General features: G+C 50.4%; 6 protein-coding genes and 3 non-coding genes across 19 annotated transcripts; 4 read left to right on the top strand and 5 right to left on the bottom strand.

Moving 5' to 3' along the window:
• Positions 1-633: 633 nt before the first annotated feature.
• Shfl (shiftless antiviral inhibitor of ribosomal frameshifting) lies at positions 634-6,306 on the top strand. Of its 2 annotated transcripts, none has more exons than XM_006510405.4 (8): positions 634-935; positions 1,329-1,452; positions 1,603-1,652; positions 1,761-3,234; positions 3,375-3,524; positions 4,867-4,970; positions 5,109-5,263; positions 5,541-6,302. In XM_006510405.4, exons 4-8 carry the CDS (start codon positions 3,211-3,213, stop codon positions 5,768-5,770), a joined length of 663 nt encoding a protein of 220 aa, XP_006510468.1. In that variant the 5' UTR covers positions 634-935; positions 1,329-1,452; positions 1,603-1,652; positions 1,761-3,210; the 3' UTR covers positions 5,771-6,302. The 2 variants fall into 2 exon arrangements, with proteins under 2 accessions (XP_006510468.1, NP_783618.1); NM_175687.2 differs by having other exon boundaries at positions 641-935; positions 3,196-3,234; positions 5,541-6,306.
• Positions 5,807-11,821, bottom strand: Angptl6 (angiopoietin-like 6). Of its 3 annotated transcripts, none has more exons than XM_011242599.3 (6): positions 11,602-11,821; positions 9,997-10,602; positions 8,391-8,568; positions 7,513-7,700; positions 7,165-7,435; positions 5,807-6,071 (listed from the first exon to the last, which is right to left on the bottom strand). In XM_011242599.3, the coding sequence occupies exons 2-6, from the start codon at positions 10,591-10,593 to the stop codon at positions 5,881-5,883; spliced, it is 1,425 nt and encodes a 474-aa protein (XP_011240901.1). In that variant the 5' UTR covers positions 10,594-10,602; positions 11,602-11,821; the 3' UTR covers positions 5,807-5,880. The 3 variants fall into 3 exon arrangements, with proteins under 3 accessions (XP_011240901.1, XP_011240902.1, NP_660136.1); NM_145154.2 differs by having other exon boundaries at positions 5,808-6,071; positions 10,048-10,602; positions 11,602-11,709; XM_011242600.2 differs by lacking the exon at positions 11,602-11,821 and having other exon boundaries at positions 9,286-10,061.
• An 8,352-nt stretch (positions 11,822-20,173) lies between these two features.
• On the top strand, positions 20,174-24,178 carry Ppan (peter pan homolog). The gene is made up of 11 exons (NM_145610.2): positions 20,174-20,316; positions 20,406-20,576; positions 21,337-21,438; positions 21,633-21,683; positions 21,770-21,940; positions 22,638-22,714; positions 22,904-23,011; positions 23,082-23,205; positions 23,286-23,364; positions 23,450-23,746; positions 23,831-24,178. The coding sequence occupies exons 1-11, from the start codon at positions 20,299-20,301 to the stop codon at positions 24,043-24,045; spliced, it is 1,413 nt and encodes a 470-aa protein (NP_663585.2). The 5' UTR covers positions 20,174-20,298; the 3' UTR covers positions 24,046-24,178.
• Positions 21,483-21,567, top strand: LOC115487308. Its single transcript, XR_003948524.1, has one exon. It is a non-coding gene; the product is annotated as a small nucleolar RNA SNORD105 (small nucleolar RNA).
• LOC115487312 lies at positions 22,756-22,835 on the top strand. Its single transcript, XR_003948526.1, has one exon. It is a non-coding gene; the product is annotated as a small nucleolar RNA U105B (small nucleolar RNA).
• Positions 24,179-26,347: 2,169 nt separating the features above from the next.
• Eif3g (eukaryotic translation initiation factor 3, subunit G) lies at positions 26,348-30,589 on the bottom strand. The gene is made up of 11 exons (NM_016876.3): positions 30,543-30,589; positions 30,377-30,423; positions 30,083-30,166; positions 29,887-29,975; positions 29,706-29,765; positions 28,115-28,219; positions 27,827-28,016; positions 27,088-27,195; positions 26,832-26,968; positions 26,632-26,738; positions 26,348-26,441 (listed from the first exon to the last, which is right to left on the bottom strand). The coding sequence occupies exons 1-11, from the start codon at positions 30,560-30,562 to the stop codon at positions 26,426-26,428; spliced, it is 963 nt and encodes a 320-aa protein (NP_058572.2). The 5' UTR covers positions 30,563-30,589; the 3' UTR covers positions 26,348-26,425.
• Positions 30,590-39,204: 8,615 nt separating this feature from the next.
• Dnmt1 (DNA methyltransferase (cytosine-5) 1) lies at positions 39,205-91,887 on the bottom strand. 7 transcript variants are annotated; one of them, NM_001199432.1, is made up of 39 exons: positions 91,732-91,887; positions 74,582-74,618; positions 73,698-73,805; positions 73,372-73,582; positions 72,475-72,550; positions 70,070-70,145; positions 69,161-69,192; positions 68,542-68,620; positions 66,518-66,558; positions 64,114-64,198; positions 62,124-62,164; positions 61,047-61,128; positions 59,106-59,170; positions 58,805-58,847; positions 58,630-58,710; positions 58,444-58,553; positions 56,022-56,140; positions 55,701-55,793; positions 54,765-54,916; positions 54,293-54,480; positions 54,022-54,199; positions 52,108-52,205; positions 51,839-51,986; positions 50,434-50,549; positions 50,115-50,319; positions 49,905-50,041; positions 49,296-49,469; positions 47,721-47,939; positions 45,896-46,088; positions 44,571-44,655; positions 44,179-44,307; positions 43,732-44,014; positions 43,416-43,557; positions 42,139-42,305; positions 41,692-41,869; positions 41,089-41,284; positions 40,471-40,751; positions 39,870-39,960; positions 39,205-39,560 (listed from the first exon to the last, which is right to left on the bottom strand). In NM_001199432.1, exons 4-39 carry the CDS (start codon positions 73,451-73,453, stop codon positions 39,520-39,522), a joined length of 4,506 nt encoding a protein of 1,501 aa, NP_001186361.1. In that variant the 5' UTR covers positions 73,454-73,582; positions 73,698-73,805; positions 74,582-74,618; positions 91,732-91,887; the 3' UTR covers positions 39,205-39,519. The 7 variants fall into 7 exon arrangements, with proteins under 7 accessions (NP_001186361.1, NP_034196.5, NP_001186360.2 ...); NM_010066.4 differs by lacking the exon at positions 91,732-91,887 and adding an exon at positions 84,707-84,978; NM_001199431.1 differs by lacking the exon at positions 91,732-91,887 and adding an exon at positions 84,707-84,978 and having other exon boundaries at positions 72,475-72,553.
• Mir7081 (microRNA 7081) lies at positions 46,089-46,163 on the bottom strand. Its single transcript, NR_106049.1, has one exon. It is a non-coding gene; the product is annotated as a microRNA 7081 (primary transcript).
• A 6,063-nt stretch (positions 91,888-97,950) lies between the features above and the next one.
• On the bottom strand, positions 97,951-108,792 carry S1pr2 (sphingosine-1-phosphate receptor 2). Of its 2 annotated transcripts, none has more exons than NM_010333.4 (2): positions 108,597-108,792; positions 97,951-100,569 (listed from the first exon to the last, which is right to left on the bottom strand). In NM_010333.4, exon 2 carries the CDS (start codon positions 100,527-100,529, stop codon positions 99,471-99,473), a length of 1,059 nt encoding a protein of 352 aa, NP_034463.2. In that variant the 5' UTR covers positions 100,530-100,569; positions 108,597-108,792; the 3' UTR covers positions 97,951-99,470. The 2 variants fall into 2 exon arrangements, with proteins under 2 accessions (NP_034463.2, XP_006510082.1); XM_006510019.4 differs by lacking the exon at positions 108,597-108,792 and adding an exon at positions 107,472-108,583.
• Between the last annotated feature and the right edge of the window lie 19,760 nt (positions 108,793-128,552).

A 128,552-nucleotide genomic window follows, 5' to 3' on the forward strand; every position in this document is an offset into this window, starting at 1 on the left:
TTTGGTCTCCGGTTCACTGTTAAACCACCTTATCTGCACCTGTGGCATCCACCTTTGGTGGTGGTGGGAGCCAGATCACCCAGCAAAGATTTCTGTGCTCCTGGATCATAGTGAGACCCAAGCTCTGTACCGAAAGGGGCAAGGCAGAGGTTCACTGGGAAGAAGGTATTTAAACGGGGTGAAAAAGCCCAGGCCTCTTAGATTCTGGGGCCCATTCTCTGGAGAAGTCTGTAAAACTTGCTAAAAAAAAAATAATAAAAAAAATAAAAAATCTTTCATTTCATTTTGTCCTAGGATGTTCCCCTCCCCCCCCCCCTTTTTCTTTTTTTCTTTTTTGAAACTGGGTCACACATAGTCTAGGACATCCTTGAACTCCTGATCTTTTTGCATCCACCTTCCAACTGCTGGAGTGACAGGTGTGTGTCACCATGCCTATCTTGCATGCCCATTTTACAGAGGAGGAAACTGAGGCTGAGAGTGTGGGAATTAGAGAGAGAAGCCGTGGGAGTTAGAACTGCTGAGCATAGCAAAACGCCACGGTGGTCCGAAGACGCTTCGGGTTCTGCATAGGAGGAGCAGCGAGGGAGCACCGAACTGTGGTGCGGCTCCGCCCCCAAGGGGGACGTGAAGACGCGGACCCCGCGCAGCGTGGGGACATGTGACCGACTGCAGAGGCCGCGCTGCTGCGCAGGACGCGGTGAGGCGCGCTCGGAGGCCCGGGAGCACCACCCGGGAGCACTACAGGGCGCGTGAGCAGACGCGTGGCCGCAAGGCCTGCGCGGGGTCTCCTCAGGGTCCCCAGCTTTACGTAGAAACGAAACTGAAAGAGGGGCCCGAGGGAGGCGGAGCTGCGGCGACGCCACCCAGGCTTGCGAGGCCCGGACCCAGGCGCAGCCAGGTGTGCTCCGGCCACCATGGCTCAGGATGGCGTGGAGGTAGGACAGCCGCGCCACCGGCGGCGCGGAAAGGGCTCCCGGGAACACCCCTGCCCCCTGGGCTGTTTCCCTCCTCTATCCCTGGGCACAGTGGGGCTGTAGGGTCAGAGGTCAGAAGGAAAGGGGGTAACCTGGCCTGCATCCCGCCACACACACACACACACACACACACACCGCCAGACCCCAAATTCGCACCGGGGAGGCTGGGACGCGCCGCAGTCTCCACCATCCCCCAATGCCTGGAGAACTTCGGATTTTTCCAGGAAATGGCTTAAAGGGGGGGGGGGATGGGGATGCGGAGGCCAGAAGCCAGGGTCAAGTTCAGGAGAATGAAGGTGCGGGGGCTGCTCCCCGTCGCCGGCGACATCAGAGCTTATCCCCCCTCTATCCTAGTTGGAGAAGAGCGTCAGGCGCCTCCGGGAGAAGTTTCATGGGAAAGTGTCCCCCAAGAAGGCAGGGGCTCTTATGAGGAAGTTTGGCAGCGACCACACCGGAGTTGGGCGCTCTATCGTGTATGGTGAGTCAGCCCTGGTGGGGGGGACACTGAGTGGGTGTGGTTTCAGAATTGCTGTAGCGCTTTAGCGACCCTGGCTCCGTTTAACCGGAGGCTCTCCACCGCCTGGAACTCCTACACCCTTCAAGAGCCCCTCCCATGTTCTCCCACTAGGTGTCAAGCAGAAAGACGGACAGGAGCTGAGCAACGACCTGGACGCTCAGGTAACCTCCCCCTGTCCCCAAAGGAAGGGGGATTCCCATTCTCTTGTCAGAAGGAACAATCAGTGAGTGCTCCCCTTACCATCTAGGGTCCTTTCCTTTCTCAAGCAGCCTTCAAACAGTAGGTGCTCATTACATGCTGATTACCTCAAATGGAAGAGACAGGACAGTAGGATAAGGAGACTGAATGTCGAAGAAAACTCAAGGCAACCCTTTCTTGCATAAGAAGAAAGTCTGAGCTGGGCAGATCCTGGGAAGAAAGACGCCTGGACAGGAGGGATGAAGGAATCAAGGCAATATGGTTGTTTTGCTCCTCGGCTTCTGTTTGCTTGAAAGACATAGCAGAGTTTTTGTTTTGTGTAAGACAGAGTCTTTACATAGCTCAGCCCTGGACTTCCCTGAAATTCACTAGATAGGCCAGGCTGGCTTTGAACTCACAGAGATCCACTTGCCTCTGCTTACCAAGAGCAGGGGATCAAGGCGTGTACCACCTTGCTGGGCATCTAAAAGAATCCTACCAATGATATTCTTTTGCTTTAGGTCTATAAACAATATGATAAGATAATAATAATAATAGCAGGAAGTCGCCTTCATGGAGAGCACGAGTGAGGCAGATCTCCAGGCCTTGGTTCATGTCCTACCCCTCCTCAGGGTCCCAGGAGGCAATCCAATTGCACAGGAACCCAGCCCGGGGACACGACACTCACCAGGTTCCAGAGACCAGCAGTTGACTTCAGGGAATCAGACTCTAGCCACTTGGAACGAAGCCTGGGCTCTGAGAGGCCCCTCTGTGAAGACCGCCATCCCTCATCAGGGAGCAACTGAGCAGCCAATTAGGCTTGCAGCTAGCTGCTTGCAAGCCCCAAAGCCCAGAGCTTTGTAGTGTGGCCAGGGGACAGAGAGATGGCTTAGCAGTTAAGAGCACTTGCTGCTCACATAGGATCCCAGCTCCAAAATGGGACCGCTCACAACCACTCCAAGTTCCAAGGGGTCTGACACCCTCTTCTGGCGTCCATGGGCACTGCACATGTATACATGCACATGGGAAGAGACACACATAGACATTTTTAAACGTTTTAGTGTTTAAAACCATGTGGCATCTGAGGCCAGTTGTCACATGTGTGGCCTCTGCGAGGTCATGCAGGGCTCTGGGTTCCATGGGCTATGATCACTGAGTGAATCCAGATTCTGGGCCATCTAGGAAATGAAAATAGCAAATGTATCCAGTTCTCAAGGACTTTGGGGACATTGTGCTTTTGTCTGTTTTTACAGTACTGGGGATTGAACTTGGGACTCCATAGTAGACAAGGGTTCTAATGCTAAGCCACGCCCCCAGCCTTCTCTAGTTACATGCAATCCTCCTGTGTCACCAGACCCAGCTCCAGTAACTAACTGGAAAGCTCTCAACACAGGCAATAATGTTTCATCTCTGCTAGAGCTACACAGAGCCAGGGTCCTGTCTCCATGGCTTCTGCCCCTCTCAACATGGGTATAGCACTCTGAGAGTATTTCCGGTTCTGCCTTCCCCTTCCGTGTCTCCCCTCAGGACCCACCAGAGGACATGAAGCAAGACCAAGATATCCAGGTGCGTTGGTGGCTGGAATGGGCAAGGGTATGGATGGAGGAGGTGCAGGGAAGATACTGTCCCCCGGGCAGGAGCCATGTGTTCACTGTGGGCTCCAGAGGCAGAGGTGACCTTTTTGTCCGCGTTCATCCATGTTGCAGGCAGTAGCCACCTCTCTGTTGCCCCTGACGCAAGCCAATCTTCGAATGTTCCAAAGAGCCCAAGATGACCTCATCCCTGCCGTGGACCGACAGTTTGCCTGCTCCTCCTGTGACCATGTATGGTGGCGCCGTGTACCCCAGAGGAAAGAGGTGATAAACCCTTCCTATACCCCATTCCTGACCCCCGTGTCCAGAAGTTATTTCTAACTGAAGGTCATCAACGGGGCAAGGGGAGGTGTTCCATGCACGTGTGTGTATGAGTGTATCTATGTGTATGTTATGTGCAAGTGGAGGCCAGGGTTCGGTGGTAGGTGTGTTCCTCAGTTGCCCTCCAACTTATTTTTTGAGACAGGGCCTCTCACTGAACCCTGCAGCTCATCAGTTAATGTGTAGACTAGCATGGCCCAGGAAGCCTCCTGACTCAATTTCCCCTGAGCTAGGGTTATAAGTGCCTTTAGCCAGGCCTGGCCCTTCTATGTGTGCTATGGATTTTAACTCAGTCCTATGAGCACAGTCCACTTTACCACTGAGCCATCTCTCCACCCCTTTCCTTTTGTGTTTATTTTTTATTCATTTTCAGTGTTTTTATGCATATTAGTATTTTGCTCATATGTATGTCTGTGTACCACAGTGCCACATGGGTGCTGGGGACTGAACCCAGATCTTCTGCAAGAATAGCAAGTGCTCTTAGCCACTGGCCCATCTCCCCAGCCCCTTGGTTTGGTGTTTGTTTGTTTCCTGTTTTTTTGGAGACAGGGTTTCACTGTGTATCCTTATCTGTCCTGAAACTTGCTCTGTAGACCAGACTAGCCTCTTACTCAGAGATTTATCTGTCCTCTTCCCAAACCCCGAAGTGTTATTAAAGGCATACTCTACTACCACCTAGCCCTTGCTTTGTTTTTTGAGAGTGCCTCACATAGCCCAAGCTGGTCTCAGACTCAATATGCAGCTGAGGGTGACCTTGAACCCCTCATCCTCCTGCCTCCACACCTGATTCCTGTGGAACCAGGGACTTCATGAATGCCACAAAAGTCCAACTTCAATATCCTTGAACTTAAGAAGTTGAACTTTCAGCTTTGACACCTATCAAACCCCAGTCTGGCTTTCTAACCTTATTTTTTTGATTTGGGGAGTCTCTATGTAGACCTGGCTGGCCTGGAACTCAGAGGTCTGCCTGCCTCTGCCTGAGTGCTGCCAGCACTCAGGAATTAAAGGTGTGTACTACCATGCCTGGCTTGGCTTCCTAACCTCTTGATTACTAGTGTACTTGTGATAAAAGCTGAGGCTGCACCTCCATTAGTCAGCCTAGCATTCATGAAGCCATCGGTTCCATCTCAGCAACACAGCACCACATATCAGGCACAGGCCTGTCGTCCTAGCACTTGAGAGATGGAGGCAGGGGGACCAGGAGTTGAAAGCTAGCCTGGACCGAGTGAGCCCTGCCTGAGCCCTGCCGGTTGGCCCTGACAACTCTGGGCTCTTACTTTCTCAGGTGTCACGGTGTCGCAAGTGTAGGAAGCGTTACGAACCAGTGCCACTTGACAAGATGTGGGGCCTGGCAGAGTTCCACTGCCCAAAGTGTCGCCACAACTTCCGGTGAGGGCCCGGACCCCAGCCCACCCTCAGCCCTGTCCCAGCCCAGCCCACCCTCAGCCCAGCCCCAGTCTAGTCCCCTCCTCCTGTGCCCTGTGCCCGGCCACCCTCTCAGCCCCTCACAGCCCTGCTGGCCCCCAGGGGCTGGGCACAGATGGGGTCCCCATCACCCTGCTACGGGTGCGGCTTCCCTGTGTACCCCACCCGGATCCTGCCCCCACGCTGGGACCGTGACCTGGACCGTCGCAGCACACACACCCACTCCTGCTCAGCTGCAGATTGCTACAATCGGAGAGGTGAGGCCCTGGTGTGCACCCTGCATTCTGCATCCCCTGCAGATCCCCTGGGCTGCTCCCTCCTCCCATGGAATTTCTAGCAGCTTGGTGGTGTCCACCCGGCTAGGTCCATATCCCCACTACCTGTGAGTCTGTTTTTGTGGCCAAGTTCCCACCTCCGTCAGGAGTTTCAACACCTGTAGATTTTATGACCTCTGATCTCTCTGTCCTTTGGTTCCAGTGGGTCTCCCTGCAGAGCCCCGGTCCCCTCTTACCTCAGCAACTCTCCTTCCCCTAGAGCCCCATGTGCCTGGGACCTCCTGCGCCCACCCCAAGAGCCGTAAGCAGAACCACCTCCCCAAAGTGCTGCACCCGAGCAACCCCCACATCAGCAGCGGCTCCACGGTGGCCACGTGCCTGAGCCAAGGAGGCCTCGTGGATGACCTGGACCACCTCATCCTGGAGGACCTGAAAGAGGAGGAGGAGGAGGAGGAGGAGGAAGAGGAGGACGGTGGGCCCCGAGAGTGACCCTGGCTAGGTGCACACAGGAAGACAGACACAGTGTGTGGCCACCTCGTGTTGCTATAAGATACCAGCTGAAGGAGATAGGAACACCCTTGGGGGTACTGATGGGACAGTCACAAGCGCACAAGCCGGGTCAACATAACAGCTTTCTTCAGAGAGTACGCCCCACCACGGAACTCGGCCCAGTAGACCCCGTCCTGGTATCGGCTCCGGTAATGACCTCCATGATACCATACTCCATTGAGGTTAGAGTGGGCACAGGCATGGTACCACCAGCCCCCACGATGGTACAGGGCACAGTTACCTGAGGGAGAGGGAGAGGGGGAGAGAGAGAGAGAGAGAGAGAGAGAGAGAGAGAGAGAGAGAGAGAGAGAGAGAGAGAGTTCGATTTTTTTCACCAAAATAAAAGTCTCTACCAGCACTTCTTTGTGCAAAGCTTTTGCAAGCATTCCTCAACCTTCCCTATCTTATTGAATAGAAGCCCTGCTACTCCATCTCTTCACCGAAATAAAAGGCTCTGGCTTCTCACTTTCTTCTTCAGAGTAATAGCCTTAATTCCCTATCTCCTCGCCAAAATAAGAGACATGCCTTTCCCATATTTTCTGCAAAGTAGTGGTCTGTTATTCATTCCTTTTGAGGGGGAGGGCTTCTGCTTCCTTTCTAGGTTTATTCCAGGTGTACTGGTACACACCTGTAATCTCAGTACATGGGAGACAAGAGTAAAGGGTTTGGAGTTTCAGACCAGCCTGGGCTCCACAGTGAGTTCCTTTCTCAAAAATAAACAAACATAGACTGGGGATATAGCTCAGTGGTAGAGTGTGCTTAGATTGCAAGGGGGGGGGGTCAAGCTCTCACACACACCCCCATCCTCTAAACAGTGCCTACATCTTTTATTTAGTCAGCAGAAAAGAACTCTGGGCTCCCTGCTACCCTATCTGAATAAAAGCCCCTTGTTCTCTGGCAGAGAAGCCAGCATACTTTGAGGTCCTTAAGCTTAGGGGAGTTTCTTTCTGAGTCAGGGTATCATGTAGCCCAGGCTGACCTTGAGCATCCCAAGGATGCCCCGAGATTCCTGCCCCTCAGACCTCCTCCTGGAGCTGGGACTGCAGCCCTGCACCACCACACCCAGTTCACCAGGAAAGAATCTTTGCATTTATTTCCAAAGGAGATGCCCACAGAGGCTAGAAGTGTCAGATCCCCTGGCACTCACGTCACGGGCTGTTGAGAACTGCCTAGTATGGGTGCTGAGAACTGAGCCCAGGAGGCAGGGTATGAACGTACCTGCTGAGCCATCTCCAGCCTCCCTGAGGGAAAAACCTAGCTTCACTGCTTTTCACTCTAACCAGAATAGCAGTCCCGCCTCCCTATCCTCCCACCAGAATAAAAGCTCTCCTTACCAGAATATGAGTCTCTGTCCCTATCCACAGTGCTGAAAGGTTTGTCATTGTGCCAAGAGAGGGAGTCTCCGGCATCGCCGTGGTACTGGCCAAGCCGCAGACGGTAGTGGTCACTCTCAGGCTCCAAGGAGAAGCTGTCGTAGTGGGCGCGTGCTGCACGGCCCCCCCAGTCCTCTAGGAGTATCAGCAGCTCGTGGTCCCCACGGCTTGTCACCTGATGCACAGGTTCCAGGCCCAGCCAGTATTCTCCTTCTGGACGCCCAAAGCCCGCCTGGAAGGGTAGGAGGAAGAGGGTGGGGGCGTCCTCTCTGCCCAGCAGTCTCTGACACCCCCACCACAAGCACACACCTTGTAGTGCTGCCAGTTGGTGAAGAAGTTGACAGAGCCGTCCTGCCGTCTCTGGATGACAGTCCAGCCTCCACCTTCCTGCTGCTGTTCACACCACACGGCTACTACACGACGGCCCAGCCGCAGGTCATACACTCCACTCTGCCAGTGACCTGCCCCGTGAGCCTCTGCACAATCCCTCCATGGGCCTGTGGCAAGGGACAGACTGAGCCAACCAACCCCTTACTGGATCAGAGTCTTGGTTCTCATCCATCCCCTTACCCAAATAAAAGTCATCACCTTCTGTCTTCACCTGAGGAAGAGCCACTTCCTTACCCATCCCTCCTTTCTCAATAAACATGATCCTACGAAGCAACTCCTCACCAAAGCAGCAGTCCTAATCTCTCATGCCCTCATCAAAATAAGAGTACCCCTGTGGTGGCACAGGCCTTTAATCCCAGCCTGGTCTACAGAGTGAATTCCAGGACAGCCAGGACTACACAGAGAAACCCTGTCAAAAAGAAAACCTACATGCCTACTTTCTCTTCCTGGTGCGTGAGAGGATTGATCTTGTTTGCTTCTGTGCTGTTGGAAGGCAACTGAAGACCTGGGTGCTCTACCACTGAAGCACATCTCCAGCCTGGTCTTCTCACAGGCTAATAGTCCTTTCTTATCCCCTCATCAGAATAAGAGTGTCATTTCTTCTAGTCCTCACACTACCAGCCAAATCCTAACTAGTATTTTCATCTATCCAAAAGGCACTGGAATCCCTGAGTCCTTCCCTCTCCCTCTCTCTCCCTCTCCCTCTCCCTCTCCCTCTCCCTCTCCCTCTCCCTCTCTCTCTCTCTCTCTCTCTCTCTCTCTCTCTCGTACATCCCAGCAGGCTTGCTTTGACTTACCCACTGGCCTTGTGGGGACAGCAAGGTGCCCTGTGGGCAGCAGAGAAGATGGAGGCCCCTGCTGTCTCAAGCTCTGCTCTCTCTGGTGCTCTGGAGTTTGGTCCAGCCTCCTGCTGGTGTTGCTGGCACTGCCCACGAGGCTCAGAGGCACCAGAGGCGCCAGGGGCAGTGGCAGGACCTGGGGCCACACAGTCAGACATGATTACATTAACTCCCTCAGCTAAAGAGGCCAGATATCCCCTGGCGTAGGGAATGAGATAGGCAGGTTCCATAGATCAAATCCCCTACCAGATAAACAGAAAATCAGGCAGGGTAATGTCTCAGCTTTATCACCCATCCTAAGAAAAGCACAGAGGGCAAAAGGGGGTGTTGGGTGTCCTGCTCTGCCACGCTCCCTGTTCCTTTGAGACAGGGTCTCTTACTGTGCTGGAGTTGGCCTGGAGGCCAGCAAGCGCAGTTAACCTGTCTTCCCAGCACAGCACTGGACCAGGCACAGCACATGCAGGCAGGGCCAGGCTTCCATGGGGCTGGGGATGGGACTTGGGCCCTGAGCCATCTCCCAGCCAAGCTGTGTCTTGTCTCACTCAAGCTGGCTAGCCTGGAACCCGTCACACCCTCCTGCCTCGGCCTTCTTTGTGCCGGGGACTGCAGGTGTGTGACCCCATGCTTGCTTTACTCAGAGAAAGCCAAGCTGATTCCCAGTCTGCTGTTGATCACAGCTTCACTGCTGAGCAGGAGCACGTGGGCCCCAGACGAGTTAGGAAAATCCACAGAACCATCACTAAGCCAAAATTCAGGCCCAATGCTGGGGATGTGGCTCAGCAGCAGAACAGCCACCTCACATATAGGAGGTCCCAGGGACCCCAAAATCAATAGGAATGTAAAACCAGCCAACCTGGCTGTTTGTTGTCCCATGTCTGTCATTTGCGCTGAGGCAGAACATGAGAATCAAGGTCATTCACAACTACACAAGGAGCTAGAACCTAGCCTGAGCTACATGCTAGAACCTAGCCTGGGCTACATGAGACCCTATCTCAATAAAAGAAAAAAGAAAACAAGCAAACAAAACCAAAAAGGCTGGTGACAGAAATTGCCCAAAATTCATAAGTCCCATGTAGTTACAAGAATATATTGTCTTAGGGACTGGAGAGCTGACTCAGCGGTTAAGAGCATTGCCTGTTCTTCCAGAAAACCCAGATTCAATTCCCAGCAAGGTGGCTCACAGTCATCTGTAACTCCAGTTCCAGATCATTTTTAGCCTGTATACACACTCTATACACACATGGTGCACAAACACATATCAGACATGCATCGGTCCACACACATTAAGATGAAAATAGATCCTTAAAAGGATATGCAAGCCTGGTGTGGTGGCGCACGCCTTTAATCTCAGCACTTGGGCGACAGAAGCAGGTGGATCTCTGAGTTCAAAGTCAGCCTAGTGTAAAGAGTGAGTCCCAGGACAGCAACGACTACACAGAGAAACCCTGTCTAGTAAAACTAAAAAAAAGAAAAAAAAAAGTCCTTGTGTATGATGAAAGTGCTTGTAAGCCTAGGAGCTGTGAATATTTTCGTGCAGCCAATGAAGCTCTCCCCAATCATTCACCCAGATGAGCAGTGGGTGGTGCCCCTGACACGGAGCGCGCGGCACAGCTACCTGCTGCTGTCCCCGTTCCGGGCCCGCGCACGCGCGTTGCAGGCGGCCGAGGAGGCTGCTATGCTGGCTCATGAGCTGCGCATGCTCACGGAGCTGTGCGTCCAGCTGCTGCAGGCGTGCCGTCGTCCGGCGCGCTTCGGCCTCAGCGTCCAGCGCGCGCTCGGCTAGCAAACCAAGTGCAGCAGCAGGCTCCGCCCCCAGGTCAGGCTCCGCCCTCGCCTCCTGCTGCAATTGCGCGCGCAGCTGGCCCAGGCGCGTGTTCAGGGTGAGACTGTGCTCGCGCAGTGCGCGCACCTCGTCCGCGAGCGCACCACCCTCCGCCGCACGCCTTTGCAGCGCGCGCAGCAGCTCCTCGTGGCGACCCAGGCGCATGCGCAGCGTGGCCAGTTCGCTGTCTTGGGTGGCTTCTGAGCTCCTGCAGACGGCGCTAGTTGCCTTCTGCGGGGACAAAACTAGGGTGACGCGGCAACGCGCGGCACCTCCGAGCGCCCTCCAAGCGCCCAGCAGAAGCAGCAGTTGCAGCTTGCGTAGCCTGGCGGTCCCCATGGCCGTCACCTGCAGTGAAGAGGAAAGAGACTACTGTTTTAGCCTAGACGGGTCCCAAAGCTCCAAGGTAGCCAAGGAGAGCTAAAGTATTGATCCCTGGGCGTCACTTCCTACGGTTGTACTCCACAACAGAGCTGGGCTGCAGCTCGCAGCGCAGATTGTCCGTTTACCACAGTTCATACAACAACCAGAATCATTTTACACCCCAAATCCCTCTCCATCCTCGGTTCCGGACACTTGGACCTGGTCACCTCTCCCCTCAGAACCTTCGGTGGCCCCCACTTAAAGAGAAAACTTCCATTTTGCGTGGGGGGCGGGGCGTGCAGGGGATGGAACATCCATCACTCATGCTGGGCCCCTCTTTTCTAATTTGAGACATGGTGTCACTAGTAGCCCAGTCTGTTACCGAACTAGGTTAGGATGCTACTGCCTGGGCCTCTTCATCCCTAGATGGCTTGTGTGTGCCACCATACCAGGTTAATATTCGTGACTCCCCACTCCTGCCCTGCAGAATTCACACCCAGGGCCCTATGCCACCACTCCCAGGCACTCGGGCACACACTTGGACCTGCTCAGAAGAAACCACAAGTGCAAAGGTCCTGGAATTGGATCTCATTTCAGATGTGCTGAAAAGAAGACATAGCAAAGAGGCCTGTGGGGTGGCATAGAAGGGAAGTGAGAGAGCCGTGGAAACTTCTGAGCTAGAGGCAAGGTACATCAACTACAGTGGCTGCTCATCAGGCGTCAGCTCCCAAGCACTGGGCAGTCTTGGGCACATGTGGCCGCCTTCGTTGGCAAGCTTGGAGTAAATGAGAGACCTGGGAGCCTCCCTGTGCCCCCCCACACACAACGTATACACACACACACACACATACACATACATACATACGCACATACATATACATGCACATACATAGACAACATACATACACACCCGTACACACACAATCAAGACCAGATGCACTCTACAAACAGCATCTACCTACATCCACTCCTACCCACTCTCACCTCTCACAGCCCAGACGCTGGCTCCAGTGAGGTTTGCGGCAATTCCACAAAATCTGAGGAAGGCCTGAAGGACCAGGACGAAGGACCGGGAGTCCTTCTGGGTGAGTATCTGGGTGCAGGAGACTGAAAAGACAGAAGCCGAGAGAAGACTTGGAAACCACCCATCCCCCAGAGCATGGATGGAGCCTGGGAGCACAGCAAGTGTAAATATTTAGTATTTCCAGTGTGAGAACCCTGGGCAGAATAGCCAGATCCCCTTGCCCAGGCCTCCGGAGCATGATAACAGAGGCCACTGCCCTACGAGTCTCTTCCTTTCTCTCAGGCTCACAGAGCATGGGAGGCCCTAGGCCCTGGTAGACTTGTGGGCTCCAGACTCAGACAACCATGACAATGATGATGTATCAGTGAGTACCCTGATGCCTGGCGCTGGGGACACCCTTAAAGGGGTAAAACTTTCTCATTTAACCCCAGCAGCCAGTAGAGGTGTGAGCCCCTGCCTAGAATCCCCCAGTGAGGGGCTGGGGGTGTAGCTCAGTAGTAGGACACTTACAAAGTCCTTGGTACCCAATATTGCCAGAAGAAACAAAACCTTAGGATGTGGTAGCACAGACTTAATCACAGTACCTGGGAGGCAGCAGCAGTTGGAGCTCTGTGAGTTCCAAGCCAGCCAGTGAGCCCCTGTCTTAAAAGGGAGTGGGAGTGGGTGTTAGATCGGAACTGATGAAGGCAACATGGAAATAAAAGCCAGCATCAGCTCAACAGAGCAGGCAGTCCTTTACTAGAGAAATGGAGATTGTACGAGGGGCAGGGGGCTTGGAATGTTAGAGGACACAAAAGGGAACATTGCGGAGGAAGATTTTATCTGAGGGTTGTTTTATGTTGACTTATTAGTCGTTAGTCTTCTCCTGGCTCCTGCCTGCAGATGCTCTCATTACTATGTTGGCTTTCTTGTCAGACAAGATGTTTCTGTCCATATGCTACCCAGCAAGTTTTGGAGCTGTCCGAGGCTCTTTGCTTTAGATCCTTGTCTTAGTCATGGTTCTTCTGCTGTGAAGAGACACCATGACCAACTTATACAAGAAAGCATTTAATTGGGGGCCTGGTTACAGTTTCAGAGGGTGAGTCTATAACCATTATGACAGGGAGCATGGCAGCAGACAGACAGATAGACAAACATGATCCTGGAGCAGTAGCTGAGAGCTTGCATGCTACACATAAGCAGGAAGCAGAGGAGTGACCTTTTTGTTTGGCTTCAGACCCTGGGACAGGGGACAGTGTGTGTGTGTGCACACACACACGCGAGCATGCACATGTTTTGCATACCAAAGCAGACCTGGCTTCTTTTTTTTTCTTTCTTTCTTTTTTGTTTCTTTGGTTTTTCAAGACAGGGTTTCTCTGTGTAGCCCTGGCTGTCCTGGAACTCACTTTGTAGACCAGGCTGGCCTCAAACTCAGAAATCCGCCTGCCTCTGCCTCCTGAGTGCTGGTATTAGAGGCGTGCGCCACCACTGCCCAGCTCAGACCTGGCTTCTAAGTTCTCCCAGCATCCCTCAGTCCCAACCTGGCACACCCTGCCCCCAATCCTGCAACCAGAATCTTCTGCGGCAAAGCTTTTATTGCTTACTTATCAGGAGGGAAGACCCCGAACCGGGGAAATGGCGCTGCTTGTATAGCCCACAGCGTGACGTTTCAGCACCTGATGTGGTGTGACAGCTCCTGATTCGTTGCTCGCCCATCACCCCATTACTACACTGCGAGATGGGCAGTGATAGGCGTGAGTTCACTCTTGCACTTGCGCATAAGGCTTGTTAACTAGTTAGGCGCAGTGGAAGCCAGTGCCATTTTATAATGGCGATTGCTCATGGCACGGCTCTCCACATCTCCCCCTTTTTATTTTATTAAAATTTGAGGCTGGTCTAGGCCTCTGCAGTCATGTCCATCTATTGTGGCTCCTGTCTTAGGTCATTCCTCCAGGAATGACAGGTTACCCTATGACAGGTCAGTCCTTTCCTGTCATAGGGTAACCCTATCGCCACGGGGTCCCGTGTCTTAGGTTGGTCTGTGCATGAGGAAAGTTGCCCGTCTCTGAATACCGCAGTACTGTGTGACAGTAACTGCTAAATGACCTAGGGCGAACTCTATAAAAGAGGCCAGCCAAAAAACGAATTAGTAAACCTCAGCGAGGTGTAAGTGCTGATCAATGAGCGTTGAGTCTCTCACATCCCAGTGCAATGTATCCACAAATCCGTGGGACGCAATAGCAGAGAACTCAGATGCCATTTAGGTCTTAAGCATGGACAGCCAAATTTCAGGGGAGGCCCCTTGTTCAATGGCTGCAAGTGCTTGAGCGATAACGACCTTGTCACGGTTTTGTTGGGTTCTGAGCTTGCAAACTAACCAGAGCATAAACACAAGTCCACAGCAGATGGCAGCAGCAAACAAAACCACCCCACCCATTCCTTAAAATAAGAAAAAGCAGATGAAATCCAGGAGGAGAGACCCTCTGTCAATGACAGGTCCACTCGTATCGAGTTGATCCTGAGAACAGCCGCTCTCAGGGCCTCAAGGGTCTCATCGAATCTTTCAGACCAATTTCCTGCAAGATACAAAGAAATCTACCTAGACAGATTAGCAAACATGTAAATATTGATTTTTCCCAAAGGAGGAAATATGCGTGACATCCATTTGCCAGCTCAAAGAACGGGAGCTAATAGTGGAGCAGGACTGATAGCCTAGCCCTTGTAAAGAGTGTGATGACTGAGTTACGGGCCAGGTTTTTGGCCACCAGTGAGAAGAAATAATACTTTTGTCTGCTCCTGTATCTAAAATTCCCTTAAATTGTTTCCCTTCTATAACTAACTCCAAGGATGGCCTGGAATCTAAAGGCATTATTAAGTAAGCAGAATCATTTCCAGTAGAACCAATCCCTCTGGCAGCTCGAGGAATACCAGAGGAAGGAAAACGGCCATGTAGGCTTGGCAAAATTATTAGTTGAGCTATTCTGTCTCCTTGTGATATAGAAAAGACACCTTGAGGACAAGAACAGAGAACCTGAAGTTCCCCTTTATAATCCTGATCTACAACTCCAGGATGGACAATAAGACCTTGTAGGCTGCAAGAGCCTGCCTCGTATATCTCTAATTGAACGACAGTCCTTAGCCCAATGATATCCTTTTCCACATTTAGTACACAATCCTGGTGCTGTCCTTTTTATAGGGGCTCTACAGTCCTTTTTTAAATGTCTTGGTTTGCCACAATTAAAGCAAAGTTTGAGCTCAGTTGAATCCGAGCACCTCCTCCCCTGCAGAATGGCTGCTGCCAATCCAGCATTAGTAAGCGGCCCTCCAAGCTCACGGCAAACCTTTAACCAGTCCTGTAACCCCTTACTCTTTCTAGGTGTAATTGCTGATCTGCATTCCTGCGTAGCTTGTTCATAAACCAATTGTTCAATTAAAGGCATAGCTGCTTCTGGATCTCCAAATATCCTCCCTGCTGCCTCCGTCATTCTGTCCACAAAGTCTGAGAAGGACTCCTGTGCACCTTGAGTAATCTTGGTCAAATGCCCACTTGCCTCTCCCTTCTTAGAGAGTGCCTTTCATGCCTTAACAGCGGCAGCTGAGATCTGAGCGTATGCTCCCCAATGATAATCTGTTTGGTTAGCAACATGCTGTCCCTGACCTGTAAATAATTCAAACGTCCACGTTCTTTGGTCCCCTTCTATGGTGGCATTGGCCCTTGCCTGTGTCTGGCAGGAGTCCTGCCACAAGGCTTTCCACTCAAGATACATTCCCATACTGGGGGCTGCAGCTTTTACTACAGTCTGCCAATCACCAGGAGTCATAGCGTGATTCGCAAGCCTTTCGACTTGTGCTATAGTGAAATTAGCGCTGACTACATAATTGTGAACTGCTTCTGTGAGCTCCTTAATCTGTATATACTCTACCGGAGCGTGAACACGCCCTCCCTCAGCTCCTTCAAAAACTGGGAATGCTTGCTGCACTTTTCTCTGTTCCTCTTTTGGAATGAATGAATCTGAATGATACCTCTGCACATAAGGCTCTGAATGGTACCTCTGCACATAGGGCTGAGGTACACTAAGACCCTGAAGCCGACAGTCCGGAGGCCAAGCAGCAAGCTGGCTTTCACCAGCCGCTTTTTGCCTTTTTCTGGACTGAGTAGCTCGCTTTTTATCTTGCTGGTACCTTTCTCCCTTATAACGAACTGCTTCCTCCTCCAAGTCCATTTCTTCAGAGGAGCTAAGTCCTTCATCTGATTCTGAGCTACTAAGAGCTAGCCGCTTTAACTCATCTAGTGGCGGGTATAAGTTCCTTCTCCTAGAAACCTCCGCTGATTGATCTTTTTTCTTTTCTTTTTCCTTCTCCTTCCTTCCAATCTCTCCCCAGGTATTCTTCCCTGACATTAACTTTTCCTCGGGTTCAAGACCCGTGGAAAGGCCTGTATGCTTAATTGGTGCACCATGTTTCCTCTTTGCTCCTACTCTCTCTCCCGGCTTTACCTCTGATAGACTGTCTTGAATTTCGTCCAGAATTCTCTGCCCTGCCTTAACCACTTGTTGACATGTGAAAAGGAACAAAAGGCTTCTAACACTGGAGAAAGTTCAAGGCCAGACATACCTCGTAAAGCTGTAATGTGTCCCGCAGTTCTGGTTCCGCCCCGCGAACGAGAGATCTCCCTTGCGCCGGTGTGATGGTAGTTCCTGGGTTCCTCAGCGCCACTTATTGCCTGAGCTTTTGTCCCCGCCGGCAAGAAAACACTCAGGACAACTGGAATCTTCTGCGGCAAAGCTTGTATTGCTTACTTATCAGGAGGGAAGACTCTGAACCGGGAAAATGGCGCTGCTTATATAGCCCGCAGTGTGACGTTTCAGCACCTGATGTGGCGTGACAGCTCCTGATTCGTTGCTCGCCCATCACCCCATTACTACGCGACGAGATGGGCAGTGACTAGGCATGAGTTCACTGTTGCACTTGCGCATAAGGCTTGTTAACTAGTTAGGCGCAGTGGAAGCCAGTGCCATCTTATAATGGCGATTGCTCACGGCACGGCTCTCCACATTTTGGTCTCCCCACCCCCTTCACTTTCTCTCTCTTCCTGCCCTGTGCCCTTTCTCTCTTTATCCTTCCCTCCAACCCCCCATGTGGTGACTTCCGTGGCCTCAGTCCTTGGGGCTAGTGAACCCACCGGGGAGCAGTTTCCCAAGAAATCTGCATTTAATCTAATCTAATCTGTCTTGAATTGGCTCACGGGCAGAAAAAGAACATCACTTTTGAATCCACAAAGTGACGAATCTCCTCCAATAAGGTCACACCCACTAATCCTTCCCAAACTGTTCCACCAAGTGGGTACCAAATGTTCAAATATATGAGCCTTCTTCAAACTACCACAGTCACGAACTATTCCCTGGGTGTGATGGTACATGCCTTTTATCCCAACACTCAGGTGTAAGGGCTCATGATTCGCCGAAGAATGACACCCTGGACTCAAGGAGTATGTAAAGGCGAAGAGTGTTTTATTCAGCAGAGGTCCAGCATGTTGGGGTCTCTCCAGTACCAAGACAGAGAGACACCCAAGTGAGCTTGCAGGCCTGATTTAAAGCACATTAGGGATTTCTGGGCTGGGTGACCTCTCTGTTAATATATTGGATCCATCTCTATAGACATCTCATTACTGGGGTGTGGGGGCTGGAAACTTGCTGGGGAGGTCTGGAAACTGTTGCTGAGGAAGTAGCTGAAGAAGTCTGGAAACTATTGCTGACATTGTCCTTGCCTCAGGCCAGGTGGTGGGGCAGCTTCTGAGGCCTGGACTTGCCCAAAATTTTGCCCAGTTCTTTTTTTTTTTTTTTTTTTTTTTTTTTTTGGTTTTTCGAGACAGGGTTTCTCTGTATAGCCCTGGCTGTCCTGGAACTCACTTTGTAGACCAGGCTGGCCTCGAACTCAGAAATCCGCCTGCCTCTGCCTCCCGAGTGCTGGGATTAAAGATGTGCGCCACCACACCTGGCTGCCCAGTTCTTCTTCTTTTTTTTAAAGATTTATTTATTTATTTATTTATTATATGTAAGTACACTGCAGCTGTCATCCAGAAGAGAGCATCAGATCTCATTACAGATGGTTTTGAGCCACCATGTGGTTGCTGGGATTTGAACTCAGGACCTTTGGAAGAGCAGTCAGTGCCCTTAACCACTGAGCCATCATTCCAGCCCTGCCCAGTTCTTTAAAAGAGAAATTTATGCCTAGTCTTCTTAATTTCCAGGCTAAGACAGATAGATCTCTGTGAATTCCAAACTAGCCTGGTCTACATAATGAAACCCTGACTCAAACAATAAGAAAAAGAGAAGGATGAGTGTGCTCACATTCCTGTGTATGCTCACACTTTAAAATGAAGATAGCCACTAGGCAGTGATGGGGCACGCCTCTGATCCCAGCACTCAGAACACAGAGGCAGGAGGGGACCAAGGCCAGCCTGGTCTACAGAGCTAATTTCAGAAAAGCCAGGGCTACACAAAGAAACCCTGTCTCCAAAAACCCAGGGAGTCAGGGGAAGAAAGAAAGAAAATAGTTTGGGCCTGTGTAGCTACACTGACAGTTGGTGGTAATGTTGTAAGGGGAGGGGAAAGGATAGGAAGCTAGGAAGCCAGATGGCTCAGTGGTTAAGAGCACTGACTGTCCTTCCAGAGGTCCTGAGTTCAATTCCCAACGTCTACATGGTGGCTCACAACCATCTGTAATGGGATCTGATGCCCTCCTCTGGTATGTCTGAAGACAGTTACAATGTACTCATATACATAAAATAATTCTTTAAAAAAAAATAGGAAGCCAGATGGGGTGGGAAGGCAAAATAGGAGGTGCAGAGGGAGATCCTAAAAGGGACATAAGATGCTAAGCCTTGGGGTGAATGCTCTTCCCTTCACTGAAGGACTTTTGGGAAGAGCCCAAGGTTCTGCAATTGAGATGGGGGTGGGGGGTGGGGTTAAAGGGAGAGAGGAAGGTTTGAAAGATTCAGAGTGCTTGCCTTCCAGAGGAAGTTTCCACACTTCTGCCCATCTGCAGACAGGATTTTGGGGAGCAAAGATGGCCCTCAGGATCTGACAGACAACTGCGTGAGCCCCAAGTGTCAGGGACCACTGTGCCCAGGATCAGGACTGCATCTTTATTCACAGAAGGCAGGGTGCCAGGATACTTAGTTGGGGGTATGTTAAGGGCCTCAGAATAGAGGAATGGCTGTTAAGATACAACAGATGGGACTAGCAGAAGAATGAGCGAGAGAGAAGTGGGGGCAGGAACAAAGGAAGGAAATAGATGCAAGGAAGAAAGAGAAAATGAAGGAGTCAAACTAAAGATGAATGAAAAACATAAGGGAATCCAATACTGGTAAGCTGACGTCACTGGCCGATAAAATTGCCTGGAGAGCTAGCTCAGGGTTAAGAGCACTAGCTGCTCTTACAGAGGACCCAGGTTCAATCCCTAGCACCCACATGGCAACTCACAACCATCTGTAACTCCAGCTCCTTTTTCAGAAGTGACACACAAACATCTGTGCATGCAAAATACCCATGAGCATAACACAATTATATTTTAAAACATTTTAGAGGTCTGGCAAGATGACTTAGTTGAGTAGAGACACCTACCACCAAGTCTGAGGATCTGAACTCCATCTCCAGGCCTCATATGGCAAAAGGAAAGAACCAACTCTTTTTTTAAAGAGTTATTTATTATATGTAAGTACACTGTAACTGTCTTCAGAAACACCGGAAGAGGGCGTCAGAACTCATTATGGTTGGGAGCCACCTTGGGGTTGCTGGGATTTGAGCTCAGGGCTTTCGGAAGAGCAGTCAGTGCTCTTAACCGTTGAACCATCTCTTCAGCCTGAGAACCAACTCTTAAAAATGACCCTCTGATCTCCTCATATGCACCACCACAGATTGGCCTAGTCGGCCATCACTGGAAAGAGAGGCCCATTGGACACGCAAACTGTATATGCCCCAGTACAGGGGAACGCCAGGGCCAAAAAAAAAAAAAAAATGGGAATGGGTGGGTAGGGAAGTGGGGGGGAGGGTATGGGGGACTTTTGGGATAGCATTGGAAATGTAACTGAGGAAAATATGTAATAAAAAATATTTAAAAATAAATAAATAAATACAATCTATTTGGAGAGGGGGTGGACATGGTGGTACAAGTCTTTAGTTCCTGTCCTTGGAAGATACGGGCCCACGGATCTGTGTGAGTTTAGTCAGCCAGGAAGGGTGGCACATGCCTCTAATCCCAGCGCTCAGTGTACGCACGCGGATCTCTGTTAGTTGCAGGCCAGCGTGGGCTGCGTGAGATCCTGTTTCAGAATAAAAAACTGAAAGGCCAAACAAAGGGGGCAGTACGCTTGCCGAAACGTTCAGGATAGGGACTCGAACCCTCAAATAATTGTGAGGCCCCTCTCTTTTGTGCAAAAAGGACCACGGCATCTTTATAAAGACCCCTGGAAAGGATTCTCGGTCCTTTAAGCCGTCCGGAGCCAAGGACCGTTGGATGACGTCACTGGCCGGCACGCAGGAAGTGGGAAGAGTTACGAGCCGCGTGGCACCGGAAGTTGGCCACGTAAAGTCCGTCCTCTTTGCGTCTCCTGCACGGAAGTGAGCGGTGTGCGCCGGAAGCGAATACAGAGGCTGCCTCGTGGGGAAGCAGGCAGCATGGGGCAGTCCGGGCGGGTGAGGCGCGGCGGCCTGGGCGGGCATGGGGCACTGGTGGGGTCGCGGCCGAAGCTTGGGCGCTCACCGCCTGCCTGTCGTCCCCGCAGTCCCGACATCAGAAGCGCAATCGCGCCCAGGCGCAGCTCCGCAACCTCGAGTCCTACGCTGCACAGCCGCACTCGTTCGTGTTCACGCGAGGCCGAGCGGGTCGCAATGTCCGGCAGCTCAGCCTGGATGTGCGGCGGGTCATGGAACCTCTCACCGCTACCCGCCTGCAGGTCTGTATCCCTCAGCCCTTCAGCTCCAGGTTCGGGGCTCGGCATCTTGGCGAGGACTTGGGGCCAGAAGCTGAGCGCCTGCCTTCCATGTGGGAGGGCTTGGCTGAATCCCCAGCACCTCTGACCCAGGCTTAATGGTGTGCAGGCGAAATCGGGAATAGAATCGAGGGGGAAGATCACCATAGAGACCATCTGTGGTTACATAGTGAGGTCTTGTGTAAAAAACGGAAAGTCATACTTTGGGGGCAATCGCTAGGTGACTCAGTGGGAAAGGGGGCTTGCTGTTAAACTGTAGTTCAATTCCTGTGCCCCACGTAGTGGAGGGGGTGAAACAGCTCCTGAAGTCCTCTGACCTCCATCTTTGCGTCCCTCCCAACAGGCTTGTAAAAAATACTTTTTAAAGAGTATTTTTGAGTGCTGGGGCAATAGTTTAGGGGTACAGGTAAAACCCCAATACCTCCAGAAAGGAGTGTGTGGTCAGAAATACCATCTCAGAATAATCGTTTAAACGTCTTCTCTCAATGTTTGTGTCCGTTTCTTTTTTTTTTTTTTAAAGATTTATTTATTTATTATATGTAAGTACACTGTAGCTGTCTTCAGACACTCCAGAAGAGGGTCTCAGGTCTCATTACAGATGGTTGTGAGCCACCATGTGGTTGCTGGGATTTGAACTCTGGACCTTCGGAAGAACAGTCGGGTGCTCTTACCCACTGAGCCATCTCACCAGCCCCTTGTGTCCGTTTCTTTCTCCATTTATCAGGTTCGAAAGAAGAACTCCCTGAAGGACTGTGTGGCAGTGGCTGGCCCCCTGGGGGTCACACACTTCCTTATTTTGACCAAAACAGATAACAGTGTATACTTGGTGAGTGCGCGCCACACCGTCCCTTTCCCTCCCTGAGCCCCAGCTGCTCCTGTCTGATGATGAGCCCATTGCCCTGAGCTCTTGTGATGCTGGCTTCAAAGTAAACGCTCTGAAGTGAAGGAGCAGGGCTTTCCCTTCTCTCGCCCCACCCGCCAGCCAGACCCCTGCACCCTCACCCACCCTTTCTTTGGCAGAAGCTGATGCGGCTCCCAGGAGGCCCCACTTTGACGTTCCAGATCAGCAAGGTGAGAAGGGTAGATATGAGAGCCCGGCTTGCCTGGGGAGGGCCCTGGTCACACGGGTGCTTAGCCTCTCTTCTCCCTCCTTTCAGTATACACTGATACGGGACGTGGTCTCTTCCCTGCGCCGACACCGGATGCACGAGCAGCAGTTTAACCACCCTCCCCTCCTGGTGCTCAACAGCTTCGGCCCCCAGGGCATGCACATCAAGCTCATGGCCACCATGTTCCAGAACCTGTTCCCGTCCATCAACGTGCACACGGTGGGCCAGATCTGTGACAGCTGCCGGGGCCAGGGTTGGACAGTTGGAGGGGGAGCAGACCACATGTTACGCCTCCATTGAGTGGAGAGACTCGCTTGGCATAAAGCAACTGATTTGATGTTAAATTCGGAGGCGGGGCTAGGAGTTGATAGGAGGGTCTCATATATCTCAAGCTGGCCTCCAACTTTGAGGCTGATGCTGGACTTGAACTTCTGATCTTCCATCTCTTCTGTGCTTAGTACACCTTGAAAGGTGTTGGGCTTTGTGCATTGTAGGCCGGCACTCTGCCAACTAAGCCATTTCTCTGCCCCTTATTCTGGATTCAAGGTCGTATGTTAGACCAGGCTAGGATTAGACTTGTGGTCTTTTCTAATAAGCCACCTAGGAAGACTAGAGTGTCAAGTACGCTCCTGGCTCCAGAGCTTCAGATGCTAAACCCTGGCATCAGTGCTTCTCAGATTAGGTTCCTTACAATGTCTTAAGTCTGGTGGTTGGCTTTGGTGGCCCCTTTAGCCAGTGCTTCAGACAGTCTGAGGACTCTGGTTGTAGTAGCCCCTAACACCTGCACTAGGCATCCTAGTGCCTTCTGCAGACACAGACTGCTGGAGAAAGCTACACTCCTTCCCAGCTTGGTCCCTGGTTTCAGCACATAGTTCCCCAGGCAGGCGGCTCACGGTCCCCTTGCCTCTACTCCCAGGTGAACCTGAACACCATTAAGCGCTGCCTCCTCATTAACTACAACCCTGACTCCCAAGAGCTGGACTTCCGACACTAGTGAGTGTTGGTGAGAGGGAGGGAGGGACTCAGTGTGGGACACCCGTGCACCTGATGAGAATTCTGCTGCTGAGGTTGTGTGATTGCTCAGACTCAAAGTAAACGCCCTGATGCATGTACAGGAGAGGGCAGAGAGCTGACCGTGGACTCCATGACCATTCACCTCTCCCCCTACTCCCGCCATTGCAGCAGCGTCAAAGTGGTTCCCGTGGGTGCAAGCCGCGGCATGAAGAAGCTCTTACAGGAGAAGTTCCCTAACATGAGCCGACTGCAGGACATCAGTGAGCTGCTGGCCACGTAAGTAAGAAAGCTGGTGGGTGGCAGCTGCACCTGTGGAGCGCCCAAGGTAACCTGTTGTTTTACACAGGGGTGTGGGGCTATCAGACAGTGAGGTGGAGCCAGATGGAGAACACAACACCACAGAACTGCCCCAGGCTGTGGCCGGCCGTGGCAACATGCAGGCCCAACAGAGCGCCGTCCGACTTACTGAGGTGAGGGTGGCTATGGTGGCCCTCTCAGCTCCCAGTCACAAGGCTAGCCTGACTCTCTTCCCATTCCCCTGTGTTGGCAGATTGGGCCCCGGATGACACTGCAGCTCATTAAGATCCAGGAGGGCGTCGGGAACGGCAATGTCCTCTTCCACAGTTTTGGTGAGGGGACAGGGTGAGGCCAGCCCGTGAGAGCAGTGTCGAGTCCCACTGTGACGTTGACAGATTGTCTGATCCTTCCTCACAGTACACAAGACAGAGGAGGAGCTGCAGGCCATCCTGGCAGCCAAGGAGGAGAAGCTCCGGCTGAAGGCACAGCGTCAGAACCAACAGGCAGAGAACTTGCAGCGCAAGCAGGAGCTGCGCGAGGCCCACAAGAAGAAGAGCCTGGCAGGCATAAAGCGAGCCCGTGCAAGGGCCGACGGTGACAGTGATGCTGAGGACCCAGGGGCACCGCCAGAGGCAGTGGGGGCAGGTCAGCCTGAAGATGAAGAGGATGACGCTGAGTATTTCCGCCAGGCTGTGGGGGAGGAGCCTGACGAAGGTATGTGGCAGGGTCCTCTGGTGACACCTTGGCCCTTTTCATTTCTTCTCCATTAATCACATTTAACCACTTCTCTCCCTGCAGACTTGTTCCCCACAGCGGCCAAGCGGAGACGGCAGGGGGGCCCTCTGGGCAAGAAGCAGCGAGGGAAGGAGCAGAGGCCTGGTAATAAAGGCCGAGGTCAGGGTGGCAACTGGCAGGCTCTGAAGCTACAAGGTAGATCCCAGAGAGGCAAGGCCAAGCCGAGACCCAGAGCCACACACCAGGACTCACGCCCAGCATCAAGGAGAAGAAACTGAACCTGCCGGCAGTGGGTGGACTATGGATGCCCCAGATTGGGGCCCGGAAGCTGCCTGGGATCCAGTGCAGTCCGGTTTCCTTTTATAAAGGAACTGCCCAGTTCTTAACCTCCAATAAACCTGAACATGGTGCTTTTTGAGTCTTCACTCTGGTTGGGGGAGGGCAGAGCTAGCAGTACTTGGATAGTATAAGGAGGAAGTGGGCTAGGTGGGAGGTGTCACACTGACTAGCAGTAGAGATAGGCCAGTGACCAGACTGCTGGGAACTCAGGCCAGGTGGGACCAGAAGCTGCTGTGAGGATTATGTCTGCCCCCTCAGGTAACCAGGTGCCAGCTCAGGGACATGAAGGGAAGGGTGGTGGGAGGGTGCTAAGGGAGCTTAAGGTGGCCAGGCCAGAAGTAACCACACTGCATGTGGTTCTTACGGCTGCTGGGAGGGGAACCGTGCAAGACTGCAAATTGGGAGCAGAGTTTGGAATGTTATCTGTAATGGGACCTGATGCATTCCTCAGAATGAGTGATGTGATGTCTCCACCTGCACCATGCTGTGTCATCGTGTGTGTCCGAAGACAGCTGCAGTGTAATTATTTAATCTTTTTTTAAAGAATTTTTATTTATGTGAGTAAACTAGCTGTACAGATGGTTGTGAGCCTTCATGTAGTTGTTGAGAATTGAGTTTTAGGACCTCTGCTCACTCCAGCCCAAAGATTCATTATTATACATAAGTACACCGTAGCTGTCTTCTGGCACCCCAGAAGAGGGAGTCAGATCTCAATACAGGTCATGTGGTTGCTGGGATTTGAACTCAGGACCTTTGGAAGATCAGTCAGTGCTCTTAACCACTGGCCACCTCTCCAGCCCTCCCTCCACCTTCTTAAGGAATTTCATGTGTGTGTAGTGTGCTGTTTATATGTGGAGGTCAAAGGTCAGTGCCAGGCATCTTCCTTAATTGCAGTCAGCGCTCTTACCCACTGAGCCATCATCTCACCAGCCCCCTACATAATAAATCTTAAAAACAATATTTGGGAGCTGCTGGCAAGTACTTAAGTTTCCAGGACTTCCTCTGGCTCATCCTGATGGCAGGGCTCCACAGTAGCAACAGTCTCTTCCTGTGCCATTTCTTTCCCCCGGCTGCCTACTTCATGGCTGGAAACTGGTGAGGTGGCCTACTGCCTGGAGCAATGCATGCAGCATGCTCAATGGCATTCAGCACCTGCATCAGCCTCAGTTGACACGTGGTGGCTGTGCACCCTTTACACAAAGGTACCTGCCACCTGAGCACGCCTGGGCTGTCAGTGTTGCCAGCTGGGACATGGCCGTCCCGTCCCATCCAGTGTGCTGCCCCCATGCTTGCTTTCCCCAACAGACTTGGGGCATGCAACAACAATCTTTCCCTTTTTTTTTTTGTTTTTTGAGACAGGGTTTCTCTGTGTAGCCCTGGCTGTCCTAGAACTCACTCTGTAGACCAAGCTGGCCTTGAACTCAGAAATTTGCCTGCCTCTGCCTCCCAAATGCTCAGATTAAAGGTATGTGCCACCACTGCTGGCTAGCAACGACAATCTTAACACCTGTGTCAAGTGCCTAAAAATGTAGGACAACCAGCTAGAGGCCTTCGAAACCTACAGCTTGATCCTGTAAGCATGGGCTTACCCGCCCTGCTGCTCACACTGATGGCCTGTCCTGGGGCTGGTGGTGGTACACAGCCAGGGCATGACCACAGCCCAGAAGCTGCATATGGTAGTGCTGGTGGGCAGCAGTGTGGCTCTCCACACCTGTAGCGCCCTGCTACATCACACACGTGCTTCAGGTGGAGACCAGGTTGCGCTGGATGGCTCGTGACCCCAGCTTCTCCAATAAGGTGCAGGCTGAACAGGAGCTGGGGCCCTTCTTTGGCAACCTGACAAAATGCATCCTTGTGCCCCTGGCCACATGCACACAACCCTTTCTCTGCATGGCCGAGGCACCCAGCCTGCGCTGCCACCCATGTCACCGAAACTCTGAGGACAAGAGCCCTTGCAAGACTTGCCTGTAGAAGGTACAATCACTCACCAAACCCAGCTATGCCCATGGCCTTGACTGCTGAAACCTCACTGCCACAGGCTGGGCTGTGACAGCAGCTCCTAAGTACCAAGGGTCCTCCAGTTACCCCTCAAGGTCGGTGTCTCACCAATGGAGGCTGCCTTGCATCCAGACAGGTCCTTTATACAACCTCAGCCTGAGAGAGGGTCCAGGCTTCACGCTTCCTCCTTCCCCACTCCCCTCCCGGCCCCAAAGGGAGACCCAGAAAATAAGCAGGACAAAGTGCATTTGGAGTCTGTTTACTGAAGCTTTCTGTCTGTCCTGAGGGGCTGGACAACAGCAGCAGGTAGCAGATGTCTTATTAATTCGTTGATGGCCTGGAAAGAGGGAGGGAAAGAGGTGGTAAGGATGCTGGTGGGGACTTGTGATCCTGAAGGGGATCGGAGAGAGACTGCACTCACATCAGGGAACCCTTGGCCTGGTCTGCTCAGGACCTTCCTCCAGACAGGCCTGGCAACCACAGGACTGGGCTAGGGAGAAGGTGGAAAGGGGCAGGAGGGTCCTTACTTGGCCCACTCGACATTGAGGATAAGATGGTCGTAGCCAAAACCAGACACCCCTGCAATGGCACGTGCAGCATCCTCCCGGCGGTGAAAGCTGATAAAAGCAAAACCCTGCGGGCCAGGGGCAGACATGGAGGTGTAAGAAGTGGGTCAAGGGATGCCTACTCCAGCTACCCACTCCACTCCTCAGACCAGCTCACCCACCTTGGACTGCCCAGTAGTCTTGTCCTTGGCCAAGTAGATTCGGGAGATGGAGCCGAAAGGCCGGAAGAGTTCCTGCAAGTCAGTCTCACGAGTGTCCTCGGACAGGTTAGTGACACGGATGGTGGCATTGTCGTCAGCTTTGTGGGCAGGGCAGGGGGAGATGGCAGTGAGAAGGGTGCCACCGCTGGACCCCACGCCCACACTGCAGGAGTACTCACAGCCCTTGCCTCCGGGGGCGGGCCTCCCACCTCCTCACCTCTGCGGTTTGGCTGCATGGACTCCCCACGGCGGCTGGCCCCGTCCCGGAGGCTGGGGGGCACATACTTCCCTGTCTTGCTCTGGGCGGCCTGCACGGGCTCCAGCTCTGGAAAGCAGCAGACGGAAGGATTATTCTGCCCCAGCCCCCAGGTACAGACACCCAGTCATCCTTTGGTGACCCAAACATCACATCTAGGAAGCTACCACTCTTCAAAGTCTCTGCTAGTGTCACGAGCAAAGTGAACAAGCCACAGGGCAGACACAACAAAGCCAGCACTGCAGAGCCCCAGCGCTGGACACCACCAGCCCGGCAGCATCCCGACTACAGGCACACAACAGTGAGGATGTCCCTAGGCCACTCATCCATGACAGTGAGAAGCAAAGTTCCATACAAGTCACAAGAGGCAGCCACCCCCACAGGACACATTAGATTATGGCCACACTGAGCCCAGCACATACATGGTGGATGTTGCCTGAGTATATACGTGTATACACACACACACACACACTGCGTATATATGTACACACACACACACACACATACACACACACACACACAGAGTATATATGTACACGCACGCATGCACGCACGCATACCCAAGTTAGAGTAAGCTATCAGTCACACATCAGGATGACCATGCCCGAAGCCACTCAAACTTGGCCACAGGTAATGCAGGGAAGAGAAGAGCACACTACCACAGAACAGCTGAGACCCTCCCAGGTCCCCACGTCCACACCTCCTGGCAGTTTCTCCTTCTCCCCAGTAGACAGGCCGAGCTGCTCAGCCAGCTCCTTCTGCATGGGTCCTAGTGTGTCCTTGTAGGGGCAACGGGTGGTCCAATGGTCGCCCTTGCAAATGCGGCAGGACACAATCTTCTGGCCCTTAAGCTTGTTCATTGGGTCCTCCTCCTCCTGACAGTTTAGGTCCTGGTGGGGTATAGGGAGGGAAGGCTCAGAGGAGGCTGCTGGGCCCGGCCCACACCACCCCCACTGCATTTCTCAGGCTCCAGCTTCACCCAGCTCACCTCTTTGCTAGTGATGAATGTCATAGAGACGTCATCACTGACTGTGGTAGTGGCCACATTGGGCCCCGGTGGGTCAAACTCCGAGTTGCCAAACTTCTTCCAATTCTGGGCTCCCAGAAAACAATGGGGAGAAGTGAGGAAAAGACAGGAAGGATCCTGCAGTGGGTACCCCAGACAGACAACCATTCCGGGGCCTTGAATCCGAAGATCTAGTCTCTCTAGAGGCCTTCCCTGTGGTAATGGTGACAATCCCCATTCCCTAAGCTAAACACAGTGGCACACAACTGTCACCCCAACACTTGCCAGGTGCAAACAGGAGGACCTCAAGACACGCAAGCTCAAAACCAGCCTGAGTTATCTGAGGTAGGTGCTGGTAAGGTAGCTCGTGTGAAAACGTGCAGTACACTTTCTAACACTCATATAAAAGGTTAAGTACATGCTGGGCATGGTGGCGCACGCTTTTAATCCCAGCCCTTGGGAGGGAGGCAGAGGCAGGCAGATTTCTGAGTTCGAGGCCAGCCTGGTCTACAGAGTGAGTTCCAGGACAGCTAGGGCTATACAGAGAAACCCTGTCTTGAGAAAAAAAAAAAAAAAAAAGGTTGAGTACAGGGCTCCACTGTGCCGCTGGCAGTTTCTGGGCTGCTCCATGGCCAGCCTCCCACCAGGGACAAAGGAGGAATCACCCAGACCTTAGGAACCGAGCCAGTTAAACCTGAAACTCATTTCCTGCCTGTAAAACAGGGGCCACAAAGCTCCCTGCCTCCCTAAGCTGGCCTGGAGCCTGAGAAGCTGTGTCTTGCTGAACGCTGGCACGGGACCTTGCTCTCAAGCGTCGCTGTCCCTCCTCTACAAGCCCTCCCCCCTAGGTAAGTAGAGGCTGCTTGCTTCTTCATGTAGACAGGTCAAAGGAGAGAGAATGGAGGTCAGGATGCAGGAGGCTGAGGCAGAAGCATTTAGAATGAAGACCAGAGCTAGAGCCTCTCAAAAATAACAAGCCAGCAAATGGTGGCAATGCCTTTAATCCTAATGCATGTGGATCTATGAGTTCAAGGTCAGCCTAGACCACAGAGTGAGTTCAGAACAGCTAGGGCTACACAGAGAAACCCTGTCTGGAAAAACAAACTACAAACAATAAAACCCAAGAGGGCTGGGTATGTCTCAGTACAGTGTCTGTCACACAAGTGTCCGTCAGACTCTGACCCCGAGCACCCACAGTCAAACACTGTGCACAGAGGCAAACTTGCATTCCCGGTGCAGGCCAGACAGGAAGTGGGGACAGCAGGGTCCCTGGGGCTGTTAGTGCCCAGCAAGCCTAGTCTAGTTCCTAATACCGAGAGACCAGCTCAAACCAAAAGTATGCTGTGCCATGTGCTGGGGGGGATGATGCTGCGCACATCCGCACACAAAAGGAGAACAATAAAAAAACAAAAGTAAATGAATAAATAAAGCATCTAACTTCATCTACTCCTGGGCCCTAACCTTTCAAGGCCTAACACTAAACGTTTACTCCACATCAACAAAAAGGGGCTTCCCAACTCCTCAGGATCAGCCCCAGAGAACACCCTACCCCCCAAATGAGGTAGAATCTCACCTTCCTCCTTGCCACAGCCTTTGATGCCTTCCGGGTCTCAATCCTGAAGGTTCTGACAATCTGAAGATGAATAAGAGAGGAGTGCTTCCAGAGCCTCAGGCCCTGTCTCAGCCACTGACACCCCTCCACCTGAACCCCTGAACACAAAGGCACTGGCCCTATGTGTCCACTTCGACCTCACCTTGAATTTCTTCCCATCTTCCTCTATCTTGTACTCAGTCACTGTCTTTATGTTCCCATTGATGACTTCCTTGGGAGGTGGCAGCGGGTCTGGAGGAAGATGACAGAAACTGATTCCCGGGTAATGGGGACTGGCTGGAAAGTAGGCTTGAGAGTCGGAAGGGAAGAGGAAGCAGGCAGGGATGGACACTGCTCACCTCCGGGCAGTAACTCGGGCTCTGGACTGGTGTCCCCGGTGGGCAGAGGGATTCCTTTCAGGAGCTCGCTGGTGACACATTTGTCTGCCAGAGGGAATTCGGGGAGGAAGGTAGAGTGAGCCACGGGACGGGAACTTTCAAGTCAGAGAGAGAGTGTGTGTGTGTGTGTGTTGTGTGTTTGCGGGTTGCACCGGGGGCACAGCGCAGGGCGAGGGTGGGGCTGGCCACGCGCGGCCCTAGCCGGAGCGTGGGCCCCGGGAACAGGCAGCGGGCGCGGCCACGCTCGGCACTCACCGTCCTCTCCCTCCTCCTCCACCTGGTCGGCCCAGCTGGGCTTCGAGCTGCGGGGACAGGAGATTGGTGAGCGGGTCCCGGCCCCCCGCGCCGCCCAGACCCCCACGCACCCCAGAGCAGCCCCCACGCGGCCTCCCCGGCGACCCCATCGCCACCCCACGCATACTCAAAGTCGCCAGTCGGCATCTCGAAGTCTTAACTCCACGCAGCTCCCAGCCCGGGTAAAGACAGGAAGCCGGAGTAGAAGAGGCTTCCGGTGCCGCGGCCGCAGCCTAGAGCGGCCAGACCGCGGTGAGCACAGCGCCTCCCTGCGGACAAAGGTGGACACGCGGCTCTCGCGCACCGCAAAGCGCTGAGATCCAACCTGGAAAAGGGGTCCAAAAAAAAGCTTCAAAGAACTTTTTAAACTTTTTTTTTCCCCCTTTGGGTAATGGGGCTAGACGTGAGTGTCTCACTCTATAGATAGGATAGCCTCACAATCCTGTCTCAACTCCAAAAGGCTGAAAGTACAGGCTCACGAGCAGTATTCCCAGGGTGGCCTTGAATTCATAGCTGTCTTTCCACCTTACTCTCGTCCGTGCTGGGAATATGAACATGAAATCGCCACACCCGGAACTGATTCGTTCTCTCCCTCTTCCCGGAGAATTAGTTTTCAGCCATCAGTAATCGCAGTGCTGGAGGTGGAAGCTGGAAAATTATGAGTTAAAGGCCATTTTCAGCTACCTCGTGGATTCCAGACTAGCCTGCGCTCCATGCGACTCTGTCTCCAAAACTAAAGGTGTCTTGCTTTGTTCCCCAGGCTTGCCCCTGAACTCCTAAACGCAAGGAATTCACAAATAGCTGGGGCTATAATTGTGTGCCAACAAGCTTGGCTGAAAAGCACGTGTATCAAGAATGCCCTCGCCCCACATCGTTTAGAGGATACCAGGATTCTGGTTTGTTGAAGAAGAAACAGACTCAGACCAAACCCTTTTGTCCTGTGCTAAGACGTCCTTTCTTTGAATAAGAGGCCACCTGGTCTCCTGTGCCTCCTTTGCTGTGTAGCATGCTAGGGTTTATCCTACAACCTTGTTGTGCGTTTGTATTATTTGAAGACAGCATGCTTGTGCATACATAGCACACATGGAGGTCAGGGGACACTTTGCAGACAGTCTCTCCTTCCACTATGTGGGTCTTGGGATTGATCTCAGGCCTTCAGGCTTGGCAGCCAGCCTCCTGCTGTGGTCCAGGAGTCCCCTCACAGACCACACGAGCCCCAGTCTCAGTCAGAGAGAGGCACTTTATTGAGCATACATGTCAGGACTGGTTAACCAGGGCCACAGTCCAGATTCAGGACCTGAACTGTGACCCTGACTTAAGATCCTGCAGGGTTTTTAAGCCTCAAATCCACAAACATCTGGGCCAAGTCACATCACCAATCAGGATTCAGAAATGGGGGGTTTACCTGGGAACATGGTTTTGCCTTACACGTATCCTGCTCCCATTGGTTGGGTATTCAACGGTGGCAAGAGACTTTCCTTGTTGAACATTCATGTCTCAATGTGCCAACCAGGTTGTCAGTTACCCACGCACATGTCTTTCTGCCAAGTAGGATGCCAGTTTCCAGGGAGGTCTTGGGAACTTAAACTTTACTCAGTCATTACTCAAAATGGAAGTCTTATTCCAAAGGGTTTCTTATATTGGTGCAGTTCTCTCTCTCATCTATTTATTTTATTTATATAAACTTGAGCTGTCTGAAGACACACCAGAAGAGGGCATCAAATCCTATTACAGATGGTTGTGAGCCACCATGTGGTTGCTGGGAATTGAACTCAGGACCTCTAGAAGAGCTCTTAACCACTGAGCCATCTCTCCAGGCCAGAGATTTCTCTCTTATGTTGGAGTCCATCCCAGGGACAGCTTATACAGACAAATACCATAAAAATTTATATATGGCTAGTAAGTGCTGCTGGGTGGTTGGTTCAGGTCAAAGCTTATTATGGGTAACTATTCAAAAAAGTTCTACTAACTTCTATCATGATTGGTTTCCAAGGGCACAGGGCATAACAGAATATGTAATCAGTTTTGGCATTAGAAAGTTTCCTAGTAACAGCAGAAACATATGAGAAAGTTTCCTTATAATGGTAGGCTAGCCAAGTAGGCTACCTAGGCCTTGACATTTTATCTAGGCCTTAATATTTTACCTAGGTCCCAGTACCTCCTTAGCTGCAAAAACGTTGCAAGCTCTATTCCTGCCACCTTAAACTCTCTCCAGTGCTAAGCTCCTGTCAAGTAAGTGGAGGTTATATCAGATTCTCTGCCGTAGGAACATCCACTCCAAGTCCATGTGTCTGTTTGGGATGCTGGTGGGGAACGGAAAGCAGGGAGTTGGGCACACTAATACTGACCTATACTCCTAACACTTAGAACTTGTATCTTAAGCTGGCAAGATGGCTCAGTGGGTGAAGGCACTCTCCACAAGCCTGCTGCCTGGAGTTCAACCCTAGGACCCATCTGAGGGAAGGAGAGGACTAACTCTAGCAGGTTGTACCCTGAGCCCCACACTTATGCTGTGGCCTGTTCTCACACACTGCATCGTAGTGGGACCCCTGTAGAATCAGAGGATCTAGGGTGAACATCAGAATGAATAGCTGCTTTCTAGATGGACTTCGACCTTGAAGAAATCCTGTGAGACTCTTCAGGATTCAGTCCAGAGGCTGAATGTCCCTGCTCCCAGCTCCCAGCCAGGCCTCGGGGCTAAGAAGGACAACGCTTCATAAAAATGTAATGGGTCGGGCGTGGTGGTGCACACCTTTAATCTCAGCACTCGGGAGGCAGAGGCAGGCAAATTTCTGAGTTTGAGGCCAGCCTGGTCTACAAAGTGAGTTCCAGGACAGCCAGGGCTACACAGAGAAACCCTGTCTTGAAAAATCACACACACACACACACACACACACAAAATGTAATAGAATCAGAGGAGGTCAGGCAACATCTAAGGATGGTATGGCCTTAAAAGGAAATTGGTTAACTAACTTACATTTGGTTTTTACTGTTGTTCTCTCTAAGGACACAATAAACAAAATGGTCAGTTTCAGTGCTAGGAAGGCATAGGCAGAAAATCCGAGAGTTTGAACTCAGCTGGGAATGAGGAAATAGAGTGGGGTCGTGAGTCAAGTAACAAACAAAGAACAGACTGAAGAGTTAGTTCCAGGTCTCCGTCCTCCCGGCTGGAGAACACGGTCACTTTAAGTAAGGTTTCCTGGGGTGCCTGTGTTTTCTTGTGAAAAAAACTTGTTGCAGTTGTCACTAGAGGGCAGAGTAGGACAGTGAGAAGGAAGGAGGTTGGGGACCAAGGAAAGAACCCCAGCTGCAAAGCTACCTTTTAGAAAGGACCCACTGGGGACACACACATGGCTGAGGCAGGAGTGCCACCTCAAGATCAAGGCCAGCCTGGCTTACACAGTAACATCCTGTTTGTAATGAAAAAGAAAAGAAAAAGAAAAGAAAAACGGCCAGGTGGTTTTTAAAGGTACAAAATTAAAATACTGATAGGATTTCTCCTTGGAACCTAGTAGTTTGACAGGTGGCAATTTGTATGCAAAGACTTGACAGTTAGAAGGCTGTGCAGTGGAGGGGAGGAGCTGCGGATACCTGTCATCAGCTCGGGTAGGAGCCGGGAGCCTCCAGAGGCCGCTTGCACTGCACAGTGAAAACCCATAGATAAATAAGTAGTGTTGCTCCTTCTCTGGGGAGCAGTCTTGTGTAGCTCTGGCTGGCCTCAAACTCGCTACGCAACTGAGGACGACTTCAAGCTACTGCTCCTCCTACTTCCACCTCCCCAGTGCTAGGATGGCAGGCAAACATTGTCCCGGCTGGTTTATTTCATGTTACAAGTGGAGCCCAGTGCATGCTGAGCCCCAGTGCACGCTGGGCAAGCCGTCTTAGGCAGATTTTTCTTGCTGTGATAAGCACCATGACCAAACGCAACTTAGGGAGGAAAGGGCTCATTTTATCTTACAGCTTGTAGTGCTATGCTGAACGAAGCCAGGGCAGGAACTTAAAGCCTGAAGCAGAGGCCATGGAGGAGCACTGCACGGAGGAGGCTTGCAACCCATGGCTCCCACAGTTGGCTTTTGACTGTTTTCTTTTGGAGACGGTGTCTATCTCCCGCCTGTCTGGGGACTGGCTATTTAGACCAGGCTGGCCTCTAACTCACAGAGATCAACTGCTTCTCCAGTTTGGGGATTAAGGCATGAGCCACCATGCTCAGTCCTTCAGTAGTTGAAAAGCAAAACAAAGCAAGAGATCACTGTGTAGACCAGGCTGGCCTTGAACTCACAGTGATGATCCACATTCCTCTGCCTCCACAGTGTAGGAATCAGGGGCGTCTGCTATGCCTGACCCTTAAAACACGTTTTTAAAACATTTTTTAAGCCGGGCAGTGGTGGCACACACCTTTTAATCCCAGCATTTGGGAGGCAGAGGCAGGCGGATTTCTGAGTTTGAGGTCAGCCCGGTCTACAAAGTGAATTCTAGGACAGCCAGGGCTACAGAGAGAAACCCTGTCTCAAAAAAAAAATTTTTTTAAAATTTATTTTGTGGGGCTGGAGAGATGGCTCGGTGGTTAAGAGCACTGACTGCTCTTCCAGAGGCCCTGAGTTCAATTCCCAGCAACCACATGGTGGCTCACAACCATCTGTAATGGGATCTGATGCCCTCTTCTGGTGTGTACTCATATACATAAAATAAAGAAATAAATCTTTAAAATGATTTACTTTGTGTGGTTGGTTAGTGGAGATCAGAAAATAACCTTCAGGTATTGGTTCTCATCTTCCATCATTTGGGCTCAAGGGATCTAACTCACACATTAAGCTTGGCTGCAGGTGTTGCTGTGGCCCTTGCCCTGTCCCCGAGCATCATGTCATTACTGAAGCTTTTCCCTTCACTGTGGCTCAAACTCCCCTTCAGCCTGGCGCCATGCACTACCCCTCAGGAGGCAGATCTGAGGCTTGAGTTTTTTGCCTCTATGCTGGCTCCCTTTCACTCCTCTAGAGGCTGGGTGTGAATGTGTGGTGGGGGTGGAGAGGCAGGGTTGTTAGTTTGGTACTTGAGAAGGGGGGGGGGGGGGGCAGGAGGTCGAGACTAGCCTCAGCTACACGAGTCTGAGAACGGTCCAGGCCATACAGAAGACTATCTCAAAACCAATGTAATTCTGCAGCATTTACCAGGGATTTGATGGATCTCTCAGATCCTGTGGCATTCCACCCACTTCTAGGTATTTGCCTTTAAAAGAAACACAGTGCTGTTTCGCCCAGCCCTTTGGCATATACTAGACGAATCCCTTGAAACAGATAATGCAGCTGGAAATAGTGCCTCACACCTGCATACAGCCTAGGATACATAAATGAGCTCAGGGCTAGCCTGAGCTACAAAATGAGACGTGTCTCAAAACAACTAGCATAAACTGTCTCAGGTCAGTCTCACACCAATGACCCCAGCACTCAGGAAGCCAAGGCAGCCAGATGACAGTAAGTTCAAGGCCAGCCTGTGCAACAAGTGAGAACGAGAGAACGCCTGGCCTGGACAGTGGAGGTAGGTAGGCATTGCTCAAGGTTGCTCAGGGTACGTAGAACAAGTTGATGTGTTTATAAAAAGAAGGGGGATATGTTCTATGGAGGTGCAGTGAGGTATAGGGGAAGAGGGTGTCTCAGTGGGCCCATGTCAAGGCATCTCTTCCCGCTGAGGGACCAGTCACACAACTGTATAGAATTTATTCAGGGCATGGGGAGGGGAGTTAAGAGGGTAGTAGAGGCAGAGAGAGGGAGACAGAGAAAGGGAGGAATAGAGGTTGGCCATGACCATGTGGAGGGAGGGTACAGAGCGGGAGCAGGAAGGGAAGAGCAAGAGGTCAAGAGAGCAAGAGAGGGAGGAGGGGGCAAGTAGCCCCCTTTATAGTGGGTCAGGCCTACCTGGCTGTTGCCAGGTAACTGTGGGATGGAGTTTAGACAGAGTGCTAACATTCCTCCCATTTTGGTTTAACTAAAAAAGATTAGAAAGATGTGATGGCAAAGCGGAAATAGGGTCGTTGTGATAGCTGGCTGCTTCCTGCTGACACTGGGGTGACGTTGTCTCTCGGGAACCTAGAGGGATGGGTGTGGGGATGTTTGCCCAGTCTCAGGAGAGTGGGCTGCTTCCTTGTCCGGGGTCTGTGGAGCCATCTGAGGACGGGTCAGAAGGAACAGGTCCAGGAGAAGCGTCTGTGTCTGAGACAGGAGATGGAGCATCTGGAGGCTGCTTCTCTGGAGCTGTCCTGGATGTAGTGAGCGCCTGGACTTGACAAGATGCTCAAACACAATATATTTATTATAGAGAGAGATTAGGTACGTTTGGAAGAAAGAAATTTTAAGATGTACATTTGAAACCCAGAGGAGTCCTACCCTCTGGAGTAGGTAGTAAGTGGGAGCTTTGGGCAGAGGTACTTATCTGGGTGGAGTCTATTTGGTCAGATCTGAGTGTCTGGGTTTCCTGTGGCTATAAATTTACAAAAGAGATAACAACACAAGTTAACATGAATAGCCTTTAAGATGAGCCTTTTGTGGAGCAAAAGGAACAAAAATTTATAATTAAAAAGTTGGATCATATATGTAGTGGAATGTTTCATTAGAGTTAAAAACTCAAATAATGTTAGGACAGTGGAATAACAAGAAGAGGAAATATGAAGCAATTTAACTGATGGAAACTGAGTTTAGGCACCCCTAAGCACGACTTCTATGGCACGTCCCTGAGCCCGAGAGCGGGGTGGGAGAATGTAAGCAGCAGAATGGCCTCGATGCTTCCTCAGGACTAGATAGCCATTGCAGACATGCCTTTAGTATCAGCAGTGAGCCTGCGTGGGACCAGCCTGTCAGGTCGGTGTGGACGAAGAGGGCTCCCAAAGCTCTGCCCTCCCTGCTGAGTTATGGCAGAAACGGACTCTAGAAAGTCATTGCCTGGAGTTGTACACCCAAGTGTGAGCCCAGCAGGCTGCAATGGCTCCTTCCTCATCTGTGGCCACACAGATGACCTGGGCAGGAGGGGAAGAAGTTCAAGGCCAACCTGAGATATATATATATATATGACTATCTCAGAGTTGTTTTTAGAGATAGGGCCTCTGAGTAGCCCTGGCTGTCTCAGAACTCCATCTTTAAACAAAAACTGACTTCAAACTCAGATCTCCACCCGCTCAAAAAAGTTTAAAATGTGTTTTTCATCAGTGTGCATGACTGCTGTACCCACACCCACAGTGGTCAGAAGAGGGTGCCAGACTCCGGGGACCCCACCATTATGTGGGGTGCTAGGAACTAAGCCCAGGTATTTTGGTTTTTTTCTTTTCCTTCAAGACAGTTTCTCTGTGTCCTGGAACTCACTTTGTAGACCAGGCTGGCCTCTAACTCAGAAATCCGCCTGCCTCTGCCTCCCAAGTGCTGCTGTGCGCCACCACTGGCCAGCTGCCCAGGTTCTTTGTAAGTGCAGCTATGACTCTTAACTGCTGAGCTAACTCTTCGGCCTCCTCTTCTATGTTCAGTCAACTCGGTTAGTGGAAATAGAAGTTTCTTCATCAATAAGTCACACAGCCAGGCCCTGGTGGTGCACACCTTTAATCCCAGCACTCAGGAGGCAGAGGCAGGTGAATACACAAGTTTGCGGCCAGCCTGGAACTCACTACGTAACTCACCTTAGTCATGGTGTCTTCACAGTAATAGAAACGACATCAGGCAACACGGCACGATTCTAACTCAATACAAACAGCAAACCCCCAAGTCTGGAGCAGCAGGATGGCTCAGTGGTTGAGTGTTGATGTGCAAGCCTGGCAAACAAATACCTAGAGCCCACACACAGGTGGAAGAGTACACAACTCAAAGTTGTCTTAACTTCCACGTGTGAGCTGTGGCACCCAGCCACCTCCAACGTCATACTATAAAATTCTGACATAGGAAACTTTACAGAGCTGGGGGTTTGATCAGCTGGCAGTGTGGCACTGGGCCCATCCCCAGCATACCCGAGAAGCCAGTGTGTGGAGAGGTGGAAGTCTGGCACACGTCCACTACAAGATGCCAGCATGGAGGCCGACCCGCAACCTCACTCCTAAGACAGCCTACAGCCCTGCTGAAAGGCAGCAGCCGCTCCACAGAGGCAAACAGGCTACCCTTTACACAGAAGCACATCTTCCAAATGATCTGTGTGGTGGTACAGTTATAAATATAGGCAAGAGAACAAAGTTCTGAGCTAGCCTGGGCAACATAGAGGCGCCTTAAAAAAATTACTGCTATATTTAGTCCAGTACAGTAGCCCTTAGAAGGAGGAGGATTGCCACAACTTGTAGTCCAGCCTGAGCTACACAGTGAACATAAGGGTCAAACATGGTTACACAATATATCAAAAAGGTATGTGCTGAGCCATAATCCAGGACCCAGGAGTCTCTTCTAGGTCTTAAGCCAACTGGAGTTCTGCACACAGGGCAGAGACAGGAGTTCTGAGGGCGGCTTAGTCATGGTCTCTTCTTGCTCCATGATCCGGGTCTTATGTCATCACGAATGATCGCAGGATGGCTGCTTTATTACCAGACACACAATAAAAGGTCAACTCCAAAACAAAAAGGGCAAAGTGTCCGTGGAGATTAGCCAAGACCATCCGAAGAGGCTTTCTGGGAAAACCTACTAGAAAGTTCCATTTGCCTTTCACTGGGCAGAACTGAATCACAGAAAAGTATCCCACCGAGGTGGATGTAGTGGCTGGTCCACGGACACCGTAAAGCACGAGCCCCTCCCCCCTCCGCTGGGGGACGCTGCCAGAGAACTCAATCACTAGCTGGGTGCTTGACAGAAGCGCTTTATTTTGAAGAAATATTACAACATATAAAACTACATCAAGTCTCACTTGCCACCTGCACAGTGGCAGATCTGATAGAATACAGGATAAGAAAAAAACCAAACCAAACCAAACCAAACAAAAAAAAAAACCTTAAAATTCAGAATGCACAAAGTACTACACAGCTTGGTCACAAAACAAACCTCATACAAACAGCTTAGTGTCAGCCATGGCCACAGACACTGAGCACAAGACTTCAAATGATGGGGCTCAAAGGGTTAAAAACATCAGTGCACGTGGGGCTCTGGGTGAGAGCACTAGTCCTTGGTAGCAGCCTCCTCTTTTGCTTTAACTGCAGCTGAGGAGAAAGGAAAAGTCACTTGAGAACAGGGCAGCAGGCGCTCGCGGCAGCAGGCGCTCGCTCACGGCTGGTCTTGAGCACATGCACACCGCTGGAAACATTCAGGACTGAGACATAGCTCCCGGATGTTTCTGCACGTAGGTGCTGGGGTAGCCCTTGAGATCGGTGCCTGCTGACTTGGACTGACCAGTCAACAGAAGCTCACACCTGTGCCATCTGCCCTGGCCCTACTCCTCTAACCTTGTATGGACTTGGCACACACAGGCCCCAGGGACGAGAGCTGCCCACGAGGAACGGGGCACGTACCTGATGCGCTCTCCCGAGCACTGGACAGCAGGCAGAGCTTAATCTCCAGGCCAATGGCTTTGGCCAGGGGTGGTGGCACAGCATTACCCACCTGCGGGAAGGAAGGACGTAACACCAGGCTCACCAGTGGCCGGACCATGACCAGTGGCCTGGGCTTTGTGGTACAGCCCTTGTTGTGATGTCCACACACCCTCAGGTCACTAACAGGTAGTTTTAGAGCCACCTGCTTGCCTCCCCAGTGCTAGGACTAAAGGCATGCACTACCACACCTGGCTAACAGTGAACTTTTTAAAAGCTTTAGGAAAGTCTGGAAGCAAAATCTGGACCCACCCAGAGCCAATGTGAGTCCCATTAGGAGCCAAGGGTCTGGAACATGGGAATGGTCTGCATGGAGCCCAGGTCAGGTCGATGTTTCTGGCACGGGCCTTTTTCTCAACAGCAATTCCCAACCAGGAATAGCCAGTGTAGAAAGGGCACATTTGGGCCAGTGTTGTTGTTGCTGACCCATACTCTGTTACACAACCTGACTCGAAAGCGGTGGCCCCCACCCCCAATGTGAGAGCTGAGGCCACTCGATGATAAGCTCTGGTGATGAACTGACCTGCCGGTGTCTGTCCAGGATGTTGCCGAAGAACCGGTAGCTATCTGGAAAGCCCTGGGAGCGGGCACATTCCCGAACACTCACGACCCGGTGCTGCTCCGGGTGGAGCACCCGACCCTGCTTGCCCATGGGCTCAGGGTTGGTGACAGTGGTGCTGAAGAAGCCATCCCACTCCAGACGCCCGTAGAGGCCAGCCCAGTGGTTGTGCCGGTTCCCAGTGTGCGGCAGGCACCAGGGGATGAGGGTGCTGAATTGCCTGGACTCAGGGTCGCAGGCCTTGCCTGTTGCAATGGAACACTGAGCTATGGACAAGGCTGCTGCCAGAGACTGAGGCATCTCATCTCTCATCTCTGCAGAGGGGCTTCCAAAGGGAGCTCTTACGGGTGTTTGATTTGGGCCCCCCTACGCTGTTGTAACCTCACACCATGCAGCCATTTAATTAGCACGGAGGTGTGGCCAGGCCTCTGGCTTATCACGTAGATGAGTTGAATGGGGACGGCTACAAAACCCCAGGAAGCCCCACTGAACAGCCAGCCCTCACAAAGGGCTGCCATAAGGGAGACTCTTGTTTTTCGGGAAGACCAAGTGGAAGGGGGGGACTAAAGCTTGGGGTCCCACCTTCTGCACAGGAACAGACTCCACGCAGGGCACCGGTGCTGCTGTAGCCATTTTTCACATCATGAAAGGTGTACTGTAGCTTATGGGCTATGACGCCATCTCCCAGCCGCACCTGTATGTTGGGCAGGTCACGCCAATCTGATCCTGGGAACAGTGGGATGTGCCGCATGCGGGCAGCCACCAGTGGGCTCATGTCCTAGAACAAAGAGAAGCCCAGCTGAAACCCGGTTCTGGAAGCACAGAAGGGCACCTAGAGGCTCAGATCTTGTCAGGAAGAGACAACCACACAACCCTAGCTGAGAGATGGTCACGTAAGAACATGTGACCGAGGACACCTATGGAGGGACAGCTGAGATAAATGCACAGGACAAGGAGGGGAGCACACACAACGTGAGGTCTGATGTATGAGAAGCCCATACAGAAACGCTATTAAGAGAGGGTGTGTTGTGGGGACATTGGATGTCATCCAGGGAGTATTCAAAGATGACAGCATGCGGGTAGATCAGAGATGTTGAGCCTTGAGGCCCGTGGAAGTGCAAGCAAGCTCAGGAAAGAAGCTGGGCCAGGCACCGGCACGGCACGGCACGGCCGCAGGGCAGCTACCTTGCAGATATGGTCCCTGAGGATGGGCTGGTAGTGTGATCCTCGCAGCTGCCTCTGGAACCAGGACAGTGGCTCTCCATTGTAGGGGATCTCAGAATTCGAGGCTCCATTCTGGATCTCGGGGAGGTCAGACATGGTGTCTCGCACGGTGATGGTTCGGAAGGGCCCCGAGCTCAGCCTGCAGCAGAGGTGCTCTATTAGATGTCAGGCAGGTGGCCTCTGCTGGAACTTAGGAAGTGAGGGAGGGGCAGCTGTGGTATGGGCTCTGCTCAGGTTCTGCCTTGTGTGCAGGCTTGAGGTGGAATGGTGCAGACCTTCCAGCCAGGCTCTGGCGCAGATCTCCTCAGTGAGCCAGGCAACATGACCCACTGCCACTCTACAGAACACACAGAGCTTGGCAGCATCCCAGCCACCGTGCCACACATGGGGGCGGAGCACAGTTCCTACCTCGTTATGTTGCTAACAAACTTCTTGTCATCCACCACAACGCTCAGCTGGCAGGCACGGGGCGCAAACACATGCAGAGGCTCTGGGAACAGAGGCAGCTTTTCTCCTGGGGCTGCAGCCAAGATGATGGCCCTCCTTCGTGTCTGGGCCACGCCATACTGTCCAGCCTGCACCAGAGGAAGAGAGGTGGCTTTAGGTAGAGTGTCTGCCCAGCTGGCCTCTTCTCGGAGAGCTGAACTGGAAAGCGGCAACACATATCTGCAACTCACCAAATGACACAACAGCTTGCCCCAGTTAGCCATGGCCACACCATTTGCAAAACCCCCATTTTGGTTAAGTGGAGACAACCCCCAAGACTACAGTAACTACTAAAATCACTTGTCTGCGTAGGCTCCTGCCATTGCCAATTGTGTCAAGCTCAGTTAAGGGCTGACCACCAGGAATGCTAACCCATCACCATGTCTTTAGTAACTCCTGCATCTGTAAGTGGATGGCAAGACCTCGGCGACCAACAGGAGCGCTCCTGTCCTGGGTTTGCTCTGGATAAACCCGGTTCTGCTGGGCCACTTCTCACCCTGTGTTTTATTGACCTTACATCTACTCCGCTGCTGGCAATCCCAGCCCTCCCTCCCCGACAGTCATGGAAGACCATAGCTGCTGACCAGGCACAAACTTGCTATGTAGGCAAATCAAGTGCTGATGCTACCTACACCCCCCCTTTTTATTTGTTGGGATGATTAGCGTGTGCAACCACGTCTGTGTGGTGGTAAGAATGGAACCCAGGCTTCCTGAAGATTAAACAAGTGCTCTACCAACTTGGTCCCAGCTACCCGATTAACTTTGGGTGCCAGGGACAGGACCAAGGAAATGTGCTGCTAGTGGATGTATCACACTGAGCTATGGCCAACTCTGAATCCTGAGATGCTGGCCTTCAATCCATGGATCCTACTCCAGCCTTCCAGGACTTGAAAAGACAGGCCTGTGCCACCGCACCTCGTCACCCCATGCTCTTTACTGTCTTTTTCAAGACAGGCTTTCTCCGTGTAGCTCTGGTTGTCCTAGAACTCTCTGTAGACCAGACAAGCCTCAAACTCAGACTTGCCTACCTGCCTCCCTAGTGCTGGGATTAAAGGTTCCTGGCTAGCCCTATGCTTTTTCTGTCTGAGCTGAGCCTCAGTGGTGGTCATGCAGACCTCTGTTGCCCTCTGTTGTCCACAGCAGGCCAGGGACTGTCCCACGAGAGGCCATTTCTGTCCCTCTGCCCGCGTGGTGCCCACCTGGAGCACACCAAAGGTGCACTGGTAGCCCATGCGGACCAGGCAGCGCAGTGTGAGCTTCAGCACCATGGAGCGTCTGTAGGACACGAAGTTCCTGACGTTCTCCAGAAGGAAGAACCGAGGCCGGTAGTAGTCACAGTAGCTGTAGGGGCAGGAGGGACACAGTCATTGCAAACCCCTCCATGCCCAGGCAACCGGTAACAGGGCATGGGCAGCTCCCATGGGAGCGGCGTTGGGGTTGCTCCCACAAACCTGAATCTAGACTGGGAGTCAGCCCCTCCACAGCAAATGGCAGAGGGCTGTGGTCCATGCTTACCTGAGGAAGGAGACCACTAGGGAGTTTTTGAACTTGGAGTAAGTGCGGGAGTTGAAGCGGTTCATGCCACTGAAGCCCTGGCAGGGTGGCCCACCACACAGCATCTCCACATCGCCCTTCTGTGGCAGCCTTTGGCCCAGAGAGTTGGTCACCTCCCCAGCCATGACCAGCTTAAGAAGCACGTTGCAGTCCTCTGTGAACACTGTGGTGCCGGGGTTGTTCAGCCGAAATGCCTGGGCTGCCGGGTCCCACATCTCGATGGCCCACAGCGTTTCCGAGATGCCTGGTAGACACAAAGCCAGACGAGTGCCATTTTAAATCTATTTTAATCAATTCTATTTGCTCAAACATGCATCGCACCACTTGACAGCCACCTTGGCCGGCCGGCCGGCCATGCCTGAAAGCCACCCTAAAGCCAGGCCAGAGTCAGCACCAGCTCCTGCTTACCTGCTTGGTGGAATCCTTCCGATAACCCTCCACAGCCGGAAAACACATCCAGGGTCCGGAGCTTGGGCAGTTTGATGGCTGCCTCAGGCTCTTTGGGCTCTGACACCTGATGCTTCCCCTTCCCCTTCCCTGGAGGAGGAACAGTTAATGAGGAGAGCCAGCAGAGTGCTCTCCTCAGGCCTACTCGGGAGATCTTTCTCTGCCATGCTATGTGACCTAGAGCCGCCTTTTGGGAGACCCTCCCGACTCAGCCACCCAAGCGCTGGCGTCTATGACCCCAGAATTTGGCAGGTGGAGGCAGAAGTTTCTGGGCTTCAGTGCTGCCTAGACGGCACACGCTTTCTCTCTCAGAACCATACTCAGGAGGACTGACAGATGGGACAAGGACACACCTTTCCCCTTCCCTTTCCCTTTGTTCCCAGGGCTGCGGGCATGGTTTGGTGGGTCTTCAAAGTTCTTGGTCTTTGAATTGTAGGCCTGCAGAGAGAAGCCACGTTAGTAGAGAAGAAATGCATGGATCCCCTCACACTGTTTAAGAGCTGACCGACAGTCTCTTAATCGGAGTTCAGCCACAGCCAATTAGCCACCAATGGAATTTGATCTCACCAATGGAAACAGACAAAACCTACAGTCAGCTGGAAGAGGTGCTGAGGCACAAGTATGAATTTGAGGCCAGTCCACGCTACAGAGAAGCTGACTACATACAACCAACACGGGACTGAAATGTACTCCTCCAAGAAGGGGGACGCTCTCAATACATATCAAAACCCTAGGCATGGTTATTAGACGCCTACAAAAACAGTCTCGGATAAATTTTAATGCTGTTAAGACAATAAAATGTTGCATTCTCCATTACTACTCTTAAAAAGCGAGTGTTGACTTTGCAGAGCACCTGAAATCAGACCTGTGCGCACGGACGTGCAGTGAGCAAGGATGTGCAGCTCAGCCCCAACACCTTACATGTTAACAATTGGCCTGCTAGCCACTACCTCTCTCTGTGTCAATGCCCAACACCGCCTCCACCGCCCGCTCGCTGGGCATCACGGCCAGTTTATGCCGTGTGGGAACCCAGCCCAGGGCTTCATGTGTGCTAGGCAGGAACTCTACAGATCAAGCCATATCCCCAGCTGCACTCTTTCCTTTAAAAGCCAAAATCCCACACCTAAGACTCAATTGGAGGTGGGGGAGGTGCTGGAATTAAGACTTGTGAGTACAAGTCTTAATTCCAGCACTTGGAGGAGACAGGAGAATTTCTGTCAGTTCAAGGTCAACCTAATCTGCATACAGAACTCTAGGGCTATACAGTGAGACCCTATCTCAAAAGACCAAACAGACAGCTCTGGGGAGATGAGGTAGCAGCTGCTCTCTCTAAGGACCCAGGATCAATTCCTAGCACCCACACGGTAGCTCACAATTGTCTTGAACTCCAGTTTCAAGGATCTGATGCCATCACACAGACATATATCATGTGGGCAAAATACCAATTAATTCTCATGAAAATAAAAATTTTTTTAAAAATTCACTAAAAAAAAACAAAATAAAAAACAGATCTACACATGAATTAGCTGCCTCCTTAGCTTCTCCTGTCGAAAGACACACCCAGGATTAGCCTAGCGTCTGCTGAACAAAGGCCCTGTCTCACTGAGCCCTGCCCCAGCCCGAGCCACTGTCTTGGGCACCCTGCTCCTGCACATTTGCCCCTGAAGCTTGGCTCCACCTCGAGGAAGTAGAAGCGGTCAGGGCCCCCTTGTGAATAATCCTGGATGCTCTCAAGTAGGTCTTCCCCGTACTCCACGGTACAGCGGCCCTGCACGTCGCTGAAGTTCACCACAGCTTCCTCGTCGCTCCAGTAAAGCATGTTGATGTCAGTGTGATAGGATCCGTTGTAGGACCTGTGGGTATTCTCAGGCCTGTGAGGAGGATACCAGGGGAATACTACTTTACCACAGATTTATAATCCCCGGCCGAGCACCCTCCTCTGAAATGCCTGGACCAGCAACTGAGAGCCGAGTCTGAGAACAGGAATCTTATTAGTCTTGTACACCTCACACCACAGCTTCAAGGCCTTTTATTTGTTGAGAGTGTCTTGCTCTGCTGCCCAAGCCGACCTCCAACTCAGTGATCCTCCTGCCACAGCACTTCAACTACCAGGATCACAGACATCAGCTACCATCCCCGTCACCCAGGTCACTTCAGGCAGCATTTAAAAACTATTTATTCATTTTTATTTAGTGTGAATGGGTAATTTCCGTCCGTGTATGTATGGCTACAGGTGTGTACAATGCCCACGGAGGGCAGAGAATGGCAGCAGGTCCTGTGGAATTTGGAGTTACAGATGACCGTGGCCACCATCTATCTGGGTGCTAGAAAACAAACATCAAATCTTAAGCACTGAGCCATCTCTCTGGTCTCTACGTAGCATTAAGTACACCTGTGGCAGCCTGTAAGAAGAGATCAGTTGTAGAATTTTCAGTATTTTGGTTTGAGGATGCTCAACCAAACTGCACCATAGAAAAGACCACATCCCAGTCCAGTCAGCTTGGTGGCCACCAACCCTTACTTGGCCCCAATACCACAGCAGGAATAGGATTCCTGGGCACCACCAGGGACTGGTGTACTCTCTGCCTTCATCCCACCCATCAATGCTGGGTGCCCTGCTCTTTTGTTTACCACACCCATTATTACAAAGACTCTAGGAAAATCAGGTGTAGTAGCAGGTGCCTGCTATCCAACCCTTGGGATGCACAGACAAGGATCTCAGGTTCCAGCTGTGCTGGCTGGTCTCACGTTCCAGCTGTGCTGGCTGGTCTACCTGGTAGTTTTCTTTCACAGAAGCCCCTCATCACTTCCAGCTACAGGATTTTTACAAGGGAAAGACAGTGAGGGCTGAGGCAGGAGGATCAATATAGTATTAAGGCAGGAGTGGACCACAGAGTATGTTTTAGGGGAGCCTGAACTCCAGAATGAAACCCAGTTCTGTTTTGTTTCTCTGTAGCTCTGGCTATCCTTGAACTCACTATGTAGACCAAGCTAGCCTCAAACCCTAGGGATCGAACTGCCTTTGTCAACCAGTTAACACCCATTCACAATCAAAGAAGCAGAAAGCACCCACAAATGCACAAAGGTATAAGATGTGTGTGTGTGTGTGTGTGTGTGTGTGTGTGAGCGCGCGTGTGCGTGCGTGCGTAGGGGAGTGTGTGTGTGTGTGTGTGTGTGTGTAGGGGAGTGTTGAGTCAAGCCAAGGACTGGAAAACAAACTCCAGAACCAGCAAGGAAGGTGCAGAGCAGGCTCAGGGAGGGCGATGCAAGAGCAGAGAAAGGGACTGTGGTTTGGGAAGGAGGACCCAGACAAATCAGGACACAGTCATTGACACCAGCTCTTGGTCCTTGTCAGACATAGGTTCCCCACTGGTCTACAACTAGGAATGCCTGAAAAGCTCCAGCTCTGCAAACACACTCGTGCCCTCAGGATAACCAGAAGCAGCCACCCCCACCAGCAGAGCCTCCTGGAAGGCCTCTGGGCAGGCAGAGCCCACGCCCACCTGTAGAACTTGTAGAGCCTCAGCTTGATGTCTGCCTCGTTGACCTTGCCTTTCTTCTTGCCACAGTGGATCTCTTTTATCCGACCGATGCGATAGGGCTCTGGAGCATCCAGGTTGCTCCCCTTGATGTAGTCAGAATACTTGCGGTAGTGCTCAGGGTACAGGGTCTCGTTCACAGGATCCTTCTTTGGGCGTTTCACGGGGCTAGCCACTTTGATGCTGCAGAGAGGAATAGTAAAGGGTACAACTGAGCTTGGGGCTAGAGCCTAGATGATTGGTTGGAGTGAGCCGATTCCTCGTCACATCCAAGTACCGTCAAGGAAAGATAACGCAAAAAAAATCTCATGCCACCCAATTCCCAGAGCTCAGGTGGGTGTGGATGCTTTCCGCTTGGACACGACTTTCACTTCCTGGACTATGGAGAACAGATGTAAGGCTGTAAATGTGATGGTGAAGGATGGACCCTGAGAAAGCCTGAACTTGGTCTAACTTATGACAAAGCTGGCTGCCCACTCTGGGTAGCAGTTGCCTTGACTTTCTTATCTGGGCTCTACAGTCTGCTCTAGTCCCAGAGGCCCCTCTGAGAACTGTGTGTGACCTCCATGCTGTGCCTCTACCTGGCACGGAACTTTACAGGGGGCAACCTATAGAGGGCACCAAAGACAAGCAGTACTAGACTGGTAAAACACCTAACACCAGTAGCACAGAGGCCCCACCCAATGCCTCAGTTCCATGGGTCAAACGACTAAGCTGAATTTGGGGGTTAAGGTCCCACTGGGCACGAGGAAAATGGGTCCTCAAGTCTAGATCCTGAGGTATAGTTTGGTAAACACAAACGGCAATTCCAACTTTTGCTAGTGTTGAGGACAAAGTGGATGGAGAGTGAAGGTGATGATGTCCCAACATCCAACACGTGGAGTCTGAGGTATCCTGTCCACAGTAAAAGATCTCATTTGCCAGACCGTGGGTAGAGCACTGCATCTTCAACAGGCTTCGAGTCCTGGCAGACAAGACCCCATCAGCTTCAGGAAAAAGACTGCAGGGAGAAACCCAAGCCTGAGGCCTCCCGGCTGCTGAGAGGCTGAGCTGAGGGAGGAACAGACTGTCCAGCATGGTGGGTCTCACCCAGGCTCACGACACTCACAGCTCAGATGCAGAAAGAAGGCTCCCGAGGCAGTGTGCTAAAGGTCCCCAGGGCTGCACTATTAGCAAGCCATGAGCATTTACAAGGCTAGGAATGTCCCTGGAGATACGCCCTCTGTTGCCCTCAAGGGGCTGCGACAGTGGCAACAGAACCTCTTCTCTCCTTCACTCCCTAACCAGATGACACGAGCTCTGTCACCCTCAGGCTTGTGCTGGAACTTCCAAAATGAGCCAGAATATGGCTTCCATATTACAACTCAGCTACATCAGGTACTTTGCTATAGTAATATAGCTAATAGCTCTGAAACTGAAATGCAGTCATTAGGTTATTGGCTTCTCACTAGAAACCAGAATGATGGTCTAACACTGGCTTATAGGATCAGCTGGGATATCACAAAGCCAGCTGACTGGTATGGGACATGGGACACTCACTTGAAAGTAAAGGCCTCGGGAGGAAGGTACACACTGTCACCCAGTCGGTAGACAACACCATTCTTGGTGATGGAACTGCAGTAGACCCGGCCATCCACCTCCTCAATTTGTTCCAGGACCTTGGGCATTTCTTTTTGTCTCAGCTCAGCCAGCCGGATACAAGATAGGCAGAACCTGCAGAAGCCAAGGCAAGAGCAGAAAAGCTCGAGGCTCTGAAGTGGCAGGAGCAGCCACTGAAACCCAAGAACATCTGCAGGTATCTGGATAATTGCCCCCCTTCTTTATGTCTGCACTTTGTAGACAGCTCTTGGGGACCACAGCTCAAAGATAGAAATCAATACTAGAAACAAGGCCGAGGCTGTGAACAGCAGAGGTGTGTTCTGCCAGCGTGTCCAAGGCCCAGGGCTACAACGCAGCACCACAAATGAGGATTTTTAAACAGAAGGCCACACCTTGCTCAAGGTAACCTCCAACCGGTCCATACATTTTAAACATTTCCATATGTTAGGCCTCTTTGGTCAGCAAAGAGCACAACTGGGAAGTAAAACTTTCTTGACGCCACAGAGCAGGGTGGGCACGGGGAGGCCTGCTATTGGCTCCCACACTCACTTGTGCTTGTTGTCCTCGGTCGGCTGGGTCTTGGGTGGGGATTCAAACCTTGCGTACTCCTGGTTGTACCAGAGCTGGAAGAAGTAAGTCTTGCCATCCTCAGCCCCAGGCAGTGTGGTCTCAGGGTCTGTGCCTCCCTATGGAGACAGACTCGTGTCAGCCTCGGCTCTAACGGTGGGACAGAACATAGGGACGAAAGGAGGAACTCACCTCCATGGCCCAGTTTTCAGAAGGGGCTTTGTAGATGACCTTGACCTTGCTGTGGATGTAGGAAAGCTGCATGTTTTCGCACTCGCCCACCAGGAACAGTTCCAGGGGGTCGGAGGTGGCTCCCAGGACTGTGTCTGTCCCAGCGCAGAACCAGTGCGCATGGAACATCATCTGACCATTTTTGTCTTCCCACAGAGCTGTGACCCTGCAGTCATAAGACAGGACGGGGAAGAAATGTCTCATGTAACCAGCAGAACCTGGGGTCTGTTCTGACAAAGTTGGACTTGAGGTGTTCAAGAGAAAAGGCAGGCATGCATACCTGGCTAGATAGAGTGGTTTGGAGGAATCATCTGGAATGACCGAGACGCAGTCGCCCACCTCTAGCATCTCCTCATCGATGCTCACCTTCTGATAGTAAGTTCTATTCTCTTCAATCTGAAAGCAAGCGATGGAGCCCAGGTGATAGTCACATCCAAGGCTCTCACTAGATTTAACCTGGGTGGCGGCTCTCCCTGACTTCCTATGAAAATTACTTGGGACTAAGGGTGTGTGGGTCAGCAGTGCAAAGTGTACTTAAGAGATACCAGGCTCTGGGCTCCATCCCTAGCAACCCTTAATAAACAAACAGACAAACCAACCAACCACAACTTTTGATTTACTAAGTCATGGAGGATGGGATGGCTCAGTGGATAAACAAAGAAGCTCGCTTCCAAGGCAGATGACCAAAGGTTGATCTCTGGGACCAACATGGGAGATGGAGATTGGCGACTTACACGACCTGTCCTGACACACCGTGCTGCGGCATCCATGAGTAAATGTAATCAAATTAAGAAAAAAAGCCAGGTGTCATGGCACACATCTTTAATTCCAGCACTCTGGAGGCAGAGGCAGGCTGCATTGAGTTCCAGGCCAGCCAGAGCTACACAGTAAAAAACCTTGACTCAAAAGGCATGAGCCGCTGAGATTGGTAGCGCATGCCTGTAATCCTCACTTTGGAAAGGCTAAAAAGAAAGCAACTCCACAAAGAGCACTCACTGCTCTTACAGGGAACCTGGATTCGGGTCCCGGCACCCACAGTGGCTCAGAACCAACCTTAACTGCAGGTCTAGATGATTCCATATCTTCTTCTAACCCCAGCCATCTACATGTGATAAATCAATCTAAAAAAACTAATGAAAATAGAAGTTCTAACTTATACAGTAAGATCCCATCTCCAAACCAAACCAAACCCACAAGGCTTCTGACCTTTCCCCATTCTTGGAACTGCTGTCTTGGAATATGCTGTGTAAACCAGGGTAGCCCAGAACTCAAGCTATGCCTGCCATGCCTGCCTCTGCCTCCCGCGTGCTGAGATTAAAGGCTGTGTGCCACCACCATCAGGCTTGGTTTTTATAGCAACAAAACAGAGTCTGACAGGGCAGCACGCGGCTTAGCGCCTGAGAGGTGGCAATGGAGCACCACAAAGGGCACAAGCGGATGGGCTACCTGTGCTGCAGCCTCGGCTCAGGGTCCACCATGAGGAGTGAGGCACAGCTCAGGTGCAGAGCTCTAGTCCAGCAGTCTGGGGCCTTGCATTCCACTCCCAGTATCAGGAACGAGGGAGGGAAAGGGGACAGCAGCTGGACGACAGTCCTCCTCTCTCGGGAGGCTGCCAGCAGGTTCCTGGCTGCACGGCTGGGCTCAGAGGCGCGAAGAGAAGAAGCATGAAGAGGAAGGGGCCTCACCTTCATAGGCTGCCCAAGCCAGGAGATGCGGTCCTTGTTCTGCTTCTTCTTCTTCCCCTGATGCAGCTTTTTGGGTGATGGCATCTCTGACACATCATCATCAGCCTCTTCATCGTCGTCTGCCTCCTTCACCGCCAAGTTAGGACACCTGCAGAACACACACTGCAGTCAACCCCAGCAAAGCGCATGTCAGCTCCACACCCCGTCCCTGCAGCACGCCCTGGCACCCTGGCTGCTCTGTTATCCGAGTAGAATACAGCACAGCCTACCTCCTCTTGAGGCAAGCCTGCTTACTCCGTCCAGTGCCACCAAACTTCACCATATCTTTGCACGCCTTGCACTTCCCACACTCAGGCTGCTGACAGACCTGAAAAATAGCAAACAAGTCGATCAATCAGCAATTCTCAACTAGAAACTTTGTTTGGCCTTTTTGTTTTTGTTTTGGAGACGGTCTCTCTCTACAAAACTCTGGCTGTCATGCAACTATGTAGACCAGGCTGGCCTTGAACTCAGATACTCCTGCCTCTGCAGCTGAATGCTGGGATTAGAGGTGTGTGCCACCACACCCAGGCCCAGGAATTTTTAATTATAACTTTCAAAAATCTGCATGTTGGGCCAGTGGGTAAAGGCACTTGGTGCCAAGCCTTATAACCCAAGTTCAATACCCAAGGCCCACAGGAAGGCAGAAACCCAACTCTACAGAGTTCCTCCTGACCTTCATATGCACTGTGGCCCATGCAGACAGCTCTCTAATGAAACTCTGAAAACATACTGGCCTTGTGCTGAACAGAGTGTGTTGACCCTTCCCCTGAGCAATAGTGTGGCAGCCACACATGGCCTTAACCTGTATTAGGTACCAGGCCATCCGGCTGCTCACAGAGGACACGTGCAGAAGGGGCGTGTGCATCTGAGAATCCGGAGGTGAACAGGGTGCTGACGGCACCTTAGAAGCTCACAAGCAGCTCTGTTGAGTGTCACAGAGCTACCAGAGTCCCCACCAGTCAGTGGGGACAGCCCCTAACAAAAACGAACCATGAGAATAAGGTAACCAAACAGGACCATCAAGTACCCGACTTCACCTAAAAAAACCCACCACCACTGCAACCACACTCCCACACCACTGCCAAAAAAGGGGCACCTTTAAAACAAACACCAGATACAAGGACAGTGAGCAAAGTCGAGGCACAGCGAGGACAGGGCATCCTCACGAGGGCTGCCAAGAGAGTAGAGGACATGCTACTGTGGTGTGTGGAAACCAGCCAGGCTCTACCCAGGGAAAGTCAAAACACTAAATTGCAAAAGGTGACTTTCTCTGAAGAAAATAAACCCCCAGCTGCCCCCTGGATGCTCAGAACAGCACACGCAGGAGTCTCCTCACCCATTCAAAGCCACAGGATACCCAAGTCCCTGTACAGCCTGGGCCAAGGCGAGCCCTGCAAGCTGCTGTCAGGCAGGACACACTGACGTCACAGGTCTGGCCACGGCAGTGCATACCTGGATACCCAGTGCACACGAGGAGTTTCAGTCAGCCCTGGACACAGAAGCGCCTCAGAACACACATGCACGTGTAGGCTATGGTTTAGGATAAATTCAGCCCAGGCTGACCTCAAACTCACGATAAACTGAGCATGACCCTGCAGTCCCGATCCTCCTGCCTCCACTTCTCAGCCTGGGCCAGGATCACAGGCCGGCGCCTCCATGTGTAGCTTTACCACATTATTTGAAGTTTGTGTTTGCTTGTTTAGTGTAATGTAGGTTGATTCCAAGGCTATCTATATGAAAAGGATTTATAATTCACAAGAGCCAGGCACGGTGGCACAGGTCTGTAAGGCCAGCTCTTGGAGGTCAAAGCAAGAGGCTTCTGCAGCCATAAGTCTAAACTGAGAGAAATGTGCACTTTCAGTTCTAGATAGAATCCCAGGAAATGTGCCCGGGGGTGGGGGTGGAGGGGACAGCTTTGGCTCCTGGGGTCAGCGTCTGCTCTCTCAACACCCACAGGAAATAGAGGCGGAGCTAGCATCTCTCAGGAAACCCAGGATCTGTAGCCTAGCATCAGCAAGACCAAAGGTCTTGGACACTCCGACTTCAACCCCAGATGGACAGAGAGGGTCAGGAGGCTACCCCAAAGCATGGAGTGCTCTCCTTCACATCTAAGGAAGGGGTGCCAAGGATAGCCGGCTCACCTCACAGACACCACAGCGGCGGCGCTTCATGGCATTCTCCTTGTCCTCCTTATCATACTTCTCAATCTGCTCTGAGAAGAAAGTGTCAAAGATCTGATAGACCAGCTTGGTGGTGGTGGCTTTCGTGGGTGCTTTGTCCTTCTCCTTGGTAGCACCCATGACGCGCCTTGTTGCTCGCCTGAGGGAGATGGCCACCGTTTCAGAGAACCAAACACAGGAGATTGCCTCCTCTGGTCTCAAGCCTCCAATCTGATTCTTGCTACATCCTTACCTCTGTCCCAGGGAGACACCAGCCAAATGGATCAGGGCTCTCATACAGGGAGACAAGAAGATGGGGGTCTCATCATCGTCCTTGGCTTCGTCGTAACTCTCTACCTGGCTCACTACAAACTGGGCGTGGCGTAAGAGGGAGTCCTCTGTGAACCGGTTCACATTAATGGTAGAAGGAGGAACAGTGGTCTTTAAAGGGAAGAAAAGAAGATCAGATGTTTTGAATATTTTGCTTCCTTGTAATACTGGGGGAGGAAGAGCCTAGTACTTCACGCATGCTAGGCAAGCAATGTACCACTAAGCCGCAGTGTACCTGAGCCCCTCGCTGGGGAGTTCTAGGCAGGGGTTCTACAACTGTGCCATGCCCTAAGGCCTGCTCCATTCATCTATATCAAAGCTCTTCTAGTGGTAGCAGAAGATTGTACCCATTCTTCTATGTGGATCCAAACCCAAAGGGAAGGCAAAGCTCGCACCTCAATCTTATTGATCAGGTCTTCATATACAGCATCAGGATTGTTTTGCAGGAACTCAACAACAATCTTGCTGATGTAAATTTTCTCCTGCATCAGCCCAAATATTGGCTCATACTCTTTGCTGGGCTCCATCAAAATGTATTCAGCAAATGCTAGGAAGAAAGCAGGACTCGTGTTTTTCAAGAATGTGGAGGAATGATCAGTCCAGTTAGGCTGACCAGCATTTCCACCTCCAACCCCTGTCGTTTATGCAGACAGCTGCTTGGTTTGAGTAATGGGCTCTGGTCACGTTGCCCAGGCTGGCCCTGAATTCCTCAAACCTCCTGAATAGCTAGGACAACCGGTACCTGCTTTGTCCAGCAGGTAAGACATTTGAAAAAGCCGTTTCAAGGCCAATGAGATGGCTCACCAGTAAGGGCACTAATTTGTAAGCTTGACGACCTGAGTTTGAGCCTAGGGACTGACATGGTAGAGGAAGAGAATCAACTACAAGTTGTCCTATATGACCCCACATGCATGGTACAGTACACAACATTCACAGGGAAGTGTAGAGAAAGAAACTTAAGGCCATCTCAAAGCTGATGGCCTCCAGGCTGAACACAGGGCAAGTATGAATCCTCCCAGCATCCAGTCTAAAATTTATCCTACAACCTAAAAAAAAAAAAAACCAAAAAGCCCACAACCAAACCTCAACAGCCCAACTTCTCCATTAGCTAGAACCACTTGGGCCAGAAAAAAAGGGAACTTAGCTAAGTTTTGGACCCATTCAAATTGTAAGCATTTGACTGTCCTACGTGTGGAGGACCCGCTTCCAGGCCAGTTATGATCAACACTAGCCACCAGATTCCCCAGGCCCGAGGAAACCTCTGCCCAGAGCCCAGCAAGCCCAGGCAGGCAGGCGGGTGGTTCCAGGATGCTGTGCCTGCAGACACTCACCAGTGGAGAAGCCAATGAGCACCTTCTCGCCACCATCAAAGCCACTGAGCCACCACTGATTGATTGGCCCGAGGTTTTTGCCATTAATACCACCTGTAGAAAAGATGTCTTTCTATAAGAAACAAGACTAAAAACATGGTGACTCACAACTCATATCCCCGCCAGCGACCCAGCCAGCAGGCTGCCTTTCCAAAGTCATTTTGTCGGTTAATGGCAGAACTTCAAGCTCTTTCTTGAAGCAGTACCTCCCATAGGAGGGATATCTCGCCTCCTAGATGTGCTTGCTTCTTGGGACAACCCTTGTTTGAGCACTTCACATACCTTCCATAGATGGATTCTCGTCATGAATTGCTTTGGCACACCCAGAAAAGTAGAGCTCTACATTCTTCTCAATGAGACCGGTGTCGACAGGACACAGGTGCCCGCGACTGCAGTACACACTGAATAGGCAACAAACATCACTTTACCACCAAACCCAACACTGAGAGCCAAGACCGCCCTTCACCCACCCGGACTCTCGCTCCCTCCCCTGCACTACAAGCACACACACCAAGGTCAGAGGGCTCCTACATAGGTATCAGGAACCGAACCCGAATTTACTCTCCAGACTAAAAAGAACATTGTAGTGCCCGGCCTGATCCTGCCCAAGGTTTGTTTCTACTAGTCACTCAGTTAACACGGAGTCCCTTATGGCGCCCAGCTTCTAGCACAAGGGCTGTGTGCCCTCAGACCTTCCCCTACCAGGAAGGTGGCTGAATAACTCACTGATGGAAGCCTGGCCTCAACCCCGAGGCTGCCACAGAGACACCACTCCTGACTGCCATCACAGGGCAGGCTTCAACGGGCCCCTCAGAGGTCTCCTGCTTATTAAGGCCTAGCCCTCTAGATTACTGGCGGACAGTATCCTCTATGGGAATCAGTGTTCCAGCAGCAGGGAAGAGATAACAGTGACCAGCCACCTGGTAGGGAGGACAGCCACAGCCACACTCAGGGATCTGGACACAAATGGCCCTAGGCATTCCAGCCCACGGTGGGTTCAGCCCAGGAATGATGCCTGCTGCAGTGCCAATGGTGCTTCCTGAGGGCGTCCTTCCACCACACAGCCCAGGACTCGTGTGTCCCAGCCTGGTCACAACCTAGGCCTGCCTCTCCACCAGCCGCTATAGCCTCTGCATTTACTGCAGCCCGGTCAGATCAGGCCCAGCCCAAGCCTTCAGGCACACCAAGCACAGCCGAGGGCCTCGGCCCACTCTGTGCCCCACTGGCCTTCACAAAGCCTTTCTTCATGGCAAGCCTCCATTCCGACTGCAACTTTGCTTCTGCCATTTCTCTGCCAGTCAGGCTCTCTTCACTGCCTGGAGCTGTTAGCCTGACGATTACTAACCCAACCTCCACAATCCCACATTGAGCATGAAAGTCTACAGCACACGGGAATTGCCATTCCGAGCCTTCCAAACAAAGTCAAGGCAAACCGCTAGTGCACTAAGGAGATACTGTCTGAGCTATAGATGGCGGGCATGCCTGGAACTCCAGCACTTGAAAGGAGGTAAGAGGACAACCAAAAACTCAGAGCTAGCCTGGCCCGGACTGCTGGGTCCACAGCAGGTGGTGAACCCGAGCCCTAGGGAGTCTCATCTCTAGATGTGGGTCCCAGGATACCTTGCGAGATACACACAGATACTGCAAAACAATGCAAATCCAAAGTGCTTTTGGGTTGCAAGCATTACCAAATCATGTGAGAGCACTCACTGGTTTTCTGTGACAGGAAGGCAAGGCTCTGCGTGCTACGTCTGTGGACTTGGCTCCCTGCACAGCTCAGAGCTGGTCCTTGTGTGAGCACAGGAATGGGCTTCAGACTGGCACAGACTAAAGACTCAGAGCCGCACCAACCTCAAAGCGGCAAACAAACCTGGGGGTGTGGGGGGTGTGGGGCCGCTGGGAGGAGCTCACTCGCCTAGAGCGCAGAAGGGCCTAGGCTCGAGCACAGTGAAACAGCATTGGAACAAAGCTAGACTTTGTAGCCAGGCACAGTGGTGCACACCTTTAGTGCCAGTACTCAGGAGGCAGAGGCTGGCAGATCCAAGTTGAGTCTAGCCTGATCAATTTCAAGAGTTCTAGCCAGGGCTATATAGTGAGTCCTGGTTTCAAAAAGGAAAAAAAAAAAAAAAAAAAAAAAACGAAAGAAAAATGATGCTCTGTGTGGTGGCATACTTGGGATGAAAGGGAGCCGACAGACAGTCCAGTGACATAGTTAAAGACTAAAGACCCTGGGCCTCAAAAGACAAAAGCAGGACTGGAGGTGGTAGCACACACCTTTAACCCCAGCACCCTGGAAGCAGAGGCAGGCAGATCTCAGGGAGTTCAAAGCCAGCCTGGTCTGCAGAGTGAGTTCTAGGACAGCCAGGATTACAGAGAAACCCTGTCTGGAAAAACAAAACAGAAAACAACAAAAGCAAAAACCGGGGCTGGAAATGTGACTCAGCCGGTGAAGTGCCCGCCTAGCGTACGTGAGGTCTGGCATCCCAGAACTGCACAAAAGGCAAGGTCACCCACAACCGCCTATCAAGTGAAACCCCGTCTCATGTGGCTAATGTCTACCCGAACTTAATCGGCCTCTTGGCTCTTTACAGGGTGAGCATCTCCAGAGCCCTGTGGTTAGGCTGAAGGACTTTATACATGGATGCCCCGAATAGGGGCATCTACCAGTAGGACATCATCACAGGCAGCCAAGCACGGCGATTACCTGAAGGAAGTGAACCTATGCATGGGAGAATCTTCATAAGTATCAAACCAGGTCGAGGTGGAGTCGTAGATGGACAGTTTCTCACTGGTCAACATCTGGGGTTCATCCACCTGAAGGACAGGGGACAGTGAGACGTGGGCACCAGGTGGCAGGGGGGTAAAAGGGTGAGGGCAGAAAGGGACTCACAGCATCCTCAGGGTGCTGCTGGTACTTCAGGTTAGGGTCGTCTAGGTGCTGGCCACACTCGGGGCACTTTGGTGAGTTGATCTGTGGGAAGGAACAGGCACGGCCTGAGGGCAGCCCCCAGCATCAGGAACTGCTGTACCCTCCCTGCCGGCCAGGCTCCCACAGATGCACTTACCTTCGGGATCACACTTTTGCTTTGAGCGGCTTTTCTCTCCGATCTGGAAGGAAGCGCAAGGTTGTTGGCCATTTCATCAGCTTGAAATACACCAGCAGCAGCCTTGCGCTCACTCTCCCCCCCTAAGCCACCCCATGCACGTCGATGACTGTCAGGACGAGGAGGTCTAAGGGACCCTCTACCAACGTGCCCAGCAGAAGCCGAATATCCTGGTCTGCACTCCCACCAGAAGCTAAGGCTGCTGTGACAGTTCACGAACCCATCTCTCACCCCGCTTTCTGGGACTGTCTAACACCATCACCTGCTCTGAACGGGAACGGTGTGTGACTCCAGTTTTTTACGTGTCGTTTTTCGTCTCTTCTCCTCCTAAACAAAGGAACAGGACCTCTCTTGGTTTGGACAGCACTTTAGGGTTAAGAACTTACCCAGGAAGGAAGGTGGTTAAGGTCAGGCAATGAGGCCCAAATTATGCTAATGTCCAAATCCCAGGACAAGTCTGCCCTAACCCCACTTCTCAGAAGCCTAGAACCATGAGTTAGAAGTCAGCCTGAGATACTTGGTGAGACCCTATTCAATTTATTTATATATATATTTATACTTTTATACTTATATTAAAAAAAAAAAAAAAAGCCAGGCGGTGGTGGCACACACCTTTATCCCAGCACTTGAGAGGCAGAGACAGAGAATCCGAGTTTGAGGTCAGCCTGGCTTAGAGAGCGAGTTCCAGGACAGAGAAACCATGTCTCTAAAATCAAACAGAAAAAGACCAAGCAAGCACCCCCAGCATGGGCACATTAGGAGCCAGGGCACTTAGGGATGTAAGCAAGGCTTAAAAAAGTCCCAACAGAGGCCCTGGTCCAAAAGCTGTACCTTTTGTGTTTTAGTTTTGGAAACAGGGTTTCTCTGGGCTGCTGTCTGTCCTAGAACTCACTCTATAGACCACACTGGCCTCGAACTCAAGAGATTGGCCTGCCTCTGCCTCCCAAATAGTAGGATTAAAGACGTGCGCCACAACTGCCAGCTCAAATAAGCCATTTTGTGGAAAGGAGGCTATCAGAGCCCAGTCTCTCCTTATGCCATGCACAGCTACATGAGGCCACAACAATATGGGCGTGGTCTGGGAGCCAGAAGCAGCCTCTCTAGTAGCTAACTGTGGGGCTCTCCTAAACAATGACCTCTTAAAATCACCAAGTTCAAAAGAATACATGACTCACTGGAGGTGCTTGCCAGAGGCACCTCTGAGCAAGGTGACAGAGAATCAGTCCAGTGCTAACTGAAGAGAGAGTCAGGTTGCAACTTTGAGAGCCTCACATCAAGAGATCTGCCTGCCTCTTGCCCTTTGGTTAGGGATTGCAGCTGCTTTCGCCCAACTTTTCCCCTTTGCAATGCTGGGTGATGGAATCCAGAGCCTTGCACAGGCTAGATGACCAGAGTGGCCTCAACGGCAATGATCCATGGAGATCTGTTGTCCCCAGACACCCGTTATTTCAAGCAACAGGAAATAAATATGGGCTCAAGCTTCAAACAGAGGCTACACACAGGCAGCGGTTTTAAATGAATTCCCACAAACAAGCGAAGGAGAGACCGAGTTTCTTGCCCTCTGCAGCTTCCAGTCAGTTTTAGGTAAAAGCACTAAAGATGTTAGGCGAGGCAGGTATGGTGGCTCAGGTCACAACCCAGTGAGGGACACGGGTAAACCTGGACTATGAAGAAAGACCTTACTTCAAAAAGCCAACAGCAAAGAACAACAACACTGAGTTAGGACCGATGTTGGGGCTCAGTAGCAGAGGGCCTGGCTCTCACCCCCATACTTAAAGACGAATGATATAAGCGGCTGAACAGACAGGTGAAGCCCGCGGTGCCCGGGCTCAGCTAAAGTCTCAGCTCGCCACCTCCAGAATCCCCACAGGGGAACAAGAGCAAGAAACACGCCAGAGAAGCGACAGTCGAGCTGGAAAACCACAGGACATCTTCCACAAATTACAGCCCACGCTGAGTAGACCTTCTACATTATTTGTACCAAATCTGAAACAAATGCAATCACGAGCCAGAACACTGCTGTTCTTACAGAGGAGCCAAGGTTCAAGTCCTAGCCCCCACAGCCAGTTCCAGGCCATCTAACACCGTCTTCTGTGGGCACTGCGCAAATGTGGTATACAAACATACACGCAGGCAAGACACTCATACACATCCAATCTTTTCCTAAAGAAAAAGTCAAGAAGAGAAGGGGCAGAGCACTTACCCTCTCATCCTCGTCTCTGTCCTCGGGAGTCTCTGGAGCTACCTGCTCTGGCTCTGCTTCCTTGGGTCTCCGTTTGGCAGCTCTACAAACAAGTAACACACCAAACGTTAGCTCTGAAAACCAGCTTCCACTTCTGAAGGACACGGGCAGCTGAGGCAGCCTAAGATGCCTTACAAGCGTAAGGACCGGCTTTGATCATCAGCGTCCAAAGCCGGCACGAGAGGCACACGGCGGGAATCCCAGTGCTGGAGAGGGAGAGACAGGAGGATCCACAGGACTTACTGGCCAGCTAACATAAGCATATCCATGAGCTTCAGGTTCAGTGAGAGACCCTGTGTCAACCTTGTGACTACACACAAACACACACAAGCAAGCACCGCCATAGATGGTAGTTCACACTTGCACCCCTAACACTTACAAGGCTAAAAGGAGAATCATGAGTTCCAGGTTAGCCTGGGCAACACATGGGACTTCTTGGTAGCATTAGTTTCTCAGTAGTAACAAAAGAGAAAAACAAAACAAACATAAACCAAGAGGCTGGGGAGACGGCTCAACAGCTGAGTACCTGCTGCTCTTCTAGAGGACCCAAGTTCAGTTCCCACTAGCCTACGACTCCAGCTCCAAGAAATCCAACAACTGCTTGGGGCCTCTGAGAGCACTTCATGCATCCAGCCAATTCTAACATGTATATATAAATAAAATGTTTAATTCTTTAAACCCAGGGATCTGAAGAATGGCACGTATGCGGCCATAATGCCCAAACACATAAACTTTTAAGGTCACAGTGGTGCACACCTGTAATCTCAGCCCAGGGAAAGTAGAGGCAGTGAGTGGATCAGGGACTCAAGGTCACCATGGGCTCCATAAGACAGTTCAACACTTTCACCCCTAAACCAAAAATCATAAAGGCTCTGAAGGCAGAAACCCTTCTGAAAGGTCTGCAGGTGGCCCAGCGAACCCTCACAGGGTCCCCAGCTAGGGCCCCAGACTCCCTGGTCTCCCTGTCTACTCAGACTCTCCCTAGCAGAGCCTTTAGGAGTTAACAGTTAGCAAGGTGCAAGCACTTTTGACACTTACGGATCTCTGGGCTGGCTCCTGGGTCTGGAACTTCTTTTATCCTGACAGCAAACCATGGAGAGAAAACAACAACGTTACTTCAGAGGCCAAGCAGAGTGAATGCAAGAAGAGCATAGGTTCAGCATCTTGGTTCTGAACACAAGACAGATTCTCTCCTGAGCCAAAACGGGGAAACCAGAGGCTTCACGATCCACAGGCACTACAGAACTTTCTAGTCATGGTGGTCATGCTATAACCTAGCACTTGGGGGAGGATGAAGCCTGAGACCTTGCCGTAAAATACAAAGACAAGCCGGGTGTGGCGTCACACGCCTTTAATCCCAGCACTTGGGAAGCAGAAGCAGGCAGATTTCTGAGTTTGAGGCCAGCCTGGTCTACAGAGTGAGTTCCAGGACAGCCAGGGATATAGAGAAACCCTGTCTCAAAAGACCTAAAAACAAAGACAAAACCACAGCTGAGCACGGTGACACCCATCTTTAATTATCACTTGGGAGGGAGAGGCAGGTGTTGCTCTGAATTTGAAGCCAGCCGGGACTACACAGTGAGACACTGTCTCAAAACCAAACAGTGGACTCAGTGGACAGCGTGAGGTCTTGGGGGAGGTGGCACAGACCTGCGATCCCAGCACTGGGGATGGAGCGAGAGGCAGGAAAGCCAGGAGGGCAAGGGGATTACACAGTTGTGTTCCAAACAGACACTAGCCAGTGTAGCATTTCTGAGCTTATAAATGAGGAGTCCTTCACTGATACCTATCTGGTATGAGTGGGTCTATACATAACAACTTGAGTATTGCTCTCATATCAAGGCAGCTGTGAGGCATGGTGGGATAGGTGACAAGCTTCAGGCCATCCGGGTCGCAGAGTGAGAACTTATCCCAAACCAAGAGCTAGCCAACAAGATGACTCCTGCAAACCAGCCTGACCATTGCAGGGGTCCCTATGGTAGACAAGAACCAGTTCCCACAAGCTGTCCTCTTGATGTCCACACACACTCATGAAAAAAACAGAATACAGACAAAAACTCCCTGCTTTCAGGTAAGCATCGACAGTGATCCACTGGCATCCGGGCAAAGAGGGAGACACACAGAAATATTACTGCACCTGAGGCGACTATGAGAACTTCTGTTGCATTCTTAGACAAGCAGTGAGAACACTCGCAAGCCGGCTCGCCTGGGCTCAAACTCCACTCTATAAATCTCAATGGGGAGGAAACCAGGTAGCTATTTCAGGCTTCTCCTAAGGTGGACACCTGAGACATGAGTCTGTGGCCTCACTCACTGCCCTAGAGATCCACAGAGCGAGCACTGTGCCCTATCAGAGGCCTTGGCACCTAAGGCAATCAGTCTTCCATATCCCTCAAGAGTCAACCGACTGTAGATGCAAGAGGCTCAGAAACCTGTCCTCAGCCCACAGACTGTCCTTTTCTATCCCCTTTTAAACAGGACCATACCAGCAAAGCAAACAGCACAGACAGGGTGCTAGGTAACACACATGCACTAGAGGGGATTACAGAGGACATGAGCACCCAAGCAAACGCTGGGTTGTTCAATCTCCACGTATTTTACTGAGAGAATCCTTGCACCGACGTCTAACTGTATGCTCTTGCTTTGCAGGAAGGACTATGGTTGTTCTGAAACAGTTTTTAACTCAGGCTGGCCGGGATCCTCCTGTTTAGGATCATGCTCCTGCCTCTACCCTCCTGCTGAGATTACAGGTGTGTTCCATTAGCCAGGCCTGTTTAGGATAGGAAGATGCTCAGCTGAGTAAGCAAAGACAGATGGAGAGTCAAGAACTGAACTTAGGACTTAAAGGAGCAGGCAGGCTTGCTGAATTGACAGGCTCCAACGTGCAGTGACAACCAACACCCAAAGGAGACCAGGGAAACCTGCCCGAGTACTGAGGAGCAGGTGCTGCGCCCAGACCCCTGCCCAGCACCATCTCTGCCAATCCAGGGGAGTGCAGCACAGCCCACTTAGATAGTAAGGACTTTGCCTTTTTTCCGTCCTCGTCCTCGTCCAAGTGAGTTTCCGGTCTTGCTTCTCTGTCTGGATCCTCCTTTGATTTCCGCCTCAATGATCTGCCAAGTAAAAAAGCAAAAAAAAAACCTCACACATGGACACTGATCATCAATGCTCTGGGCAGTCAAATGCGGGTTTAAATGTGTCCTCTCAGTTCGAGACCAGGTCACCCTTCCTACCCGCCACCTGTTTATCCTTCATGATTTTATGCATTTTGCAGAACTGGGGCTCAAGCCTACAGCATTCATGAGCCGATAACAAGCACTCAGCTGGGGCCCACCAGACGTCTGAACAGAGGAAAGATTTTACCACGTAGGCCTGATGATCCGAGTTCCATCCCCACAATGCACAATGGGAGGAGTGAAGTGAAACCTGGGAGCTCTCCCCTTACCTCTGCAGGCAAGATGGAGCATGGGTATACACCAGATAAACACACTGGTGTGCGCCCGTGCACACCCCGAGTCTATCAACCACACCACTTAGCTCTTCAAATGAACGATAATCAGAGATGCCAAAGGTTAGGACAAACAACTAGCAGGCCTTCACTGGCGGTCCTGGAGGCAGACAGGACTGTCGTGATGAAATGAGTGGCGAGGCCAGCATCAGCAAGCACAGAAGGCTGGCCTCCATCCCACAGGAGCCCGACTGTCTTACTCTTCTGCACCCTACCCTCCACCCTGCGCATCTGTGGATCAGGCACCAGGCTGCCCTCTGCACTTGGGCCTTCAATATTTGCATGAGTCAAGTGAGTGTTAACAGAAGCTTTAAAAACAAAAACAACAACAAAAAACCCGAAAACCACCACCGATACCATCTCAAGACTGGACTAGCTCAGAAAAGGACTGAAGTTCAGACTGCCCAGCACCTACATAAGCACTGACTGGGCAGGGCCTGTGACTCCAGTGCTTAGGAGGTGTGAGTCTAGCCCTAGTGTGACCTCCAGAGTCAATTGGGACTCCCATCTGAACTCATAGATGCATGCCAGTAAGAAATCCCCTGTCTGGATTCGAGACACCCACATGTTAAGACATGTCACGAGGATCATCTCTATCTGGATGTGATAGAACAGGCCTGAAATTCTTGTATTCTTGATCCTGAAGCAGAGATCAAGTCTGAATTACATAGGAGATCCTATCTATTAAAAACCTCCAAATAAGCCAGGTCGTGGTGCACAGCATTATCTCTAGCACTCGGGAGGCAGAAGCAGGCAAATCTCTGCTCAAAGTTCAAAGCCAGTTTGATCTACAGAGCGAGTTCCAGGGCAGCCAGGACTACATAGAGAAGCCCTGTCTCGAAAACAAAAAATATATACAAACACCAGAATCAAAACTTAGTATTGAAGGCCAGCACTAGTTGCTTGTGCCCTTCTATGGACATAAGGATGTCTTCATGTGGACTAAGTGGTGGACAATTAAGTTAGCCCACTGTCAGCCAGAATCAGCTGCCAGGTGCAAGGCTCAATGACGAGCTCAGTGGCTGCTAAGCTTTCACACCGTCAGCCAAGACACTTGGAGCACAAGCTCACTTAAACAGCCACTAGTAACGTGATGGATGGCAACGTGACTGCTGAGGCAGGGTCTGAGTAAGGAGAAGGTCGCAGGCTACCCTTTTCTAGGGTAGGCAGACTACCTTTTGTTGTTGAAGCAGGGTGTCTCACTATAGTCCTGGCTGTCCTGAAACCTGGTTGACTCAGAACTCAGAGATACACCTGTGTCCTGAGTGCTAGGATTAAAGGTGTGCACCACAATGCTCTTATTTCTTAATGGTTTCTCATTTCTTTTTGAAACAGTGGCTCACTCTAGCTCAGGCTGGCCTTGAACTCATGAGAACCTTCCTGCCTTAGCCTCCAACACAAGGTGAGGTTCCAGATGTGTCTCACCATGGCCAGCTTGGTTGGACTTTAGTTATCTGTATGTACAAGTATAGACACATATGGAGGTCAGAAGACAACCTTCATCATGCAGGCTCCAGGGTTGAGCTCAACTGTCAGACTTGCGAACAAGCACCTTTACCCAGTGAGCCACCTCACTGGGTGAGGTCCTTGGGTCTGTTCTTCAGCTATCCGTATTTTATGTATATGGGTGTTCCGCCAGCATGTCATCTGTATACATGTGCCGGAGGAGTAACCCCCTGGGATCTGGAGTTACAGGCAGCAGTTGGCTTCCACATGCCAGGAACAAAACCCAGCATCTTTTACAAAAGGAGCTAGAGTTCTCAACTGCTGAGCCATCTCTCCAGCCCACCTTGGTCTAGGTTTTCTCAGTGGAACTTCTCAGGCTACAAAATACACTAGTGCTCAGTCCCAGGCCCCTGTTCACAGCAGCGACACTGCAAGCAAGCACCACTTTAGGGCACGGAGGCATGACAGCTGCACTTACAGCTCTCTGGTGTGACGTCGAAGACTCCTGTTGTCATCTTCCTAGGAGAGGAAAGAAGAGTTAATAAAAAGCCAGTCTGGTCTACATATTGAGTTTGACGTCGGCCACATATACATACAAACTGAGACCCTGGCACTACCACTAAGAAAAGTCAATTCCCCAATTTGTCCTGAATTGACAGACCGGCAGTAACCCTACTAGGTTCTAGTTAGTAAGATTGGTAAGTGAATGTTTTGGGTGGCTCTTCCTGGAGCCCGGACCACACTTAGTTTTGTCTTACTCCAATTCTGGGGGAGCCACACCCAGTCTCTAGGAGGTTGCCTTTCTCAACTCACACACAAGCCTGCATTAAAGTACCTCCCAACCCTGCTTCCTTATGCCCCGCGGTGATGCCACAGGCCTGTAACCCAGCACTCAGGAGGCCAGTCTAGAACTACTGAGCTAGTTCTGGGACAGCCAAGTTTTCTCCTACACAAAAGAAACCCTGTCTCAGGGGAAAATAAATAAATAATAAAACTGTCTTCTAGTGGAGTCAGCAGACAGCAAAGGCATCCTTAGGAGACAAACCCTGGGGCAGGGGAGGTGCTGCAGTTCACACACACAAAAGTAAAGAGTTTTAAAGGGCTAGGGAAATATCTTGGCAAGCACAAAAGCCCGCCATACAAGTCTAATGACCCAAGTTAGAGTTCCCTGAACAGAAAAGGACAAATCTAGGGCCAGCGAGATGCTCTGTGGCTGAAGGCACTTGCTGTCTAGACTGATGACCCGAGTTTCCTGGGCTCCATGATAAAAAAGAACACCTAAAAGCTGTTTTTCACATCCACATGTATGGACTCTAACAGACACAATAAATGTAATTTTTTGGGTGCCTTTTGAGATAAGTCTCACGTAGCCCAGGCTGATCTTGAACTTGCTATGTAAAAAAGGATGACCTCCGGCTGCGAGATGGCTCAGCAGGAAAGAGCACTGACTGCTCTTCCAAAGGTCCTGAGTTCAAATCCCAGCAACCACATGGTGGCTCACAACCACCTGTAATGAGATCTGATGCCTTCTTCTGGCAAGTCTGAAGACAGCTACAGTGTACTTTTTGGGTGTTTTTTTGTTTTTTGGGTTTTTTTTGGTTTTTGGAAACAGGGTTTCTGTGCGTAGCCTTGGCTGTTCTGGAACTCACCGTATAGACCAGGCTGGCCTCGAACTCAGAAACCTGCCTGCCTCTGCCTCCCAAGTGCTGGGATTAAAGGCGTGTGTCACCACCGCCCGGTGTAGCTACAATGTACTTATGTATAATAAGAAATAAATCTTTGGGCCTGAGCGAGCAGGGACTGAGCCAGTGGAGTTGACCTGAGCAATTGTGGCTGACCAGAGCAAGCAAGTCCTAAAATTCAATTCCCAATAACCAACCACATGAAGGCTCACAACCAGCTGCTCAGCTACAGTGTGCCCATATACATAAAATAAACCAATCAGAAAGAAAGGAAGAAAGAGAGAGAGAGAGAGAGAGAGAGAGAGAGAGAGAAAAGGATGGCCTCTCTTTCCCAAGTACAGACTAAGTGGCCTGGAAATTTGTTGTTGTTCCTGGCGAGGATAAAACCCAAGGCTGCATATACACGCCAGGCAAGTGCTCCACCAACGAAGCTACACGGTTATCAAAAAGCATCTGTGCAGCTCAGAGCCTTCACCTTCATTTCCCCCCAGGGTGGCTTGAAGGAAAGAGCTGACCTCATCCCAGCCAAGGAGGCCATGCTAGGTAGGGAGGGGTCTTTCTGGTGAGGATACTGGGGATGGGACGGGAGCGTCAAGCACGCTATGCAAACCCTCTGCCACTGAGCCAGAGCCCAGCCCTGAAGGCAACTTCGTGTGTGGATGCTGCTACGGAACCTCTAACCTGTAAGCACCACCTCTCGGCTCACAAAGGAGCCCTCCTGGGAGGCTTTCCATCTCGTCACCCTAAGCCAGGTGTCACGTACCCCTCTTCTGCTCCCCCACCTCCACCAGAGATGTGCTCAAGGAAGGGGGGGCTTTACCTGTTCACATGGCTCTTCCGGACCCAGCTGGGTTCCCGCTGTTACCTCTTCCAGTTTCTCCACAGCAGCTGCAGCACCACTGTCAGGTAAAGTAGAATATTACCTAGGCAGGACCCAAGCAGCCCGAGCCCCGGAAGCAGCTTCATGAACCCAACTTCCTACACCAACAGAAGCTGCCACGCCAGAACTAACAGCCAAATGATCTCTTACCAACCCAGGCCTCATGACACCAGGAGACCTCATCTCCTTCTGTGAGGAGGAAGGAATTGAAAGATTCATAATTTGGCCCCAAGCCAGGCAGTGGTGGCACACGCCTTTAATCCCAGCACTTGGGAGGCAGAGGCAGGCAGATTTCTGAGTTCGAGGCCAGTCTGATCTACAGAGTGAGTTCCAGGACAGCCAGAGCTACACAGAGAAACCCTGTCTTGGAAAACAAAAAACAACAACAACAACAAAACAAAACAAAACAAAACAAAAAAGCAAAACAAAACAAAAGTAATAATTTGGCTCCAAATTCAGCACCATGAATAGGTTTATAGTTACTACAGAACTCTTTCAACTATTCAGAAGGCAATTTCTGTAAGTGAGACAAATCAGAGGAGACTACATGGATTCTTACCTCTCTGTGTCTACAACTCTGCGTTTCTTATCCTGGGCAGAGGGAGGAAGAGAAGACAACGTTGGTTCGAAAAGCAGACCAACAACAAACACAAGTTAAACAAGTGGGGAGAGCCAGGCGTGCTAGCCCAGACCTGCAACTCGGTATTCAAGAAGCTGAGGCAGGAGGACCACCGTAAGATCGTGCCCACCCTGAGCTACAGCTTCAGGGCAGCCTGGATTACACAGGGACATCCTGTCTCAAAGAGGCGCAGGGTGTGTGGAGAGATGGCTCAGTCACTAGAGAGTGTATGTTGCTCTTCTAGAGCGGCAGACTTCAGTTCCCAGCACCCATCTCACATGGCTCATAACTCCTCTAACTCTGGCTTCTTGTGCACCTGCACACATGTGCACAAACCCACACACAAAACCCAAAATATACATAGAAATCCCAACCAGCTGGTGATGGTGGTCCTCATTTATCATCCTAGTACTTGGGAGATGGAGCCAGGAAGATCAAGAGTTCAAGCCCAGCCTGGGCTACATAATACTGTCAATATATTTGTACGTGTCCAACACTGGGGCCCAGAATGAGTTCAACGGTACAATGCTTACCTAGGATGAATGAGGCCCTAGGTTTGATCCCAACATTGGAAAAAATAAACTAAGTAGAGCTGCCTCCTAATGCTGTCAGATCAGATCTACAGCGTCAGCTGTCCCAGCACTCAGCCTGCTGGGCTACTATTTTCAAACCCACCGGGGTCCACCACCATGTAGCACAGTCCATCAACAGGTTGCCCCTCGCCCTCGTCTAGCCACAGACTCTGAAACACCCCTACTATATATAAGGAGACTGCCTTCAGATAGACCACCTTTGCTCACTCTGCTAGCAAGTAAATCAGAGTGTCCAGAGCCGACAGGGCTGGCCCACCTGGTCTCTCTCCTCTGCAGCCGACTCAGCCGAGTTCCCCTCTTCCGACTCTTCCTTGGGTTTCCGTTTAGTGGGGCTGTCACACAGTGAGGAGACTGTTAGTGCCGAGACCCCCCTGCTGTCTGGTGGTCCTCAATGACTTCCCTTCGCTCACAGAAGAACCTCTTAAACGTCCAGGTATCTTCCCTGCCAGGAGGGGCCCACCTATCCAGGACTGAAGGGCTTTAATAATGACTTGTATTAGTGTATACGTGCGTGTGCTTTGAGAGACCAGGAGAGTTAGGCCCCCTAGAGCTGGGGTTACAGGCAGTTGTGAGTACAGTGCTCAGACCCATGTATTTGTTTTTAAACAAAAAAGTTTAGATTTAATGTCCTGTCCATGAGTGCTTTGCCTGTATGTAAGTGTGACTATGCACCACATTGTACAGTGCCTGTGGAAGTCAGAGGGTGTCAGGTCCCCTCGAACTGGAGGTACCAGTGGCTGTGAGGCACCATGGGTGCTGGGCCCTGAACCCAGGTCCTCCTCTGTAAGAGGAGCAGGTGTTAAGAAGTGAGCCACCTGGAACTGAGTGAAGCTGCCCTTTTTTTCCCCCCTGAGACAGGGTTTCTCTGTAGCCCTGGCTGTCCTGGAATTCTTGTAGACCAGGTTAGTCTTGAACTCCAGAGATCCACCTGCCTCAGCCTCTTAAGTGCTGGGATCAAAGGTGTGCGCCACCACTGGCCATCCCTTTATTTTTTGAGACAGTTGTCTCTCACTGATCCTGGAACTCACTGGCTTGGCTACACTACCTAGCCAGCCAGGGCACAGGATTTGCCTGTGTCCACCCCATCCATGCTAAGATTACAAACAAGAACTGGCATTCCTGGCTTTTAACATGTGTTGGGGATCAGAACACAGGTTCTTGTGCTTGCAAAGCAAGCAAACACTTTGCCTACTAGGTCGTCTCCCCGTTTTCAGCTCTAAGGATTTGTGGATGCTTTGTTTTGCATGTGTATCTATGAACTGTGTGCCTGGTGCCTGCACAGGTCAGAAGAGGACATCAGACCCCTGAGTTATAGGTGGTTGTGAACCACCATGTAGGTTCTGGAAATTAAAACCAGGTCTTCTTTAAAAGAGCTACCCAGCTTCATACTTTGAGGCTGACTCAAAGAACAGTTATCTTTGTCAAAAACCTGTTCTCTTTGTAAGAAGCTATTGCTGTCTAGATCCACTTCTTTGAGACTTGCAAAGTGGCAGGCAAGGCTCTAATGTTTCAGAGAAACATTGTGTCCTGGAGAGCTGGCTCAGTGATGAAGGGCGCCCACTGCTCTCAAAGACCCAAGTTCCACCTAGGCCATGGCTGGCTGGATGAGTGATCACATTGCACAAATACATACACATGCCATACACACACTATGTATGCATGCATAGGAACAGATGTGTGCAGCTGGAGAGACAGCTTGGTGCTTAAGAGCACTTCCTCCTCTGGCAGAGAACCTGGGCTCAGGGCCCAGCATCGGTAACTCCAGTTCCAGGAGATCCAATACTCTGATTTCCACAGGCACTGTACGATGTGGTGCATACACACATGCAAGCAAAACACCCATATGCATGAGATTAAATCTTTAAAAATAAATAAACAAACCCACAATATATGTTTTGCCTTAAGTTTATGCTGCTATGAAGTTGGCTGGTATAACTTTATGGAGCAAGGTTCCATTACAAAAGTAGTTCATAAAGGCGTGAAAGCAGCATCGTGTCCAATTTTTCTACTACCCGGTGGCCACCGGTGGCCAGTACGAGGGTTCTTTGTTTTGTTCAAGCTTCATGTGTATAGGCGTTTCGCCTGCGTGTGTGTCTGTGCACCATATGCATGCAGTGCGGAAGGAAGGACGCTGCAAGAGGGCAGCAGATCGCCAGGACTAGAGTTACAGATGGTCGTTAACCACCATGTGCTGGTAGAGAATCAAACCTGGGTCCTCTGCAAGTGCAGCCAGTGCTCTAACTGCTGAGACATCTGACTCAGCATAAGGGTTCTTGGACTGTATTCTATAGCTTTGTATATGTATGCTTTAAGTTATCTCACAAGGTGAAAAAGAAACAAAAACCTACAAAATGAATGTCTATGCGAAGCCACGGTGTGGTTCAGTGGGGAATTCTCTGCCTAGAATCCCCCAGGGAGAGGGTAGGGGCTTGGCCCAGTGGGACAGCCCCTGCCTAAAACCCCTGATGAGTGGGTAGGGCATGGCTCAGTGGTAGAGGCCCTAACATAAACCAGACCCTGGGTTCTAGCCTCAGTACTAAAACAAAGGCAAGAAATACAACACTTATGAGTTATGGAAGGCAGGGACATCCGCTCAGACTCATTCTCTCCCCAAGGTTCTTAGGCCCCAAGAACGCCAGCCGGCCACTCCTTACTACTCACCCCTTCGTGAAGTGAGCCGTGATGGTGGTCTGCCTGGTGGTTCTCCTCGTAGCCACGGAACTAGGTGAAGTTTCAACTGCTTAAAAACAAGAGAAAGTGACATGGCATACTTCAAGAACAAGTGACTGCAGGTGGCAGGCACTGCAAGAATGCACACTTCTTGGCTCTCAGCTGGACTATAAACTGCCTAGCAGTTTACATGGGTCAGCAGGCAGCCCCTTAGAACTGCCATTGCTTAGTATCCAGCAACAGTAGCATACAGCCCAGAATCCAAGAACGGTTTACAGTGACCACCTACCTACCATGTCTACACCATTATAAACCGCAAAACCCTAAACTGAATGAAACCTCATGTAGGGACCATCTGTGGGAGTCCAAGCTAGGTAGAAGTGCACAGAAACTAAGCCAGAGGCCAGTACAGCTCTGTGGCAGAGCACCTGTACACCCGCGCTCCATCTCCAGCACCAGAGCTCCTCCCTCCCCTGAAAAAGCCAGCCAGGGCTTGGCAGATAGATGTGCCCTTCCCTAGCACACCCAGGTCCTGGGTTATACCACTAGCACTCCAGAGGCAGGGGCACAGACACGCAGCTGAGTGTCAGCATGGGCTTAGTGTTCGAGGCCTTAGGCTTCCTTCTCAGCACCAGAAACAAACAACTAGAATACATGTGGTACGTGCCATGGTTCAAGTGGCCTGACTCTTCAAATGAACCACAGCCTCCAAGATGCAAACAAGTCAACTGAGACCTGTGAGACAGCATAGGCCTATCACACCAGCACTCAGGGGGCTGAAGCAGGACAGACTTCTAAGGCCAGGCTGACCTATACTGACAGGTACCGTCTTAAAAACAACCAGAAAACCCAAAACAACCAACAAACCAGTATGTCTCGTGTCCTTACAAAGGGTGTCACTGTCCGACTTGCTTCTCCTGGGTCCCCGAGGCTTGGGCCTGGATCTTGGGGATCTATTTGAGTCTGCCATTTCTGCTCTCCAGGTTGGCCGGCTCCCGTTGGCGGGACAACCGTTGGCTTTTTGAGTGAGAGTGTGTGTTCCGTTCTCCAAGGACAAATCCTTATTTAAGAGGGACTTGACTTTAGCCAGGTAGCCTTCCTACAACAGGAAAGGATATCTTAGTAGGAAGACATCACAGTAGGACACACAGGGGCCTCTGCCTCTGGTCACAAGCAGGTAGCTTTCTGGAAACTGGGAAAAAGGACAGACTTACCTCAGATAATTCCTCTTTATGTAATTTGGTTTCCAAGTCACACAACTGGCTTTTTATTTCTGTTTGCAGGAATTCATGCAGTAAGTTTAATTTCTCCCTCACACACTCCTGTAGGAAGAACAGAGCTGAGGAACCCCAAACTTCCAAGCTAGCAATTAACAAACTAATGCATAACTAAGATGCCTAACTGCCCCAGCAGCTGGGGCCAAAGGCAGCCCTGGCTCTGCTAAAAACTAAATACAGGTCAGGCACGCATAGTGTAGGATGCCCGAGATCTCAACACTCAGGTAGCTTAGACAAGGAGGGGTGCTGTAAATTTAAAGCCAGTCTGAACTACCTACTAAGTTCCAGGTCAGCCCAACTATGGATCAAAATCCTGCCTCAAAACAAAACCAACAACAACAAAAACCCAACCAACCCCAGAGGCCTCGGGCAACAGCTCGGACACTCAGACACGTGCTGTGTAAGCATGAAGCCTAGGGCTAGCATAAAAGCTTGGCAGACAGAGTAGCCAGCCTACAATCTCAGCATTTGGGCAGATAGGATTCCCAGACCAAGCTGATGCTTTAGACTAGCTGAACCCATGAGTTTCCGACTCAGTGGTCTCTACCTCAGTAAATAAAGTGCACAGTGACCCAATGCCAACCCCCTAGCCTCTGTACCCACCTAATTGCATATAGCTACTTACACACGCAGCTACTCACACACGCACACACACCTACTCACACACGCACACACACCTCACACACACACACACACACACACACACACACACACACGCAGCTACTCACACACGCACACACACCTACTCACACACGCGCACACACACGCACACATGAACACACGCAAAAGCACACAAAGTACACACAGGAAGAGCAGTTTACCTTTTCTGTTAAGCCATCTCTTTCCAAGTCTTTGAGCCTGGGTAAAGGAAATAAATAAGTAACTTCATTTACCTCTGAAAATCAATCTAAAACAAAAAACTGGGGGGCGTGGGGTGTGGTATGGCATTAGCCTCCTGCTGAGGCAGGAGGATCACTCAAGCCTGTAACTTTGCAGCCAACCTGGGTAACAGTGAGAATTGTATCCTCAAAAAGAAAAGGGAAAGAAAAAGGGGAAAGAGGAATGAACATGTTTGAGTGTTGCGGCAACACGGCCCCCTCTTCTGCCCCTGCACCTGGTGTCTAGCATCAACTTTTTTGGCTGTTGTATAGAGGTGAGTCTCACAGCTGTGTGGCCGAGACTGTCTTCATCTCCTACTCCTCCTGCCTCCACCTCCCAAATGCTAATACTACAATCATGCCCCACCACACCTGAATTTCTAGTACGTTCTGCTGCGCCTTCCTACGATGTCCTTAGTAACCTGAGCAAGCGCACACAGCATTCTACCAGAAAGGGGTAAGGTCAGCCCAGGAGCTATATTAGATAGCTGCTCACACTGCCAGACTGGCACACAGATCATGGCCTGGATTACATAGTGAGACCATCCCTCAAACAACAGGGCTGGAGATAGGGCTCAGCCAGAAGAGTGCTTGCAGAGCACGCATGAGGCACTGGGTTCCAGCCCTAGCTCTTCATAAACTAGGTATTGTGGTACTTCCTATAATTCCAGGACTCAGCATGAAGGGGTTGGTTCAAAAATTCAGAGTCATCCTTGGTTGTACTGTGAGTTTGAGGCTAGCTTGGACTACAGGAGACCCTGTTTCCAAGCAGAGGGAAAATATACAAGAAAAGACATGAGGAGCTGTCAGTCAGGGTCCATCTCTAACCTGGATGACCTACAGCTGTCTTCCCTAACTGGGTCAGCTCCTAAAAGGCCTGCCACAGCATGCATGATGTCAGCATGAGTCATGGCTGCATTGTAGGACCCAGCCAGCTGATGGCTCCTCAAGGCCATGTATGGCTGGCAGCCCTCTCCTGCAGAACTGAATAAATGGGAAAGGAGGCCCAGGCCATCGGGCTTGCCCACAGCCACACACTGAGGAGCTGGAGGTGAACTGGCGAGCTGAGAACGCAGCTCAGGAGTAAGAGTGCGGTGGCCCGGCAGGCATGTGGAGGCCTGGGATTCCACGCACCGCACTGCACAGGGAGACACAATACTGTAGGCCAGGATCCCGGAACTCAGCCTCCAGAATGTGTATCTAAGCACAGCCGCACAGCATTCTACTGGGCTTGTCTGCAAAGAACTGGTCCCAACTGCTGAAGACTCTCTTGCCTCTCTGGTCAGGGGAGAAAGACTAGAAGGAAAAGGAAAAGACCCAGAAGAGGCCACCTGTTACTCAGCCTGGGAGCCTGGGGGCAGTAGAGGGTGAACAGGTCTAACCAGCTAGGTGGGTGTCTGTCAGAGAAGCACCACAAGGGCCTGGCCTGTGCATCTCTGTCCCATCTCAGCAGCTTCCAAGTCTGGCTTCTCAGGTTTCAGTAACTAGAAGGCAGATCCAGCCTTCCCGGCAGCTGCAGGACCAGGGTCACCATGGTTACTCTAATTACTGTTACTGGCAGGTCCTGCCCCCTCCTTCTAGTACCACTCCTGTACCGGGGTGCCCACTGCATTCATGCTAGACCCCTGAGAGAGGAAGTAGGCAACAAGCTGGGTAACTAGACTCATATTAGCAGATAGGGACCTGCCTACCAGCCTGACAGTCAGCCCCCAGGTCTTTGCTTAGGAAAGATGCTCTATACCCTGCAGCTGGACCGTGGCTAGCTACAGTAGAGCAGGGACTTAGCTCCTGGCAGCTGGGGCCTTGAGAATGCTTGCCGGGGATGCACATTTTGGGTTCCATCCCCAGCACCCAGTAACCCAGGTGTGGTAACACACACCTGTGAGCCCAGCTCTTGGGAGTTAGAGGGGGAAAGAGATACAAGAATACAGGGCCACCTAGACTACCTATTGAGCTTAAGACTAGTCTGGCTTCACGTAAATAACTAAAATAAGGTGATTGTTTTAGCTCAGGCTAGAGTGTGGCAGAGCACACTGCCTAACACACACAACACCCCGAGTTCTATCCCAGCACCCAGATGAAAAGAAAACTCTTCCAGGAAGGAGCTCAGGCCAGCCCGGCAACAGTCATCCCACAGTAAGTAACCTACAGTTCTTAGCCAAAGGCAAGACTCAAAGAAAGGCAGCTGCACAAGTGGACCTTTGTGGCCAGAGGCATAAACACAGCTGCTACAACAGCCCATGTGACTGTCTTGTCCCTTTTATGCCCCACCTGAGCTCGGATGAAATCAGAAACTCCTATGTGTTGGGCAAGAGGCCCACTACTGAGTCACACTCCCAAACCCAGTGATGTGCACTTAAAATCGTGGTGGGACACAGCTACTGTGACCATTGCTCAGCAGCCTCTAGATCCTGAGATTCCTCCAAGACAGACTCAGTCAGGCATGGTAGTACAGGCCTGGATCCTAGCACTCAGGATGGGGAGTTCATGGGCTAGCCCAGGCTACAAAAAGCAAACACACTGAATGACAAAGTCCACCTTAGCCCCATGCGGACCTTACAGGCTATGATTCATTCATAACTACTTTCAACAAGCTAGTCATCTAAGAAGATAAACTATACATAAACCTTGAAAAGGCAGGCAAACATAGCCAGGTGCAGCAGCACTGAACTGGAATGCTAACACTCAAAGAGGTAGAGGCAGGAGGATGACAAGTTCCAGACCAGCCTGGATTGTATGGCTCCATCCTACCTCAAGATAATGTAGGGTTCCCGGAGAGCAGCCAGTGTTGAGGTATAGGCACCTCCCACCAAGCCTGACCAGAGTGCAACCAAGGGGGTGGGAAGGACCTCCTACTGCAGCCCTGACCCTCCACATGCATGCCGTGTACACACACACACCAGACCCAATCTTAGCACATCTAAGGAAGATGAACAGTTAAATCTTGAGCTCTTTAGTGGGGCCACAGTGGCACGCGCCTTTAACCCCAGCACTCGGGAGGCAGAGGCAGGCAGCTCTGAGCTCAAGACCAGCCTGGTCTACAGGGCAAGTTCTAGGACAGCCAGGGCTACACAGAAACCCTGTCTCAAAAGGAAAAACAACAAAACATAAAACACTCTTCCCTGGAGAAGGAACAAGCCCTACAGCATGAAGGGGTGACCTAGGTGGCCCCAGGGTGGAAGCTGCTTCTAAGACAACCCGAAAACAGCCCTAACAGTGTCGGACAGAAAAGGTAAGTCCAGAGAGGGGCCAGCAACTGTGGGAGACACTCAGTAGTCATCTTGTTGCAAGGCCATCAAAAGAACCACATGAGAGGAAAGACCACATCGGAGCCATACTTTTAGGGAAAATTTGTCTGACAGAAACATGAACTGGAGAGATTGCAAAGGTTGTTATTTCAACATCCTAAACCAGAAATGCTCGTCTGAAACCCAACTTGGTAACACAACAGGGCCTGTTCTAGAGCCCTGCCTTTTCTGTCTGCTGCTGGGGTGGAAGTCAGGGCCTTGAATATGCTGAAGCACTCTCTCCCACCCAGCTACACCCGGCCCCCTGCCTCTGACAAGGCAAATGGGGTGAGGCCGGCTGATGAATCAGATAATATCTTGGGTAGCAAAATGATGTCGTCCCTTCTCACAAGATGCTGTTGCTCAGAACCCAGGACTCATGACTCTAACTTATTTGGCAACAGCGACTCTGCAGATGTGACTAAGATTCCAGCATTTTCGAATGAAAGATGGGAAGCTTATCAGGGACAATCAGCATGGCCTAATCACTCCGCTCCATCGGCACAGAACCTTCTAGCTGCACTGCAAAAGGTACTAAAACATGGAGGAAGGGTCAGAGACAGGGACTTGGCCTAAGAGGCTGGCTCTAAAGTGGAGGTGGTGGCAGGAAAGACTGAGGGATAGGAGTCACCCTGTCAGACAGTTTCAGAAGCTGGAGACTACTCAGTTTGGACTTAGCCAGACACAGCGGTGCACACCCGCAACTCCAACACTCAAGAGGCCGAGGCAGGAACATCACGAGGCTCAGGTCACCCTCAGTTACATAACAAGTCTGAAGCCACAATGAAGAGGGACGGGATGACTCAGCAAGGGCCCAAGTGAGGATTCCTGGACCCACGTTAAAACCTGCAAGCGGAGAAAATGACCCTAGGTTCGACAGCTAGCCAACCTGATCAAAGAAGAGCTCTGGGCTCACCGAGAAGATTTTTTTAAAAAGGTTATTTATGTATACAGCATGCATGCCTGCAGGCCAGAAGAGAGCACCAGATCTCATTAGAGATGGTTGTAAGTCACCATGTGCTTGCTGGAAATTGAACTTGGGACCTCTGGAAGAGAAAGCAGTCCTCTTAACTTCTGAGCCATCTCTCCAGCCCATGTGAGAAAGATCTCAAAAAATAAAATGGAGATAATTTTGGAAGACAACCAACAGTGACCTCTGGCCTGGCAACACATGCACACGCACACACTAAATATACCAATAAATGTACTCTGTGTGTGTGTGTGTGTGTGTGTGTGCGTGGGGGGGGGAGAGCTAGCTCAGTCGTTAAGAGTTTACCGTACAAGTCCAAAAACTTAAATTTGATCCTCAGAATCCACACAAAGATGAAAGTGTGTCAATGCCAACAATCTGACCTCTGACCTTCACACATACCCCAGTACAGTAACAACCCCCCCAGTGTAGTAACTACAATTTAGTTAATAAAAATTATGTTAGGATAGCCCTCAGATGTCTATATGCATGCTGAGGAGCACAGCTGCCCTCATACACAGGCATACGTATGCAGATGTAATACACACCTGGCACAGGCTCACAAGGCTGCAGGAGGGAAGCCGAGTTCAAGATCACCTGGAAGTATACAACTAGACCCTGCCTTGAAATTACAAAAAAGAAATTAGGGCCAAGCACGGTGGCACATGCCTTGTTTCCAGCACTTGGGAGGCAGTGGCAAGCAGGCAGGTGATCCGAGTTCAAGGCCAGCCTGATCTACATTCTCAGCCAGGGCTACAGAGATAAACCCTGCCATGAAAAACAAAAACATTTCCCACAAACAGCAAGAAACTAGAAGTCAGCTCCCCAGGAGGACAGACTCCCTGCCCGTTTCCAGAAGGAATCCAGCCCAGGACATCTAGGTTTCTTCTCTACCCATCCTACCCCTCAATTCCTGACCTACAGAACGAGAGCAAGAGAACAGCAAGTGTCTGTCCCAAGGTGTGGCTCAGAGGCACAGCACCTGCCTGGCATGTCTGAGAGCCCCAGCTCCACTGCCACACTGAGAAGATAGACAGAAAGTCACCTCAACCTCTGAGAAAAGAGCTACATGCTAAACCAGGCTTGGCGGCTCATGCCGGCAACCCCAGCAGCACTCAGAAGGCTGAGGCAGCAGGTCAGAGAGTTAAATGGACTGGGCTACAAAGACCCAGTTTAAAAACAGAAGGGTGACTTGAGATCTGGCACACAAACCGCCTAGGCAAACTGCAGAAAGAACAAGCCTAGATCATTCTACAAGCGAGCTTGGAATAAAATCCAACAGTCTACTGCACAGCGTACCTGAATATATTGTAGACACTCCCTGCTCACTGCTGCGATGGCCCAGGGTGGAGACCTAACCTACTACCACGAGTTCAGCAGGCCTACAGAACCCTGAGGAGCAGTCAGCCCCAGCCCCATTTTTCAGATAGCTCACTGAGTGGTAAAATAGCTGCCCTGAGTTCTAACCCCAGTAACCCCCCACCCCCGCCCAGAATGGATGGGGAGCCCTAGAGAGACTGCTTCGTGGCCGCATTGCTCTGCACCTGGGTCAGGCAGCTTACAGCAAGCACCCTCTCCCTATGTAACTCCAGCTCCGAGGGACCCAACCCCTTCCTGTGGTCTCTAATGGGCACATGCATGCACATGACACACACAGATAAATAAATGGACATGGACAGGGCACCAAGATTAAGATGACAACTGCAGCCGGGCGTGGTGGCGCAGGCCTTTAATCCCAGCACTCGGGAGGCAGAGGCAGGGGGATTTCTGAGTTCGAGGCCAGCCTGGTCTACAAAGTGAGTTCCAGGACAGCCAGGGCTATACAGAGAAACCCTGTCTCGAAAACAAACAAACAAAAAATGACAACTACACCACTGTAAGGGACAGCATAGGATCTGCTGCAGAGAGAGGTACCCCCACTCCCCACCCCCTCCACCAGAGAGCTAACAGATATACAGGCCTGAGATCAACTTCAGCACAGCAAAAATAAAGTTTAAGTCCTAGAACTCGGCCCGCCTCCTAATGAGTTAAGCCATGCTGTATCAGCCTTCTGCAGCGTGATCCTAAATACAGAGAGGGAGAAAATCAGCACCTGGAGCGCTTGCTTAGCGCAGCTGAGGCTCCACAGAAGCCACGGACGCCAGCGCCTGTAGTGGAGGCAGGAGGATGAGGAGTTCATGCCGTCTTAAGCTACACAGGAAATGGGAGGCCAGCCCCAGCTACCCAACTGTCTGGAAAACTCCATCAGAAAAGGGCTTCGGAGGTCAGTGAAGTGACTGTCACACAAGCACAAGGACAGGAGTTTGGATCTCAAAACTCAAAAAGACAGGCATGGACCTGAGAAAGGTCCCCTGAGCCTGCTGGCCAGGCAGACTAACTGAATCAAGTGCTGCAAGGTTATAAGCAAATGGTCCCAAAGCAAAGGTTATCAGTCCCCTACTCAGAGGCACAGGTAGGAGAAGGGTTTGTTAGCTCCAGGCCAAGTTCTACAACAGCTGGGGTTCTATAGTGAAACCTTGTCTCAAACAAACAAAATCCAAAAAGCAAGTAAGGTTGAAAGTGAAAATCCATTTGTAGGGCTCCAGCACCAGGCACACACGTGGTGCACAGAGACTCACAGCAAAGCACCTACACAAGTAATCAACCTGCCTCCTCCACCACCCCCCCCCCTCTCAGCATAAGGTAGAAGGCAAGAAACCAATTCCAAAAAGTTCAAATGTAATTCTAAAATAGATAGATAGATAGGTAGATAGATAGATAAAGCTTTTTAAGCTGGCCATAATAGCACATGTCTCTAAGCCCAGTATTCAAGAGGCAAAGGCAGGTGGATATTTGAGTTCAAGGGCAATCTGGTCTACAGAGTTCCAAGTTAGCTGAGGCTACATGGTAAGACCCTGTCTCAAAATGAAATAAAAGTTTACGGTCAGATGAAATGGCTCCACAGACAAAGACACAGGTTGTCACGTCCCACGACCTGAGATCCATCTCCAGGACCCCTAAGAACTGACTCAAGAAAGGCGTTTTCCAACTCCATCCATACACTGTACAGACAAACAGATAAACGTAGTTACCCATGGCTTGGTGAGACGGGCACTTGTTACACATTCTTGACAAGCCTCAGTTTGATCCCAAATCCACATAGAGGTGAGAGAGTAATAAACACCACAAAGACCCCTAACTGCCACGAAGACCTCTATATGCCACTGTGGTGCATATGCACAGAAAATTAAAAAGCTGTCCCCTAACACATACCTTCGTGTATATGTACATATATATGTGTATATATGTATATCACACACACCACTTATACACAGGTTTAACAAAAAATAAGTTAAAAGCAAGCCAAGCATGTAACACGCATCACTCCAGAGGCACGAGCGTGGCAAGATCAAGACCAGATGAACTACACAGAAACCGTGCCTGGAAAACAAGTTTTAATTTAAAAAAACTGAAAGAAATGAAAAACCCATGCCAACCAAGGAATCTCAGCTATGGAAAGGACACCCCCTGCTCAGGAAAAGAAATCCCTCACCTTGCAAGGTGTGAATGTCTGAAATGAGACCTTAGTTGAATTCTAACTTGTGACCCTCCTGCTCCTGCCTCCTGATGTTACAGGCCATGGCCACAACATCTCACTAAAAAGCATGATTTGATTTTTGAATGACACAAGGTTTACTATATTTCAGAGAAACTGTCAGTCTGGGGCTGGTGAGATAAGAGGAATGCTACCAAGCTTGATGGTCTGAGTTCCCATACCCAGAATCTTGTGGAAAGGCCAGTTCCTGCAAGGGGTCCTGACTGCCACACAAGCTGTAGCATAGACCCACATACACACTTAAAGACTTACAATCCAAATGTTGAAGATACTATATTTTATATATCCAGAGGAACTATGCACACTTCTATTTAAACAAACTGCCATTTAAATACAGAATAGCAGCATGGACGGAAGCTACCTCGAGGCCTACTCAGCTCCTGGACTATCCTCCCAAATGCAGGTACCTCTCAAATCTCATACTGTAGATATTTTGCTAGTAAGTTTTTCTAAATCAAGAAAAGCTAAGCTAGGCACAGTGTCACATTCCTGTAATCCCAGCACTTGGGTAGATACAAAAGACCAAGGCTAGCCTGGGTTAGACGGCCAGCCGGAGGCTAGCTTGGCCTACAGGAATCCCTTCCTGGAAATGAAAACAAAGCATACACAGGTAAACCAACCAACCCGAGAACAGGAAAGACAAAAGACAGAAAGGCAGGTTACAGACTGTCTAACTTTAAAAAACCAAATACTTTAATTATGTATGTATTTTTTGGTAGTAAAAAGAAATCTGTTGAGGTGTCTCACAAAGGCTTCAGATTTTTATGCCTATACAATCAAAAAACAAGCATTCAAAAAACGAACCCAAACCATCATGATGGCACATGTCAGTAATCCCAGCACTGAGAAGACACAGGCAGAGAGAGAGAGAGAGAATCCCAGGCCAGTCTCCAATACAAGTGAAAGGGCTGAAGGTGTAGCTCAGTACAGAGCTTCAGGTCCAACCCTGGGGGCGAGCTGGGGGCAGGGGTGTTTGACAAGGGGAATTCAGCCGCTTCTCCCACTTTATCCCCCAAAGCTCAAATGGGAATCGGCCTGGCATCACCCCAGTAAACTAACCCCCGGGATAGCAAAAGCAGACTCAGAATCGGGTTGGGATGTGTCCAGCACTAGCAGGGCACCTATGACTAATGCTCAATGACGCGCGGGACAAGCTTTCAGGAATGAACGGATTGACGATGCCCTTCTGGAACAGGAAGCGGGATCCAGTGTTCCCGCCAATCCTTGCACACAGCCGTCCTCATGGAGGCGTGGAAGGTACTAGTGGAGGGCCCATTACCCAGGTCTTCCTTGATTGCTTGGGGAGGGGGGGGGGAGAGGGGGGATTCATATGCACTGAAATGGGGGACTTTACCTGCCATCCCTCACTCCTCGAAATAAACACTGGACAATGTAAAAAGCTTCCTCGATGGCGCCAGGACCGAAAGAACTGGTTTACAGGGGCTAAAATAATAGGGCGGGGGCCGAGACATCTCACTACCATTCATCTTTCCTTCCCCCTGATAAACACTTTGAATGGAGTTAAAGGTTTCCTCGATTGCTCTGGGATCTCGGGACAGAGTTATGTCACTGCCAAAGTGGAGGGCCCATTCTGCAGCACCAGCTCTTTCCAGGCAGAGTCTCTTTGATAGCTCCAGGATCGCAGGAGCTCCTTTACGTTAGGATGAAAACAAAACAAAATCCCACGAGGGCTTCAAGCTGCCCAGGCCCGGCCCGGCAGGATGAGAGAGAAAAGGTCCTAGGACTTGACAGCGGGGCTGGGAAGGAGGGCCCTTCTGAACCAGGGCCAGGGGAACCGGCGGAGGGACCCTCGGGTGGGCGCGGCGGGATCTGCAGGGCACCGGAAGTGGAGGCTGGAGCGGAGTGGGGGCTTCAGGGTGTCCACAGGCCGGGAGAGGGGCACTTCCTGCACACCCAGGAGCCTGGCTGACCAAAGAGGGGAACCCCTGAGGGTGTCCCCAAGCTTGTTCTATTTCAGAGGGCTGATCCCCTTGCTCCCTCAAGCTCCCAGTCAATGGGCTTGCCAGCACCCCGGCCCCCACCCATTTTGGCGCCAACAGCTAAGGGCACGCGCGACAGGAAGCACAGCCCGCGCCAAACGCTGCCCCGCGCATGCGCGCCCTGGCTGTCAGCGGCCGCAGGGCCACCCGGAGATACCCCCAATATATGCCTCGGCATCGGTCCCGCCCCTCACCCCCACCCTGCGTGGCACCTACCGCCTGCGGACATGGTCCGGGAGCGAGCCTGCCGGGGAGGCAAGCGCAGGCACTCGGGCTGGAGCTGTTCGCGCTGGCATCTTGCAGGTTGCAGACGACAGAACAGCTCTGAACGAGACCCCGGCTTTTTCGCGCGCGCGGAAACCAATTGGGAGGGGGCGGCGCAAGCGGAAGCAGCATGTACCACACAGGGCAAGAGAGTGGGGGAAGACCATGCTATGCCCGAAGGGAGTGCGCATGCGCGCAACGGAGGCACCCACACCTCCTGGCTATAGTGGGCTCGTCCGTGCTGCGACTGGCGCCACCCACCTCCCCCTTGCCTGAAGAGGTGGCTCGGCACTTGAGAGCAGGTAGTGCTGCTCTTGCAGAGGATGACTCTGGTTTGCTTGCCAGCACCCGCATCCAGCCGCTCCAAGCCCCTGTAATTCCACTTCCAGGGGGTCCTACAGCCTCTTCTGGCCTCTATGGGCATTGCACTCACATGCACAAACACAACTTTAAAAAAAAAAAAATCTTTTGAGTCTGGCAGAGGCTGTGGCATGCATGCATTTGATTCCAGCACTCAGAATGCAAAAGCCAGAGGATCTCTGTGTATTGAGCCTGGTCTAAAAACAAAATCTTCTTGAAAAAGGAAAAAGGTAGGCGGTGGTGGCGCATGCCTGCAGTCCCTTACACTAAGGAGGCAGAGGCAGGCAGATCTCAGTTTGAGGTCAGCCAAGTCTATACAGTGGAGTTCTAGGACAGCCAGAGCCACACAGAGAAAGCCAGTCTCAAAACAAAACAAACAAAAGTGGGCTTGTCTGCGCAGTGGCTAGCTTCCTCCCTGGAGAGCACCCACCCACATCCAGCCACTCGAAGCCCTGTAACTCCACTTCCAGGGGAAGGCCGCTGTGGACACTGCTCTTAAATGCACCAACAATTTTTTAACCCAAGATAGGCTTGACTTTACTATCTATACAATAGATAATATGGTTGATCTTAAAGTTCAGACCTCCTGCCTCTCTCTGGTCTTGAGTGATGGATTTATGGGTATGCCCCACTGTAACTACCATCTTCACTGGAAGATGAAATGTGTGGTTCTGTAGTGTCTAACTATATGTCCATGATCCATATTTCTGGAACTTACATCTTCAGAAGGAGAAACTATAGGCATAACTCTATCCCCCTCCCCTTCTGCTCATCTTTTGTTACCATTTTGGTAAGAAATACATGAACCCTTAAACAAAAGGCCTCCCGTCTAACCCCATCTTCACCCCCTTGTCCTCTAAAACGACCATGAGCACACCATCTGGACTCTTCCTCAGTGGCTTCATCTATCAGAGCTGAAATCACCTCCTTAAAAAGATAATTCAGAAGTGAACTGGACCAATATACCAATGAAGTAGTATAGTGGTAAGGCCAGGAACCACTTCTGCCATCTGGGTTTAATAAAAAAAAAAAAAGCAGATCGCAGAGAAATGATATTTTCTATTTACCTTCCACATGGTATGGAAGGATTTAGAATATACAGTTCAACAGCAGAATATTAACCTCACAGCAGAAGCCTTGGGAGTCATCCCTAGCACCAGATGAATAAAAGAATGACCGAGGACCAGAAAGACAGCTGAGAGAACTGAGCCAGAAGTAGTCTCCCTCTGACCATGTGTGTAAGTTGACATCACATACCCACGCACATGTACACAAATGTGAAATTGTTAAAGAACTTTTCCCAACAAACCTAACTTTAAAAATCCTGAGGCACTGGGGATGGAGAGATGGCTCAGTAGTTAAGAGCACTGACTGCTCTTCCAGAGGTCCTGAGTTCAATTCCCAGCAACCACATGGTGGCTCACAACCATCTGTAATGGGGATTTGATGCCCTCTTCTGGTGTCTCTGAAGACAGCAACAGTGTACTCATATACATAAAATAAAAAAAAAAAAAAAATCCTGAGGCAGGCATGATAAAAGACATCTATTCTAGCACTTAGCATCTAATGCAGGAAGATTGGGAGATTGGAGCCAGCCTCATTACATAGTGAGATTCAGGACCTTGTCTAAAGGAGAGACAGACAGACAGACAGATAGACAGACAGACAGAGACACAGACAGAGAAAGACAGGGAGAAGAAAGGAGAGAAGAGCCCAGCGGTAGTGGTGCACACCTTTAATCCTAGCACTTGGGAGGCAGCGGCAGGCGGATTTCTGAGTTCAAGGCCAGCCTGGTCTACAGAGTGAGTTCCAGGACAGCCAGGGCTACACAGAGAAACCCTGTCTCGAAAAACAAAAACAAACAAAAAAAAGAGTCAGACAAACAGATACAGAGGGAAATAGACCCAAAGAGAGCAAGCAGTACGAGAGAGACAGAGACAGACAGACACAGAGAGACAGACAGACACAGAGAGACAGACAGACACAGAGAGACAGACAGACACAGAGAGACAGACAGACACAGAGACAGAGACAGACTCCAGGGACCAGGAATATATATCTACTTCAGTGCCTCCTCAAGTGCAATGGGCAATTTCGGATTGTAGGTTTGACAAGATGCTCAGCCTATCATAGGCCACAGGGACACCACTGGGAAAAGGAGGAAAGATAGAAGGGCAGAGTAGGGTAACCAGTAATCTCAGAGGGAAGCCTTCAATCAGCCAGAACCTAGCCCTGCCACCCAGAAACCACTTTGGAAAGAAAGGAAGGGCACAGATGGGCAGGTTTCTTGTTCAGTTGCTTCCAGTCAAGGAGCAGGGTCCTGGGAGTGAGGCCCATGCATACTAGGGATGCTAACATTGAACCTGGCCCTCACCAGCCAGATTCCCAGCCAGCTTCCAGGGACAGCTGCTTCATTAGCAACTCCTGCCTAGAGGAGAATGAAAAGTGTGGAATCTGGGCTGGCAGGATGGCCAAGCTGCCACCCCATCCTGATGTCCTGAGCTGCATGGCGGAGGGGGAAGGAGAGGACCGTCTCCAAGCTGTCCTGACTTCCACACATGCACCACAGTACATGTTAGGAACCTTCCTACACCAGATTTAAATATATATATATATATATATATATATATATATATATATATATATATATAATAAAAAGAATCAAGCAAGCATTTGTCCCATCTGCAGAACGCTAGCTGGGCACACACGCCCTCCACTGGGCATGGCTCCATTGACCACTTACCATTTCAAGTGCCCCAGGGCTTCCATCGTTTCTACCCAGAACATTCTCTGGTAAGATTTGTACAGCCCCAAATATTTCCACCAAAACTCCCTCAGACCACATGGAAGCCACCTGTTACTCCTACCAGACACCATTCTTAGTAGCCAGGGCCAGAGTCTTTTACCATCTGCCTCACTGGAGTGGAGGTCAAACTTTCACAGACAAAGGGATATTGAAGGTTTTGTGAACCACATACTCAGAGCTGCACCCACTGAAGTCAAATAGCTATAGAGAAGTCATTATCCTGACTGTGTCCCAATAAAACTTTATTAATACAAAACCATGGTGAGCCAAGTACAGCTACCTGCTGAATCCCCACATAGATCTCAGGGGTTGCCTGATACACAGACAAGGCACAACTCTAGTTATAAAAGGGTTTTTCTTTTTTTTTTTTTGGTTTTTCGAGACAGGGTTTCTCTGTATAGCCCCGGCTGTCCTGGAACTCACTCTGTAGACCAGGCTGGCCTCGAACTCAAGAGATCCACCTGCCTCTGCCTCCCGAGTGCTGGGATTAAAGGCGTGCGCCACCACACCCAGCTAAGTGTTTTTCTAAAACAAAGCTATTTTTCGTTTCACAATCCTGTCATTACATTTTACAAAGGAAAACTGGGGCCCAAACTAGATCAAGATGCAAAAGTAGTTTACAGTCTACAGTCCATAGTCTACCCAACTTGACAAATTGATGGGATACTTGAAATATACAAAAGGCTACATGTGGCTCAGTGATAAGAGCCTATTCTGGATTCTGTGCCCAACACCAAAAAAATACAAGTACAACAGCATAAACTTCCAAACAAATGGCTTTTGTTGTTGTTGTTTTGGTTTTGGTTGGTTGGTTGTTTTGTTTGTTTTGGGGTTTTTTTTTTTTTTTTGGTTGGTTGGTTTTTGTTTTTTGTTTTGTTTTGTTTTTTGTTTTGGTTTGTTTTTTCAAAATAAGGTTTCTCTGTGTAGCCTTGGCTATCATGGACCTCCCCTCTGTAAACCAGGCTAGCTTTGAACTCAGAACTGCCTGCCTCTATCTCCAGAATGCTGGGATTAAAGGTGTTTGCCAGGACCACTTGGCTACCAAGTGTAATTTTTAAGAGCTACTTTCAAGCTGGGTATGATGGCATACATACCAAACCTTTCTCCAGGCTCAAATAACTTGTCCAAGTCAGGAATGCAGATATTGTCAAGTATGCTAGACAGCCACCTTCTTGAGAGCCCCCATCCGAGCAAAGCCCAGAACTCTGCCTGGCATCACAGGGACTGGCTCCAGCACCTGCCTGTTTTACGGGCAGCTGGCAAACTGCCCCTCCAGGTGCCCTCCCTATCCCTAGGCTCCTGGCTTCCTCCTCTGATGCCAGCCTGGCCTCATCCCCAGGTACAGAGAGAAAGCTGTGAGAAGGTTTACACGTCAGAACACCTGGCCTTCCCTCACCACACCTGAGTGGCTTCTCAGAGCTCATGGTGGTCCCCTCAAACTTCCACAGCAACCAAGTGGCCTGATAAAAAGCTAGCTATAACTTACAGTCAGAACTCCAAATTCAAGGATGGGCCTGTGTGGACAGTAAGGGATAGAGAGAACTTCACTCACAAGATGGTGAAAGAAGTTGGCCAAGCTCAGTCATCAGAGACACAAATTAAAACCTCTATATCATTTCTCTCATACACTATCTATTATCTACCTACCTACCTATCTATCTATATATCAGTACACTGTAGCTGTCTTCAGACACACCAGAAGAGGGGATCAGATCTCATTAGGGATGGTTGTGAGACACCATGTGGTTGCTGGGATTTGAACTCAGGACCTCTGAAAGTACAATCAGTGCTCTTAACCGCTAAGCCATCTCTCCAGTCCCTCTCTCACACACTCTTAACATGTAACACACCCCAGGATGGGTCAAATTTTAAAAAGAAAATTTTCAATGTTAGCAACATCAGAATACTTTCTAAGCACTACAAGAAGTAAAAAACTGGTGCAGCTGGTGTAGTAAGCTGGCCCAGTGGGTAAGAGCACTTGTCACAAAAGCCTGCATTTGAACTCTGGAACACAATTACAGGTTGAAGAGAATCAACTTCTGAAAGTTGTCCTGACTTCCACAGGTGCCTGCCGTGGTTCACACAACATACACCTACAACTGAAAAGTGAGGACCAGTAGATGGTTCAGCAGGTTAAAGGGGCTTGCTGCCAAGCCCAAAGATCCCAGTTCAATCCCTGGGTCCCACAAAGTGGAAGAAGAGACCTGACTCCTTCCTGCTAGTGTCCTGTAACCAAGACGCACACATCATGACATATACTTACCCATACACATGCATGCACACTCACAAAAGAAAGTGTGATCAATTTTTTTTTCTTAATTGAAAATTTTAATAAACCGCTTTGGAAGTTGTTTGGCAACATTTACTGACATGCAGTATATTCCCACCTGTGGACTCGGCAAGTACTTAGAATCCTTGCATAGTAACTGAATGAAATATGCAAAAATGTTCGAAGCAGTTTCCTTCCAACAACCCCAAACCCAAGCCAATTACTTCGCTCAATGGAGTGTGGGATCTCAGGGTGGAGATCGCTCCTGCAGCAGCACAGGGGAAACCTGGAGCTCACGATGTAAAACGCTACACAGCCAAAGAGGACCTTAACCTCCCGAGCCTCCTGCCTCCACCACCCCGGTGCATTGAGGACTTACACACAGCACCGTGCCTGGTGGGTACTGTTCTGGGGTGGAGCCCCGAGTTTTGTACATGCTGGGCAAGCACCCTACCTACTGAACACCAGCCCCATAAAACTTTTCACAAAGTGACTGAACAGTAAGCCTTTTACAATGTGTGGGGCCCACAGGTACTGTTACAATTCAAATACCAACTCTGCCCGTGAGGTCCCGAAGCCCCAGACAACCGGGGAGCGCTATGTGCTAATAAGGTTCATAAGCACACAACCTGCCTCCTGTGCTGCCCGCAGGAGCGTGAGCGACTGTCAGATGCTGGTTGTTCTCCCAACTTAAAAATGGAAGCCGGGCGTGGTGGCGCACGCCTTTGATCCAGAGGCAGAGGCAGGCGGATTTCTGAGTTCGAGGCCAGCCTGGTCTACAAAGTGAGTTCCAGGACAGCCAGGGCTACACAGAACTCGTAAAAAAAAAAAAAAAAAAAAAAAAAAAAAGAGAGAGAGAGAGAGAGAGAGAGAAAGAAAGAGAAAGAAAAAAAAGAAAAAAAGAAAGAAAAGAGAAAATGGAATAACCATTCGTAGTTTAATTTACTGTCCCCATGGCGATAAGCTGAAAGGGGTGGGGGTGCGGCTCAGTGAGGAGAGCGTCAGCCTAGCATGCAGGAAGCCCCAGCATCCACCCAGAACTACATAAGCCACGAGTGCAGAATCTCAGCACTGAAGGGCTGTGGGAAACAGGAGAACCAGGAGGTGAAAGTTATTCTTGATTATATTGGGAGTTCTAGGCCAGCCTGGGCTACAACGAAACCAAACCATGGATGGTAGCTTGGCAGTCCCCTTGAAGGACTATGTTACAGCTTCAGTCAGAAGTACAGGCAGTACTGGGGACATAGCTCTGTACCAGAGTGCTTACCTAGCACATAGGAAACCCCAATAGCAGAAATCAGAAAGACAAAGTTACAAAAAGACAAAGTACACAGAGGAGAAGCTGGGGCACAGGGCACACCCCAGAACTGTGTTGTTCTAAGTCTTCAGCACTGACCCCAGTCTTTCCTCACTCACTTCAAGTGGGACCCTCCTTCCTACTTGCACAGGGCTGTCCTCCCATCACCTGAGCCACAGCCATGCTCCTTCCCCCACTTCTAGCCCTGGAGAAGAACAGCCATGAGTGCTCGGGGAGTGGCCCACCTTTTGGAAGACACAAGCCACAGCAGTGTCCGGTCTCAAGCAGCAAAGAGTGGCTTAGTCTGAGAACAGGGGTGAGTAGAAGATATAAGGGCTGGCCATCAAACAAGAGGGCTTCCACCTGATGGTTCCTTCCTCCAATGACCCTCAATCAACCCCAGCAGAGGAGCCAAAGGCAGTCACCAATCATTGAGAGTACCTGGCACAGAGCGGGCCATGCTTTCCAATCAGGGTATTGGAGATGTTTCTAGAAGTTTCCTCCACTGTTTTCCTCCACTGTCCCAGGCTTAGATTGGGAACTCTGAATTACAGGAGCAAACAGAGATAGGATGGAAACTGGGGATGTAGGCCCTTTGAAGGAGGACTTGCAAAGGCTACCCAAGGCCATGCGTTCCTCCCAAGCACCTTTAGTGGTGTGTCACCCCAACACTGAGGAGGAGGACACAGGCAGGTACAATGGGGAGGGCATTCTCTCTTACATAGTGAGTTTGAGGTCAGCCTGGGCTACATGGGTGGGGGTTGGGGGCTGATGAACTGGGGGCAGGGGACACAACAAGCTAAATGTGGCAGTCCTCCTAGCACTTAGGAGGCTGAGCAGGAGGATTACAGGTTCAAGGCCAGCCAGCCTTAGCAACACAGCTAGGGTGTTTTGGTTTTTTGCTTTTAAGGGGAAAACAGCTGTGCACTGTCAGGTGGCCTGCCTGACACTGCTGGGCCGTGAAAGGCTGGAGGCCATCTTACACCACACGTGGCTGCTGGCGATGAATCACAGGAGACAAACTTCCTGACCCTCTCGCTTCTATCTCCTGTGGGATGTCAGGGGTCCATGCCTCTCCAGGTTTATCTATTCAACTTTCTAAAAAGATTGAATTATTTTTATTCTATGTATATGAGGGTTTACCTGTCTGCATATGCATGCCTGGTACCCACAGGGACCAGAAGGCAGCATCGGATCTCCTAGAACCGAAGATACAAATGGTTGTGAGCCACCATGTGGGTGCTGGGAACCAAAGCTGGTTTGTCTACTAGAGCAGCAAGTGCTCTTAACCATCTCTCCAGCCCCCAAACTTTAAAAAGAGTGCATTTATTTCTCACATGTGAGACGTGTGAGTCACATGTGAGACGTGTGAGCCACACGTGCCGTGGAGCACGTGTGACAGAGCACAACTTTGGGAGCTGGTTCTCTCCTTCCTCCACGAAGAACCAAACGTAAGTCCTCCTTGGTGGCTAGCTGCTTTACCACCCAGCCATCCTAGGTTTACTCAGTGCTGGGGAGCGAAGCCAGAGCCTTGTACATTCAAGGCAAACTCTCTACCAACTGAGCCATCTGACCGTCCTGCCTCCACCTGCCAAGACCCGGGGTTTCAAGTGTGTGACCGCCATGTCCAGCTCCATTTCCCCTTCATAAGAAATCCACATGGGAGGCTTTCAACTCTGATGCTTTAAAAAAAATTTTTTTTTTAATTGGGACCAGAGTGGTGACACATACCTTTAATCCCAGCACTCCAGAGGCAGGAAGATGTCTGTGAGTTCAGGACCAGCCTGGTCTACATAGAGAGCGTCAGGACAGCCAGGGTTACACAGAGACCCTGTTGCACAGAACAAACAAACACTATTTTAACTACGTTATTGATTGTGTGGGGGGGGCACCGGGATCAGAGGATCCCCCCACCACAGTCAGTTCTTCCTTTCCAGCATGTGGGTTCTGAGGATGGAACAAGGCCATCCGCCTTCCTGGCAAGTGCCCCTGCCAGGAGATTCCCTTCTGATACCAACCATGATGCTGGTATTGTGCGTAAACTTCTTTTTCTGCTAGTGTTGGTTACCGTTTAGAGAAATAAAACAAAATGTTGACAAGTTATTTCATTTCTCGTGTTTTGTTTTGTTGGCTTTTTTTTTTCTTCTAAATAATGAGTGAGAATACGCCGAAGCTGGTGAGAATGGACTGAGTCACACAGGAAGTTGCACCGTCAGGAGATCTCACCACAGGACCCTTCACAATTATGAATCAGGAAATAGCAGCTCCGAAGGAGAGAAGGCAGACGAGCAACACACAGACACTAGCTCAGCTGAGAGCTCAGAAGAAATTGGGTTTTCTGGTGTAGGGGATTACAAAGGATAACAGCACACGTGGTCAGTGAGTTCTAGGCCAGCCTGGGTTACAGAATAATGGTCCGTCTCCAGCACGAAGTTTAAAAAGTTAACTAATTAACTGTAATTTAAAATTCACTCTATGCAGCTGGGTATGGTGGTGCACGCCTTTAATCCCAGCATTTGGGAGGCAGAGGCAAATGGATTTCTGAGTTCGAGGCCAGCCTGGTCTACAGAGTGAGTTCCAGGACAGCCAGGACTACACAGAGAAACCCTGTCTCGGAAAAAAAAAAATTCACTCTTTGCTTTGTGCTAACAGCACTTTAAGCATGGATGAATCACCCTGCACAGGACTAAAGAATGCTTTCCAAGATGGGCGTAGTGGTGCATACCTTTAGTCCCAGCACTTGGGAGGCAGAGGCAGGTGGATTTCTGAGTTCGAGGCCAGCCTGGTCTACAAAGTGAGTTCCAGGATAGCCAGGGCTATACAGAGAAACCCTGTCTTGAAAAACAAAACAAAACAAAACAAAACAAAACAACAACAAGGAAAGAATGCTTGCCTTTATTATTTTATGTGTACAAGAGCTTTGCCAGAGTGGGTAGCACATACATGTTTGGTGTTGTGGCGGTCAGAAGTTGCCAGATTCTCTGGAACTGGAGTTACAAATGTTTGTGAAGCACGTGTAGGTGCTGGAAACCAAAACTAGATCCTCTGAGGCCCCCCAGAGCTATCCACCCCATGGTCGTGATGGACTACGAGGCCTTGTGTGTGCTTGGCCAGAGCTGTGTCACAGAACCATACCCCAGCCCAAGGCCAATTACAAGTGTGCTAGAGACACTTTTGGAGACCATGGATTTTTAAATTCAGAAGTGTTTGACATTCTCATTTCTTCACTCTGTGTATGCACAGGAACATGTGTCACAATACACACTGAAGTCAGAGAACCTGTGGAGGTCGGTTCTCTTCTTCCACCCTGAGGCTCATGGAACTGATGCCAACCATCTTTACCTAAGGAGCCACCCCGCACCATGAAGTTTTATTCATTAATTAATTTCTTAGTTTACTTATCTTGGGTTTTGTTTGTTTGTTTGTTTGTTTTTTTCAAAACAGGGGTCCTTTGTGTAGTCTTAGAACACCTGGGTAGACCAGGCTAGCCTTGAAGACCTGCCTGCCTCTGCCTCCCAAGTCTTGGGTTTATAGGCATGATCCAAGTGCTGATTGGTACCTGTGGAGCCCAGAAGAAGGTAGTGGCTTTCCTGGGACTGGAGTAACTTGCAGTTGTGAGCTATCATATGGGTACCAGGAATCATACTCAGGTCCTCTGAAAGAGCCGCCTGTACTCTTAATCACTTAGCCATCCCTCCAGCCTTTGTTTTTGTTTTTAATTATTGGGAATGTCTGGTGAAATCCATGTCCCCGTGTCAACTCAGACCCCCTTGGCCTAAAACTCTTCCGGCAAGAGCTTAAACGTGGTCTCCTGTAGCTCAGGGTGGCCTTGAACTCACTGTGTAGCTGAGGCTGACCTTGACCTACTTACTGATCCTCTTACCTCCAGTTCCTGAGTTCAGAGATGAGAGGTGTGGACCAACATGGCCCTTTTTTGCCGTGCTGGGACAGGGTGCAGGACTTTAGGTGTACCAGCGAGCCAGCGAGCGAGCGAGCACTCTGCTAACTGAGCCAGGTGATCTAGACTCAGATCATTCTGCTTGAACAACAGTACTTTTTACCCATCGAGCCACCACCCAGCCCCGGCTGCTCATATTCTAATGGTGAGACAGGTGATGTGCAGAGGAGCCGCGATGAAGATGTAGTCAGGGCATGCTCCTCAGAGGAGGGGGCACTAACCAGAGCCTAAATAGAGAAAACATGAGGGTATTTGGGGAAAAGAATTAGTTTGAGGTCAGTATGTTAAACTCACTCTGTGTGTGTGTGTGTGTGTGTGTGTGTGTGTGTGTGTGTGTGTGTGTGTGTAGCTAGTATGTGCAAAAGCCCTGGGCTTGATTCCAAGCATTAGATAGAGAGAGACCATTGGTGAAGATTCTCACTGGAGGCTGGAGGCTGGAGGCTGGAGGCTGGAGGCAAGAGGCTCAACCAACACACAAAGGCAGCCACTGGAAGGAAACACAGCAAGTCACAGGCCTATGCGACCTAAAAGGCTGCGTGCATCTTACGTTAGCTATGAATGTGGACCAACACAAAATCAGAGACAACATAGGGGTTAAGAGAGCTTACTGCTGTTACAGAGGACATGGGTTCGGTTCCCAACACCCACATCAGGCAGTTCACAACAACCACCTACCACTCCCGCTCCCACCAGATTCAATTCCTCTGACTTCCTGGACACCTACCCTCACATGCACACACGTGCATGCGTGCACACACACTTAAAACTTTAAAAAAGAATAATTTTCAAAATCAAACAATTAAAACAGATTTTTTTGTTGTTGTTTATTTATTTATGTGCGTGTTTTAATTTGTGGGCTTGACGCTAGTGCATGGACTCTGTCAGTTGCCTGTTGCAGTATCCAAAGGTTAGAGACATCTGCAAGAGGACAGAGGACACAGGCCTTCACCCTACTGGAATTTCCCTTTTCTGGATGGCTCAGAAATGACCACTGTTGGGTAACCTGAACCCTGTCTGGGACTAGGATTGTGTTGGAGGCCAGGCTGGAAAGACCCTGTGTGTGTGTGTGTCTACAATAGCTGAATTCACAGATGCAAGTGCTTGTGTAGAGAGGTTGACTTCAGGTATCCCGCTCTATCCCTCTCTTTGTTTATTTATTTATTTATTTTGTTTTGTTTCGAGACAGGGTTTCTCTTTGTAGCCCTGGCTGTCCTGGAACTCACTCTGTAGACCAGGCTGGCCTCAAACTCAGAAATCCACCTGCCTCTGCCTCTGCTTCCCGAGTGCTGGGATTAAAGGCGTGCGCCACCATGCCCAGTTCCTCCATGCCCAGCTCCTCTCTTTATGTATTGAAGCAGGATCTTTCTTGGTCTGCTTGGAGACTGCTTGCCTCCACTTCCCCAGTGCAGAGATTGCACTGTTTTTACACTATCACGTGGTTGCTACAGATGCAGCTCTGGTCCTCACACTTTCACAGCAGGGGCTTCAGCCTCTGAGCTCTAACCTCAGCCCTGTAACAGGCTCTTAGAGACCCTTCCCTCTGGGCAGCATCGAGGCAGGGCTGCTCAGCTGATGGAGCAATGGCCTAGCAGGCAGGGAGTCCTGGGTTCCATCCTTAGTAGAACATAACCCTAGCTTGGTGGTGTAAGTCCAGCACTTTGGAGGTGAGCGCAGGTGGAAGCTAGAGGATCCTAAGTTCAAGGCCATCCCCAGCTGCTACATAGTGAATTTGAGGCCAGCCTGAATTAGTAAAACCCTGTGCGTATTGACATTCTAGGTTGAATCCCCAGTAACTGGGGAGGAGTGGGAGATATGAAAAGGGGTTGGAGAGATGGTTCCATGGTTAGGAGCACTTCCTGCTCTTCTGGAAGACCTGTGTTCTGTTCCTAGCATGCAAAACAGGCCAATTACAACCACCATAGAATCCAATGCCCCTGGCCTGCTCAGGCACTACAAGCACAGGTATACCAGAATATCATATCTTACACACACACACACACACACACACAGAGAGAGAGAGAGAGAGAGAGAGAGAGAGAGAGAGAGAGAAAATCTAAAAAAATAAATCTTATAAAAGAAAGTATTGATGGTGGCCCCTGAGTTTGGGAAATAGTAACCCTGTAGGGGCGCCTGGGCTTGCTTGTCCCCCTAAGACCACCTCTCCAACTCCCCAACTCCAGCATCCACACTGTGAACAGACTTGGGATGGAGAAGAGTGGAAACCCACCTGCTAAGGTGTATCGTTGAAGGAAAACATGGTGGCCCTGGGCGGAATGAGTCACTGTGAAGAGCCAGACGGCCTTCCAACAGGCCAGGGAAAAGGTCAAGGTTGGCCAGTTATTTCTCAGAAGCCACAGCATGCAATTCCAGCTCAGACAGAGCTAAGAGTGAGGGAGTGGGGGATGGCTGGGGTGCCTTGGCAGGCCACGAATGGTCAGAAATTTCTGCCTTCCACACACACACACTCACACACACACACACACACACACACACATAACCACCAGCAGCAAGAGAAATTGAACTGTTTATTGGCCCAGATCTGGGTTTCCAGCACAAGGAGGACATCTGGGAAGCTATATGAGGGGAGACACACTCCCGACAGGCTCCTTGCCTCCCAAATCTCCCCTTCTTCAGCCTTTTCTTTCACATATTTCTTCAAGGAAGAGGTTTCTATGCGTGGGAGAGATGAATCAGCAATTCCCAGGAGGCCTGATCATGGCCAGACCCCCACAGACACACCCCACCCCTGTCTATCTTTCTAGCAGTCTTGATACAGATGTGCACAGAAGAGGTCAGACAGCACCCACACTGGGATAGGAGGTCACAGACCCCACATTGACACACAGACACATATAAATACAGTTTGTACCGTATTGGATTTTTCTATTTCTCCACAGGATTTAGCAAAGTCCTTCAAGGGAAGATGCAGTAAGAGTACCCAGGAGTGTCCTTGGCCACCCATGGCTATGTGAACTATGTCATTCATGGCAATTTTCAAGACAGGTGGTGGTGGTACACCCCTGTGATACAGATACTGGCACTCCAGAAGTGGAGGCAGGAGGATCGGAAGTCCACAGCCAGTCTTGGCTACACAGTGAGCTGGAGACCAACCTGGGCTACATGAGACCCTGTCCCAATTTTAAAAAACAGCACAGACAAGTTGCAAGCAGCCACATCCAGCTCAAGGCTGCCCTGCCTTAAGGGCCGTGGTACCTGGGATAGGATGAAGAGGTGATGAGCTCATGGGGAGAAAGGCTGGGTGTGGGGGGAGGAGTTCCAGGAATGACCATCACCTCCCCGAGAGTGAGAGCCCAAAGTCTCCTCAACAGCTGCCCCATACTGCCTCACCTGATCCCTCTCGGCTCACCAATAAAGCGAGTGGCCAGTGAGATCTGAAAATAAAGACTGGGATGCCAGGCCTCCTCCCTGCCCCCACAGTGGTTTCCTTTCCCCGAATATGAAAGGAAAGAGAAGAAGCAGCAGTTGATGAAATTGGGGAAGCTGTGGATTTAGGCCTCAGAAAGACAGGGAAGAAGCCTTGGGTCCGCTGCAGACAGCATTTCCTTCAGAGGCCTAAGGTTGTTTATGGAAGGGGGCAGGAGCTGGGTGAGCTGCTACCCAACCCTCAGAACACAGACAGGTAGATAGACTGCTGTGAGCTCCAGGTCAGCCCGGTCTGCATAGAAAGTTCAAGCCAGTCAAGGCTATGTAGAGAGGCCCTAAAAAGGAGGCGGCAGGACGGGAACCAGGGGGGCTGGAAGATAGGACAGACAGAATGCTGACACCCTTTGTATCAAGTGGCAAATGTCTAGCCCTAAGCTCCAGCCTGCGGTCACCCTAGACCCTTAATGATCCCCACAGTCACAGTACTACAATCTGATTAGTCAGTGCCTCCGTTGGTCACCTGACCTATGAGCTGTGGTCAGTTTCTCCAGACCTGCAGCACTGAGGGACATCATGAGGTCACCTGGTCTCTCCCCACAGAGCTCTCTGTGGCTTGGTTAACTATCAGTTCACATTTTCCCTTCAGACCACTGTGTTACCCTCCAGAAATGTCGGTGATGTAGGCATATGCATGCCTCTCTCCAGGGAGCTGGAGCTGCGGAGAGGCAGGAGTCGGTGACCAGGGTTCCCACCTCTGCGTCCCGTCACTCCCTTCCCTCTCCGCCAGCACTGCAGGGGCCGCAGCACCTCCCTCCGAAGGTCCCGGCTACGCCACGTATAGATGACAGGATTGAGCAGTGAGTTAAGGGTGGCAAAGGCAAAAAAATAGTGGGCTTTGTAGAGGACAGGGCAGGCCCGAACGGGACAGGTGGAGTCTAAGAGAAGGATGCTAAAAGCCGGCAGCCAGCAGATGATGAAAACACCCAGTACGATGGTGACCGTCTTGAGCAGGGCTAGCGTCTGAGGACCAGCAACATCCGCGTGGCTGGAGCGGACTACAAAGTAGATTCGGACGTACAGAGCCACGATAGCCAGTAAGATGACGGAGAAGATGGTGACCACGCAGAGCACGTAGTGCTTAGCATAGAGAGGCAGCACGGTGGAGCAGGCCTCCAGCTGGTTCAGACAATTCCAGCCCAGGATGGGCAAGCCACCCAGAATCAGCGATATCAGCCAAGAGGCCCCGATGAGCATCAGCATTCGGCAGCTTTTGTCACTGCCGTAGAGCTTGACCTTGGCGAGGGCCACTTGTCTCTCGATGGCGATGGCCAGGAGGCTAAAGACCGAGGCGGAGAGCGTGATGAAGGCGGAACCCTCTCGGGCAAACCACTGCACGGGAGTTAAGGACAGAGTGACATGCCCTGAGAGTAAGGTGTTGGCCACGAAGGCCACGCCTGCCAGCAGGTCAGAGGCTGCCAGGTTGCCAAGGAACAGGTACATTGCTGAGTGGAACTTGCTGTTCCTGGCCACTGCAATGAGCACCAGAAGATTCTCCACCACGATGGCGCAGCACAAGATGATGATGAAGGCCGAGGCCACCTTGCGGGAGGTGGTCTCCTGCATGTCCAGCGTCTCCTTGGTGTAATTGTAGTGTTCCAGAACCTTCTCAGGATTGAGGTACTCTGAGTATAAGCCGCCCATGGTGGGGCTCAGTGGCCGGCTGGGGCCATGGGGCTGAGCACTGCAGAGGAGAGAGGGACAGAAAAAGGGACAGCAGGTCACAGTTATGGCTTTTGCAGGGACTCTGAATGGGACTGCAGAGCTACAGGGTCTAGCTCCAAGTTCTCAGTGAGTGACCCCAGGGAAGCTACACTCATCACTGACCCTTCATGTGACAGGCAGAATGCTTAGAGAAGTCACCTCAGTTTTTCAAGGTGACCAAACTACCAAGTGATAGGGTAGGCAGCCAGTAAGCCCCAAGCAACAGTCGCTGTTTTCGTTGTTGTCTCTTGATGTTTTATTTGGTTTTAAGACAGAATCTCACTATGTGGCCCCGGATTGCCTGGAACTCACAGAGTTCTACCTGCCGCTGCCTCCTAAGTGTTGGGATCAAAGGTGTACTAAACTATGTGAGGTCTACATAGTGAGATTCTGTCTCAGAAACAAAAAACAGAGTGCTAGGGCTGTAACTCACTTGGTAGAGAGCTTGCCTGACATGCATGAAACCCAGGGTTCCGACCTTAGCAGGGCACACACGAGAGACATGGTACTTCATATCTGTAACCCATCACTTGGGAGGTAGAAGCAGGATTGAGGTCATGGTCATCTTGGCTATAGAATGAAGCAAGCTGGAGAAGACAGTCTGGACTACACAGGATGTGCTGAAGCTTAGCGGTGGGAATGCAGAGGCAGGCAGGCAGGTCTCCCTCCGTGAGTCTGAGGCCAGCCTGCCTCAGAAACAAACAAACCAACAAACAAACCAAAATCCAATACCAAATGGTTAGCCCTGAAATATTTGTACAAGAAACATTGTATGAACTGAACAGGTTGTATTTATATGTTTAGGAATATAGAGAGAGAAAGGAATGGAGGCCATAAAGCTGAGGGAGAGAGCAGGGCCTTGCAAGGGATGGATGGAGAAAGGAGTGGGCAGAGGGGATAGATATATTTTTTGTTTAAAGAAATAAAAAAATTTTTTTGGTTGTCTTTTTTAAATTTTTATTTTATTAGATATTTTCTTTATTTACATTTCAAATGCTATCCCGAAAGTTCCCTATACACCCCCCCACCCTGCTCCCCTACCCACCCACTCCCACTTAAAGAAATAAAAATGTATTTAAATTTTATTTTATTTTTTTAAAGTTAGGCATAAGTCTGGAGAGATGGCTCAGTGATTAAGAACACAGACTGTTCTTCCAGAGGTCCTGAGTTCAAATCCCAGCAACCACATGGTGGCTCACAACCATCAGTAATGAGATCTGATGCCCTCTTCTGGTGCGTCTGAAGACAGCTACAGTGTACTTACATATAATAAATAAATACATCTTAAAAAAAAAAAAAAAAGAAAAGGCTAGGGAAGCTGGTTGGTGGTGGGGTACACCTTTAGTCCCAGCACTTGGGAGGATGAGGCAGGTGGATCTCTGTGAATTTGAGGTCTGACTGGTTTACAGAGTGACTTCCAGGACAGCTAGGCTACACAGGAAAACCTTGTCTCAAAAAACAAACAAAATAGTCAGGCATAGTGGTAGCCTCAGAAGGCAGAGTCAGAAGGGTTGCTACACATCCCAGGCAGCCTGAGCTGCACAGCAAGATCCTGTCTCAAGAAAAAAGAAACACACAGAAAATCCTCTTGAGTCCTAGAAACCTACCTGCCTTTCCACAGAACAAGCCTCAGGGAGTGGTTGGACAGCCTGTCACTCTGTCCTACACACAGGAGCCTCAGGCTTCATGCTGTCTGCTGACCTGGGTCAGCAAGATTCTTATTACCACCAGCACAAACCCCTGCTCATTACCACCCACTGCCCTGATTCCAGGCTGGGACTAAGCCTTGAGGCCAGGGGCACACCCAAAGATAAGAACTTGGGGAGACACCAGGACGGCCCTAAGGTCCAAGCCTCCCAGAGCTGTACTATCCTGAAGGACATAGACCTTGGCGGCAGAGTTCCCACTCTAAATCTAACACCCAAAGAGTGAGCTACTGAAGCCTCAGCCTCTTAGTCCCAACATACCCATCTGGACAATGGGTACCAAAACGGTCTCTCCATAAGGGATGAGGAAATCTTTTTCAAGGATGTGTGAGACCTCTGTGCACCTGTAATCACAGCACCCCCCCAAGGTGTCGTGAACTTTGGCCCAAGAGTTCACGACCAGCTTGGACAAGAGTGGGAGCAGAAAAAGACGGATGGAAAGGGCATAAGAGATGGCTGAATGGGTAAGCGTACTTGCTGAGCAAGCCTGACGCCATGAGTCCCCAAAGCTATGGTAGAAGAGGACTGACTCTCCAGAATTGTCCTCTGACCTCCACATCGGGTGCCAGTGGCATGGGTGTGCCCACACTCACATACACATCATGCCTTCCCCCATAATAATAAACATAATAAACTTTAAAAGGGGAAGGAGGGAGGACCAGGAGAAAGGAAGGGAACGGCTGCACAGAAGCTGGGGAGAAAACTTGGTGGGTAAAGCACTTGCCTTCTCAATGTGAGGGTCTGAGTTTGATCCCCACATTTATAAGGCCAATAATGGTAACATGTGGGAGTTTCGGACAGGTGGATCTCCCCAGAAGCTCAATGGAAAGAAATCTAAAGAGAAAAAGATATATGCAGGGCCTGTAGAGACAGGCTGGTAGAATGCTTGCCTTGTAAATATATACAACCTGAGTCTAATGCCCAGCACTTACACAAAAGGCCAAGGGTGAGCTGGGTGGTGGCGGTGCAAGCCTTTAATCCCAGCTCTGAGGAAGTAGAGCAGGCTGATCTCTGAGTTCAAGGCCAGCCTGGTCTACAGAGCTAATCCAGGACAGCCAAGGCTACACTGTCTCAAAACAAATAAACAAGTCAAGGGTGAGGGCTCAAATCTGTGACCCCAGCACTGGGCAAGCAGACAGGAGTATCCCCGGACACACGTCTTTCAGACTAATCTTGGACAGTCTCAGGCAACTGAGAGACCCCGTCCCAAAAAAACAAAGCAAAACACAGATGGGATAGAATCTGAGGAGCAGTAGGTGACCATGTTCTCGGGCACGCACACTCATGTGCACACACACGTACATGCACCTACATACACAACACACACAGAGCAGAGGAAATATCCAACAAGTATTAGCCAACGTCTTCAGTGCTCCCTTTCTCAACACACACAAGCTTTGGGCTGCCTCCATCCACTCCATCTTCTGGGAAAAGATGCTGACTTAGCCAAAGAAAAAAAAGAAAAAAGAAAGAAAAAACCAACCCGCCCACTAACAGCTGGTTTCCATCCCCACCATCTCACACTACGCAAGGGTACTGGGTCCCTGGGGGGTGGGCAGGGTACTGGCACCCCCTCTAGTGCCAGGATGCAATCCAGATGTGTCAAGCCCCTGGAACAAACATGGTGGAGCCTCTGTCACATCCGGTGTGGGGATCCGGTGTGGGGAAGGCTGGGGGGGTGGGAATGGAGAGAATGAGGAGAGTCACTAGTGACCGGGTCTGGGAGACCGAGGTAGCTGCTAAAGTCATTTGAGCTGTGAAGGGGCCCGGATGGAGCAGCCTGTGCAGAGGGGCCAGGAGGGGGGTATATGAGCTGTGAAGGCCCCACCCCACCCCACCCCACCCCAGCAGTCTGAGCAGAGAGGCAGGCAGAGAGGTTAGAAATTTGTTTTCATGAAAGGTCTGAGTCACCCACCCCTCCTTTGCAAGGAAAACTGAGCTGAGCCCGGGGAAGGGATCGGGGAAGGAGGGAGAATCTGTGTGGGCAGAGAACACGAGATGCTGAACACACCATGGCCAGCTAGAGTCGGGTAGGGGGAATCTCGGAGGGGCTGGAGCAGAGTAGGAGAGTCCTCCAGCGCTTGGTTACAGGGAGGGCCCACATGTTATGTAGTCTCCCCAGCCTGGGCTTGGAAAGAGGCCTGACAAGAGCCACGTGTTTCCCAGAAAGAGCGCCGTTCCAGACGCTGGCTGGTTGAGCCGGTTCCTAGTGAGCACTGAGAATGACGGGGGGCTTCCGGGGTCGCCCAGACATCTCCTTTTCCGGATGTCCCCTCGGTTGGGTACCCTAGCCTTTGAGGGGATTTACAGAGACAGCTGCTGCCCACCCCCTGGGCGAGGGGACATCCGTCCTACTTTGGGAACAGAGAAGAGCTTGTACGTGTCCTCAGGGACAGCTGCCCCACCCAGATCCTCACACAGAGGCTCCTTGTTTCCCTGTCTGGACAGAGCCCCAGGCGCCCCAATGCCCTCAGCTCCTTGCAGCCGGTCCCAGGCCAGCTTGGCCTAGGCCACACATCCTTTTTACCAAGCCAGGTCTTCAGGCCGAAGTAGCCCGGAGCCTGATTGGCTCATTTTCCATGCATCCTCCGCATCCGATTGGTCCAGCTGGGGGGGGGGCACCCCCTTTGGAAGCTGCTCTTCAGGAGCAGTGTGATTGTCCCCGTGGGGCTGTTTGAACCACAGCTTGACCGCGGGGTCACCCTCCCTTAGATGCCTCCTGGCTGCCCAGATCATCTGGGCCCCTCTTGGGGTTCATTATTGAGAATCAACCCCCTCCAACTCCAAGCCTGGTGGGTGAGAAGCTCAGGGTATGTGCCTTACCCACCCCTCCTCAGAGACTCCCACCTCTTCTCCAGTCTGGCAGAGTAGAAGAAAAAGAATTATGGCCATTTCCTGCAGAAATGTGACCAGCCCCGCCAGAGCACCCCAGGGACTGACCAGAAAGTCTGTCTTCCAAGGGAGGGAAGACAGTGAATGTATCTATACTCACAGCTTATACCAAGGCTAAGACTCTGGGGCGCGCGTACACACACACACACATACACACACCCCAAACATACACATACCATACACACACACACACACACACCACATACACTACACACACCACACATACCACACACACTACACATACACTACACATACCACACACACTATACATACACTACACACACCACACATACCACACACACTACACACCACACACAGTGCACACAGAGATACACACACTACACACACTGTATACACACACTGCACACATACACTACACACCCTACACAAAACACACAAACCACACACACACAAACCACACACTGTACACACAGAGAGACACACACAGTACACACATACACTGCACACACACAGACACACACCAAACACACCCTACACACAACACACACACACACACACACACACACACACACACACACACACGCACGCACACTGTCCTCCAAAGGAAGGGAAACTGGGGTCTAGGCTGTCCCTCCAGTCTCCTCTTCCCTCCTAGAACCTTTCTAACCAAAGACAGGAGCTTAAGCGGTTTAAGGATTTCCAGAAAGAGGAAGCTAGCCCAAAGGGTCGGACCTTGGAGGAAGAGTCACTCTGCAGGCGGATAGAGGCGGGCCTTCTCCCTTTGTCCAGACTCCAAGACCTGTCCCCCTCCACCACAGTGGTCCAGACTGCCTCTCAGAGGAGGGGAAGTTGCCACTAGAGACTGGGATCTGAACTGAAAATGAGCCTGACTGGTTTATACCTATGATCCCAGTTACACAGAAGCTGAGGAAGGAAAATGGAAAGTTCAAGAGCAGCCTAGGCTACATAATGAGTTGGAGGTTAGCCTGGAGAGCACAGGGAGACCCTGACTCAAGTAAAACTTAAACAGAAGCAGTGTTAAGATGGCTCATTGGCTAAAAGCACTTGTCATCAAGCTTGGAGACTTGATCCAGCCCCACTACCTACCCACATAGTGAGTGAGAGAAAGAGAGAGAAATGACTTGCTTTGACCTGAATACTCATGTCATGAAACACACATGCCCACACGTATACACATGCCCACAAAATAGATAAGTGTAAGTTTAATAAATATATATTAAATATATAAAAATATATATGTATATATATGAAAAGCACTGTGTGTTTGTGCACTTTAAATCTCAGGATTCAGAGTCAGACATGCAGAGCTCTGTGAATTTGAGACCAGCCTGATCTACACAGTTTCAGGACAGCTAGAGCTACATAGTGAGACCCTGTCTATAAATACATAAAATTAAGGATAACTTGGTGTAGCTTAGGGACACAGCGTCATGTTGAAGCCCTGGGTTGCCAGGACTGCAAAAAATACAGGAGGAAGAGGAGCAAGTGAAAGGGTTTGGAGTGAGGGAAGAGAGACAGACCTGGACTTGACTGCTTTGCTAAAGATTAGTGGAGAGGAAGGCTGAAGGAGTCTGGTGACTCCCCTCTACTCCCTCCCAGTTCCACAGAGCTCCCTCATCCCTCAAAAGCTTTGGTTGCTTGTGGTAGCCCCTTATGCATGTCTGCTGCCCACCAAACTTGCAAGGGAGAACTGCCGGAGAGCTCAGAACTTTTATCCTCACCTCCCATCGCCACAATCTCTATGGCTCCCTAGGGCCCAGGCATACACTAACCTCCCAAGGCCCATTTGAGGTCGAAACCTGCTGTAGTTGCCTCTGGTATATCCTACAGACCCCCTCCCCACCCCCACACAAACACTTTTTCCGGCAGACTATCTTATCTTTGGATTTCATTCGACTGTCACTGTCTAGGCCTTCAGGAACTATCTTCTCTTTTTGTTTTGTTTTTGGGACAGGGTCTTACTGTGTAATCCGGGTTGACCAGAAACTCATTTCGTAGATCAGGTTGGCCTTGAGTTCACAAAGATGCCCCTTAACTCAGTCTCCTGAGCACTGGGATTAAAGAAATAAGGCATTTTACCCAGCACAGCCCACCCCTAATTTCTATCAGAGCATCTGACTTTATCATCGGAAATGATCTTGTTTTCCACAGTATCGTGTGAGGCCAGCTACCAAGTTCACCCTCAGCCTCTCTTGCTTGGTGCAAGCGAGGCAGGCGCATGAATGAATGAAAGAGCCTGAAATTGGGGGGCTCGTTCGCATGCAAAGCATGGGGACATCTCCTGGCAGCACCCCTACCCTACCACTATAGGAAGCTGAAGCCGGGCGCGTCTCCTTGGCGACAGTAAGACCCGCCTGGCTCAGGCAGCACTCTCCAGCTCCTTATCAGGCCGAGGAATGCGTGGTATCCACACTCGCTTGCGCTGGGGCGGCGCCATCTCTCTCTCCTGAGACCCCGACACGCGCGCAGGATGTCCCTATCCTGCACAAAGCAACAGGGGGTGGCCACATTTCTGCACCCCACCAGAGGCCCCCCACATCCAGATTCCTGGGGCACTGGAGAGAGTAACTACAGCTACTTCATTCCCTCCCCCCCCCTCAGTGATGCTCCCATGTTGCCCCGCAGGGGACAGTAGGCTCTGCGGGTGTCGCCTCGGGCATCTAACAACAAGGATAGGGACGGGGGTGGGGAGGTGGAAATCCCCGGGTGAGTCAACCCATGCTCTAGAGGGGGGCGAGGTCCCAACGCCGTGTAGCCCGCGACAACGCGGACTCCACGCCACGCGTGCCTTCCTTCACTCCTACGCCCCATCCCTGAGCTAGGAAAAGGAGACACCTGGACTTTGCAGTTAATGTCCCTTTCCTTCGATACAAAGTGATTCTTCCGAAAGAGAGACTGAAAGAGAGGGGCAACTAACTGGAAACTGAGGCAAAAAACTAGTCTCACAGGCGGTGGGGCGACGGCCTTCGCCGGGGACCCCGCCCATGAACTCTGAAAGCTTTCCCCGCTCGCTCGTCCGTAGCACCTTTCATCCTAGCCGGAGACAGAGAAGAAGGGATGCTGCACCTCTCCCCAACAACCTCACTGCCCCAAACCCTGCTTCCTGAGAACCCCCATCCAGTCTTGCAAAGTCTCCAGCTCAAAGCGCTCGGATTCCGCCTTTCTCTTCAGCGCCAACTTCCTGCCCGAAGGAAGGCGGGGAGCTCAGTCTGGGGGTGCGCCACTGAGTAGGTGGCGAGCTGCCTGGAGTAGTGGGCAGGGGCGCATGGTAGATGATCTGTTCCCTCGGTGCAGCAGAGCCTGGAGCAGCGCGTGCAACGCCTGTACGAGCGCCTGACCCCGGACCGGGCCCCCCAGCTGGGATCTCAGGGTCTCCGTGAACCGCGGCCGCCCAGATCGGAACCTCCCCTCTGCCCCGCGCGCTCACCTGGCTAGGCCGGCCGGGGTCCCTGCCCTGGCCTGAGTGGCCTTGGCGTCTGCGCCCCGGGACAGCCAGTGGTTGGTTTTGGAGACTGTTGGCTGTGCTCGGTCTATGTCCCGGAGTTGGGGACCCAGGACAAGAGAGAGGCGGGCAGAGCCGCTGCCTCCGGCCCCAACTCCCTGCTCGCCCCGCCCTCCTCTCCTCCTCTTTCCGGCGGCGACTTGCAATGAATTCCAGATGTGGCCCGCCAGTTAGCCAGGGCGCGCACGGGGGAAGAGCAGGGCCCCTTTGTCCACACCCCCACACACACACTCCTGCCCTGCTCCTCCCAACCCCCACTCGTGAGAACTGCCGTGGCATGATGTCACGGCCGCGTGACGTCACAGCTCTCTTAACCCAGGTGACCTAGTACTGAAACAACTGTATTCCATTTGGCTTAGCGCCAGGCTAATGCTTGGGACCTGGAAATGGAGGAAATCACACTTACCTACTATGTGAGAACTCAGCAATTCAAGATTAAGCACCTACTATGTGTTTCTACAAGAAATAAATTCCTACACTGTATCATACCCAGCCCCCCAAACAGAAGACTTGGTAAGAACTCCCAGATCCAACTGGGCTTTGTGGCACATATGCCTGTCATTCCAGCATCTGCCACCTGGGAGGTGGGAAGATCAGGAGTTCAGGGTCCTCTTAGCAACCTTAAGCCACTGCCTGCTCAAGACCCTTTCTGAAAAACAACAGGCAGGGATGTGGAGGCAGGTGGTTGAGTGTTTGCCTAGCATGCATCCTCAACACTGCAAAAATATGGAATGGTGGCTTGGGCCTCTAATTCCAAACTTGTGAAGTAGAAGCAGGAGGTTTGTTTTAGAGTTCAAGGCCAATCTGGATCACATGATCCTGTTGGCTCCTTCCCTCCAAACAACTCAGGGTGAAAAAAAAATCCAAAATTAGAGTGAGTGACAGAAGGTCAGCTGTCCAGCTCCACTAGGCAGGGAGGGGAAAGGGCTTGTCTGGAAGCCTGACCTGAGGTCAGTCCCTGGAAGCAAAGTTGGCCTCTGACCTCCACAGGGCACACTGGCATTGCTGCACCTACATTCATTCACTGATACATGTACAATAATAATAAATGCATTTAAAAAAGAATAACAAAACCGGGCGTGGTGGTGCACGCCTTTAATCCCAGCACTCGGGAGGCAGAGGCAGGCGAATTTCTGAGTTCAAGGCCAGCCTGGTCTACAGAGTGAGTTCCAGGAGGCTGTGAGTTGTCAGTGGGTAAGGCCTTGCCTGGGACCCACAAGGTGGAAATTGAGAACCAATTCCTGCAAGTTGTCCTGTGACCTCCAAGGCCTGCTGCTGAGGCACATGCACACACCCACGTACATGTACACACCCACGTGCATGCACGCACATGGGTATAAAGTTAAAATTAATAAATTTTTAAAAGGCGCTAAAGAGGTGCCTCTAATGGTCAAGAGCACTTCCTGCTCTTGCAGAGAACAGAATGTCCCAGCACCCACAGACCTGACAACTTCTGAGTCCAGCCCCAGGGGATCTGACCCTTTCAGCCTCAAGGGCCCGTGTACACACATGCACATACCCACAATTACACATAATTAAAAACAAAAAAAAATAAACACACAAAAGTGTAAATTGCACACCCAAACATAAGCTCCCTAAGAGCGAACAGTGTTTCCCTTGCTGTGTTTAACATTGTGCCTTATGTCGGCATTGAGATGTTTATGGAGGCAGGCGGCTCAGTGTTAGTTACAGTACTTCCTCTCATGCACAGGGCCCTGTGTTCTGTCTCCAACACCCCAAAAATAAATAAGTAAGCGGGTCACTGTTTGCAAGCCTAGCATCCCTGCACTTCAGTGGGTGGAGGCAGGAGGATGGGGAGTCCAAAGCCCTCTTCTGTTCCATAGCAAGTTCTAGGTTTATGACTTGCTAGATAAATTAAGCCTTTCCGCAGGGTACCGGAAGTGGCAGAACAATGGATTAGAATCCCCTATTGAGGGGCTGAGGGTGTGGCTCAGGGGTAGAACACCTGCCTATGGTGCACAAAGGCCCGGATTCTGTCCCCAGCTTGGAAAATAAGACGAAATGAAATGAAATAAATAGGTACCACTCGTGCATGGGAGTGAAACAGAGTCCTTGCATTGGCCATCCAGCCACTCCATGCTTCAAACACTAAAGGCTGGAGGCAGTCAGTGCACAGCATGCTACTCCCTCTCCCCATGGATCTGAGAGCTGTGTAAATGTTTAAGTGGGGAGAGTCCACACTGGACAGGAAAAAGAAAGTACTCAGCTTCCTGGAAGAGGAACTGAGAGGCTGGCGCTCCCTCGCTTGGGAGGAAGGCAGCTCTGCCTGCATTGTGGAAATCCTTTGTGTGGCTGGCTCTGCTGACAAGTGCATGCATGTTATAGTCCAGGAACAAATTAAACTAAAGAGCTGAAGACGGCCTGGGATACAGGCAAAGCAATGGAAGACTCCCAAACGCTGGTGTAAAAAAGTCAAAAAGTCTCTGAAGCTAGACTTGGCCACCTGCGATCCCAGTGCTCAGCAGGACGAGAGGAAGGTCAGGAGTTCAAGGATAGCCTAGGCTACAAACCTATTAGAAGCCAGGCACCTTCAGTCCCTTTCTCAAACTGGATAGGGCCAGCTATATAGCTGAAGAGAGCACAGGGGCTTGCTCACTTGCTGCCAATCCTGATGACCTGAGTTCCAGTCCCAGGACCCACGTGGTAAAAGGAGAGAACCACTCCTGCAAGTGATCCTCTGACCTTCAGAGAGGAGTATGTGTGGAGGGCGGAAGGGAAGGAGAGAAATGGGGGAGGGGGGCTGGAAAGATGACTCAGCTGTTAAAAGCACTGGCTGCTCTTGCAGAGGACATTATTCAATTCCCAGCATCCATGCGGCAGCTCACAACTGTCTATTAACTGCAGTTCTAAGGTCCGATGTCCTCTTCTCGCTTGCAAGGACACTTGCACATACATAGTACATACACATACATGTATGCAAGACATTTATACACATAAAGTGAAAAAAAAACAAATCTTTCAAAACAATCAATAAGGGGCTGGAGAGATGGCTCAGCAGGTAAGAGCACTGACTGCTCTTGTAAAGGTCCTGAGTTCAAATCCCAGCAACTACATGGTGGCTCACAACCATCTGTAATGAGATCTGATGCCCTCTTCTTGTGCATCTGAAGTCAGCTACAGTGTACTTACATATAATAATAAATAAATCTTTTTTAAAAAAACCAATAAAATGTTTTTTATTGGGAGGCAGATAAAATATAGTTGAGCAGCATGTGCTTGGCCTGTGTAGGGCCCTAGTTTCCATCCTCACGTGGACAAAAGGGTAAATAGTGAAGTGAAACTGGCAGAGAGGACTATATCGGGAAAAGCGAGCTGTAAACTCATACGCATTGTTTCTCCTTGCTTCGGAGAGTATTTATAAGGATGGTATAAATACATCCACATTTGCCTGTGAACCCATGCGAGAGAAAATGCAACAGACATTTGCCATACTTGTCACCTTGCTTACGGAAGCTGGGGACAGAAACCAGGAGAGAATGAGCCGCTTCTCCTGAGGACATGGTCACCTCGGTACACTAACTCCAGACTTCACAAACACAGGCTGACAGGATGACCCTGTGAGTAAAGGTGCTGTGACCAAACCTGAGTTTGATCCCCAGGACCCATGTGGTAGAAAGAAAGAGCTGGCTGCTGAAAACTGTCCTCTGACCTCCACCACTATGACACAGTACATGTGTGGGCATACACACGTGCACAAGTAAGTAAATGAATGTAAAAAAAAAATGTTTAACTACAAAAAACTTACAAAACCACAAAAGACAAAATGCAATTATAAAATATTTGTAGCAATCATGGTTAATAACCAACATTAATTAATAGCTTGTTTGTAGTGCTGAGATGGAACCCAGGGTTCTTGCACACACTAGGTCAGTGTTCTACCATTGAGCAACCCACCAGGCCTAGTAATACTGTTCATATTTTTCATTTAACATATTGATCATCGTAAAGCTGAAAAGATGGCTCAGTGCTTGAGGGTATTTGCAGAGAACCTGAGTTCAGTGCCCAACAATTATACCAGGAAGATCACAGCCACATGTGACTCTCGTTCCAGGGAACCCAGTAGCCTCTTCTGACCTCTGACGATACCAGCACACACCCACATGCACAGGAATTTTTTTTTAATTGAATACCCATTTTCTGTATTTTTTTAGACAGGGTCTTGCTATGTTAAGAATATTTTAATAAACAATGAAAGATCTGGGCTAAGGCTGGCTTAGGACAGGAGAGGCCCTGAGTTCTGTCCACAGCATCGCAAAATTAAACAATCAGGAAATGGAATTAAGAAAAACAGGGCTGAGGGAGATTTGCCCAGGGAATGGGGAGGGAGGACAACACAGAAGGAGAGGGAGGAAGGAGGATCAACACTCCTAAGGATATTTGGAAAAGCCATAGGGAATCAGACTATTTATGTTTACTTACAATTACATGTGTGTATGTGTGCATGGACATGTCTGTGTGTGCCTATGTATATAGTTTAAATGAAGGTACAGCACTAGACTAAGCCATAGACTTAAAGAAACAAAAACAAAAACAAACAAACAAACACAGTACCAGATGTGGAAAACCTTGCTTCATGTTGTTGGTGTGGGGAGTCCAAAACACCCAAAACAATACAGGCTATTGCCATGTCCCCCTGTGGGCACACAGACCAGGGAGGGAAGTCCTTATTGCACCATGTGCTTCGGACATAGTCCCTGAAGGAATCAAGCTGGCTTGATCTAGAAGTTTCCTCCCAAGGACTGGCTTTTCACAGTACAGGGAGGTGATGTGCAAGCTGTCAAGGGGGACAGGGGGACGCAATCAAGAGCCCTCTCCTGCAGTATAAAGCCTGGGAACAACAGCATTGACCAGAATAGCAAACTAGTCCTCAAGGCACAATGGAGGCACTTCTACCCTGGGCATAACCAATACCTATCCGATTGGTCTTTAGGACCACTCAACAACAGAGAATTCATGCTGGCACTATAACCTAATTGATCACCTGTGTTTGGTGTGTGACCTTAGAGGAGAACCTATGACTGCCAGTCATCACCACTTTCCTTAAACAGTGTAATTCCTACTGCTTGGTTGCCTCCTCCTCCTCCTTCTCTTCTTCCTCCTTCATCTTCTTCAAGACAGGGTTTCTCTGTGTAGCCCTAGCTGCCCTGGAACTCACTCTGTAAACCAGGATGGCTTTGAACTCAGAGAAGCATCTACCTTTACCGCCCAAGTGATTAAGATGTGAGCTACATCGCCCAGCTCTAACTGCTTTCTAAACATTTATCCTTCAACCCATGGAGAAGCTCTTACCCCTCTTCAAAGCTTCTTTTTGTAGCAGGCAGAGACCATCACAGAAAACCACGATGTTTAAAAGGCAGAGAACAACTGACCTCAGGATGCCCAGCTTCAATCCATGTGCTTACGGTATACAATCCCTACCTTGAAAGCTCTGGGAACATTTCAGAAGACAGGTGGAAAGACTGAGAGAGCCAGAGGACCAGGGCATCTACTGAGAGACAGTGTCAGCCACTTAGACAGGGAAGCTGCACTCAGGAGACCTCAATGAAACTGTTACTTACCAGCACAAGGACAACCCCAGCTGACAGTACGGATCTGGGTCTCCCAGTAAGGAGCTGGGGACATGGCTCAGTGGGAGAACACATGCCTAGAACCCTTCAGTTGAAGTGGGGGTGGGAAGGGAGAGTCTAGTGGCTCTAGACCCAGCATTCAGAGGCAGAGGCGGAAGGATGATGGATTTGAGGTCAGCTTGTTATGCACAATAAGATCTTACTGCATGAGTGTGAGTGTGTGTGTGTGTGTGTGTGTGTGTGTGTGTGCTCGAGAAAGAGTGTGTGCAGGGTAATGTAATCCCAGTACTCAGAAGACAGAGGTGAAAGAATCAGAAATTAAGGTCCACTAGCTTCAGTTCATTCCAGGCCAGCCTGGGCTACACAAGACCCTGCCTGCCACAAGAAAATAAAAACAGGGGGCTGGAAAGATGGCTCAGGGGTTAAGAGAATTTCCTGGTCTTAGAGAGAAATCAGATTCAATTCCCAGCACTCAGCTGGCAGCTCACAACATCCCATAATTCCAGTTCTAGGGGATTTGATCCCCTTCTCTGGCCTCTGCAGGCCCAGGCATGTATGCAGTACACAGACATACATGTGAACAAAACATCCACACACATATTTAAAGGAAGGATGAAAAATTAGAAAAAACAAAACAGGAGAAGTTAAACTTTCTCTTTTCAAAGTATATTTAATTTCCATTGTATGTGTGTATGTGTGCATGTGTGGTTCAGCAAATATGCCTATGACCTGCATGCAGGTCAGACGACAACTTGTGCATATTTTCATCTCCTTGGACGTGTACATCCCCTGTCAGTGCAGATGTGTTACCAGGACAGGGTTTAGGATCCAGGTGTTAACCAGAGGGAAGAGTATACAAAGAAAAGAAAAAACAAAACCCAAACAACCCTGATTTCTGTCATTGGAGGAAGAACAATTTGAACGGAAATATTATCTCGTATTCTGCGGGAACCTGTAGCAGGGAGGAAATACCATCCCCCTCCATACTCCCCTCCCCGCAGTGCTACCCTCAGCTGGCTCAGCAATTTACTATATCTCCCTAGAGGCCTAGAGGGGATAGGGGTGATGTCAAGGTTGCAGACACATCTGGCTGGTTGTCAGGAGACTTTCAGACAAAGGTGATGTCCTCAGGGGAAGACAGACACTTCCTCCAGTAACCTCCCCCACCTTTCAAGTGGCCTGTAGGTAACTCAAGATGTCACACAGCTCACCAGGAAGAGACATGAGGACTGAACTTCCGGTAGTTTAAGAAGGACACAGAGGGAGCTGGGCCCTTTCCAGGGAGTTCTGAGTGAAGGAGAAGGAAGCAGGCAAGGCTCTGTCCATGAAGACATTTCAGATGGAGCAATAAAAACCAAGAAGAGCTTCCAGAAACTTCTACTAATTAAGGGGTCACCAATGCTCTTAGGAGGTAGGTTGCTGTGTATCGGAGGATGACCTCCATCTCCTGGGCTCACAGGCATGCCCCACCATGCCCACTCTATGGGGTGCTGACTACTGAACCCCGAGGTTTAAGTGCTCTCCACTGGACCATGTTGGAAGCCTGCCTGCCCCATCACCTTTTTTGTTTGTTTGATGTGGTTGTTTGTTTGTTTAATATGTGTTTATTTTAATTTTGCATATAAATATTTGCCCTGGTCCTCTGTGAGAGCAGCCAGTGTTCTTGACCCCTGAAAATCTCTCCAGCACCCCTTTTAATGTTTTTAAGACAAGCACTTCCTACGTAGCCCAGGCTGGCCTCTACTCACAATGCTCTTGCCTCAGTCTTCCAAGTGCTGGGATTACAGGTGTGGAGTGCCCAGATAAGGGGGTCTTATTTTTGTCTTTCCCCAATTTATTTATTTTTTATTATTTATTTTGAAACAGGGTCTCTTCATAGCCCTGGCTTTTCTGGAACTCTCTATGTAAACCAGGCTGGCCTTGAACTCACAGAGGTTCACCTCCTCTCTCTCAACAGTGGTGGGTTTAAAAGCCTGAGCTGAGCCCTCATCACCATGCCCAGCCTCTTGCCCTCGATTTTTTCACTCCACTTTATAGAGGAGGAAAACAGGCTGGGCATGGTGGCACTCATCGTTAATCCCAGCACTGGCAGGGGCCTGTGAGAGACCAGCCTGGTCTAAAGAGCGGATCCAGGACAGCCAGGGCTACCCAGAGAAACCTTGTCTCAAGAGAAAAGAAGAGGAGAGGAAAGGAAAGGAGAGGAGGGGAAGGGAGGGGAGGGGAGAAGAGAAGAAAGATACTGAGGTAGGAATTCGGCTCCTGGCGCGCTCGGGGGGGGGGGAGGGGGGCAGGGTAAAGGTATTTACCTCAATCCTGACACCTGGAGTTCCATCATCAAAACCAAGTTGATGAAAAGAAAAGAACAGACTCCCACAAGCTGTCCACTGAGCTTCGTGTGTACTGTGACAGGCATGTGCCTGCATGGGGCTCTCTCTCTCTCACACACACACACACACACACACACACACACACACACACACACGCATACTAATAAGAATTAATAAAGTGAAAATTTGAGTCCTGTGGTTTGAGTATTTTGAATCTTTCAAGGGTTCATTGTTAAAATTTATAGGAAGGTGTGGAAAGAGTAGGCACTTAGTCCTACTGAGGTGTCTATAGGTGGGGCCTGTGTGGTAACTAAGATTAAAGACATTAGGGTAGGGTCCCCATGAGTGAATTGAATGGCTTTATGAAAAGAGATAAACAGGAAATATCTCAACAGTAGAACTTCTGCCCAGAGCCCCCCACCCCAACCCCGTGAGCACCTGGGGGAGCAGCGGGGCAGGGGCGGGATGTGCCAGGACACCTTGGGGGTGTCTCAAGAGGTAGAGGCCCTACCTAGAATCCCCCACTGAGGGACTGGGTGTGTGCTCAGCTACAAAGTGGAAAGGCCAGTTAACCCCTGGGCTTCATCTGCCACATGAAGGAAGAAAAAGGAGAGGAGGAAGAGTAACCAGAGCCGTTCACACTCGTATTCTTAGTGTGACAAGTCCTTATGTCCTAGGACTGCATCACTCTGCAATCCCAGCACTTGGAAGGCTGAATATGACAACTGTGAAGTGGATCACAGTCTAAGCTACATAGTGAGATCCTGTCTCAAAAAATAAGACAGGAAGGGGCTGGCAAGACAGACGGCTCAGCAGGTATGACGTTTGCTGCCAAGTCAGACCATCCGATAATTTTACTATTATCAATTGTCTTTGACATCAACACACACCATAGCATAAACACATACTCACAAATTCTGATTTTGCAGAAGACCAAGGCCCATCTGTACCTCCAGGGGATCTAAGGGAATCTGATGCCGTCTTCTGGCCTCTGTGGAAACCACACACACACATGTAGTGCACATACAGATGTGTAGGCAGATATTCATAAAATAAAATAACTTAAAAAAATAATAGAAAAAGAAGGCTGCCATCCCACGTAGAGCCGTGGCCTTGGACCTGACTATGGGTCAGAGTGAGCTCCCTTTCTTGTGTGAAAGAGCATCTGCATTAAATGAACAAGGCCCTAAAAAAAGTCACCCTGCCCCAGGTGATTTGTACAGTGGGTACCACAGAGACGTTGGATTAGAAGAGCCACCAGGCTCTTTCTAACTTTGTATGGCTGGCTAGCTGGCTGTCCTCCCGCCTCACTTCCCAGCCTGGTCTCATTTGGTGGCTCCTGTCCCTGTCTCCAGTACATTGTGGAGGATAGTGGTTAACATTCAGGATGACATGAGTTAACAAATTAACTTGTGGAATGTTCTTCGTAATCTAAGTTTTATGGCTACTAAATTTGTTTATTTATTTAGAGACAGGGTCTTACTGTGTCTCCTTGGCTGTCCTGAAACTCACTATGTTGTTGAGTAAAAATGTTCCCTGGAAGAAGCCACACACACACACACACCACAACAGACCAAAGTACAGATACTGCCAAGTCAACTTGGTGAACCATGAGTTCTACTGGGGACAAAGCTGGGAATCTGGAGCACTCTGCACAGCCTGTAGACAGCTCTACAGGTTAAACAAAGTCCTTTCCAAGTTCCCAGTTGCTCTAACCCTCTTCTAGGCAGCTCAGCTAGTTTCTATTACTTACTCTGACCTAGTGAATCTGATCAGTTTTAGGGACTTCCTGAAGCTGTTTTGAGTTGTTTACTTATGGATCTTCACTGCAAGATGGACTGTTCCAATCTCAGAGGAACTCTTCCAGAAACCTGTATAGACTACTTTGGCCTTGAACTCCTACAGGTGGGCCTGCCTTTGCTTCCTAGTGCTGGGATTAAAGGTGTGTATCACCACTGCCCAGCTTGTGGTTCATCTTGATTGTCAATTTGACAGGTCCTAGAATGGCTTAGGAGACAAACCTCTGGGCTTGGCTGGGAGGTTTCTAGACTGGTTTAACTGAGGCAGGAAGATGCGGTGTGAGTAAATGTCAGTGTTAGCATTTTTTGGCTGAGATCCTGAATCCAGTGAAAAGCAAATACGCTGAGCACTGGCTCTTGCCTTTGCTTCTTGATTGTGGCTACTGCAGTCCCTGCCACCAAGCCTTACCTGACACTGGTGACCATATATCTAGGAGCCAAATTATACCCTTCCTTTTTCAGGTTGCTTTTGTCAGGGCGTTTCTCCCCAGCACTAGTAAAGTAACTAATATACCAAATGATGGGGACCCCTTTGGCTCCCGAGGGCTCATCCTGAGCTCAGATATCATCACAAATTCTTCCAAATCATGAGGCCTAAGTCTGTTTTCCATCTGTGGGCCTCCACCGCGCACGCGCGCACACACACACACACACACACACACACACACACACACACACACACCGTCCCTGCTTTCTGTTCTTTGGTGGGAGGAACGGGTTGGAGATGAGTCTGTGCTTGGTCTCCCCATCCCCAGCTTGGAGGGAGAGGCCAGGGGCTGCAGAGAAGCCTTCCAGATGTTGGTCTTGGCGGCTACAGAGCAGAAGACCGCTCTCTCAGCCGGCTGTGGGCTTGGTGCCCATTTTCAAGTGAAGAGTGGATGGAGGGGGGTGGGTGGCTATGGGGGACTTTTGGTATAGCATTGGAAATGTAAATGAGCTAAAAACCTAATAAAAAATGGAAAAGGAAAAAAAAAAAAGAAAATTTAAACCCCCCCCCCAAAAAAAAGAAGAGTGGATGGAGGGGGAGGGGAGAATCCGGGTGGAGACTAGGCTGCCACGTCTGCACCAGATGTGATCTTGGCCCCCTGGAAGCCTGGAAAGGGTGGGATTTTGAGTTCAATCCCAGCGAGGCGGAGGCGGTGGAGGAAGCAGAGACAGTTCCCAGTAAATCCCCACCATCCTTACCCAATAAAAACAACTGAGCTGAGAACAGCCACACATCAGCCCTGAGGAAGGATTGTGAGTTTGAATCCAACCTATATTACATCATACAGTATTCAAGTTCACACCTTGTCTCAAAAATTGGAAAAAAAAAAAGCTGAATTGGGCATGGTGGTGTACCCCTTTAATCCTACCACTTGGGAGATGGGGCAGCCTGGGCTATGGCTGCATAGTGAGTTCCAGATTGAGGCAGCCTGGGCTATGGCTACACAGTGAGTTCCAGCAAGCCAGAACTACCTGATGAGACCCTGTCTCAAAAAAAGTTAATTCATTTTAGAATTTTTACTTGTGTGTGTTTGTGTAGGTGTGTGGGCACTTGAACCACAGAACAACTTTTTGGAGCCTGTTCTCTCTTGCATTGGAGGGTTTCCAGGCGTGAAGGCAAGCACCTTCACCCCCTGCATCGTCCCGCCAGCCCAGGAAGGTCTGATTGTGTGCAGACACCTGGCTTCCCAGAACCGCAGAGCCTTTTAAAGTCGCCTCTCTGCCTTGCCAGTTGCTCAGATAACCGTAGCCAGTGGAAAGCATTATGCAAATAGTACCCCCAACTCCTGGGCCTGAAGGAGACTCCTCCTCCCCAGGTTCGGCAAGTTACCCACAAAGTGAGCCCAGAACAAACCCACAGCAGGTGTTTCTTGTGACTGGTGGGGGAAGGGAGCTTTTAGGTCAAATTGTCTCCCATCAGACTCACACCTGTGACTGACCCCCCAGTGTCTCAACTCTGATATCTGGTGTTAATGAAGAGATACTGGGAGCTGGGAGAGGCCAGACTTTGGGAGGGAGGGTCCCTCCTTCTTCCATTTAGGACCCCTAAATTGCTGTGATGCCTACAGCCCGCACAGATGGGCACTCTCAGAAACCAGGTAGGTTCTGGCTCCACACCAACAGGAACAGAGGTCACCTGCATTTGAGTCTTTCACCCACAGGTCAGGTCTGGTTGCGACTGCCTTTAATCCACTTCCCCTCTACCAGGCTTGGACCCAAGTAGTCAAACTTTGAGCCAGTCTATCACTACCTCCTGTTGGTTTGTCGATCTGTTTCTCCATCTATCAATTCACTCTGCTAGGCTGGCTGACTAGTGAGTCCCAGGAATCTTCCTGTCTCCACCCTTTACCAACATGAGGATTTCGATCACGAACTGCCAAGCCAGGCTTTTTAAGTGGATTCTGGGGAGTCCCAAGAATCCACTTCAAACTCAGGTCCTGCTCGTGGATCAGCCATTTTACCTACAGAGGCATTGGCCCAGCCCTATTTAATGCTTGGTTTTATTTTATTTTATTTTATTCCTAGCTGTCCTAAAACTTACTATGTAGACCAGGCTGCCTTCAAACTCCTAGAGATCCATCTGCCACTGGCTCCCAAGGGCTGGAATTAAAGGAGTGCACTACCACACCTAATCATATTTATGAAAATTTTGAGACAAGGGCTCATGTAGCCCAGGGTGGACACAAAAAATCACTATATAGCCAAGGATAGCTTGGGAGCCCCAATCTTCCTGCCTCTGGCGCCCATGTGCTGGGACCACAGATCTGTGACAGAGTATGCTGCAGCTCATGAGAGTGAGGATGGAACCCAGAGCTCGTGCCAGCAAGGCCAGTATTCTACCAGCTGAGACATAGACAGTCCTTGTTTATTACCATCCTGTATCTTTAGGCGACACGTGTCATCTTGGTTGATTTCTGAGGGTGTTTATTTACTTATTTACTTATTTATTATTTATTTATAATGTGCTGCCCCAGTGCAGGTCTGGAGCTCAGAGGATAACTTGTAGCAGCTGCTTCTCTCCTCCTTCCCTCTAGGATCCCTCAGGGATCAAATGCAGGCCACCTAAATTGCTCAGTGTGCTCCCTAACCCCAGGGGACATGTCCCTGGCCCTTATTTTGGTTTTGAGACAATGTCACAAGAACTCAGGTTGGCTTCAAACTCACTAGGTAGCCAAGGCTGGCCTGGAATTCCTTATCCTATCTTCATCCCCCCAGCTGCGGGGCTCCAGGTGTGCACCACCATGCTTATTTTGTATTAAGCACGTAATGGATGCCAAGCACCTGTCTTATCCACCAACTGTGGCCCAGTCTTGGAAGAAACAAAATCCCCCGTCTTGGAGAGGCTAATTTCCTAGTGGCAGAAAAACAAATCAGAAACAGTAAAAGACCAGGCATCCCAGCACTCCAGAGGCTGAGGTTAGGGTTAGCAGTTCTAAGCTACCTAGTGAAAGTAAAAGTAGGCTGGAAGATAGGGGTAAGGAGGTGAAGGCAGCAGGACGCTGAGTTTCATCCTTGGTATGGAAGAAAAAGAAAAGGTGGAGAGATGGCTCACCGGGTAAAGACTCGCTGGGCAAGCCTGCCAGCTTGATCCCCATGTGGTGGTACACACCTGTCACCCAGCACTTGGCAGGCAAACAAGGTAGATCTCCAGGGCTGGGTGACAAGCTTGTCTAGCCAAAAAACAGGCTCTCCGGGTTCAGTGAGAGACTTAGTTGAAAAAAACAAGATGGGGTCAGGGCAGTGGCTCACTGGATAAAGTGTGTACTTAGCAAGCCTGATAGCCTGGGTTTGGATCCTCAGAACCCACAGGAAAGCAGAACACATCGGAGGCCGTCCTTGGGCCTCCACATGCGTGCTGTGTCATATACATCCACCCATGAACACACACACACACACAAGATAAAAACCAAACAGAACCAAAGCAAGATACAGAATAGAGGAAAACACAGGATGCCATCTATGCATCACACACACACACACACACACACACACACACACACACACACACAGAGTCAGGATCAGCAAGCTAGCCCAATGGGTAAAAACACTTACCACCAAGTCTGACAACTTGAGAATTGGTTTCCATAAATTGGTCTCTGGCCTCCATCTGCACAACATGACACCTACATACACACACTAAATAAATACAGTTTAAAAATAATACAGCCGAGCAGTGGTGAAATAAGTCTTTAAACCCAGCACTCAGGAGGCAGAGAAAGGAGGATCTCTGTGAGTTCGAGGCCACCTTGGTCTACAGAGTGAGTGCTAGGACAGCCAGGGCTACACAGAGAAACCCTGTCTTGAAAACCAAGCAAACAAAATAATATAAGCCTAGGCTGGCTCTGATATCAGAGGTAGGAGAATATTTGTGAATTGTAGGGCAGGCTGGTCTTCATAGAAAATTCCAGAACAGTCAGGAATAGAGAGCCACTGTCTAAAAAAAAAAAAAGGAGCATATCTGATTTTTTTTTTAATCAAAAAAGTAATTCCAAGACATCATTGGCTAAAATGTAATGAAAATCCTCGAGAGAAATGAAGCACGGACGGCAGTGAGAGCTGTGGCGGGAAGGGAAAGGGATGTCAGTCAAGCTGGCCAGGCTCCAGCCTTTAGGGAGCTTTAGAGTGGAACCGGTCCAGGTGGAAAGAACTTACTGCAAACACTAAGGTGGAAATGTTAGCGGCAGAGGTGGGCGTGGCTTCAGCCAGGAATGCTGGCGCTAGAGAGAGGGAGGAGGCAGGGCCTGGCCGGGGGCTGCAAAAGGAGCATTCACCAGGGTAAGGGAGGTTCAGGGTGAGAAAGGAGGCGAGAGAGGCTCAGCAGGGGAGGCTTTGTGAGTGGCCCTTTCCTGGATTAGAAAGCCAGGGAGATGGCTCAGTGAGTAAAATGGTCGCCAAGCAAAACTGAGGACCTGTGTCTGGATCCCCAGGAATCACACAAATGTGAAGTGGGCATGGAGACCTCAGAAAGCAGAGACAGAGCATCCCCAGGGCAGTCTGGCTAGGGAGACGAAGCATATCAAGATACTGTGGCTTTGATTGACAGACTCTGCTCACGATGTAAGGTAGAGCCGGGCAGTGGTGGTGCACGCCTTTGATCCCGGCACTTGGGAGACAGAGGCAGGTGGGTTTCTGAGTTCGAGGCCAGCTTGGTCTACAGATTGAGTTCCAGAACAGCCAGAACACAGAGGAAACCCTGTCACAAAAAACAAAACAAAACAAAACAAAACAAAAAACCCAAAACAACAACAACGATGTAAGGTAGAAGAGCTGTGGGTATCATCCTCCACAGGGACCTCGTCACCACACCCCTCAGCCCGCCCCACACACCACACACACATACACACACCACACACACCACATCACACACACACACCACACACACACACACACACACCACACACACCACATCACACACATACCACACACACACACACCACACACACACACAGAGCCCACACACACCATACACACAGACATCACACACACACCCCACATACCATACACTCCATACACACATACATCATATATCACACACCACACATACACAGCCCCCCCACATCACACCACACACACACACACACACACACACACACACACAAGTACCCGCCCACATGCAACCATTCATAAACACATAAGAATGACCAAAACCACCAGAGCTCCAAGCTTACCACTCTTTCAGAGGCCTCCAGCCAACAAGTAGCAGCCCCTGGGTTTGTCACTGAGCTGGATGGACAGTGGTGGCACATGACTTTAATCTTAGTAGTTGGGTGGCAGAGGCAGATGGATCTCTGAGTTCAAGGTCAGCCTTGTCTACAGAGAGGGTTCCAGGTTAGCCAAGACACAGAGAAACCCTGTCATGAAAAACTGAAGGAAAACAACAAAACCCTTCAAGGCCACTGGGTCAAAATTCATTTGGACGAGGTGATGGCTCAGTTAAGCACCTCACAAAAAGTGAGGACCTGAGTTTGAATCCCCAAAACCGACCTGTAATACTGGGTGTTAGGGCTGAAGAGATGGCTCTGTGGTTAAAAGTGCTTGCTGCTCTTCTCGGGGACCCAGGTTCAAGTCCCGGCTCACCAGGTGGTTCATAAACATTTACTCTAGTTCCAGGGGATTTAACACCCCTTTCCTGGCCTCCTAGGGTATTAGGCATGCACGTGGCATACATACATGCATGCATACACATAATCTACCTATCTATCTATCTGTAAGGTGGATGCAGTGACTCATGTCTGTAATCCCATGATAATTCCATGATAAAAGACACCAAAAGGCAGGTCACTGGAAGCTCTCTGGCCTGCATGCCTAGCCTACATGGTGAAGTTTCAAGCCAATGAGCAAATGTGTCTCAAACATGGGGTGCCTGAAGTATGACATCCTAGACTGTCTTCTAACCATCACACGCATGGCCACACATGTGTGCAGTGGACACACATTATGTGTGAAAAATAATTTATTCACATCTTATTTGCTAAATGACCACAGAAAGTCAGACTACTGAGGCTGTGAAAAAGGCATAAGGTGCTTGTCACCAGAGCATGACCTGAGGTAGAGTCTCAGAACTCACGTGGTAGAAGGAAAGAACTGACTACAAAAGTCATCCTTTGACCTCCATTAAAAGTGGCCTTTGCCTTTTAGGAGAGTCCCAGGCTATCTATAGCTTATTCCTCTCTACAGTTATTTGAATGGTGTGTGTGTGTGTGTGTGTGGTGTGTGACCTGCTATATATACTGTATATACACAAACATACACATGCACCCTCCCATGTGCCCACCTGCAGAGGCCAGAAAAGAACATTGAATGCCTTCCTCTGTCACTCTCTCTGCTCCGTTTCCTTAAGACAAATTCCCTCATCGAATGGAACGGGAAGCTAAGCATTTCTGCTAGGCCGGCTGCCTGCCAAGGAGCTCTTGAGGGACCACTCATCTCTGCACTGGAGTGCTTGTGTTACAGGCATGAGCTGCCACTCCCAGCTTTCTGTGTAGGTGCTGGGTATTTGAGCTCAGGTCTACCTAGGGTAGGAAAAGTGTTCTTACTGGCTGGGCCACTTCCCCAGCCCCTCCCCCTCCCCAGCTTCCACAGCTGTGCTTCTTCCCCCAGCCAGGCATACATTTTATCTTCAGGTCAAAGTCCTCATGATGGACAGCAGGTGGGAGGTCTGGGAATGGAGCTGAAGCAGCTAGGGTCCCTCCCCAGTGTTGCCAGGGACAGGAGAGGAGTCCTCACACAGGTCCTTACCTGGGCTGTCAACTGTGACCCAGGGAAGGCTCCCTGCAGCCCTGTCCCCAGGCAGGAGATCTTTGAAGAGCCCCAGACTACACTGACCCCTCACCCCATTCCCTGCAGGACACATCAGGTGGCAGGTAAGTCATTAAATGACTACTTGACATTCCTCTGCGGGACATGAAAGCAAGATTTCCCCAGCACAGGCAAACATGCCAATCTGCCTGGGAAACATCAAATGGGAACTGGGAGTGGTGGTGCTAGTCTGTCATCCCAGAATATAGGAAGCTGATATAGGAGGATTCCTATGAGTTCAAGGCCAACCTGGATCAACTTGATCCCATTTAAAAAAAAAAAAAAAACAAAAGCCAACAACAACCAAATGAACCTGTGAACCCAGAAATGGGGAGGTAGAGGCAGGAGGATGAGGTGAGGCCTTTATTAAGGCCAGTGTATGGGGGTGGGTGGGTATGGGGGACTTTTGGTATAGCATTGGAAATGTAAATGAGCTAAATACCTAATAAAAAATGAAGAAAAAAAAAAAAAAAAAAGGCCAGTGTAGGCCACATGAGACCATGTCTCAAAATAAAAGAACAGAAAGGGCTTGCCACAAGCTTAATGAGCCTGAGAATCAACTCCCACAGGTGACCTCTGACCTCACATGTGTGCTATGGCCTGCATATCTGCACACATAAGTAAATGTAATAAAACTGTAAGGTTCATATATACACATGTATTATGTTAAGTATAAGAGTGCCTACTTGTGAAACATATGGTAATGTCTTTAATTTTTCACAAACTAGGGATGCAAGAGAAGGCACAATGGGTAAGGTACTAGCCACACAAGCAAGACCAAAGCTGGGTTTGGTGCCACACCCTTAACCCCAGCACTGAAGAGGCAGAGGCAAGAAGATTTCTTAGTTCCAGGCCAGCCTGGTCTACATAGTGAGTTCGTGGCCAGCCTGGGCTCTATGTGAGACTCTGTCTCAAAAATAAGTAAGCTGAAAGTGACTGAGGGAGACAGTGTAGGGCAATCTCCGGCCTCTATGAACAGACACAGATGCACACCTTGTGTGCCTGAAGCTACACATACCTGCTCAACCACACAGATATTTCCTACAGCAGTTGGGAAAGAGACTTGTGGTTCTTTGTGGTAGCCAGAGCACACTGTCCAAGAGACAGAGTTTTCATTCCCTCAGTAGTGCTGGGCTGGACCCTGGCCTAGGGCCCTGTGTATGCTGGACTCCTGTTCTGTTTTGTTTTGGTTTGGTTTGGTTTGGTTTTTCGAGAAAGGGTTTCTCTGTATAGCCCTGGCTGTCCTGGAACTCACTTTGTAGACCAGGCTGGCCTCGAACTCAGAACTCTGCCTGCCTCTGCCTCCCGGGTGCTGGGATTAAAGGCAGCGCCACCACACCCAGCTGGACTCCTGTTCTTTATACTTTGTGTCTGCCCTGTATTTGTTAATGTATGGGGGCACACTGGGCATGCCACAGTGCACACACGTGGAGGTCAGAGGACAACCTGCAAGAGCTGGTTTTGTCCTTTCCACCACGTGAGTCTGAGGGATTGAATACAGGTCGACAGACTTGGCACTGGTACCTGCTGAACCATCTTACCCTGCCCTCATTTCTGTTTTGTGAGACAGGCTCTCACACTGCAGCTCAGGCTGACAGACTACTCATTAACTATGCCAGGCTGGCTCAAACCTAAGGCAGTCCTCTGTCTCCTCAGTGATGGGGCCACAGGCTGGTACTACCACCTGCAGGTCCTTTTGTATTTGTGCAGTGTTCTTTGACAGATGTGTGAATAAGGCATGCTAGTGCACACTTGTAAGCCCAGCACTAGGGAAGTAGAGGCAGGAGAATTTGGAGTTCAAGACCAACCTGAGCTAAACAAGACCCTGCCCAAACATGTAGTACATACACATGAAGAATGGGAGAGAAACAGACAAGACCAGTGAAATTACATAAAATGAAGCGTTAAAAAGCTTTTTTTTTTTTTTGGAAAATTATTTTTAGCTGTAGTGGTGCATGCCTTTAATCCTAGCACTTGGGAGGCAGAGGCAGGTGGATTTCTGAGTTCGAGGCCAGCCTGGTCTACAGAGTGAGTTCCAGGACAGCCAGAGCTATAGAGAGAAACCCTGTCTTGAAAAACAAAACAAACAAAACAAAAAGAAGAAAGAAAGAAAAAGAATATTATTTTTAAGAGCTAGGCAGTAGCGGCTAGCACCTTTAGTTGCAGCACTTGTGAGGAAGACCCAGGGGTTCCAGACCAGCCTGGTCTACAGAGGGAGTTCCAGGTAGCCAGGGCTATACAGAGAAACCCTGTCTTGAAAACACAAACGAGGGGCTGGAGAGATGGCTCAGCAGTTAAGAGCACTGACTGCTCTTCCGAAGGTTCTGAGTTCAAATCCCAGCAACCACATGTTGGCTTACAACCATCCATAATGACATCTGACTCCCTCTCCTGGTGTGTCTGAAGACAGCTACAGTGTACTTACATATAAAATAAATAATAAATAAAATCTTTAAAAAAAAGAAGAAAACACAAACGAAAACATTTTAGGGGGCTGGAGAGCTGACTCAGAGGTTAAGAGCATTGGCTGATCTTCCAAAGGACCCAGGTTTAATTCCCAGCACCAAACGTGGTAGCCCACAACTATCTGTGACTCCAGTTTCATGAGATCTGACACCCTCACACAGACATATAAGTAGGCAAAACACATAAAATAGAAATAAATTATATATACAAAAATTTGGGGTTGTTTTGTTTTTCCTTGTTTTCTTTTTGTTTTTCGAGACAGGGTTTCTCTGTGTAGCCCTGGCTGTCCTGGAACTCCCTCTGTAGACCAGGCTGGCCTCGAACTCAGAAATCCGCCTTTGTCTGTCTCCCAAAGTGCTGGGATTAAAGGCATGCACCACCGCTGCCCGGCAAAAATTAGATTTGTTTTCTTTCACG

This window comes from Mus musculus, chromosome 9, assembly GCF_000001635.26.
Source record: "Mus musculus strain C57BL/6J chromosome 9, GRCm38.p6 C57BL/6J".
In the NCBI taxonomy this organism is placed as follows: Eukaryota; Metazoa; Chordata; class Mammalia; order Rodentia; family Muridae; genus Mus; species Mus musculus.

Excerpts from the sequence above, each read along its gene's own strand:
- Shfl (NM_175687.2), top strand. The coding sequence starts at position 915 with ATGGCTCAGGATGGCGTGGAG. Across the intron at positions 936-1,328 it reads TGGCTCAGGATGGCGTGGAG|TTGGAGAAGAGCGTCAGGCG; the intron begins GTAGGACAGCCG and ends CCTCTATCCTAG. Across the intron at positions 1,453-1,602 it reads TGGGCGCTCTATCGTGTATG|GTGTCAAGCAGAAAGACGGA; the intron begins GTGAGTCAGCCC and ends TTCTCCCACTAG.
- S1pr2 (NM_010333.4), bottom strand. The coding sequence starts at position 100,529 with ATGGGCGGCTTATACTCAGAGTACCTCAATCCTGAGAAGGTTCTGGAA.
- Eif3g (NM_016876.3), bottom strand. The coding sequence starts at position 30,562 with ATGCCGACTGGCGACTTTGA. Across the intron at positions 26,969-27,087 it reads CATGCAGCCAAACCGCAGAG|CTGACGACAATGCCACCATC; the intron begins GTGAGGAGGTGG and ends CTGCCCACAAAG. Across the intron at positions 26,739-26,831 it reads AGACTACTGGGCAGTCCAAG|GGTTTTGCTTTTATCAGCTT; the intron begins GTGGGTGAGCTG and ends CCTGGCCCGCAG.
- Dnmt1 (XM_006509988.2), bottom strand. The coding sequence starts at position 84,945 with ATGCGCACTCCCTTCGGGCATAGCATGGTCTTCCCCCACTCTCTTGCC. Across the intron at positions 69,193-70,069 it reads CTGCAGAGGAGAGAGACCAG|GATAAGAAACGCAGAGTTGT; the intron begins GTGGGCCAGCCC and ends CCCTCTGCCCAG. Across the intron at positions 61,129-62,123 it reads AGGAGCCAGCCCAGAGATCC|AGCTGCCAAACGGAGACCCA; the intron begins GTAAGTGTCAAA and ends ACTTGTTTGTAG.
- Ppan (NM_145610.2), top strand. Across the intron at positions 21,684-21,769 it reads TGACGTTCCAGATCAGCAAG|TATACACTGATACGGGACGT; the intron begins GTGAGAAGGGTA and ends CCCTCCTTTCAG. Across the intron at positions 23,206-23,285 it reads GCGCCGTCCGACTTACTGAG|ATTGGGCCCCGGATGACACT; the intron begins GTGAGGGTGGCT and ends CTGTGTTGGCAG.
- Angptl6 (XM_011242599.3), bottom strand. The coding sequence starts at position 10,593 with ATGGGGACCGCCAGGCTACGCAAGCTGCAACTGCTGCTTCTGCTGGGC. Across the intron at positions 8,569-9,996 it reads ACCACCCACTGCTCATCTGG|GTCCTGCCACTGCCCCTGGC; the intron begins GTGAATGATTGG and ends GTGTGGCCCCAG. Across the intron at positions 7,701-8,390 it reads TGTCCCCACAAGGCCAGTGG|GCCCATGGAGGGATTGTGCA; the intron begins GTAAGTCAAAGC and ends CCCTTGCCACAG.